At 38.6% G+C, this 144,179-nt stretch overlaps 3 protein-coding genes, 1 long non-coding RNA gene and 1 pseudogene across 7 annotated transcripts; 4 read left to right on the top strand and 1 right to left on the bottom strand.

Annotated features, from left to right (window-relative positions):
- The first annotated feature begins 41,243 nt into the window (after nucleotides 1–41,243).
- LOC105054631 (F-box protein At3g56470) lies at nucleotides 41,244–42,806 on the top strand. Its single transcript, XM_010936195.4, has one exon. The coding sequence runs from the start codon at nucleotides 41,443–41,445 to the stop codon at nucleotides 42,640–42,642; it is 1,200 nt and encodes a 399-aa protein (XP_010934497.1). The 5' UTR covers nucleotides 41,244–41,442; the 3' UTR covers nucleotides 42,643–42,806.
- Nucleotides 42,807–51,609: 8,803 nt separating this feature from the next.
- Nucleotides 51,610–60,675, top strand: LOC140852874 (uncharacterized). 2 transcript variants are annotated; one of them, XR_012135824.1, is made up of 3 exons: nucleotides 51,610–59,377; nucleotides 59,866–60,185; nucleotides 60,306–60,675. It is a non-coding gene; the product is annotated as an uncharacterized lncRNA (long non-coding RNA). The 2 variants fall into 2 exon arrangements; XR_012135823.1 differs by lacking the exon at nucleotides 51,610–59,377 and having other exon boundaries at nucleotides 59,386–60,185.
- A 2,287-nt stretch (nucleotides 60,676–62,962) lies between these two features.
- On the top strand, nucleotides 62,963–100,187 carry LOC105054632 (light-mediated development protein DET1). 3 transcript variants are annotated; one of them, XM_010936196.4, is made up of 11 exons: nucleotides 62,966–63,325; nucleotides 64,768–65,195; nucleotides 65,290–65,518; nucleotides 89,852–89,947; nucleotides 92,453–92,518; nucleotides 92,776–92,832; nucleotides 92,962–93,042; nucleotides 93,125–93,286; nucleotides 94,098–94,193; nucleotides 99,128–99,224; nucleotides 99,786–100,187. In XM_010936196.4, exons 1-11 carry the CDS (start codon nucleotides 63,251–63,253, stop codon nucleotides 99,920–99,922), a joined length of 1,524 nt encoding a protein of 507 aa, XP_010934498.1. In that variant the 5' UTR covers nucleotides 62,966–63,250; the 3' UTR covers nucleotides 99,923–100,187. The 3 variants fall into 3 exon arrangements, with proteins under 3 accessions (XP_073102572.1, XP_010934498.1, XP_073102573.1); XM_073246471.1 differs by lacking the exon at nucleotides 94,098–94,193 and having other exon boundaries at nucleotides 62,963–63,325; XM_073246472.1 differs by lacking the exons at nucleotides 92,776–92,832; nucleotides 92,962–93,042 and having other exon boundaries at nucleotides 62,967–63,325.
- On the bottom strand, nucleotides 76,911–89,519 carry LOC140852901 (uncharacterized; annotated as a pseudogene).
- Nucleotides 100,188–112,912: 12,725 nt separating the features above from the next.
- LOC105054633 (heavy metal-associated isoprenylated plant protein 39) lies at nucleotides 112,913–114,094 on the top strand. Its single transcript, XM_010936197.4, has 3 exons — nucleotides 112,913–113,142; nucleotides 113,294–113,369; nucleotides 113,546–114,094. Exons 1-3 carry the CDS (start codon nucleotides 113,125–113,127, stop codon nucleotides 113,866–113,868), a joined length of 417 nt encoding a protein of 138 aa, XP_010934499.1. The 5' UTR covers nucleotides 112,913–113,124; the 3' UTR covers nucleotides 113,869–114,094.
- Nucleotides 114,095–144,179: the final 30,085 nt, after the last annotated feature.

The following is a 144,179-nucleotide window of genomic DNA, read 5'->3' as shown; positions in this document are numbered from 1 at the left end:
TCTCTCCAGTAAGTTTCTGACATACCTAGAAGAGAATAAAATTCTCTCACATTGAATTCCTCCTAGAACACCACAGCATAATGGTATATAAAAAAGAAGGAATTGAACCCTGTTAGACATGGTTCGATCCATGATGGACATTGCAAGTCTGTCGATTTTTTTTGAGGATACACACTTGAGTTGGTTTATTATATTTTAAATAAAATTTCGAGTAAGTCTGTAAGTAAAATATCACATGAGATGTGAACAGGACGTAAGCCAGTACTCTCTCACCTTAAGATTTGAGGATGTCCGATTTATATCAAACATTTGAAAATTGACAAGCTTGGATCTAGATCTGACAAATATCTATTTGTAGGATATTCAAAAGAGACCAAGAGATATTACTTCTACTTTGCTAACGAACAGAAGGTGTTCATCAGCAATAGGATAGTTTTTTTAGAAAAGAAGTTTCTTGGTGAAGGAACTAATACCTTAAAGCTTGAACTTGATGAAGTTCGATTGGTAGAAGAACTGACACAATCTAATAAATTCATAGAGTTGTACTTGATTAGATCAAATTCAAAATTTATTGTAGAAACATCTTTAAGGAGATCTGGTAGAGTATCGAATCAACCAGATAGATACTATAATTTTTTAGTCCAGGATGGAGATCTAGTTGAACCCGATGAGAACAATGAGGATCCGATCACCTATATGGATGCGAAGCAGAGGTCTGACTCTGATAAGTGGCTGAAAGTCATGAAATTTGAAATAGAGTCCATAAAAATTAATAATGTATGGACATTAGTTGACCCACCTGAAGGGATAAAATTCATAGGATGTAAGTGGATCTTCAAAAAGAAGAGGGGCACAGACAGAAAGATGGAGATCTATAAAGCCCATCTGGTTGTCAAGAATTACCGTTAGCATTATGGTATTGACTATAATGAGATATTTTCTCCTATCGTAATGCTCAAATCTATTCAGATTATGCTTGCGATAGCAGCACTCTAGACTATGAAATCTAACAAATAGATGTGAAAATAGTCTTCTTAAATGGAGAGCTAGAAGAAGAGGTGTATATGATACAATCTGAAGATTTTATATCCATAAATGAGTCTAAGGTGTGCAAGCTTCAAAGGTCCATCTATAGACTTAAGCAGGTATTTCAGAGTTGGAACATGCATTTTGATAAAGTGATCAGAACGTATGGCTGCATTAAGAATGGAGAAAAATTCTGCATATACAAATGGGTTAATAACTTTATAGTAATATTTTTTATTTTATATATCGATGACATTCTCTTAATCAAGAATGACATCTCTGCGTTACGGAGAATAAAAGTTTGGTTGTTATCATAGTTCTCCTTAAAAGATTTGGGAGAAGCATCCTTCATCTTTGGGATAAAGATCTATAGAGATAGATCTAAAAGATTGCTTGGATTATCCCAGTCGACGTACATTGATACTATGCTAAAAAAGTTCAGCATGGAGAATTTTAAAAAAGGCTATCTTCCGATAGGTCAAAGAATTTCTCTCTTGAAGAGTGTTTGTCCGACAACTCCTCAAGAGAAAGAGCATATAAGTAGAATTTTATATGCTTCGACAGTGAGATCTATTATCTACACCATGATATGTACGCGATCGGATATGGCATACTCATTAGGAGTAGTGAGCAGATAGTAGTCCGATCTAGGTGAGAATCACTAGAAGGTCGTAAAGACCATCCTTAAGTATTTGAGAAATACTAAGGATCAGTGGCTTATCTATGAAGAATCTGACTTAAAACTTATGGAGTTTACAGACTTCAATTTTCAGTCAGATCACGACGACAGCAAGAGCATGTTGGGATATATTTATACCATGAACGATGAGCAATCTACTGAAAAAGTTTCAAGCAGCACACAGTGGCCGACTCTACTTGTGAGGTGGAATATATCGTGATATCCGATACTGCGAAGGAAGCTATGTGGTTACGAAAGTTCATTAACGAACTCAAAATGGCATCCTTCCTTGATGGCCTCATCTTATTGTACTACGATAGTACTGGTACCATTGCTCAAGTGAAGAAACTGAAGTTACATCAGTGGACCAAACATATTCTACACCGCTACCACCTGGTCTAAGAGATTGTGGATCGAGATGACATCGAACTTCAGAAGATCGATGAAAAGAAGAATCTAACTGACCTATTTACTAAAACCCTCGACGTCAAGGAGTTCGAAGACTATAAATCAAAGATAGGTATACGATATTGTACCGATTGGCTTTAATCCAAGTGAGAGTTGTTAGAAATTATGTCCCAAAGTCAATCGTCAGCCTGTTTATGGTTGTATTTATCATTGTAATTATATATAAATTATTGAATTAATAAATATTATTTAATTTTTTCATCATTGTGTACTTCTCATTTTAAACTCCTGTTATATGATGAAGTCCTTAGAACTATTTGATTCGATATAGGAGGATATATCATTTAGTCCTTAAACCTTAAGTTCATGATCAAATGATATACTATTATTAGGATGATAGCTATATCAAGTATAAATCATTGTATACTATGTGCGTTGGTTGTTCTCTTAATCAAGGAGTGTGGAGATACTAGCATGGCATGCAAGTGAGACGTAGGAGTACATCTCACTAAACATAATCAATTGCTGAGCACTCTGCTGTCAAGAGTAGCTCACGAAGAATATGGGTGTAAGTGTTCCTCCGACCTGAGATCACCAAGATGACTTGCAAGCAACTCACTATGTTTTGATGCCAGACTACCTAAATTTTTAATTCAGTAATGAAAGATTTTTGGACATAGTTAAGTACTTGCGAAGTCAGTGTGTGAGTCAAGATAGAATTGATCCCTCCGAATAAGTAGAAGTTAATGTATCAGTGTATTTCAATTCAGTAAAATCTTGATCGAAATAATTCATGTGATAGATTTTAAAAATTAAAATATAATGTGAATGACCATATCTAGGTTGGCAATTAAACCCTAAGTCACTTTGAGCATTTGGATCAAAAGAATGAATTATACGTTAACCATATGCCAATAGGTTCTTAAATGATGCTTTACAATCTTTCGACCTATTCGGACATCGGATATCATTGCTAGATGGTCACTTTGATTAGTATAAAAAGATTATTTTCATACTATTGACTTAGGTTCAAATCTATGGGGTCATACTCAAAAGAAGTTTCTGACTGATCATATAGCTGATCAACGATTAAGAATCATTCTAGGATAAAACAGTCAATTCGATTGATGATTAATCCTATGTAAAAATTATAATAAATTAATTCACTAATTATTGGTAAATTATGAGAGAATTGATTAGTAATTAGATTATTAATTAACTCAATTTGATTGAGTATTAAGGTTTGGATCGAATCTAATTAAATTGGATTCAATTTGGTTTGATCTGATTAGGTTATGAGGTGACCTAATCGCTAAGGATATTCGATTCCTGATATGATCAAAATTTGAGCTCGATTAATTTTTAATTTAATTAAAATTCGATCAAAACTATTTGCTACCTAATTAGATTGAGTTTAATGGTCCAATTGGATTTAACCTAATTTGGTTGGATTAAGAATCCTCCTTTATCTATGCCCTCCTATTTTTCACATGAGAAATATTTTACATGATTTTTTCTTATGCTCAGAAGATTTTTTCACATCTTTATCTGAGTCTTTTTGAATTAAAAATTGATTGGATTAAATTTGAGTTTAAATTAGTTTAAATTTGAATTAAAATCTAGAGTTTAAATTGAGTTGGACTCTCCTCTTCACGCCACCATATTTCTCCACGCATAAAGTATTTTTGCATGAGATTTTTTACATCATTCAAATATTGGTCGACCTCTCTCTGAGTTTATAAGATAAAGATAAAGTTTGATTCAAAATTTAATTTAAATTTGATTTGAATTGATGGTAAGGATCAACCAACACTTGAATTTGAACCGAAACTACTTTATTCTTATCTTTCATAGGATGCCAACCTTAAAAGGAGATCAGTTTTGTATGAGATTAGAAATGATTTTTGGTGTGAGAAACTTGAAAGAGGGGATGTAAAAAGCTGAGAGTGGGTTGGGCTTCCGGGCATGAGAAACAGAGGAAGTGTTCTTCCTCTCGGGCGTGAGCTATGGGTTCTAGGGTTTCATCTCTAGGTTTTGTGAGAAAAAAAATATAAAAATAAGTTTTGTCCAATCTTTCATACCACCACCTTCTTGTAAAGCTTCATCTTCTAATTTAGAAGAGTCCAGGAGATCCAAAGAAAGGAGCTTGAACTAGCCATCCAAAGCCTGCGACGCGAGCTAGCACTCTCGCAAAGGAAGATCCGATCAGAGCTTTGAGTGGATGATCTGTAGAGGCCGGATGACCTGTGCGACTACTCGATATCAGCTTGTACCATGCTTATCAGTAGTGGAGATCATCGATCCGTGAAAAGATGATGAGTTCTGAACTCTACCGACATAATCTAAAAGTTAAATCAGATTCTGGGCATCGATGTGATCGATGTAGTTTTTTATTTTATATCAAATTTTATATATAAATTTTTTATATCATAGATTCTTAATAGTAATTTAGATCTGATCTAAGATATATTTAGAATATTAAAATATTTAATTTTTTATTATTCTGTTGTAAAATTTTAAAAATACATGCTTTGAACTATCCATTTTCTCTTTAGTAAAATTCGAATAGTCTCTTCTCCATCCAGCGAAGAGAAAAGAAGTATTTAAGAGAGTACGTGGCTCAATTTAATGTCATTATGTTGGAGATCCACAATCTCGACCAAGGGGGTCACTATGTCAGCTATGAAGTAAGGATTTCAAAGTTTCAGGCTTATATCCTCTCTAGACAAGAAGTTTTTCGGGTATCACATCGAGCTCCTTGTGTGAGCTCATAAATATGCTTGCATTAAGGAAAGACAAGCTGATCGACATAGATTTAAAGGCGAGAAATCCATCAAGAATAAAAAGCATGCCTATGAGAAGTTAAGCGGTGCACGCAATGAAAGGAAGGTTTTGCATTTGCTTCACCGCCTGAGATCGAGGAGTCCTCTCCATCGGTTTCAAAATTACACCCCTTTATTTTTTCCCCACACTCAAATCCTTATAGAGATTGTGGGTCAGGGATATCTCTAAATGCCCTAGCAGACAAATGAATCAGGTGAAATATCATAGATTCCATTACTATCATGGCCACGAACAATGAGGATTGCCTCTAGCTCAAGGATGAAATTGAAGTTTTGATTAAATGAGGCTATCTCAAGAAGAATGTTCGAGGCTAAGAGAATTGCTTTGTTGAAGAGCTGGCACCACGCTCAATCAAAGAGGAGAACAAAAATCAACTGACTATCGGAGTTATCAATATGATCGTGGGACAAGTCGGCGATGGAGGAGGGATGAGTCAAATAGAAGATTACATGCCGAAGAGGAGGCATATCGAAGATGAAGATTTGTGAGGAGTTCAAACTCTGCATGATGATGCCATCATCATCTCTATGATGATAGTCAATTATAATGTTAAAAAAATCTTAATAGATGATGGAGCTCGACAGATGTGTTATTTTATGATGTTTTTATTTAAATAAAATTATCTGTAAACTGACTAAAGAAAGTAAATACACCTTTGGTTGGGTTTTTAGGTAACTTGATCAGGGTGGAAGTGGAAGTTAAACTTTTGATTACTATTGGCCAAGAATCTCAACAAGCTACCATCCACCAAAAATTCTTTGTCATCCGAATCCCATCTACGTATAATGCTATCCTTGGCTGACTCCGGCTTAATGTACTCCATGCCATAGTGTCAACTTATTATCTCCTCATGCAATTCCCAACAAAGCTTGAGGTTGATGAAGTTCGAAAAGATTAGTAACTCATTCGACTATATTTTATTGTGACAATTAAAGAAAAGAAACCTCTAGAATCTTTGCCTATTGAAGGGCTGAACCTCCAAGATGAAGTAGAGTGAGGTGAACTACTGGAGCAATCAATTTTATTCTACTAGATGAACATGGGGCAAGTAAAACTATCCAGGTTGGTTCTCTTATGGTCTCCGACCCCCATGATTGATCGGTGATAATTTTTTAGAAAAAGACGTCTTTGCCTCGTCAGCTTCGGATATGCCAGGTATACCAACTGATGTTATTGTACATATGTTGAATATTAATTTGAGACATCGATCTATCTGAATAAAAGAAATGGAGCTTCATCTTGGAGCGGTAATGGGCAATTGACAAAGAGATCGATAGACTTTTGTTAGCAGACTTTATCTAAGAAGCCCATTATCCCGATTGACTGGCTAGACATGGCCAATTGGCCGACTCGGCCTGGGCATGGGAAGGCCCAGAAATAAATGGGCTGGGACAGGCCTGGCCCGTTTAGTAAAATATCCTTCTAAGCCTGGCCCAAATTTAGGCCTGGCCTGGGCCGTGCTAAGTCCGTCAGGTCTGTTTTTATTTTTTATTTAATATTAAATTTTTAAAAATAAAATTTTTAATTTTTAAGATTAATATTTAATTTTTTAGTTTTTGATTTTGAAAAAAATTTTAAAAAAAATATTATTGAAATATACATATAGAAAAGATTATGAAAAAATACCTCAAAGTTTTTATTGATAATTGAATTGTTTATTGTTCCAATTACAAATAATGTAAATATTTAAAAAAAATAATTAAAAAATATATTATAATTTTATTTATTTTGAAAAATAAAACTTGATATATCTATAAATTACAATTATAAAAATTCTGTCTCGATAACAGAGATTGTAGATTCGTTGGTGGTGGTTGTGTTCGTATCATTTTCGAAACTTGTTAGATGTCTGTCAATATCTTGGAGTTGTCTCTCGCATCTAGCCAATCCTTAAAGCAGACAGATCTCTCTAGAGATTTTTTCTTCATTCTGCTTATCTTCTTATTCAAGACTCATCCACTGGCGCTGAACGCAGACTCTGAAGCAACAGTAGACATTGGCACAGCTAGGATGTCTTGTGCCATATAACAAGCACAAGAAAGATATTTTGCTGTAATTTTTATCATTGCAGCACATAAAATTATCCAGTTGATTGGGATTGAGGACAGTGATGATGTCATTGGTGAGATAGAAGTTTAATTCTGATGACAAGAATGATAAAGACGAACTACCACCCGATTACCGTTGCTGTTGGATCATTCACTGCAATACGTTGTGCTTCCAGCAGCTATTTATACTTGCTTGTCTAGATATGGTTACACCAGCTCTACTGCCTCCAAATCTGGCATCATACAACTATGCATGGCATATAAATAATGTTCAACTGTTTCTTTATCACCAGTTGAATCGATCAACGTATACTCATAATATTTATTAAGTAAATAAAGAACACCATTCAATTTAATTCTAAGATAAAAAATAGTAGCAATAGAGTGTATAATACTTAACTTAGGCCAATATTCTCTCCACTTGGCCTCAATTGCATGAACTAGAGGGGCCAAAGTTTCATCATTTTCATACAAATTTTTTTTTCAATAATCTGAATAATATATATCAAAAATTCATAGAAAGTGAAATAATATACATCAAAAAAAAAATATTATATTAAAAAATATTTTTAAAAAATCTCATAAAATTTTGGCAACATGCCAATTTTCTGAAGTTAGAGGTTCCTCAAAAGACAATCAAGAATTTACAAAAATATTTATCAACTTAGAATATTTAAATGCACTACTTAACATAAGATATGTGGCATTCCACCTTTGCACAACATCAAGTTTAAATTTTTTGTATGCCTTATTGTGAAAGTTACACAGTTGCTTGAAATCTTATTTTCTCAAAGGAGAATGCTTGATAAATCAAATGGCATTCCTAATTCGAGTGATCAAGCGATTTAAAATATTTAATCTATCTTACACACACAAGTTAAGTATATGACATACACATCTAATATGTAAACAATCACTATCCAAAATTAGATTTAATGATTGTTCCTGTCAAAAAATAGTAGCAGTATTATTAGATGCATTATTAAAAATAATAGATAATATCTTATTTTGAATGCGACAATATGTTGTAGCTGCCATTATAGCATTTGAAATTACAGGTGCAGTGTGTGAAAATTCAAGTAATTTAAAACTCAAAATTTTTTTATTTATATTCTATTCATCATCTATAAAATATACAACGCAACAAATATAACTAGCACATTAGTAATTAGCAGTCCAAATATCATAGGTCATTGATACTCTACAATTAAGGATTCTAATAATTTTTGAAGCTCAATTCTCATTTCGATATATTGCTTCATTGCTTCTCTACAAGTTATTTTTCTACTAATTTATTTATATTGGGATTGTAGACCCTATTGGATATATTGCTTTAATTTTTCTAACTCAGCTCTTATAAACGGTTCTTCTTCATGAATTATCCATCTAGCAAGCTCTCTACGTTGCATTGTTTGACTATATTTTCAAGAACTAAGACTACCCCTAGCTAAATTCAATTGGGCTTAAATTTTTGCATCATGTGTCCTATGTTGTTCTATGTGGCATTTCAAATGGCCAGCGCCACTAGATGATTTAGCGATTAGGACAGCATTGTATTTCTTGCAAACTCCCGTAAGTTCACCTTGGGTATTTGTAGATTCATCAAAATCTCTCCATACCTCACTAGTTCTCTTCTTAGTCCTATGTACTTGAGTACTAGTGGTTTCTTCAAGAGGATTCGTCTCCTCATTGGGGATCATACTAGGGTTGCTATCATAATAAGAATCCATTTATACTAATAAAAAGAAGTAAAAATAAAAAAATTATGTTTAAAATAATATAATCTTCACCGAAGATAGAGGATGAGAGAGCTTGGTAGTTGATGCTAGTAGCTCAATCCTTCAACTTCGAGAGAATTCAAGCACGCTTGAGCAAAATTGATTGTAAGCAAGTAAATAGGAAAAGCTTGTAGAGAGAAGAAGATTGAGAGTAAGAAAGGATTGAAAGAATGGATTGGATTTAGTGTAGTGAAAATGGTGAGAATAAACCTCTATTTATAGTTGTTAGAAACTTTCATACTTCCCAAAATATCCTCACAAACTAGCCGTTTATGATCGTTGATGGGGGATATATTGGTCTTTTAAAATTTTTTAAAAAAAATTATGTAAATTATCAAATGCCTCCCTACCCTCAAATATAGTCATTATATGGCTATTGGGGAGGATAAAGTGACGTTTTTCTGAAATTTTACTGGTCACAATCCAAAAAAAAAATTGCCTGTTATGTTACCATTATAGGCCTGAATAGGCCCGTAACGGCTCTAATCGTGCTGGGCCCTATAGGCCCGACCCACTATGGGCGGCTAAGCGGGCTGGGCCTGGCCCACCATGGGCGGCCCGTTGTGCCGGGCCAAGCACGGACTGTGGGTCAGGCTGGGCCTAGTCCTTATTGAACTCATACCAGGTTCGGGCCTGGGCTCGTACCAAGCTCGGGCTTGGGCTCGTGAACCCCAAACCCAACCCGACCTGCTTTGGTCCGATGCTAGGCCGCCCCCATGCCAATGCCTTAGTCCTTATCGGGCTCATGCCAAGCTCGGGCCTGGGTTGGCGAACCCCAAATCCAGTGCGACCCTGCTTTGGGCAATGGACGGCCCGACCTGTCGGCCACTTCTATGGCTAGCCAATGTCTTGATAGTGAAAAAGACTAACGGCAAATGGAGAATTTACATAGATTACACTAATCTAAAAAAAGCTTGCCCCAAGGATAGCTTCCTATTACCAAAAATCAATCAGCTTGTTAATGCTACCTCACGACATAAATTATTGAGCTTTATAGATGTCTTCTTAGATTATAATCAAATTCAGATAGTATTTGAGAATGAGGAGAAAATAATCTTCATCAATAAAAAAAAAATCTATATTATTATAAAGTTGTACTTTTTGGGTTGAAGAATATAGGTACAACATATCAACACCTTATCAACAAAATGTTTAAAGGTCAAAATCAACTGCAACATGGAAGTATATGCTAATGACATGCTGGTAAATAGTTTAGAAGTTGACGACCACATCACCAATCTAAAGAAAGTGTTTGGTGTACTAAGATGGAATTTAATCGAAGTAAGTTTGTTTTCAAAAAAATTCCTGAGGTTTATGGTGATGAGGCGAGGGATAGAGGCAAATGCAAAAAAAATAAAAGCAATTTGGAGATTTGGCATTCGACCACCAGGAAGAAAGTTCAGCATTTGGCAAGTCAGGTGATGGCACTCAACTGGTTTGTCTCCAGATTGACCAAAAGATATCTCCTATTTTTCAAGTTCCTATGACAACTCAAAGACTTCATCTGGTCGGAAGAATGTTGAACAGTATTTGAGGAGCTCAAGTATCCCCTTTATTATCAAAATCAAGCGCTAGTGTGATCTTATATATTTGTCTTGCTATCTTAACTGATGCAGTCAATTCAGTACTCATACAAGAAGAAGAAAGTCTCCAAAAGCCAATCTACTATATGAGTAGGATCCTATGCAATGCTAAGATCAAATATTCCCAAGTGGAAAAGGTGTTTGCCCTTATCACTTCAGTGCTGCAACCTCAATTATATTTTCAAGCTCACCCATGGTTATGTTGATTGACTAACCATTAAAAATATTATTGCCAAGGCTAGATACCTTAAAAAAATAGTCAAGTAGGTGATTAAACTTAGCAAATTCGACATCGACTATTATCTTTGGCTTTCTATGAAAGCTCAAATTTTAGCAGACTTCGTTGTCGAGTGTAATATGTTGTAATTTATCTGATTAAATCTATCTCCACACTAACACGCATCAAGATTTGTTGGACATGTTTTAAATTGATTTAGACTCTGACTAAAGATAAATCTCTAATAAAATAATAGAGATATATTTAATGGTTTAATAAAGTTGAGCTCTACACAACCATCATGGATAATGTCTATCTTTCAGTTATTTTGATTGATTCAAATACTATCTCTGATGGATGAGGTATATTATAAAAAAAACTACGGACTTGGTCTTCGACTCATTCGAGAGCTTGTAAGATCCTTTCCATTAGATATACTCGGATTAAGGATTGAAAAATTTAGATGTTGCTCCACGATATTGAGTAGCACATCCAACTTGATTCTTTCCATTAGGTTGTAGAAGGTTACAGATTGATTCAATTGGGCTTGAATAATAATGGCTTAAGGTACATTAATTTTCATATTTAGATTAAAATTTCCTATATTAGAGGTGTCAGAGCAATCTCTATGCTATTTTATTCAGTCCATGATCTTGAGATTATATGAAAAATTTTTATATGCCATATTTTATATTTATTTTTGGCATATTTTGATGAATAAAATGAAAAAGAAAAAGATCTCTATTTTTTCCTCTGACAGCCATCAGGATGGACTACAGTTCCGACTGGCCATCATGGGTTGAAGTCATCATGATTTGGATCCTGTTGCTCCTTGGATTGATTTTGATGATTACAAAGCATTTGAAGGGGTACTAATAATTTTTGCTTGAAAAAGACTTATTGCTCTTCAGGGGAAAAATCATAATTTTATCAAACCCTGATTTGAAAGCATCAAATGATAGAACAAAAGATTTGTGATCCATTGGTAAAAATTTTATTATTTTTGGACTTATATTTTAAAAGATATTCATGTTTGAAAAATATGAGTCGACCCATGAGTCGACTCATGGCATATGAGATGATTGGCACGCTGAATTTTTGAATGGCACAAACTTGGCACACCCTGTGAGTCGACCCATGAGTCGACCCCCAAGGTATGAGTCGACCCATGAGTCGATCTCTGCGGGTTTTGGGCCAATTTTATAGAACCTCGCTTTCTGTTTGATTTTCTGGTGTTCTTCCACAGAGATCGACCCATGAGTCGACCCCCAGGCATGAGTCGACCCATGAGTCGACCCCTGTGATGAGATTGTTCCACAACGGCTGATTTTTAACCCATTTTAAGTGCTTTTAATGCTCATTTAATGTGGTCTAACGGCTCTATTTCAGCCCAGAATATTTTTCACTATTTCTTGAAGCTATAAAAGAGACAAATAGGTGGGAATCATTAAGAAGAGAGATTTTGAAAAAAAAATTTCAAGCAAACTTTTCAGCCCTAAGCAAAAGCTCACTCAAAGTATTCAAGAAGCCTTTAATCCAAGCTCACCAACTCCTCAAGTGCACATTCAAGTCTCCAACCACCTTGAGGAAATCAAAAAGGGTCTTCTTCTTCTTGAGTAAAGTATATTTAAAGTCTCATACGCTCATTAAAGGAGCTTTCTTTGTACTTACTTGTGCTATTCATTGTTATACTTTGTTTGAGTTATTGTTTTTATTTTGGAAGGGTTTCAAAACAAGGGAAGGTTGATCCGAACCTTGAATCAGAGTGTATTGGGTTGGCTTGTACCCGAAAAATAAGTGGACTAGCTTGGGATAGCTAGAGTCAGAGTTTCTGACATTTGTATTCGGGTTGAATACAAGATTAGTGGATTAAAATTCTCAAGTAGGAGCTTGGGGAGTGGATGTAGGTGCAAGGTTGGCACCGAACCACTATAAATCATTTTGTTTGTGGTGTGCCTAATTGCTCTTCTTTAACTCTTTATTATTCTCTTGCATTCTTGCTTTTAGCCATTAGCCTTGAATTAATTTTACTCTCCCTATTTATTTAGCTATTGTCAAATATTTTTCATAAGTCATAAGTTAAGCTTAAAATTTTTAGAAACCCAATTCACCCCTCCTCTTAGGTTGCATAGCTAGGCAACAAGTGGTATCAGAGCCCGGTCCTCTAACCCTACTTTAATCTAATCAATCAAAGAGCCAAAGATCTATGACAACTCAAGTCGGCACTTCTCTAGCCGAAGGGCAATCCACTAACCGACCTTCACTTTTCAATGAGTCTAATTACACCTATTGAAAAGCTCGGATAAAAATATTCATTCAAGCACTCGACTATGATATGTGGAGTATCATAGTGAATGACCCTCACCACCCACTAAAATTATAGATGGTGTGGAATCAGCCAAATCCGAGAAAGATTGGGATGAGGTTGATAAGAAAATGGCCCAATTAAATGCTAAAGCTATGAATGTTCTATATTGTGCTCTTGATGCTAACGAATTTAATCGTATTTCTACTTACTCGTCTGCTAAAAAAATATGGGATAGGTTAGAAGTAACCCATGAAGGAACCAATCAAGTAAAGGAGTCCAAAATCAACATGCTTGTGCATAAATATGAATTGTTTAAAATGGAGCATGATGAGTCCATAACTGAAATGTTTACTCACTTTACTGATATTATAAATGGTTTAAAGAGTCTTGGTATGTCCTATACTAATAGTGAGCTTGTAAGAAAGATTCTCAGGTCCTTACCAAGAACTTGAGAAGCCAAAGTGACCGCCATCCAAGAAGCCAAAGACTTGAACATTCTACCCTTGGAAGAGCTTCTTGGATCATTGATGACTCATGAGCTGAGCATGAAGCAACATCAAGAGGAAGAAGTCAAAAAGAAGAGAATAATTGCCCTCAAATCTATAGCTCCACCAGATGAAGAAACTGATGACACCAAAAATGAAGAGCAGGATGAAGAGTTGGCACTCATTACCCAAAGATTTAAGAAATTTTTGAGAAAAAAGAAACAAGAGATGAGAAAGAGGCCATTCACAAAAGAAGAATAGAGCAAAGAAAAGGATAAAGACCAACCCTTTATCTGCTATGAATGCAAGAAACCGGGACACTTCAAGTCCGAATGCCCACAACTGAAGAAGGGTCCCAAGAAGTACAAGAAGAAGGCCATGATGGCCACTTGGAGTGCAAGTGATGACTCAAGCTCTGAAGAGGAAGACTCGACTGAACAAGCCAACCTGTGCCTTATGGCACACGAAAATAAGATAATTTTCGAAACTCCTGGTGACTTTACATTTGAAGAACTGCATGAAGCTTTTTGTGATTTAGTTGATGAACTAAAGAAACTAGGGATAAAGAACAAAGATCTAAAATTGAAAAATCAATCTTTATTGAAATAAAATGAAAGCATTTCAATTGAAAAATCCACCCTGCTTCAAGAAAATCAAAGTTTAAAAAATGAAATTGCCAAGTTAAAATCATTAGTTGAAAAAATCACCTTGAGTCCAAATAAACTTAATATGATTCTTGAAAATCAAAAGGCCGTATATGATAAGGCTGGACTTGGCTATAACCCCTTGAAGAAACAAAAGTATCTAAAAAATATCTATGTAAACTCTTTAAGTAACAAGTCTTCTAATATTACTTGCTTCAAATGTGGTAGAGTAGGACATAAGTCATACACTTGCTTCTCTAACAAATCTGCAAACTCAAATATAAATAAAATATGGGTTTCAAAAGAAACCATTATGACTAATCAAAAAGGACCCAAGAAAGTTTGGGTACCTAAAACAAAAACTTGACTTTTGCTTGCAGATGTGTCTAGCATTCCAAGGAGGAAACAGGAAATGGTATCTTGACAGCGGATGCTCGAGACACATGACTGGTGATGAATCCCAATTCATCACTCTTGATGCTAAGAATGGAGGGATGGTCACCTTTGGAGACAATGGCAAAGGAAAGATCATCGGTATAGGTAACATTGGTATCACTCTCTCCAAATACATTGAAAATATTTTGTTAGTAGATGGTTTAAAGCATAATTTACTAAGCATTAGTCAATTTTGTGATAAAAAATATAAAGTTATTTTTGAATATTCTGTTTGCATTGTAACTAGTCCTATTAATGATGACATTAAATTTATTGGACATAGACATGGTAATGTTTATATGGTAGATTTAAATGATCTATCCAAAATAAACATAAAATGCCTAGTATCCTTGAATGTCAAAATTAATGAGACTGGTTGGCTTTGGCATCGTAGGCTTGCACATATTAGCATGCATTCACTTTCAAAATTAATTAAGAAAGAATTGGTTCTTGGTTTACCAAAATTAAATTTTTAAAAGGATAGAATCTGTGATGCATGCCAACTAGATAAACAAACAAGAGTTTCATTTAAATCCAAAAATATTATTTCAACCTCTAGACCTTTAGAGCTTTTGCATATGGACTTATTTGGACCTACTAGAACTACTAGTCTAGGAGAAAAACGATATGGTTTTGTAATTATAGATGATTACTCTCGTTTTACTTGAGTTTTCTTTCTGGCACACAAGGATGAAACTTTTCAAGTTTTCACTAAATTTTATCGAAAAGTCACTAATGAGAAAGGTTTTTCAATTCAAAATATTCGAAGTGATCATGGAACTGAATTTGAAAATCAAGACTTTGAAAAATTTTGTGATGAAAAAGGAATAGGCCATAATTTTTCTGCACCTAGGACACCTCAACAAAATGGGATAGTAGAAAAGAAAAATAGAACCTTAGAAGAAATAGCCCGTACCATGCTATGTGAAAGTAACCTTCCAAGATATTTTTGGGTGGAAGCAATTAACACAGCATGTTACATCTTAAATCATGCTTTGATTAGACAAATTTTAAAGAAAACTCCTTATGAGCTTTGGAAAGGAAGAAAACCTAATATTGCTTATTTTCATATTTTTGGTTGCCGATGTTTTGTATTAAATAATGGTAAAGAAAGACTTGAAAAATTTGATGTAAAATCAGATGAAGCAATCTTTCTTGATTACTCCTCCACTAGTAAAGCTTTTAGAGTTTTTAACAAAAGAACCTTAGTAGTAGAGGAGTCAATACATATTGTCTTTGATGAATCTAACGATCTTCCTTCAAGGAAGAATGAAGGTGTTGATGATGCAGATCTTCTTATAGAAGGAATGAGGGAGATCACTCTGAAAGACTCTACAATTCAAGATGATAAGGAACATGAAGACAAACAGGATGAGGAAGGTGAAGAACATCAAGAACAACCTCAAGGTACAAATGACCTACCCAAAGAATGGAGGTATGTTCACAATCACCCTAAGGAGCTAATTATTGGTGATCCTATGCATGGGGTAAGAACTCGTTCTTCACTTAAAAATGTATTTAATCATTGTACTTTTATCTCTCATCTTGAACCAAAAACTATTGAAGAAGCTAAAAATGATTATAATTGGATTAATGCAATGCAAGAGGAACTTAATCAATTTGAAAGAAATAACGTATGGACTTTAGTATCAAGACCTAAAAATTATTCAATAATTGGCACAAAATGGGTCTTTAGGAATAAATTAGATGAACATAGAAATATAATAAGAAATAAAGCAAGATTGGTTGCTAAAGGTTATAATCAAGAAGAAGGAATTGATTTTGATGAGACCTTTGTACCAGTTGCTAGATTAGAGGCCATTAGACTTCTACTTGCATATGCTTGCTTTATGAAATTTAAATTATTTCAGATGGATGTCAAAAGTATATTTTTGAATGGATATATTGCTGAAGAAGTCTATGTAGAACAATCCCAGGTTTTGAAAATCATGCTTTTCCTAATCATGTTTTTAAATTAAATAAAACTCTATATGGTTTGAAACAAGCACCTAGGGCTTGGTATGATAGGCTAAGCAAATTTTTACTAAATAATGGTTTTTCAAGAGGTAATGTTGACACAATCCTTTTCATTAAAAGAAATCAAAATAATATGTTAATTATACAAATATATGTTAATGACATTATTTTTGGGTCTACTAATGAATCTCTTTGTCAAGACTTTGCTAAGCTCATGCAGGGAGAGTTCGAGATGAGCATGATGAGAGAACTTACATTCTTCCTCGGACTCCAAATCAAACAAACAAAGGAAGGAATCTCCATCACCCAAAATAAGTACACAAAGGAATTACTCAAAAGATTTGGAATGGAGAACTCCAAAGCAATTGGCACACCCATGAGCCCTTCATGTAAGCTTGACAAGGATGAAGAAGGTAAAAGTATAGACTTAAAATATTATAGAGGTATGATTGGCTCTCTATTATATTTAACTGCAAGTAGATCTGATATCATGTTTAGTGTTTGTCTGTGTGCTAGATTTCAATCTAATCTTAAAGAATCTCATTTGAATGCTGTTAAAAGAATCCTTAGATATTTAAATGGTACTCAAACTCTAGGATTATGGTACTCTAAGGACTCATTAATTGATTTAATAGGATATTCAGATGCTGATTTTGCTGGATGTAGATTAGATAGAAAAAGCACTAGTGGAACTTGCCAATTTCTCGGAGTTAACCTAATCTCCTGGTTTAGCAAGAAACAAAATTCGGTAGCACTGTCTACGGCCGAGGCCGAATACATTACAGTCGAAAGTTGTTGTGCTCAAATCTTATGGATTAAGCAACAACTCGAAGATTTTGGTATCAAACTTAATGAAACACCCATAAGATGTGATAACACTAGTGCCATAAATCTTATTAAAAATCTAATTCAGCATTCTAAGTCTAAACATATTGAAATCAGATATCATTTTATAAGAGAACATGTTCAAAATAAAGATATAGTTCTTGACTATGTTTGTACTGAAAAATAATTAGCTGATATTTTTACAAAGGCCCTAAGTGAAGATAGATTCTGTGAAATTAGGAGAGAGCTAGGAATTCTTGATCCATCTGCTTAAATATCTCTCTAATTCCAAGAAATCAATGTCAAAAATTCTTTGAACTCAATTTCCATCATTTCTCTTGGACCTAAAAGCTCAAGATTATCATTCTCACAACTTTACATAGAGCAAAATTTCTTCTCCCAGAGTTTTGAATTTTTCTGGAATTTATTCATAATTTTTTTAAAATTTTGTGAATCATGAGTCGACCCCCTAGGGTCGACCCAATGGCATACTTGCAATTTTCGGCCAACATCCCACGGGTTCATCTCTCTTTGATTAAAAACCCCGTTCATGAGCCGACCCTCTCCATCTTCGTCTTTCTCCCTCCAAAACCCATAGTCCTCTTCTTCTTTCTCTCTAAATCCAAGGTCTAAGCCCAAGATTCTTCCCCCATCACCTCTCCACCTCAAATCGCCCCTTGGGAAAGGTGCTATTCCCATTTTTCTCCCTTGATTGGAGCGGTTGGAGCGTGCCCTAGCTTCCACCATTCTCCTCCAAATCAAGGTTTCTCTCCTCCAAAAATCCCTTTCCATCCCTTAATAACCCTCTATCTCCTCACACATTTGATCTTCCAAGTCTCCTTGCTTGTTCTGGTGGTGAGAATGGCTCCAAAAATGAAACTCCCTCAAAGAAAAAAATCGGTCCGTGAGTTGGAAGAGGGCATGCGCAGGAAAAGGCAAGCTTCTCAGATCTCTTATGCTTCCATTCCTGCTTCGGTATCTGCTCCAGGTTCCTCTCAGTCTCCTCTAAGCCCTAGTAAAATTTCTCTATCTGTCAGAAAGGTAGAACCCGAGAAAAATGTTGACTTCAAATTTTTTGAAAAAGAGGGGTTCTCCATTGGTTCAAAGATCAAAAATCAAGGTTGGGGATTTTACTGTTCACTTAAAGAAGTTACATATGTAGATTTGGTTAGAGAGTTTTATCTGCATCTGTGCTATGACAATGGAACAGTAACATCTACTATTAAGGAAGTTGATATCTGTTTAGATCCTGTTATTTTGGGAGAGATTCTTCATTTTCCCTATAAGGGATATTCAAACATGGAACTCCCAGTGAAGGAAGAAGGAATTAATGTGATTTTAGGAGGAACCTACTCAGGAAGCCTAAATAAACTAGAAGTCAAGATCCTGTCCATTGAAATGAGAATTCTACATCAATTGGTAACAAAGCTTTTCTTCCCAAGAAGTGGTAGACATGACCTCCTTTCAGGCCGAGACATCTGTATCATGTTTCATGTGATTACCCAAACCCCCCTAAACCTCCCTGCATTAATGATAGAAGCCATGAGGGAAACCCTGAATAGATCCAAGGCTCATCTGCCTTTTGGTATGGCCCTCACCTTGGTATTCAAGAGGTTTGGAGTTAGTTTTGAGGGGGAGGCATCAGCTAGGCTCTCTCACTCTGACACCATCAACCAACACACTTTACACCGCATGGGATTCACTAGGACTGATGGTGGTTGGATTAAGGGTGCAGAAGAGAGAGTTGAGGACAGAGCTGAGGAAGAAGGTCCTTCATCACCTCTCCATGACATCAGGGCAGCATCTTCAGACATCCAGTTTGTTTCAAATCCAGAGGCTGGCCCTTCAGAGTCCACTAGGAGGCACACCCCAGTCCAGCAATCATACAGCAGAGCATTTCCCTTATAGATCAGATTGGCTGATGACTAGATTGAGATGATCTCTCAGCGTGTGGCTTCCTTGCTTTCTCGACAGTGGGGCACTTCAACTTTTGCATAGGGATCCACATCATTAGATGCATCTGATCAGACTTTGATCTCCCATATCTCCACTGTATTTCAGATGATCTCAGATCAGTCAATTCGGATTCAGTAGCTCGAGGGTTACATTTTGAGACTGACTGGGAGGGTACTTGACTTGCAGGGGCAAGTGTTAGCTCTGGTCCATCCACAGCCACAGGAGTGCACTACTGAGATCTCAGACCTATCTATAGAGGCAGCCAGACTTAGAGGAGTATTGGAGAGTGGTTTTGATTTCTTGAGGAGAGAGATCAGAGGCTCTAGTGAGCATGCATCCACCCAGTTCACTGCTTCAGTCTGTTTCGAGAGCTCTGAACCTTCTAGACACCATCAGGCTCTCTTTTGCAGTTTAGTCTATTGCTTCTCAGCCTTCAGGATCATCTCGCCCACCTACTCATGCCAGCACCTTCACTCGTGGCAGAGGCAGACGGGGTAGAGGACGAGTCCTTGGTCGTGATCCTTCATCTCCCCACCCTATCTCCGATACATCTGATTCTGATCCATCTAGTCATGAGCTCTACTAGATCCTTGTAGTTAGCCGTACCTTTTATTTCTTTCTAAAATCTATCTTTTGGGCCATGTAATGATGTTGACTAATTGATTTTTATATTTTGGTATATGTATTGGAACAACTATGGTATCAGTCACTTTTTGATTATATATCTACTCTTTGACTTTTAATGTATGTCCTTTAAATTGAGTTTCTTTCAATTATGTGCGTGCCTAAAATACTATGAATTGCTATTTCATATCTATGATACTCAATGGTATATTTTTTTTGATTGCTGTATTCAGAGGGAGTAAACATTAATGTTAGTAAAATTAATGATTAGTACAAGAAGCTCAAGAAGTAACATTAGTAAAATTATTTTCATCAAAAGAAAGAAAAAGAGAAAATGTATTCAAAGAAAAAGGGGGAGTAAATAATTTTTGTTGATGATGTCAAAAAGGGGGAGAAATTAAAGAATCAAAAGCAAATTGATAAAAGAATCAAAAGCAAATTGATAAAAGAATCAAAAGCAAATTGAGTAAATTGTTCAGCAAAAGCAAATGAGCAAACTTTAAAATTAATTCTTAGACATGCTCTGGTACTAAAATTAAATAATTAAATAAGAATGAGCAAATTTTCAAGATGCTAAGCAATTTGAAAAACAAGCAAATGAGCAAATGAGATATTTTCAAATGAGCAATTTTCAAAATCCTTAGGCAAATTCTGCTTTGCTCTGATAACAAAAATAAATTTTGCTCTGATATCAAAATCATATAATCAAATAAATAAATTCAATCATTCAGCAATAGGCAAATTATTTATGCAAATGAGCAACATAAGCAAATGGGCACATGTATCACATGCCAAAGAATCAATCTTCTTTTCAAGCAAATACACTTATAAGTAATTTTTAAGTTGGTAGCAAATTTTCTATTTATCTTCAAACTACCTATAATGCATTTCATTCCTTTGAAATTCATGCTCATTGTTTCATATATATGCTTTTGTTCAAGTATTTTATCATCATCAAAAAGAGAAAGATTGTTGCTCCTTGGATTGATTTTGATGATTACAAAGCATTTGAAGGGGTACTAATAATTTTCGCTTGAAAAAGACTTATTGCTCTTCAGGGGCAAAATTATAATTTTATCAAATCCTGATTTGAAAGCATCAAATGATAGAACAAAAGATTTGTGATCCATTGGTAGAAATTTTATTATTTTTGGATTATATTTTAAAAGATATTCATGTTTGAAAAATATGAGTCAACCCATGAGTCGACTCATGGCATATGAGATGATTGGCATGCTGAATTTTTGGATGGCACAAACTTGGCACACCCTATGAGTCAACCCATGAGTCGACCCCCAAGGTATGAGTCGACCCATGAGTCGACCCCCAAGGTATGAGTCGACCCATGAGTCGACCTCTGTGGATTTTGGGCCAATTTTACAGAACCTCACTTTCCGTTTGATTTTTTGGTGTTCTTCCACAGAGGTCGACCCATGAGTCGACCCCCAGGCATGAGTCGACCCATGAGTCGACCCCTGTGACGGGATTATTCTACGACAGCTAGTTTTTAACCTGTTTTAAGTGCTTTTAATGCTCATTTAATGTGATCTAACGGCTCTATTTTAGTCCAAAATATTTTTTACTATTTCTTGAAGCTATAAAAGGGACAAATAGGTGGGAATCATTAAAAAGAGAGATTTTGAAAAAGGGATTTCAAGCAAACTTTTCAGCCCTAAGCAAAAGCTCACTCAAAGCATTCAAGAAGCCTTTAATCCAAGCTCACCAACTCCTCAAGTGCACATTCAAATCTCCAACCACCTTAAAGAAATCAAAAAGGGTCTTCTTCTTCTTGAGTAAAGTGTATTTAAAGTCTCATACGCTCATTAAAGGAGCTTTCTTTGTACTTACTTGTGTTATTCATTGTTATACTTTGTTTGAGTTATTGTTTTTATTTTGAAAGGATTCCAAAATAAGGAAAGGTTGATCCGAACCTTGAATCGGAGTGTATTGGGTTGGCTTGTACCCGAGAAACAGGTGGACTAGCTTGGGATAGCTAGAGTCAGAGTTTCCAATATTTGTATTCGAGTTGAATACAAGATTAGTGGATTGAAATTCCCAAGTAGGAGCTTGGAGAGTGGATGTAGATGCAAGATTGGCACCGAACCACTATAAATCATTTTGTTTGTGGTGTGCCTAATTGCTCTTCTTTAACTCTTTATTATTCTCTTGCATTCTTACTTTTAGCCATTAGCCTTGAATTAATTTTACTCTCCTTATTTATTTAGCTATTGTCAAACATTTTTCATAAGTCATAAGTTAAGCTTAAAATTTTTAAAAATCCAATTCACCCCCCCTCTTGGGTTGCATAGCTGGGCAACAGATCCATTCTAAGATTCCATAGGATTTATGAAATTTTGATTATTTTTTATTTATAAAGGGCCTAAAAATTATTGTTGAATAAAAGAAAATGGGAATGGATGAGAGAAAGGACGATAGCTCCCACCGTCATCCTTCCTCCTTCCAAGGGGATGGCTGGGGGATAGACCTCCGACCTACGTTCGAAGACCACCTAGGGCAAGTCACTAGCATATTCCCCCTCGGATAGCCACCCACCGATTACATAAAAGAAGGGAAAAGAAAAATTTTAAAAAATGAAGTGGCTAACCATGTGTCCACCTATTCGAGCTTCCATGCTCCTGTCGGTGCCCTTGTTTGATGAGGATGGCTAGACCTCCGGCCTGCTGGCACCACCCACACCTAGCCATCGACAACCACTCAAAACAAAAAAAAAAGAAAATGAGAGGAAGGACCTACCAAATATTGATAAACCGATGGTCCTTCCTCTTGATCACCGGCCAAAATCAGCCAAAAACCTTGAAGAAATGGCGGCAGTCCATCGATCTGAGATTTTTTGACGATCGTCGATAAGGCTGAAAGTGGGCTCGGGCCGGCTCGAGACCCATTAGGCTGGGCCGGCTTCAGGTCAGGCTTCGGGCTCGGCCTGAAACCATTCAAGTCATGCTTGGACCAAAAAATAGGGTCCATTTTACTTTTAGACTAGGCTTGAGTAAACCTTTGGCCCAGCTCGGACCGAATATCAGTCCAAAGTTTAGTCCAAAATTTAGATCCCTTAGGATAAATCCTACGGTGCATAACACACCATGTATAACACGCTATCCACCATTCATATGCTTTCGGATTCAGTCTACTCGATGACCGTCTCCAAGCCCCAACTCCTCTGACCGCCTCCCCCAAGCCCCCATCTCCTGATCAGGCTGATCTGCTCCAACCTCCACCTCCTTCTCCCTCACTATGCTGCTCGACCACCTCCTTCTCCCTCACTATGCTGCTCGGCCGCCTCCTTCTCCCTCATCGGCGGCCTCTATAAGGCCCTTGTTCTGGATTCCAACATGGTCGCTCGGCCACCTCCTTCTCCCTCACCATGCCGCTCGGCCAGCTCCTTCTCCCTCGTCGCAGCCTCTGTGAGGCCCTCATTTTGGATTTCAATGTGGTCGCTCGACCACCTCCTTCTCTCTCACCATGCTGCTTGGCCACCTCCTGCTCCTTTGACATGGCCTTTATGAGGCCCTCGTTCTGAATTTCGATGTGGTCACTCGGCCACCTCCTTCCCCTCCTCTGACAGTGACACCGCCTCCAATCAGGCTCCCTTACTCTCATCCTCATCATGCTACAGCTATTGCCGGCTTCCCCCATCGGCTCCCCCCGCATAGTGCTCCACTGGCGATCGGGTCCATCATCAGGGACGAAATGATCCAGGAACCAATAGACCTAAGTGAAGACCTGATGGTGGCCAATGGTAGTCATCGTTGTCGTCGGAGACCCAGTAGGCATGAGCGACCTCGTCCATCGTCCATCAAAGAGGAGCACCAGATAAGGGCCTAGGGATCGACGAAGGGCTTAGAAGGTTTATTTTTTTAAAAAAAAATAGGGAAGAAGTTGGCATGGACCGTGGCTAAAAATTTGGCCGATCCAATTGGGTTCGGGCCAAGGTCAGGCTTGGGCGCGGGTTGGGCTCGGACCTGAATTTTTTAAAAATTTTTGGGCCTAAGCCCATCTCAAAGTCCGAACAAATATTTTGAGCCAAGCTCAGGCAGGGGTATGATCCGACCCAACTCGACCCACTTCCAGCCCTAGTCGTCGATCAGATTTTGGGAGGAAGCTATGGTTTGATACCTCCCTCCATCGATCTCCAATGATTGATTGATTGCTTTCACACTCATCGAGAAACTAGTAGAGAGCCTCGAGGAGAAGGCGACGATCGATCTTTGGAGGAGAGGAGTGTCGGATTTTAATTTCTCCCACCAATCTCTCATTAAGAATAATCACCCATCGTCGGTTCACTGATGGTGGGGACGATGGTCTCAGGCCAGTCGTTGATGGTAAAGGATGGCCTGTGCTTTGTTAAAAGTATTTTTGGGACAATCAATCACTAGCCTAGAGGGTTTAGGGGAGTGATCGGAAAAAGAGGAGGAAGAAAGGAAAGGGGTGGGTTCGGATTTTCATGTTTCGGGTTTTGACCCGTAAGCCCAAATCCATTAATTAATTGGCCTTTTTGATAATTGATTGAATCAAACCAAATTAAGCCAGTTCAATCTAGTTGAGGAGATTTTTATAATTAAGTCCTTTAATAAATTACACTTTAGCCCCTACAATAAATTTTATTATATATAGGTCTATGGATTTTCATTAAGCCCTTGTAATAGAGTTTATTACATAAAGATCTTTAGATTATTATTTAATTCTCATAATAAACTCAATCATATAAAGATTTTTTGATAACTATGATAGGTCGTGTTATATGGTTTTATTGCATAAAAATATAAATTTGCATATTATATGGTTAATTTATGTGTTATATACAAACAAAGAATTAAGGTATATTATCATATTGATCATGATGTATTCAATGCCATGTAAAGTTAGTGGATTTATTATGTTCAGGAATAGCAATAGTATTCGAATATAGTAAACCCATATGAAAACTATAAAATAAAGTATAATAGTATGTGAATAAAATTATAATTAAGTCATAGAAATAATTAACTTTACCTATATAGAGTGATTATTTTTGTAATTTAATTAGAATAAGATGATAACTTAGGTATTAGGAATGGGATTTTTTCTAGACCCATAGATGTAGAAATTTACTATTTATTGATACCTATATTGTTGGTATTATTAATAAAATTTTAGTAAATTCTATACATGATGCACCTCTGTCCATAGAAAAGTTAAAATTTACTACTAAAATAATATTAATTATTTTATATTATAATTTAACTAGTCTCATTATTTGATGATAACGTGAGCATATGTCATTTGTAATATTAATTCCTATACTTATTGTTAGTAGCATAAAAAAATAGTGCTTACATTAAAGTGTGTTGAGCTTGATCTAGTGTTTTAAGCAAATAAATTTTCACCACTATGGATGAAAGTACACCAGAGTATAAGAATTTTTTGAGAAATGTGAGCATTCCAATCGACTTAATTAATTTGCTCAATAAGAAATCTAACATGACACATTAGGGGATCTTCCTTCATGTCATAAGACATGTATTTTTTTGAATGTTATAGAGTAGAAATTAGTAAGCTTTAACAAGGCAAAGGCCAGTATCCGTGAGCATATTATGGAGATAAGAAATATTACAGTATAGTTATCTGATATTAAAGTTTCCGTATCAGATACTTTGCATTAGATTATGGTCTCTTTAAGATCTTATGTAGCATACATAATAAGGAATGGATAGTTAATGAATTAATAACCAAATATGTGCAAGTGAAGAAGAGATTAAGAAAAGAAAAGATAAAAAGTATAAATTTTGTTTCATATTAAGTTAGTGGAAAAGCAAATAAAGAAAAGGGCGTATCCATGATAAAAGAAAAAAAATATTTGTTGTGGCATTAGGTGAAGCTATTAATAGGATTGTCAAATACTTTTTCTGCAAAAGGAAGGGATACTTAAAAAAAACTACATGAAGTATGAAAGGTAGCTACAAAAAAAAAAAATAATCCTTTACTTTTGTATACGTTTTGAATCCAATTTAGTAAATATTTTTTTTTTGCATTGCCTCTAGCGTATTTATGTAAATTACCAACAACTTATAAGACTTCCTATTAAGAAGCTTCTAACCAAAAATGAATGGTCTACTCTCATTAAAAATTAAGCACGTCTACTTATTAAGACAGTTAGATGCTATAGGATAGTCTTAGATCCTGGAGTAGATTTTTATATTTAAAAACTCTTCGATGTTATGGCATTGAAGAGTAAGATATATCTCTTATTGGTGCAAAAATCCGTCTGTATCGGAGAAGCTAGAGTCAAGGGAGTCGCGATCGCCACCGGGACCTGCAAAAGAAGTCTAAACCGGAGGTGGGGTTGCTCCGGCAAGACCCTCCGACGCTCAAGTCAGTTCTCTGCCTCAACAAGAATGGAGCGCTCGAACGAAAATTTCAGCAGAGTTTCTAGGTAAAAATGAGAGCTTAGAGAATAACGTATATGGGATCCCCCTTTAATAGGCAGAGGGAGCAACAGTCTGATAGCGATGTTTGTAACCATCTGGCAGTGGGCTGCCCATGGTCAGGAGGAGTTTGTTGCGAAGAGTAGTAGAGTGGAATCGTGGCTATCACTGAGACATGCCACATGGAATCTGTCGCGGGCAGTGGAGCGGCGTCCGTTGTCGCAACTTGCCAGAGGATGGAGGAATCGCACGGTATCCATCGCAGAAAGTGGAGCAGGATCGTGGCCATCATTGTGGTCTGTCAGGGAGTGATGGAGCCGTGCGGAATCTATCGCAGAAAGTGGAGCAGAGTCGTGGCCGTTACTGCGGCCTGCTAGAGGGTCTAGGCCTGTCGGCTGAAGTCCGACTGGTGTGTCTGGCGGAGAGAGGTGGCTAGTTATCCATCTGAGAGGAGCTCGGGGTTCGGCTCTCGTAGGAGTCCGGACGAAGTCTTCCTTCAGTCGAAGTCGCGGACGAGGTCCGGCTCCCGCAGGAGTCCAGACGGAGTCTTCCCACAGCTGGAGTCAGAGACGAGATCTGGCTCCCGTAGGAGCCCGGGCAAAGTCTACCTGCAATCAAAGTCAGGGGCAAAGTCCGGCTCCCTTAAGAGTTCGGACGAAGTTTACCAGCAGTCGAGGTCGAGGATGGAGCCCGGCCCCCGTAGGAGTCCGGGCAAAGCCTTCCAGCAGTTGAGATCGGGGATGAAGTCCGGACGGAGTCCTCCTGCGGTTGGAGTCAGAGATGAGATCCGGCTCCCGTAGGAGTCCGGGCTGAGTCTTCCTGCAATTAGAGTTATGAGTGAAGTCCGGCTCCTGTAGGAGTCTAGATGAAGTTTACCTGTAAGTGAAGTCATGGGCGGAGCCCGGCTCCTATAGGAGTCCGGGCGAAGTCCGCCTGCAGCCGGAGTCAGGAACGAGGTCCGGCTCCCGTAGGAGTCCGGGCGGAGTCTACCTGCAATCAAAGTCAGGGATGAAGTCCGACTCCCTTAGGAGTCTGAACGAAGTTTACCAGCAGTCGAGGTCGGGGACGGGGCTCGGCTCCCGTAGGAGTCCGGACGAAGTTCACCTATAGTAGCAGTCGGGGACGAAGTCCGGCTCCCGTAGGAGTCCGAACGAAGTTCACCTACAGTGGAAGTCGGGGATGAAGTCCGGCTCCCATGGGAGCCCGGATGAAATCTGGTAATTGTAGGAATCTGTCGTTGGTGAAGTTCAGCCGTTGACGAAGTCTGGAGTAGTTCGGATTAGAGTTGAACCTGGCTGGAAGAAGTCTAGAAGGGATTTGGGGCACGGCAGATAGTCGTAGAAGGTCGGCTGGCGGCGGAGCTCAGTGAGCACTTGGGGTGGCTTGATAGATGACTGGAGGAACTCATGTCGAAGGGGCTCGGGTGGTGCAGTGGGAGTTCGTCCGTCGGGGGAATTCAGTCAGTACTATGAAAATCCGGCTGTTGGAGAAGTCCGGAGAGATACCATCTGCAGTCGAAAGCCGGAGGAGTCCTGGGAGGGTCAATCCTGTCAAGAACTTCAGCTGAGGGTATTTTATACCCAACACCAGTCCCCTTACTTCCGAGTTTGAATTTCGAATGAAGGAAGTACAAAGAGATTTTCACAGCCGAAGTTGCTCCCTTGATGTCCGTGCGCAATCGTCCTCAGATATTTTGGCATTCAATGCGCGTGCGCTGGAGTCTTTTCAAATCGAGGTGATCCGAATAGGCTCTTTTGGAACCTACAGCGGAACGGTGCTCAAGGCGTGGCGCAATAAAGGCTCTGTCAGCCGTCTGTCACTTTTTAACCACCCGCTGTGATGAGTGGGACACGCAGCGAAAAGAGACCAGTCAGAGGGGATTCGCAATCATCATTATGCCGGATCTTGGGGTCTATGTAAACCCGCACTCCTCCTCCAAGAGTCCCGCTCTATCCGACAGTCTCGTTCTGGCGCCCTTCTTCTCCCTGAGAACTTCGATTTTTCTCAGCGCCCTTTCCAGCCTTAGGCGTTCCTCGAGCCGTCCTCATTTCTGCACCTTCGCACTTCCCCAAATCGCTTAGGTTAGTCTTGGAACTCCTTCCTCTTTTTGTTCTTCCTTTTGCCGTTCAATCTTTCTTCCTCTTGCTCTGCACGTCAGTCCCCCGAGACCTTGTCCGCGATTTTCCTCAATTTTTAAGGATTTCTCCTCTGTAAGTGGTCCCCGTGTGATTCTAGATGTCTTCCAGGGCTTCTTCTTCTAGCGGCTCTAGGAGTTCGTCCATTTCGGTCTCCCAGAGTCTTCAGGCGGTAGATGAACTGGTAGCTAGAGCTGAACCTCGTCCGATTTTTGCGTCGGACGTCATTCCTTGTTCTCTGACTCCGGACGAACTCCAACTGATAAGAGTTCAGTATGGGATTTCTCCAGAGTACGAACTGAAACTTTCTGGCCCGTCCGACCGGGCTAGTGCCCCTTCCCCCGACTATTTCTGCCTGTACCAGGAGGCCTTCCATGCCGGACTTCGGCTTCCTTTCCCGCCTTTTGTTATTGCTCTTTTTCAGTTTCTGGATATTTCTTTGGCTTCGGTTGCACCGAACTCCTTTAGGTTTTTGATAGGGTTCCTCTCTCTTTATCATATAGTCGAAGTCCAGCCCACCCTTTCCTTGTTTAGATACTTCTACACCTTCAAGCGTCATCCCACGATAAAGGACTGGTGGTACTTCTCCCCACAGTTCGGTAGAAAGGGGTTGCTGAAAGGTGCCCCCTCTTCTATCCATAACTAGAAGGAAAAGTTTCTTTATGTTCGATGCCCGACCTTGAGGCTAGGGTTGCCCCCTTGGGGCTCCCCGAGGGACTCCGTCCGTCGGGCCCCCAGCATGGGAGAGGATGATCTTCAAGCCTCCCAGAAACTCCTCCAATATCCAACTCCTTCTCTTTCCAACCTCCTGAAGGAGCAGTTTCTGTTCAACATCGGCTTGAGCCCCCTGGATCCCGCCAGTATTTCATCTCTCCTTTTCTTTTCTTCTTTTCCTTTCCTTCCCTCTCTCTCTCCCCTACTTCTCTTCTTTTCTCCTTTTTCACCCCCTCTTTCTCTTTTTCTTTTTTTTTTTCTTTTTCTTTGTAATGAGCTGCGTCTTAATGCGTTGACCTCCCGATGGCAGTGCCCTGCCGATGCACTCCCCTTGCCATAGGGAATTCCACTGAGGTCCACAATCCGACATCTGAGAAAGAAAGTTCATCATTTGACAGAAAGGTCGAAGGAGATGGAGGACGAACTTTCTAGACTGAGGGAGAGTCACTCAGAGGCTACTGCAGAGGCCGCGCACTTCCGGAACCTCCATGTGAAAGGAATCATGGATTACAGTCAGAGGAAGGCAAACTTTGAGAAGGAGCTCGAGGAACACCGGAAGCACGCCAGCGATCGATCTTGGATTCAGGCCTCCAAGATCAGCTCTCTCGAAGCGGAGTTGGCGGCTGCACGGGAGAAGATCGACCAGCTGGAGGGGGGCTCATCTTGGCTCGCAACCCAGGCCGAACGCGAACAAAACTGGTCGAAAAAATTCTCCGACCTTCAGCAACAGCTTCAAGATGCCGAGTCGAACTATAATGCATACCGGGCCGACTGGTGCAAGCAGGTGGATGACTACAGGAAGAGGCTCCAAGCGTCGACCGACGAAGTTGCCCGCCTTCGAAGGCGGTTATCTGAAGGAGCCCAGCTCATTTCGGCTCGAGACTCTGACGAACTTCGATCCCTAAGAGAAACCACGGGAGAGCTATCCGTCGCTCTCGGAGAGGGGAAGGCCGAGCTGCAGCGATTGAAGATCCAGCTGGCATATGAGCAGCAGGTGGTCAAAGATGCGGAGGTGGAGTCCGAAGTCCTGAGGAAGAGACTTTGGGAGTCGGAGGGCGAAAGTCGGCTATTCCATCGGATGTTCCAGGACATGCTGCTGAAAAAGAGAGAGCTAGAAGAAGAAGTTGAAAATCTGAGGCAGTCCCTGATAAGGAGTGAAGTAAATAATTCGAGGTCAGAAAGAGCAGAGCTTCCTTAGGGCTCTTTTTGCCTTCCGTCTTCCCATGTATATATTTTTTCTTTTGTTGTTTTGTCTTATTCTTGTTGTTTTGCTTTTCTTCCTTTAGCCTGCTGGGCTTTGTAGTGTATATTTTATGAATGAAATGAAAAGAAGATTTTATATTACCTCATCCATGCATTGTATTAAATTGTCGTCCGTCGAACTTCTTTTGTCTCTTGACTTGTTCGACGTCGACGTAGTTTGAAGATTTTCAGCCGTTATCGTGTTGTTTTACTTTTCTTGTCGCCTTTCTTCCCCCCCCCCCCCTTTTTTTTTTGCCTTCAGGGCTTTGTTATGCATAGTTAGCTAATGAAATAACAAGGAAATTTTGCATTACCTTATTCAATTTTGTATTAGGCCATCGTTCACCAAACTTCTTTTGTCTTTCGACTTGTTCGGCGTCGGTGTCGTTTGGAGGTGCCCAGTCGTCGCCACGTTGATTTGCTTTTCTTGTCGTCCATGGCCGTAGGCTCGAGCTCGTGGTCTGAACTTTGCATTACCTTGAAGGAGTCATTATTTTCTTGACCCGTGTCGAGAGCCTTCTTAGAGACCGGGGATGTTTGGTAGGAACTCCCGTCTTTGTTGAGACAAAGTTCCCTATGTCTTTGGTGTAGTTTATTTTTCATCTGTTGCCGATGTAGTTTGTCGTTTTCCTTTTTAATTTTCTTTCTCTTTTCTGAGTGAGGGTCCTCCCCTTGCTTTTCGCGGGGTCGCGTAGAGGTGTAGAGGTGCCATTGAGGGGACTTTTCCCTTTATCCGATCATGTTGGGTGATCGGATTTTTGTCATCGTCAGGATGAGATTCTCCTTCTGTTCTTGGCGTAGTCGATCTCAGCTCAGGTTAGGATGAGGTTTTCCTCCTGTTCCCAACGGGACTATGGGGGCACATATGGGTCATTGCAAGGGCCTCTCCCTCCATCCGATCTAAAAGAATCGGGCCTTCGACTTTGCTCATGTTAGGACGAAGTTCTCCTCCTGTTCCCAACATGACTGTGGGGGCACATAAGGGTGCTGTAAGGCCTCTCCCCCCATCCAGTCTAAAAGAACCGGACCTTTGACTTTGCTCATGTTAGGACGAGGTTCTCCTCCTGTTCCTAACATGGCTGTGGGGGCACATTAGGGCGTTGTAGGGCCTCTCCCCCCATCTGGTCTAAAAGAATCGGGCCTTTGACTTTGCTCATGTTAGGATGAGGTTCTCCTCCTATTCCCAACATGGCTGTGGGGGCACATAAGGGCGCTGTAAGGCCTCTCCCCCCATCCGGTCTAAAAGAACTAGGCCTTTGACTTTGCTCATGTTAGGACGAGGTTCTCCTCCTGTTCCTAACATGGCTGTAGGGGCACATTAGGGCGTTGTAGGACCTCTCTCCTCATCTGATCTAAAAGAATCGGACCTTTGACTTGGCTCATGTTAGGACGAGGTTCTCCTCCCGTTCCTAACATGACCGTGGGGGCACCTAAGGGCCGTTGTATGGGCCTCTCCCTCAATCTGATCTTAGATTAATCGGGCTTTCATTTTGCTCATGCTAGGATGAGGTTCTCCTCCTGTTCCTAACATGACCTTGTTTTGATTGTTTGAAGGGGTTATCTCCTGTCGTAACAAGTCCATGCCAAAAGGGAAAGACATGCAAAGTCGAAAGAAATTTTGATTCAAAGCAAAGTCGTTAGTAATACATTTACAGATTTTTCGAGTCCCATGGTCGTGGAAGGTCTGCTCCTCCTTGAGGTCCTCCGGTGATAGAGTTGATGATCCCAATTGGAGGCCGATCTCCGGGCTGCTTTTCCCTCCTCGGTGGTTCAGGTCGCGGCAGGGCCCTTGGCCGATCCTCTCTGCCTTCAGGTCGGCGTCGAATGAACCTGTCGAGCCGACCTCATCTGATGAGCTCCTCGATCTCGTCCTGGAGCTGAATGCACTCCTCTGTATCGTGGCCGTGATCACGATGGTAGAGGCAGAACTTGTTAGGATTGCGCTTCCCAGGGGGTGTGCGCATCCTTTCCGACCTTGGCAGCTACTCCCTGACCTCCATCAGCACCTAAGTTTTCGATGCGTTGAGGGGGGCATAGTTGTGGAATCTTCCTGGGGGAGAACCTCGTCGAGCCCGGCGATCCAGGCTTCCCTGCCTGCATACTCGGGGAGGAGTCTGGACATGCTTGTGCCTGGGAGGAGTTTGAGAATGTGGCCGAGCTTCTCTCGGCCCTTTTTCGACTGCGGGCTTACTCGAGTCTCTCGCTTGTCGCTTTCTCGCGGTCTCCTCATCCTTCATTCTAAAGGCTTCTTCCGCTCGGACATACCCTTCGACTCAAGCCAATAGGTCAGCAAAATCTTTGGGGTACTTCTTCTCCAGGGAGAACAAAAGGTCATTCTTCTGAAGGCCACCCTTCAGAACGGCCATCGCTACCGACTGATCCAAGTTCTGGACCTCCAGTGCGGCGACATTGAAATGGTTGATGTAGGCCCGAATGGATTTTCCCTCCCTCTGCTTGATGTTGATGAGGGACTCCGAACCCTTCCGGGGGTGCCGGCTGCTGACAAAATGGGCCACAAATTGATGGCTCATCTGATCGAAGGAAAAGATGGTAACCGACTTCAGTGCCAAGTACCAATTTCTCGCTGCTCCCTTCAAGGTGGATGGGAAGGCTCGGCATAGAATGGCATCGGGTGCGCCATGAAGCAGCATCATCATCCGGAAGGCCTCCAGGTGGTCAACCGGGTCCGAAGTTCCGTCGTAGCTTTCAAATTGGGGGAGTTTGAAATTTGGCGGGATCGGTTCTTGCATGATCATTTGAGAAAAGAGAGGGTCAGTACAAATACCTCACCATAAGCGGAGGGAGCATGGCGGAGTTCTTCGATCCGTCGGTTCATCTCTTGGAGCCTTCGATCCAGAAAATCCTCTCGACTACGGGTCTCGAGGGTCCTCTGGCAGAATGGGGGTAGAGATCTTTCGGGGGTGGAATCGTGATCCGACTGAGGGCTCTCCATCCTCGGATTCATCTTTCCAGGAAAGATGGGGCGGCTGGCCCAAGTGGCCCGCCCTACCGTCGGATTCTGGTGTTCTGGTGACGCTCTTTCCAGACGCACTGATGCCTGCGGCTGCTGCTACTGCTGCATGGCCTGCACAGCTTCAGTGAGGCCTCTGACCTGCTGCACCAACAGGTCAAGTTGCTCCGCGCCAACCGTCGTTGCTGGAGGAGGAGGAGGCTGGAAAACTGGAGGTGAGGCCGGAGCCTGAGATCTGGCCGTAGAGGCCGTGTGGATGCCCTACGGGGAGGCATCGGGCGAGGATCGAGTGGAGGAAGGAGGAGAGGATGCCAGAAAAGATGACCGGAGGCGGTTCCGTTGAGTGCTCCTTTAAGAACAAGAATACTGTGAAGATACAGGCCCTTCCTGTAGCGCCAATCTTGTTGGTGCAAAAATCTTCTTGCGTCGGAGAAGCTGGAGTCGAGGGAGTCGCGGTCGCCGTCGGGACCTGCAAAAGAAGTCTAAACTGGAGGTGGGGTTGCTCTGGCAAGACCCTCCGACGCTCAAGTCAGTTCTTTGCCTCAACAAGAATGGAGCGCTCGAATGAAAATTTCAGCAGAATTTTTAGGTAAAAATGAGAGCTTAGAGAATAACGTATCTGGCGTCCCCCTTTTATAGGCGGAGGGAGCAACAATCTGATAGCGATGTTTGTAACCGTCTAGCAGTGGGCTGCCCATGGTCAGGAGGAGTTTGTTGCGAAGAGTAGTGGAGTGGAATCGTGGCTATCACCGGAACATGCCACGTGGAGTCTGTCGCGGGGAGTGAAGCGGTGTCCGTTGTCGTGACTTGCCAGAGGATGGAGGAATCGCGCGGTATCCATCGCAGGAAGTGGAGCAGGATCGTGGCTATCATTGTGGCTGTCAGGGAGTGATGGAGCCACGCGGAATCCATCGCAAGAAGTAGAGTAGAGTCGTGGCCGTTACTGCAGCCTGCTAGAGGGTCCGGGCCTGTCAGCCGAAGTCCGACTGGGGTGTCTGGCGAAGAGAGGTGGCTAGTTACTCGTCTGAGAGGAGCTCGGGGTTCGACTCTCGTAGGAGTCCGGACGAAGTCTTTCTTCAGTCGAAGTCGGGGACGAGGTCTGGCTCCCGCGGGAGTCCGGACGAAGTCTTTCCGCAGCTGGAGTCGAAGACGAGATCTGGCTCCCGTAGGAGCCTGGGCGAAGTCTACCTGCAATCAAAGTCAAGGGCGAAGTCCGGCTCCCTTAGGAGTCCGGACGAAGTTTACCAGCAGTCGAGGTCGAGGATGGAGCCCAACTCCCGTAGGAGTCTAGGCGAAGCCTTCCAACAGTTGAGATCGGGGATAAAGTCTGGATGGAGTCCTCCTGCGGCTGGAGTCGGAGATGAGATCTGGCTCCCATAGGAGTCCGAGCTGAGTCTTCGTGCAATTGGAGTTGTGAGTGAAGTCCGACTCCCGTAGGAGTCCGGACGAAGTTTACTTGTAAGTGAAGTCGTGGGCGGAGCCCGGCTCCCGTAGGAGTCCGGGCGAAGTCCGCCTGCAGCCGGAGTCGGGAACGAGGTCCGGCTCCCGTAGAAGTCCGGGCGGAGTCTACCTGCAATCAAAGTCAGGGACGAAGTCCGGCTCCCTTAGGAGTCCGGACGAAGTTTACCAGCAGTCGAGGTCGGGGATGGGGCCCGGCTCCCGTAGGAGTCCGGACGAAGTTCACCTGCAGTAGGAGTCGGGGACGAAGTCCGACTCCCATAGGAGTCCGGATGAAGTTCACCTGCAGTGAAATTCGGGGACGAAGTCCGACTCCCGTGGGAGCCCGGATGAAATCTGGTAGTTGTAGGAATCTACCGTTGGTGAAGTTCAACCGTTGACGAAGTTCGAGGTAGTTCGGATTGGAGTTGAACCTGGCTGGAAGAAGTCTGGAAGGGATTCGGGGCACGACTGATAGTCGTAGAAGGTCGGCTGGCGGCGGAGCTCAATGAGCACTTGGGACGGCTTGATAGATGACTGGGGGAACTCATGTCGAAGGAGCTCGGGTGGTGCAGTGGGAGTTCGTCCGTCGGGGGAATTCAGTCAGTACTGTGGAAATTCGACTGTTGGAGAAGTCCGGAGAGATACCATCTGCAGTCGAAAGCCGGAGGTGTCCTGGAAGAGTCAATCCTGTCAAGAACTTCGGCTGAGGGTATTTTATACCCAACACCTCTGAAGAAAGAATCAAAAGACTAGTGAAGGATAGAATCTTAGGATCATTAAATTTTACTGATTTTGTGATCTATGTTAGCTACATAAATGCCAAATAGATATATACATCTATGATGAGTGTCAGGATGATTAAAGAAACTTTCAAAATCATTCATACTATTATATACAAAGCTTTTCCTCATATTTAATAGTTGAAAAATATTTAGTTACACTCATTGATGACTATTCATATTATATGTATATAGACCTTCTATTTGATTAGGTTAATGTCTTGAGGTCTTTAAGAAATTTGCTATTGTTGACTTAAAAGTTTCATTATGGTTGTTAATCTTGATAGATATTTTATATATCTTACTAAATCCTATGCATATTTACATGTCGACATGCATAATAAATATAAATGTGCAAAAGTAAATATAATTGAACATATAATACTAGTTTCCCATGTATAAGTATTCAATATAATATGTTAATTATTAGGACTCCCATAAAATATTAGTCAAAATAAATAATCGGTATTTAGCATATCTATTTGGCTTTGCATGCTCTTCGGGTCCGTTTGGTTGGAATGTGCCAAATTATGAGGAAATCTGATGATTCATGAAAATCATTTATTTGAAAAAATAATTGTGAAGGAAAATAATTTTTACTACATTTGATTGATAGAAAAATTACTTTGAAAAAATGATATGGAAAAAAGATTACTATATTTCATTAGAGGTCGTCCTATATAGAAATTGATAAAATTTATAAATATATCCTTCAACATAAAATATTTTTTTAATATTAAGATAACATTATCATATCTAATTAGTTTTTATATAATGACTATAATCATATATCCCTTTACATAATGCCATCTCCATCTTATTTTTTTTTATAAAAATTTTTTATTAAATAAATTTGAAAAGACATCAGAATAAATTCAATGATTACATATACAGTTTTATTAGAGATATTTTTGTTAAGTATAGATTACCACCATTTGAAAATTTACTAAATACTAATCTTTCTATAGTATTTATTTTATCTTCTCTCTTTGAAAAATAAATATGGGTCCATCAATTTTTTTACCATCTCTCTCTTTCTTTTTTCATACCAAATATGATAATTTAACATAAGATTTATTTTTTTATGGTAGATTATCCCTAGCCAAACAAACTCTAAGGGCCTATTCTTTTGAGGATAAAAAATTTATCCAAAAATTATTATTATATTATTATTATATATAATAATATATTATATTATTATTATATGACTAAGGATATGTTAAAAATGAAATACAAAGATTATTTTTTTAATTGATGAGAAAATGATTTAGCCACCTCCTAGGTGGATAAGACTTCTTCTAATTTCATAGATAAATGCTGTCCATAAAAAAATGATTTATCCATCTAGAAAAGTATGAGAATATAGGTAAGTTGGTCTATAAAAAAGTTAGCTAACTTTTTCATGATATTTATCCATAAAAAAATGGACCATAAATGTATAATGAAAGAGGGATTCATGAAGGGTTTTGCAGTTTTTTCCTTGTTATATAGGTATTGATATTAGCAATAGAAATTTTTATCCAATCTATACAATATATTAAAGGAAAAGCTAGTGGCCTCCCAATGCACCATATGTACTTTTTTTGATATTTTGTTTTATAATTTTTTTTTCAAACCTTTCTAAACCCTTCTGACTTTTTTTTTCTTCTCCCAACTATCCTCGCACCACCTCTCGGTCTCTATCATCACCTTTCTCCACATTATCATCAGTGTTGACCCTCTGTTTCGATCTTTCTAAGGTACTTTTCTTTTCACAGATCTTTCAAAAGAAAAAGAAGAAATAAGTTTTTTTCTTCAAACCTTCTTGAACCCTTTCGATTTTTTTTTGCTTCGAATCTTCTCAAGCCCTCGTGGATGCCAACCTCCTCCCCACTCCTCTCTCCATCACCTTCCGTCAGTCTCCACCATCATCTTCCTCGTCATCATCATCGATGTCAGTCCTCCCTTCCGATCTCCCTAACGTACTTTTTTTCCCACAGATCTTTGAAAAGAAAAAGAAGGAAAAAGTTTTTTTCTTCGAAGTCCTCCCAACTTTTTTTTGCTTTAAACCTTTTCGAGCCCTCATGGACACCCACATCCTCCCTGCTCTCCTTGTTGCCATCTCCCGTCGATCTCAAACATTGTCTTCCTCTCCATCATCACCAGTGTCAGCCCTCTCTTCTAATCTCACTAAGGTGCTTTCCTTCTCATAGATCTATGAAAAGAAAAAGAAGAAAAAAAATGAATAATCTATGCAGGAAAAGGTCTTTTCTTTTAATTTTTCCACCTTTTGATATTTCCTATGTTTTCCTCTAATTTTTTTTCTATTTTTTTCATTCTTAGGAGTCTTAATTAGGTGGGAGGCTCTAGACTCTTCGCCTTACTCTCCTTGCCACCTCCTCCCGCTGGTCTCCATCATCATCTTTCTCTCTATCATCATCGATATCGACCTTCCCCCTCCAATCTTCCTCAGGTACTTTTTTTCCCACATATTTCTAAAAAAAAAAGATGCCGACCTTCTTCCTGCTCTCCTTGTCCCCACCACCCACCAATCTTTGCCATCATCTTCCTCTCCATCATCACCAGCATCGGCCCTCCCCTTCGATCTCCCTCAAGTATTTTCCTTCACACAGATCTCCAAAAAAGAGAAAGAAATGAAAAGAAAAAGAAGAAAAAAGGAAAAGAGTTGATCAATCTAAATGGAAAAAGATCTTGCCTTTTAATTTTTCTACCTTTTTTTGATTTTTCCTATGTTTTTCCTAATTTTTTCTCTGCTTTTCAGTACCCTATTGTTATTTGGCATTTTAGGTCATAAATGAATGCATGAACTTGGAGTCAAGGAAAATTAAGGATGGGAATTAAAGGACTAGGGACCGACCTATCAGACGGAATTGGGGGTGGGTCAGATTGGGCAAATGGCCAAGTTTGTGAACTATTGGTTGCCATTATAAACACAAGATCAATCAGTGTTTGCAATATTTATTTTAATTTCTAAAATCTACAATATTCACTACAACATAGCAATACAAACAATAAAAGAAATATTAGTTGACATACTAAAATTATCATCTAAGATAACAATTGATTCAGCCAGAGATAATGATTTGGAATTTGGAGAAAGTTTGAAAAGTTCATCAAAAATTTGAATAACAAAAAATTAATAATAAAAAAAAATAAAAAAATATAAATATTATGATATATTTATGTATTTATCAGTTTGGCTCCATGAGATGTCTTAGCAACACGACTCATTACCAAAGAATTAGGGCTAGAAGTGGGCCGAGCCATATCCCTGCCTGAGCCTGGCCTGAAATAATTTTTTTTTAGGTCCGAAAATTTTTGAAAAGCTCAAGCTCGAGCTCGATCCAAGCCCGAGCCCGAGCTCGACCCGCACTTGATTGGGTCAGCTTACGACCCACACCACCCCTCTTCCCTCTCTTAAATTAAAAAAAAAAAAGATCCTAAGCCCTAACCCATTTTGGCCATGATGATGATGACGACCTCCTAGAGCTCGAGCTTGACCTGGTCAACACCAGCGATGTCGGCGTAGGTGACGCCAGTCTCTGAGACCTCTTAAAACTTAGATTTGGAGTAGCTGAAGTCTATGGGACTGTCGAGACCACCAGGGCTACCTTCGAAGCCCCTTTGGATGCGATGGAAGAGGAAGAAGAGGCCAGCGAAGGTGAGGAAAGGAAAAAGAAGGTTGCTAATGAAGGCAAAGAGGCTGTTATCACCGTTGCCCTTGGAGATGGAGATGTCGATGCTATTCATGGTGAGGATGTCGATGAGGTTGGAGTCATTAGGGATGATGATGGTGGTGCTCCACCTTGCCGCTTCAGCAAAGTTTAATTATAGGGCTTTTCGATCTACCTGAGAATGACAGTGTCAGGGCCATTTTCGCTCCACCTAATCAAAGTAAGTTACTGTCATTGGTGTTAGCCAAAATGGGGTCGTTGCTAAAGCAGACACGCTCCAACTTGCCCTTCTACACCAAGGTGAGCAAGAGCCCTTGGGGAGGTCTAGGGATGGCTGGGGCTTGGGGGTGATTAAGAGAGATTGAGAGAATAGAGAAGGAACTCGAAGGGGTAGACTCCATTTGCATGGGATTTCGGGCTGAATTTTGAGCTCAGCCTATTGAGTTGGATTTGAACCTAATCGGACTGAATTTTGAGCTTGAACCCTGATCGGATTCGAGTCGGGCCAAAGGTACATCTGAGCTTGCCTTGAAAGACAAACATGCCTTATAATTAGGTCTAAGTCTGATCTGAACTGTTTTAGGCTCAGTCTAAAGTTCAGTCCGAAGTCATACCGGCCCAATAGGCCTCAAACTGATCCAAACCTAATTCCCACCCTACAAAGAATATAAATCCAATATTATGGTCAAATGAAATTAGAAAAAAGATAGAAGAGTTGACATATATGTATTCTGTCTCCAATGTATGACTATATTTTATGTTCTTAGGAGTCTCAATCGGGGGCAAAGCTTGTAGCGGCCAAATAGGAAAGTTTAGATCCATTCTAAGGAGTTTTAATTAGTTGGGAGGTTTGGAGTGGCCGAGATAACTCACTCTCTCCCTCTCTCATCCCTCTGTATCATTTTTTTCTATTAAAATTTAATATTGTTAGATCCCAAAAGGGGTTGTTCTAAACCTCCAAAATAAGATTTTGATTAGCAATTTACTCTATTAGAATTACTTAGCATTTTTTCATTGCATTTAGAGATGGTTAGTATTTTTGTTATCGTAGTTGTCACCATAATTTATTGAGAATATATAAAGACTTAATTATTTTATAAAATTTAATATATATTTTATTGCATGGGCAGTCATCTAATCATCTAAACTATAGGTGGGATCAATACCTAGGGTCACCTAGGCTATTTGGATTTAGCGGAGGATCTGATATGGAGCTAGCATTTATAGATTCCTTCTAGGATGGTTGGTGAGGAGCCCTCCTAGTATGTTTACCAATGTTATTAGAATTTCAATTGATGTTAGTAAAGTAAGAAAAATATATTTAAATTTTGAAAAAAATTAAATGAATTATTTAACAAATATAGTAAGCTTAATTCTTCAATATTTTATCTGATAAAATTATAAAAATTTTCTTATGTGGATATATTTATTATAGATTATCTTGTATTCATGGTTAGGATAAAATTTATTTTTTTTAAAAAAAATTTATAATACTATTTATAGTGTTCTATGTTGTGGGTCAAGATGAGCATAAGCTACATTACAGTGAAGTTATTGATCGCATTTAGCAAATAAAATTGTGAATCATATTATCAGTTTTTTATTACTATTTATTCATCATGTTTCAAAAATATATTTTTATTTTTATAATTTTTAATTTATAAAAAAATTAAATCTTAAAATTAAAGATAAAATTTTAGATTAGGATGATACTCAGCTCCTTCCTTGAGTGAGCTATTTGTTATATTATTATTAAGTACTAACCATTTTGCATTTAATGGTTGTATGTTTTTTAAAAAAATAATTAAAGTAATATTTTTTAAAAAATATATGTTTCAAAAAAAATTAATTTATTATTATTATTATATTTTATTAATTATTTTTTATCATCATTTAAATATAATCCTCCGCGGATTACTTGCTGGTTCTTATTAAAATTTCATACTTAATATGCAATAAATATGCAGATGTTAGGGTCTTTTATTCATTATAATTTATAATTTTGTTATGTTTTATTTTAATAATAGATAAACAGAAGAAAAACCCTGCCCCTCCGCCGGTTTCTAGCGATCCCACCGCCATTTCCCGTTTGAGAGGGACGACCACGCTTGGCTCGCAGCGCCTCATTTCTTCTCCATGAAGGCCTTTAATCCGTAGTCCCAAATCCATTTGCTTCCCCTCTCTCCCTCTGGAGCTTGGAAACAAGAAACCCTAATTAGGAGGACGAGATGGAGCCGCCCAAACAAAGGAGAAAATTAGCCGATCAAATTGATGTAAGAGAACTCAATCCCCGATCCCCAATTCCCCCATTTACCAGAGCCTTCATATCCCTCCAAACCAATTCCAATTCCACCAATAATGAAGAAGAAGAGGAAGAGGAGGAGGAGTTCGAGAGCGCTGAACTCAGGAACTGGTCGTCTCTCACCGACCCCTTGCTCCACTCCGTCCTCCGCCGCCTCGACACCCTCGAGGACTTCTTCGCCTTCCGCGGCGTCTGCCGCGGCTGGCGCTCCCTCGCCGCCCCCTCCTCCGCCTCCCTCTCCTCCCAACCCCCTCTCGTCCTCCTCGCCCGCTGCCCCAGCTACACCGAAGCCTTCTACGACATCGCCCGCCGCCGCCTCTACAGCCTCCGCCCTCCCTGGCGCCTCTTCTCCCGCTTCTCCATCGGCTACTCCCACGGCTTCGTCATCACCACCACCCAGCCCCCGCTCCCCAAGCTCCTCCTCTGGAACCTCTTCACCGACGCCAAAATCCGCCTCCCCAAAGCCCCCGAGCCCTTCGACCGGGTCATCCTTTCCTCCAACCCCTCCTCTCCCGGCTGCCTCGCAGTATTGTTCTCAAGATCAGGCTCTACTGTTCAGTACTGCCACGTAGGCGACCATCTCTGGAGATTAAGCTGCCGGAATTCGCCGCGAGCAAGCGTGATCGATTGGTCGGTCGTCGAAGACATGATCTTTTTTAAGGGGAAGCTATATGCTCTCACCAGTACCGAGCAGCTGGTGGAAGTCGAGCTCTTCCCGCTGCCGAAATTGACCCTGCCGAGAGCTGAAACCGGGGTGGCGGTGAAGAGAGGGTTCGGCGAGAGGTGGCTTGCTGAGTGTGGCGGCGAGCTGCTGATGGTCTATTGGAGTGTCAGGATGGTGTTCGATGTTTATCACTGGGACTTTGGAAGAGGTCGGTGGGTGGAGACGTCCAGTCTGGGTGGAAAGGCATTGTTCATGGGGTCCAGAGGTTTTGCTGCATCTATTGAACCTATGTGCTCCGAAGTCCGGGAGAACTGCATCTATTATGCAGGGAATTGGAAGGACCAGTGGTTTGTGTACTCTTTGGTGGATAGGTCCCTTGAGGTTGTGCCCGCTGTTTCATGTGGTTTGCTTGGGGGCCGCACTTCGCTGCCACCTGTTTGGGTTTTCCCAAGCCTTTGCTGACTGATTTATGCAGCTGTGGCTGTATCTCGTGAGAATGAAGGGGAGAGAAAAAGAACTCATAAAAGTTCTATTTAGTAGTCTTTTACAAATCAAATATTTACTTAATGGGTTGCTCTGTTGTTGTACATCTTATACTTCACCATAATTATCTTGTCGTTTCGAAATCTTCTTTCTATATGTCTCTATATATTTTTACAAGTCCGCTTCTTCTACATGCTATGCGACATTTCTTATTATATTTAACTAAAGTAATAAACTTCTTGTGAAGGTGCAGTATGAAATGAGGCATGTCCAATTGTTATCAGAAATTTTATGTTAAGTTGTATTTGTGCTCATTTTCCTTATCCAATAACTTGGCAGAGTTTCACTAGGACCTCATTACTTGTTTGAAGGACCAAGTAAACATTAAATGTGGTCTGCTAGGAGGTTTCAGTGTGGATGCAACATTGCAGGTAAGTAACATTCGACTTTATGAGTTTCTTGAGTATTGTAGACCATTGTTGCACGGAGACATGGTCTGTGGAGTTGGGAATTCAAGTTCTTAGGACACTGGCTCAGCAAAGGTACTTATTAATGCTGGTATTATTTTATTTTTGATTTTTTCGCTTCTCTCTGTGACGACGCTTTTCTTCTTTGAGGCTATTGCAACTATTTATTTCTGTTATGTCACAGAGCTTCACCATATTTGCTCTTTAGGTAAGTATAATCAGTTATGCTCTTACAATAGTTCTGCATGCTTTAGCATTGTCTGAGAGGGTGAACCCAGCCCCCTTCTTCTTTTTTTTTTTCCTTTTTTTTTTAATAATTTTATTTGTAGATGAGGCCTGTAGGCAATTTCGGGCCACAAAGCGGGAGATAGCCCTTGACCTTTGCCTAAACTGTTTAACCCTGATGAACCACCAAGATAATTTACCAACTTCCAGGTTGGCTGATTATTGAATATTTGTAGCCTATAGTAGTCTAAAAAGTATATGGTGGTTCCTTTTTTCTTGTTGTCGTAATTTGACAGATTGTTAAGTATCAATTATTGTATTTGGAAACTGCAGAATTTCATACCATGAGCAGATCAAAAGCTGATATAAAGGGTGCAGAAGCTCCAGAGGAAAGGAGTAGAAGATTCAAAGATCATTAATTGGCTTGGGAACCAATTTCTTGACTTGAACAAATGGTTGTGAAAGAATGCTGATACAAAGTGCAAAGTTGTTAGATGTTAGATAGTAAGATGATGCAATTGCAGAAAAGTATATGTGCCATCAAGAACTCGTTGGAGCAACTTTGCCATCATGAACTCATTAGAGTATCCTTTATCTTAGGGGGTCAACCTTGGTGATCTACTGCAGGCCCTGTTTCATTGCATTGTAACAGAACAGAAGTCTCAAGAAAAATCTTCTGGTGTGAAAGTGATGTTTCAAGTTTTGCGGCCAGTCAGTTAGTAGTTTAAATTTATGTTCAGTGCCTTTTAAACCCTGACATTCTTGGTTATGATTATTATGAAGCATATCCTATCAAAAATCATTCTTTTCACTGCTTAGCTTGATGTAGCTATCCTTTTTGTTATAGTATAAACTCAATCTAATTTCAGTTTCACATTAAAAAAAAAAAAAACAGATCTTAACTTTAATTAGTTGTAGATGCATCTTTTTGTAATTTTTTAAGATTTTCCACCGCTTGAAAAGATAGTTTGGTCAAAAGTATATAGTAAACTTTGTTCAGAAATTGAAGAAATGGTCTGTTGGAGAATGGCAAGGAGTGGCATTGAAGTCAACATGGAAAAGGACAAACAATTATGAGTCCGTATATAGAAATTCATTCGAGGCAATTGCTAAGATAGATTTTAAAATGCTAATTCCATGTGCAATAACAAATATGAATTTAAGTTTAGGCACAAGATACAAGCAAAAAAGTTGGATCAAGGAGGAAGAAGATTAACTTTCTTGTCATATTTTTCCATCAATGCTTTCTATACTATTAAAAATCTAGACTAGACAAATTCTTAAAGGTGGAAATACTTGAGAAAGTATTAGATTTGATAGTAGAAAAAGAGATTTGAGTTTTCCATCCAAGGTTTTGTGGATCACCATCTCGGCCTTAATCGACTATGTCCTCGACCTTTACTGAGGGCTCGGACAGTTTGGTCCTCCGCAGGTACAGAAACTGCAAGACGTCTGTCTTGGCCGACCTGAAGGAGTTAGGTGTAGAAATCCGAATCAACTTGTCTACTCCAAAGCTATTACCTTATGGGCGGCAGCTCGGACCTCATCTAGAATCAAGGTGTTTGGAGGTTGGACATAACCAACCTAGGAAAGATCTTTCATAAAGGGCAGTAGTTCCAATTGGGAAGGAGTTCAGTACCTTCACAACTATAGAAAGTCTGGATAAGGAAGGAGATCGTCAAGATAAAATCACGCTCGAATGGAAACTAATAGCTAGTTCCGCATTGCAAACGCGGAAGCGATCACGGCGAGCTTGATCCGCACGCAATATTCGGGAATCGGTTAGTCCCTCGGGCGTACACGACTCTAATTTCTCCTCTATAAATAGAGGAAAGTAGGAACTCCAAGATAAGCTCTTGAAAGGTCTCTCTCCCTCTCTCTCTGTTGTCCATCTTCCCACTGATTTGAACTTCGGAGGGTCCACGTTGGAGAACATTCTAGCCAGGGCTTTTTACAGGTCTTGGTCCAATTTCAGGAGTCCACTGCATCGACGCCTTGGTTCCAGCCGAAGACCGGTGCTCCCCGTTTCAGCCGAGGAGATCCCATTTAAGGAGACTGCCTCCGACCTCAGGTGTGGGATTTGGCAGCAACACAAGGTATGATATTTCAAAGTTTCTTTCTTCCTATAGTTCACATGTTTTATTGTGATTGGTATATCAAGATTTTAGAGAATTTTGATGAAGTTTGTATTGACTTTAACTACATCACTGATTATGTTCATTTCATTACATAGTATCTAAGCATCTAGGTCTTTTATAGCTCCTGTTGTGCTGAGGTTGCATATTTTGCATTGGCCTGGTAATTGATGGCAGCATATGAAAATGCTTCAAATTGAAAACTAGTTGCAAAATATTCTCAAACTTACTTTTATTAATGTATCCAACATGTAGACAAGTTAAGAGGTTTTCCTGCTATTGTCACAATCTTTTATAAGATATAGATGATCTCGTTACTACTTGAATTGAAGAAGCAAAGTCAAAGGTTGTTTTAGCCATGTAACTTGCATAGCACTAATATTTGGCACATGCTATGCAAGTAAAAGTGAATTGAGGGATTTATAATGTTTGTTGTCGAAACAAAGAGGAAGGGAGCTCCAAATGTGCACCTTAATTCATTGATAATGACAAACTTTATGGTGCTAGTTTAAACTGCAAATGCATAAAAGGATTCTTATCATATGAGTCATTTGATGGAGTGAATATTAGCTTGTACTATGCTGTGCATGCTTCTTCTGTTCTAAAGTCAATTTTTAAAGTTGCTTGAATTTCATGTAGTATAGGAAAGGAAATGCTCTCAAAACACTTTAATAGGTGAATCTATATATACCCATGTTATGTTGATGATTGCTTTCCCATGATTACATGGTTAAATGTGTCTAGATGAAGCCTAGTACATTAATTCAAAACAGAAAAGAAAGAAAATTTTAGATAGCTTTAATTATGCTAAGATCAACATTAGCAGAATAACTAACATTAAGAAAATGTGTAGAAAAGGGATTGGAAGCTTAAGAGTGAGAATGTGAGAACAAAAAAAAAAAAAAAGAGGAGGATTCGGGATCATCTGCATATCGTGTTTTGCCTGCAGAGCCGGTGCATGCTTGGGTGGGTGACATGTCACCCATCTTTTAGATGGATGGTGGTGGTCTCCCATCTCTCAGCCTGTTGTGTATGGCATGCTACCTGTTTTGGGCACGCCAATCCATCTTTGAGATGGGAGACATGTTCCTCATCCAGATATGCATCAGCCTCTGCGGTGCAAAACATGCATGGAACAGGATCCGAACTTAAAATAAGATTATGGAGTTGGGGGAGCATTAAAATCAATGGTTCTAACCATGCAGATAAGTGGTGTACAAGCAAGTTGTACCCAGTTTGGCTCGTCTGAATGATGAACCATTCGTAGATTGAGCTCAAGCTGTGATCAGGAAACATAGCTCAAATCCAAGCCACCTTGAGTTTTGTTTGTTAGGCTTGGACTACAAATCAATTTGGTTGACCTTCTTCAGCTCATCTGTAGCTTGCCTTAGGAATGAGCTGATGAAGGAGAGAAGAGGGGAATGGGGCTGAACTCCAAGGCAAGGCCACATGAGTGAGGTGACTAGAGAAGGTGTCATGGATGGCCACGTTGTGGAAAAGAGGGTTCAGTGTGGAGGAGGTGCGGCGAGGGAAAGGGTGGGAAGAAGGAATAGGCAATGAGCAAAACTTCCTGGACATTGAACTTGGCCATTGGAGGAGGCACTAGATCTTGAAGTTGCCATTGTTTGGTAGAGAGAGAAGAACCACAAGGAAAGGCCACATGAATTAGGTGTCCAGAGAAGGTGGCATTGATGACTAATAGTAGAAATGAAATTAGATTGTGCAAAAAAACTACCCTAATCATATGTTTCAAATCCATTATGCATCAAGTTGTTCCAAAAGGACAGTAAAAGAATGTTTAGTGTGTAATTTACAATAGGCTATATGAATTTGAGAACTTAAATTATTTATCTTCATCTAGATATTTTAAAACATAATGGAATCTGAATATTGATTATTTTAGATGCTTCTACCTTGTCCATGTCCGCATGTTCTTCTTGCACTACCTAGTCGAGATGCATACGACCATGTCATCCTCTTCCTTTTGCTAACATCACAGCCCTATTTGCTGGCTGTGGCTTCTGCCCTACCTTCGTTACCAACCCCACTTACATTCCTCTTGTTTCTTCCACCCTTGTGCACCACCCCATACACATCCTTCTCCTTTCCCTCCACCAAGGTTGGCCTTTCCTTGGGTTCCTCGATACTCTGGGCCTCCTCCATGACCTCACACACACTTCTCTACCACCATCTAGGATGTCCATAAGCCCTATTGCAATTTCCTTAATGATGATGCCACACTTGAACATTTTGGAGCATCATCTCGAGAAGACACATTCTTTGTTATATGCTAGGACATTTTGGTCCGGGAGTGACTGAATTGAAAAGAAAAAAAATAATAAATCCTACCTTTTCCTGCAAATTATTATTAAGCAACTTTTTTGCTTTTCTTTTCTTTTTTTTTTTAACAAAATCTAACTTTATTTTCTTTTGTCCTTCTAAGAAAAGCTTGATGCTAAATTTCTCGATATGATGCATCCAACCACCCTCTGGCCCAAAATGCCTATGCACCCTCCTTCAAACTCTCGCCACCAACCAAACCTCATCCTCTCCTTTTCTCTTGCTATCTCCATCACTTCCACCCTCGTCTCGAACCCCTTCTCTAGTTGCAATGCAGCATTGGCAGTGCCGAGAGGTAGGAGCAGCAGCCCTTGTGTGCCAAGGACATGCTGTCAAGCATGGTTGATGATCCGATGGAGGAGCTCTTAAGGAGATAAAGGAGAACCAGGCCCACTTGGATAGATTTAAGGTGGCATTGCGAAGGTTGACTTGGGGCAGGGAGGTGGTTGCCCACATTGAGAGAGAAGAAATTGAAGCCTGTGTGCCACTGAGCATGTTTGCCAGCTCAAGAGTAGGAAGTCAAAGGTGAGCTGTGGGTCGTCCGCCTTTTATTTGATTCTTTGCTAAAACCAAAAACTTAGTTATAGGAGAGCATTAGAGAAATGATATTAAACCAAGAATTGTTAGTGTTGCATGCTGGTGGCATGGCAACGTGGCATTGGCACAATGCTTGACACACATTAGCATGACAACATTTCAAGTACTAGAATGTATCTGATAGCATGTCATTATTGTTGGGAATAGTGTCCCAAAGCCAATCGTCAGCCTGTTGACGGTTGTGCTCTTTGTTGTATTAGTACATAAATCATAAATAAATAAAAGTTATTTTGATATTTTTCATCATAAATTGTCATTTTCTAATGAACTCTTGTGTTGTGGTGAAGTCCTTAGGACTATTTAAACTCGACAAAGGAGGATTTGTCATTTAGTCCTTAAACCTGTTCGCGACCAAATGATACGTTGTTACCAAGGACAACAATGTTTATTGAGCATAGGTCGTTGTGTGCCATATAGGTTGGTTGTCCTCTTAACCAAGGAGTGTGGAGACACTGGTATGGCATACAGGTGAGATGTAAGGATACATCTGCACTGAATGTGACCGACTCCGGAGCTATCTCTGCTGTCAAGATTTGCTCCGATGGGATATGGGTATAAATGTCCCTCCGATCTGAGACCGCCACGATGACTTGCAAGCAACTCACTGCACTTAGACACTGGACTACTTGAATTTCTAATTCAGTGACGGAAGGCTGCTGGGTGTAGTCAAGTACTTGACTTGTCGGTGCGTGTGTTAAGATGGGATTGACCACTCCAGTTCAGGAGCTGTGTACAGTCGTGTTTCAATTTAGCAAAATCTTGGCCAGGGTAGTCCTAGTGAGGAGTCACAGGACTTTTTGAGTTGAGCACGATTCAGATGATCTACTCAGGGTTGACAGTTTAACCCTGAGTCATCCTAAACACAGGGGTCAAAAGGGATGAATTATGCAGTAACCATATTTACGTAGGTTCTGAGTGTTGCGATTGCGACTATTCGACCTATCCGGACGTCGGGTACCATTGCTAGATGGTCACTTCGATTAGTACAGGAATTGGTTCTTGTGCTGCCGGCTTAGGTTCGAACCTGCAGGGTCACACACATTAGAGGTTCCTATCTGATCTGATGGCTGATGAAGAGTCTTAATGTTCGTGGACTATGAGTCCTACGTGTCTGGGACTCTGTGATCGAGAATCAGGATTCTCTGATCACGAGTCCCACACATTTTGGGTACCGGGATCAAGAGTTCCACTGGTTTGGGACTTTTCGATCAGAATTTCATATCGATGAATTCTGATGCCCGATTGCCCATCGGATTTGGACTCAATATTTATGAGAGGTTTAATTAGTGATTTGATCGCTAATTAACTCAATTTGATTGAGTAATTATTTTTGGATCAAGTCCAATTGAATTGGATTCAGTTGGATTTGATCCGATTAGGTTAAGAGTTGACCTAATCGTCGAGATGATTTGGTCCCTGATTTGATCAGGGGTTGGGCTTAGTCAATTCCTGATTTGATTAGGATTTTATTGAGCCTAATTAAGTCTAATTAAGTTGGGTTTAATTTAGTCTAATTGTGCTTAACCTATTTTGATTAGGTTGGTTCAATTAAGATTAAACTACTATTTGAATTTGAATCCCTGCGCCACTTCATATCTCTGCGCCCATTTGAATTCACGAGAAGAAACTTTTCGTGAATTTTCTCTCACGCAAAGCCCTTCCCACGCCCCACATTTGTGCGCCACATAGGTAGATAAGGATGGTTGGTTGGCCATTCAAATTCAAAACAAAGTTTGAATTTGAATGAGCAACCAATCCATGCGCCATGTCCTTATCCTCTTTAGCGCCCCATATCTTACACGAGAAAGAGTTTCTCGTGAAACCTTTCCACGCACAAAGCAGCCACGCACCTTCTCTTCTCACGCCTAAGTGGATAGGGATGAGTTGGTTTGCATTTGAATTCAAATTTGATTTGAATTCAAATGTGCAACCACTTATCTTTATCCTCTCACGCGGATAAGACACGTTTTGAACTGTTTTAAAAGAGATAAGGAGGTGGGGCGTGCGTAGAAATTTTCTGAGAGAAAAAGTGGGGCGTGAGGAACCCTTGTGCGCGAGTAGGAAGTCTAAAACTCCCGAAAGAAAAAGAAAGAAAAGAAAGAAAATTGGGCGCAGGGTTTTTAGTGTGTTCCCTAGGGTTTCAACCTGGGGTTCGGGAAGTGAGAAGGTGAGCTACGAGTGTCGTGAGCCCACCAAATTTCAGGAAGAGATTCATTAACCTCTCAAGCACACTTGCTGACGATCTGAAGCGTCTGAGGAGTCGGCAGACATCGATCGAAGGAGTTCGATCAGCATCGACCGTCGAAAGGGCTCTACAACGAGCTAGCACTCGTGAGGAGCTGATCAGACCGGGAGCTTCATGTGAACGATCCGCAGAGGTCAGACACGCTGTGTGGCTGCGTTGCGACGGTGATCAGATTGCAGAGATCGACTACCCGCGTAAGGGTATTGTGTTCTGAACATAGAATAGTAAATTGTTTACTGTTCGAATTTGAATTTCAAATTTAAATGCATGCATGCTATATATCATATTTAGATCCTAGTGTAGGGTAAACACATGTTAATTAATTAGATTAATTAATTATTTTCGCTGTAAAATAATGATTTTAAAAAAGTTTTAAAATTATCATTTTACCCCTGCACTCAAATTTCGCATTAAATGGTATCAGAGCAGGTTCTAAGATATGATATATGAATTTGCATGCGTAGATTAAGTTGTAATCTAAAAGTTTAAATTTGAAATTTAAAATTCAAAATTTAAAATTTGAATTTTGAAAGTTGTTCGAAATTCAAAATTCAAAAATTTGAAATTCAAAATTTGAAATTTGAATTTTGAAATTTGAAATTCGAAATTTAAAATTCAAAAATTTAAAATTCAAAATTTAAAATTTGAAATTTGAAATTTGGTTGAAATTTTAAATTTGAAATTCAAAATTTAAAATTCAAAAATTTGAAATTTGAAGTTTGAAATTTGTTTTAAATTTGAAATTCAAAATTTAAAATTTAAAATTTGAAATTTAAATTTTGAAATTGGTATATTTAGATATACTTGATCCAAGTAGCAAGTAATCTAATTGGGTTGGTTGCTATGGCCGTCCGGTTATAGGAGAAAAGTAGGGTTTAAAGGCCCTCTCCTCCCATTCGATGGGATCTCCTATGGCGGTAGGGGTGCCGCTGCAATTATATCCCATGCAGATGAAGCAGCGAAAGGACTTAATTGTAAAGGTTCAATTGTAAAATTTATCATGAATGTGTTAGATTAGATCTAAAGGAATATTCATGATTTATTTTGATTGAGTTATTTTCTGTTATGTAATTAGCAATAGGATTGCTATTTATGAAATGTGCTGATCTATTTGTGAAATGAGTCAACATATTTGGTGAACAGAAAATAAAACCTTTCAAATTTGAAAATTATTTTCGAAAAGTCAAACCCTGACCCATCAGTCTAAATACTTAATTAAAAGAATTAAGTGTTGTCAAGTTGGTCTAGAATTGTGAATTAAGACCTAAGACAATTGCATAAACTTGTGGGTCAATGGGTTAGATAGATTAGATCCATAAGTGGGTTAGACCTAAGATTAGCTTAAAGAAATGGACTAAATTAGAGTAATTGATCAAATCTAATCAAAAGTTGAATTAGATTAGGTCAAGGACACTCTAGACTCAACTCCAATAGTTGTAGTTGAATGGGTCCATGTTTTTAACTAGATCAAGATGGACTTAATTCATGGCTACGCGGTGGAACCCTATTTACTAAGTTGATCAAATTAAAACTAATGAACCGGTTGGTGTCTAAGGTAAGTTCGGTAGTTTGACCAGTGGTTCTTAAGTGGGAGCTACTCGCATTGATTCGATCTCTGACGAGTTAATGGCATATCCCCACCACTGATCTCACTTACTTGGCCAACCTGGTGAGTTAGGTTTTGATTAGATCACTTGGTGATTAGGGCTCACCCATGTCATTAGGTAAATCAGTGTGACTGATTTAGGTGCTCCTAATGCCGGTTTTAATTAAATTTTTTTTTAATCTGACTTGGTGAAGTCAGTGGGAGGATTGAAATTGGCTAGTTAATTTCTTCTCTTCCTTCACTTAATAAAATCCTCAAAATTATTAGGTCCCTAAAATGATTAAGTTATAGTGATAACTAAGTCATAGCCTCCCATTAAGTGAGTGATAATGAGTCCATTAGTTTAATAATCATTGAAGGCCCAAAGGCCTGGTGCTTATTGACTAATGGAATTATCATTCATAGTATGATAATTTGGTTTGAGTCTTTCTGATGGTGGTCAGGTTGGCCGGCCAAAGTCGGGCCTGATCATTTATTGGTCCGATTCACCAAATCAAGTCATGTTAATAGTTGGACCTAACCAGATCTTTTCAGTGGAGGCCAAAGCCTACTGATTAGGTTCTGGGGCAAAATTGATTACTAGAAGTTGTTTAGAGAAACAACTGGTTATGAACCTACCCATAGATGCACATGGATTGACCAACCAAAGTTGGGCTCGTGTGTAGTCTGTGTGGATTCTAGTACCCACTAAGGAATTAAAGTAATTCTTCGAATTGGAGGTTGAGGCTACCAGTTCGTAAAAATATTGGGAGAAACTTTAGACTAAAGTCCAAGTCTTTAGTATTAATAATTTATGTACTAATAGAGGTCTGGTTTTCCTTTATGCAGCTATGGCCACTACCCTGTCGCTCCAGTCATTATTAGATAATGACAAGCTCATGGGATCTAATTTCGATAGCTGGTATCAAAAATTAAAAATCGTCCTTGAGCATGAGCGGATCCTTTATGTTGTAACGGATCCGGCACCCGAGGAGCCAGCCCCGAATGCTAGAGGGACGGTCCAAGACACTTATCAGAAGTGGCTCAACGACTAGACCACCGTTCGATGCATAATGCTGGCGGCAATGAATGATGAGTTTAGCCGCAGATTTGAGAACGCCCAGCCACAGGAGATGCTTCAAATGTTGAGCGACTCCTTTGGCACGCCTGACGACGTTGAAAGGCACAAAAACTAGTTGTGCCATTTTCAATGCTCGGATGACGGATGGGGCCTCAGTTACCGATCATGTACTATACATGATCGAAATGATTGAGCGTTTAAATAAACTGGGCTTTCTCCTACACAAGCAGCTCGGTAAGGATGCGATTCTTTAATTCATTGTCCAAGTCTTTCCTCCCCTTCCTTACTTATTTTCGAATGACAAAGCCTGCAGTGAACTACCACAGCTTGTTGGGATTGCTGCAGAACTTTGAGAAGGACCACCAGCTCCATAAGGAGTCGGTGAATGTTGCGGGAGGATCTTCTTCTGATCGTCGACCCTTTAAGAAAGGGAAGAAGAACAAGAAGAAGAAGAACAAGAAGGTGCAGCCGCATGCTGGAACGTCTGCACAGGGTCAGACCAAGAAGCGCAAGCCCGACCAGAGCCAGGCGGAGTGCTTCTTTTGCAAGAAGCAGGGGCACTGGAAGAGGAACTGTCCTCTATACATTGCCTCCCTGGACCCAAACAGGCCGAAGAAGAAGCAAGGTAATTATATCATAACACCTTGCAACTTTTTCATTTGTGATACTACTGCCTGGGTATTGGATACCGGAAGCCCTTATCATATTTGCAATTCGATGCAGGGTCTGCAGGTCAGTAGGAGATTTGATGATGGCGAGAGGTTCCTGAACGTTGGAGATGGAAGCAAAGTTCCAGTTCTAGCTTTAGGAATCATGAACTTTGTAATCAATTCTCGTAATGTAATTCTAAGTGAATGTCACTATTGTCCAAGTTTTTTATTAAATATTATTTCTGTAGGCCTTTTGGCCATATACGGTTATTAATTTTTAATAAAAGGAAACGTTTGCAATATCATTTTGAATGGTGTTACAATGTTTGTTGGACAACTAGATAATGGAATTTACTTACTGTCACAGCCTGTTAATGTGGTTCAAACCTCCGGTAAATGTCCTAGAATAGATAATGTGTCAGATGTCTATCTTTGGCACTGTAGGCTAGGTCATATCAATAAGAACAGGATAAACAGGTTGGCTCAAGAAGGAATTCTTGAAGTTGGTGATTGTGAATCACTTCCAACCTGTGAGTCCTGTTTTCTTGGGAAGATGACCAAGTCATCTTTTACTGGAAAAGATGAGTGAGCCAGTGAACTCTTGGGTCTGGTACATTCTGATGTATGTGGACCCATGAGCTCAAGTGCAAGAGGTGGATATTTTTACTTCATAACTTTCACAGACGACCTATCGAGGTATGGGTATGTCTATTTAATGAAGCATAAGTCGGAGTCGTTTGAAATGTTCAAACTATTCTGAAATGAGGTAGAAAAACAAACTAAGAAGTGTATTAAAACTCTTCGATCTGATCGAGGAGGTGAATACCTTTCCAATGATTTTCTGACATATCTTGGGGAGAATGGGATTCTCTTTTAGTGGACACCTCCTGGAACACCACAGCATAATGGTGTGTCTGAAAGGAGGAATCGGACCTTGTTGGACATGGTTCGATCTATGATGGGGTTTGCTGGTCTGCTGATCTCCCTCTAGGGATATGCGCTCGAATCGGCTTGTTACCTTCTAAATAGGGTTCCGAGTAAGTTTGTAACCAAAACGCCATATGAGTTATGGATAGGACGTAAGCCAGTACTCTCGCACCTTAGGATTTGGGGGTTTCCGGCTTATGTTAAACGTTTAATTACAAACAAGCTTGGACCTAAGTCTGACAAGTGTAATTTCATAGGGTACCCAAAAGAGACCAAAGGATATTATTTCTACCTAGTTGATGAGCAAAAGGTGTTTGTCAGCCTTAAGGCAATCTTTTTAGAAAAGGAGTTCCTTGGTGAAGGGACTGTTGCCTCTAAGGTCGAGCTTAAGGAAGTTCGGCAGGTGAAAAAACCGACACAAGTAGCTGAACCTGAACTGGATTTGATTAGATCAGATCTGGAGCTCATTGTTCCTGCATCCTTAAGGCGATCTGGTAGAGTACCACATCAACCAGACAGATACTATGGTTTCTTGGTCCGGCACGGAGATCCTATCGAACTTGATGAAAACGATGAGGATCCGATCACCTACATGGATGCAATGCAGAGATCTGACTCTGAGAAATGGCTAGAGACCATGAAATCCGAAATGAAGTCCATGAAGGTCAACGATGTGTGGACATTGGTTGACCCATCCGAAGGAGTAAAACCCATAGGATGTAAGTGGGTCTTCAAGAGGAAGAGGGGCGCAGATGGAAAGGTGGAAACCTATAAAGCCCGTCTGATTGCCAAGGGATATCGTCAATGTTATGGTATAGACTATGACGAGACGTTTTCTCCTGTGGCAATGCTCAAATCCATTTGGATTATGCTTGCAATAGCTGCCCATCTAGACTATGAAATCTGGCAGATGGATGTGAAAACAGCTTTCCTGAATGGAGAGCTGGATGAAGAGGTGTATATGATACAACCTGAAGGGTTCACATCCACAGATGAGTCTAAGGTGTGCAGGCTACAAAGGTCCATTTATGGACTTAAGCAGGCATCCCAGAGTTGGAACATACGTTTTGATAAGACGATCAAGACGTATGGCTTCGTTAAGAATGGAGAAGAGCACTGCATTTATAAATGGACTAATGGTCCAGTAGTGGTATTTCTTGTATTGTATGTGGATGACATTCTCTTAATCGGGAATGATGTCTCTGCATTACAGGGAATAAAGATTTGGCTGTCGTCACAATTCTCCATGAAGGATCTGGGAGAAACTTCCTACATCCTAGGGATGAGGATCTATAGAGATAGATCTAAAAGGTTGCTTGGCTTATCCCAGTCCACGTACATTGATATTATGCTGAAAAGGTTCAGCATGGAGAATTTCAAGAAAGGCTATCTACCGATAGGCCATGGAATTTCTCTTTCGAAGAGAGATTGTCCGACAACACCTTAAGAGAGAGAGCGTATGGGTAGAATTCCATATGCTTCGGCAGTGGGATCTATCATGTACGCCATGATATGTACACGATCAGATGTGGCATACTCACTAGGGGTAGTGAGTAGCTACCAATCTGATCCAGGGGAGAATCACTGGAAGGTTGTTAAAATCTCCTGAAGTATTTAAGAAATACTAAGGACCGGTGGCTTGTTTATGGTGAATCGGACTTGAGATTTATAGGATTTACAGACTCTAGTTTTCAGTCTGATCACGATGACAGCAAGAGTGTGTCGGGATTTATTTTTACCCTTAATGGTGGGGCTGTTTGCTGGAAAAGTTTCAAGCAGCACACAGTGGCTGATTCAGTTTGCGAGGCGGAATATGTCGCTGCATCAGATATTGCCAAAGAAGCGGTGTGGCTGAGAAAATTCATCACCAAGCTCGGAGTAGCACCCTCCCTTGTTGGTCCAGTTCTGCTCTACTGTGACAGTTCTGGAGCTATTGCTCAGGCGAAGGAACTAAAGGCACACCAGCGGACGAAGCATATTCTGCGCCGCTACCATCTCATCTGAAAAATCGTGGATCGAGGAGACGTCGACCTTCAGAAGATCGACGGGAAGGAGAACCTGGTCGACCCATTCACTAAAGCCATTACGGTGAAGGAGTTCGACGACTTCAAGTCGAAGATGGGTATTAGATACTGCACCGATTGGCTTTAGGCCAAGTAGGAGATTGTTGGGAATAGTGTCCCAAAGTCAATCGTCAGCCTGTTGACGGTTGTGCTCTTTGTTGTATTAGTACATAAATCATAAATAAATAAAAGTTATTTTGGCATTTTTCATCACAAATTGTCATCTTCTAATGAACTCCTGTGTTGTGGTGAAGTCCTTAGGACTATTTAGACTCGACAAAGGAGGATTTGTCGTTTAGTCCTTAAACCTGTTCGCGATCAAATGATACGTTGTTACCAAGGACAACAATGTTTATCGAGCATAGGTCGTTGTGTGCCATATAGGTTGGTTGTCCTCTTAACTAAGGAGTGTGGAGACACTGGTATGGCATACAGGTGAGATGTAAGGGTACATCTGCACTGAACATGACCGACTCCGGAGCTATCTCTGCTGTCAAGATTTGCTCCGATGGGATATCGGTATAAATGTCCCTCCGACCTGAGACCGCCACGGTGACTTGCAAGCAACTCATTGCGCTTAGGCATTGGACTACCTGAATTTCTAATTCAATGACGGAAGGCTGCTGGGTGTAGTCAAGTACTTGACTTGTCGGTGCGTGTGTCAAGATGGGATTGACCACTCCAGTTCAGGAGCTGTGTACAGTCGTGTTTCAATTTAGCAAAACCTTGGCCAGGGTAGTCCTAGTGAGGAGTCACAGGACTTTTTGAGTTGAGCACGATTCGGATGATCTACTTAGGGTTGACAGTTTAACCCTGAGTCATCCTAAACACAGGGGCCAAAAGGGATGAATTATACAGTAACCATATTCACGTAGGTTCTGAGTATTGCGATTGCGACTATTCGACCTATCTGGACATCGGGTACCATTGCTAGATGGTCACTTCGATTAGTACAGGAATTGGTTCCTGTGCTACCGGCTTAGGTTCGAACTTGCGGCGTCACACACATTAGAGGTTCCTATTTGATCTGATGGCTGATGAAGAGTCCTAATGTTCGTGGACTATGAGTCCTACGTGTCTGGGACTCTGTGATCGAGAATCAGGATTCTCTGATCATGAGTCCCACACATTTTGGGTACCGGGGTCAAGAGTCCCACTAGTTTGGGATTTTTCGATCAGAATTTTATATCGATGAATTCTGATGCCCGATTGCCCATCGGATTTGGACTCAATATTTATGAGAGGTTTAATTAGTGATTTGATCACTAATTAACTCAATTTGATTGAGTAATTATTTTTGGATCAAGTCCAATTGAATTGGATTCAGTTGGGTTTGACCCGATTAGGTTAAGAGTTGATCTAATCGTCGAGATGGTTTGGTCCCTGATTTGATCAGGGGTTGGGCTTAGTCAATTCCTGATTTGATTAGGATTTTATTGAGCCTAATTAAGCCTAATTAAGTTGGGTTTAATTTAGTCTAATTGTGCTTAACCTATTTTGATTAGGTTGGTTCAATTAAGATTAAACCACCATTTGAATTTGAATCCCTGTGCTGCGCCCATTTGAATTCACGAGAAGAAACTTCTCGTGAATTTTCTCTCATGCAAAGCCTTTCCCATCCCCCACATTTGTGCGCCACATAGGTGGATAAGGATGGTTGGTTGGCCATTCAAATTCAAAACAAAGTTTGAATTTGAATGAGCAACCAATCCATGCGTCATGTCCTTATCCTCTTTAGCGCCCCATATCTTACACGAGAAAGAGTTTCTCGTGAAACCTTTCCACGCACAAAGCAGCCACGCACATTCTCTTCTCATGCCCAAGTGGATAGGGATGAGTTGGTTTGCATTTGAATTCAAATTTGATTTGAATTCAAATGTACAACCACTTATCTTTATCCTCTCACTTGGATAAGACACGTTTTGAACTGTTTTAAAAGAGATAGGGAGGTGAGGTGTGCGTAGAAATTTTCTGAGAGAGAAAGTGGGGCGTGAGGAACCCTTGTGCGCGAGTAGGAAGTCTAAAACTTCCGAGAGAAAAAGAAAGAAAAGAAAGAAAATTGGGCGCAGAGTTTTCAGTGTGTTCCCTAGGGTTTCAACCTGGGGTTCAGGAAGTGAGAAGGTGAGCTACGAGTGTCGTGAGCCCACCAAATTTCAGGGAGAGATTCATCAACCTCTCAAGCACACTTGCTGACGATCTGGAGCGTCCGAGGAGTCGGCAGACATCGATCGAAGGAGTTCGATCAGCATCGACAGTCGAAAGGGCTCTACAACGAGCTAGCACTCGTGAGGAGCTGATTAGACCGGGAGCTTCGTGTGGATGATCCGCAGAGGCCAGACACGCTGTGTGGCTGCGTTGCGACGGTGATCAGATTGCGGAGATCGACTACCCGCATAAAGGTATTGTGTTCTGAACATAAAACAGTAAATTGTTTACTGTTCGAATTTGAATTTCAAATTTAAATGCATGCATGCTATATATCAACAGTACTAAAAGTTTGACTAATGCCATAGCACATCTGGTTGAAACTTCATCTCCTATGTCTCTCTGATATATAAAATTTGGTGGCTACATTTATGATATCGCTTGGAGAACAAGCCTTGGTGCAAGATATCTCCATTATGACCTTGAGGTCATGGATTTGAAATGTAGAAGCAGCCCTGCACATAGAGTCAGGCTGTGTATGTTTGACCCTCCCTAAGTCTCATAATGGCATGAGCCTCATTCACTGGGCTGTCTTTTATTTATGATATCGATTTGAAATGTGGAAACAGCCCTGCACATAGAGTAAGGCTGTGTATATCTGACCCTCCCTAAGTCTCATAATGGCATGAGCCTCATTCACTGGGCTGTGTTTTATTTATGATCTTGCTTTCCTCCATTCAAGATTGCAGAATCACAAAGGGACTTACTAGAAGCAGGTGGAAGAAGCTCAATTCTCTCCATCATCTGACATTGCTGAACGCCTTGGAGATGTTTTAGCTAAAAAGATTGAGAGAGAGAGCGAGCGAGAGAGAGAGAGAGAGAGAGGGTACCTCAGAAGCTGCAACCAATTTCTCTCAAAGTCATATGGCAACTGTTTTTATTGGTTGTACTTTATTTGGAGTTATCTGCCTTTCCATTACACAATAGGAAGATACAGTAAAAGGAGATCTGGACAATGTTCAATTGAAAACAGAGGCATCTGCAGCTTTTGGCTTTATAAAGGTATCAATCTCAATGCATTCCGATACTCAGGTCTTTTAATTGCTCACCAATGTTTTTATTTCTCCACTCTGTAATGCATGCTGAGAGTCAAAGCTCAACTTACGTTTCTTGAATTTACAGGCTTTGCTGGACTAGAGGCTAGGGAGCCTTTGGAAGTAGCAGTGATAGCTTCATATCATATTCTATTGATGGGGCAGTTTATATGTGAGAGAATATATATATATATATATATATATATATATATATATATATATATATATATATATATCTTTTTTGCTGTCATTACCCTTGATTTTTGTTTTAATTTGAGGCTTTTTAAAGTCCTTTTTCCAATAAGAAAATTGGCCTAGTTGGCAATTATGAGCGCAAGATTATCGTGGAGGTTCCATCCGACTTTTTAGATGAAGATGAACCTTCTAATCTTTCACTTTAGAACATCATTTGTACAGCTTAAAATTTTTTCTGGACAATTGACAAACTCAGCCTCCAACCTCTTTGGGTTATACATAATTTTTAATATAGCCTGCATATAAGTAGATAACAAATGTAAGTAGAGGTAAAAACAGAACGGATAATATCCATCTGAACCGGTTTTTGTATTGGAACCTATTAAGATATGGTCATAAATTTGGGCATGCAATTAATATATATATCTATATTTATATCCGTCAAAGAAAATGAACGTGGATATAGTATCTGAATATCTAATTTTATTTGTAATTTTATATAACACTTATTAACTTTTAAAAAAAATATATAATTATATTAATATATTATTAATTAATTTTATTATATATTTAGTAATATATTTGATTCAATGATTATAAAATTTAATTATTCAACTTATATCTGTATCTTTTGAGAATAGATATGGATATAAATTTTTGTATCTAATTGATATCTATATTTATATTTATTAGATAAAATAAATATGGATGTACATGTTTTAGTCCTAAATACAAAATCCATCCATCGGCCCATGATGGGGTTAATACATCCAGCTCACAGATTGAGACTTGATTTGAGTAGACTCAGGAGTAACACGAGTTCGTTCTAATTAGGGGTGGAATTAAAGCTTTTCTTGAACAGCTCCCTATTGTATAAATGACTGCAGGATTTAATTTATTTAGCAAGATCCTGCCAAAGATGATCAAAAGTATTTGAGGTTCAATCCAAATTCAATAAGTGGCCTCATTTGTCAGTTCCATTTCATCAGCGGAATTGAAGTGATGAGGATGCAGTAGGGGTAATTTCCTACTGTTACAGGAATGCTTGCTTGTCAAGTTTAGAACTTGCTTTTGATTTCTAGGGATGTCCACCAAATGCACACTTCCTACCACCAGGATGGTTAAGCTTAATGGCTTTTACATTGTCCAAGCCTACTCCATATCTGAGTTGGGTCAAAAGGTTGAATTCGAGCTCTGTAGTTCTATTTAGGGTGGGTTGTATTAAATTTTATTATTTGTTTTATCAATCCATTAAATTATTCACATCAAATGGTATCCATAGCTTGAGTAGCTCAGACCTTAGAGAACAAGAACGGCTTGTCATAGAAAATTGAATCTGAAACATGAAATGCATTAGCTGTATGCCCCATCAAGAATCCAGTTCACAGAGGATTAAACATGCAAGTTGTCATTAACAAGTCACATAAATGATAAGAGGTACCAAAGTGATTAGAAGCAGCGACTTGGTGTATTAAATTTGAGGATCAGAAGTGTCAATACCTAGTCATATATTTCAATCCAAGTCTAGATTACTTTTATTGACATTAAGAAGAGTAACATTCAGGTAGGATTTTAGATAGCAAATTGGGCAATCCAACGCATTTGTAGCCATTCAAATTTTCATAATTTCAGTGCCAAGTAATTATTTTACACAACCAAGTTAAAAAGTCAATAAAACACACCAAGCTTTTGAATTAGTGACCTCACAATTGTATAATCTCAGGCTTCTTATCAATGTGTATTGTGAAAATTAAATGACTAAATTGTAGTTACAGAACCCTAGTTTAGATGTTATAGTCTTTGCTCTCCCCATGAAACTGTCGTTTGCTTCAACCTTGCATGCCTAAATTCTCGGCTCCTTGAGCAGTGGCTCGTTCGGGGCTGGGATCGGGACAAGATAGATACGATCCTTTCTGGTTCCGACCATCGAAGCCTTCTAGTATATAAAATTTAGAAATTTATCTTCATAGCACTCTCTCAAGCCACAATATCAAAAAAAAGATAATATTTGCGGTGATAATTTATTATCCAACCTATCGATACGATTCGCAAACAATTTGCTTTAAATAAGTTTAAATTTGATATAAATAAATTTGAATTATAAATAGAACAATCGATCTAGATTTATTTATTAAATATGTTAGATTTATGTTTGAAGCTTTAATCTATTTAATTTGTTTGGATCTATTTAATCTATTTATGATCTACCTATTCTGCTTAACTTATTTCTGCTATATTTTATCTGGTCTACTTATCTTGTTTAATTTATTTAAAATTATTTAATCTGTAAAAATTTATTTAATCTGTTTAACTGATTTAATTTGATCTAATTTATATCAAAAATAAATTTTATTGATTGAAATGAATTATCTATTTAATAAATAAATCTAATTTAAATCTAAATTTTTATTTTATTTGATAAATAAATCAGACTCAGGTTGATCAATTTTTGATCTGGTCCGATCCGTCACAGTTATGGAGTGCCTCCGTGCGCAGATTTAGAAATTTAAGAAAAAGTAGTCGGTTAACTTCTGGTATGGCGGCCCAGTTATCAATTTAGTACAGTGCGGCGATTGAGCTCCCGCTTTTTGTTTCTTGTCTTCTAACTAACCTGCCCGGAGAGCGGGAGAGCGGTACTTGACAGAAGTGCAGGCGGGAACGTGGGCCGCAAAATATCCGCACGCGCTGCCACCCCAGTAGCCCACCCCGTCCTCCTCCCGCCGCTATATATTCACGGCCACCAAGTCCTCTTCCCTTCTATCTCTAGACCCGTCTCCGCGTTAGCCACCTCTCGCTCGTCTCCGTTTGGCCGCCCCCATCCTCCTCCCGTCCTCCGTAATGATGTTTAGGAGCAACAACCTCGCCGCGAGAGTCTTCGAGCGCCAGATCCTCACCCCCCGCCCCGGGACCAGCGTATCTCTCTCTCTCTCTCTCTCTCTCTCTAATTGATTGCCCTCTATGATGCGTGGTTTCCATTGGTAAAGCATTGAAGAAATATTTTCTTCAAGCCATTTGTTCAAATGCCCCAGTTAGGTACTAATAATTCCTGAACGACCATATAAACCTACCGTGTCAGTTTCAAGCGTCCAAGGGAACTGACAAAAACTGTGAAAGCAAAGATGGATGTAAGAAGGCAGAGATATTATGATCATTAATTCCCTGTTTAAGCAGAAATTGCAAATCTGATGAATGTGATTGATGGATAAGCTCCCAATTTCTTCACATGGTAATTGATAATATAGTGGAGATGCCTATTCTGTTACTTCTGCATGTCATTGTTTTGTCCAATTTTTGCAACTTCTTGCCTAGACACTCCTCTTTGTTCATCTTGGTTTTAGAACAATTCCAGTAATTTGGATGAAGGATGCTGATGAAGGAGAAGTGCACGCCTAACATTTATTAAGGCTGTAGAAGGATCGGTGAAGTTTGTGTTGATGGATTGTCAAAGCCTTTGTATGGGTAGATGGTGAAAGTGGATTCAAGAAACTAAGCCCCTCCATTAGATGGGTCCTTCAGTTTTTTGGTTATGCTTATGGGCATTCGAAGTATCGGTCATTGTAGGGGCTTAATTAACTTAAGTGATAGATGAAACTTCTCCGAACCTTTGAGATTTTTGCCAACTAAAAAAAATGGGGTCTAGAACCCAACTTCATCAGTCACCTAATTGCTATTAAATGAAAAGTGGTAATTCTTTTTGCTGGATGCTTAAAATTATGGTTAACTGTGTTTGAATGCAGAGGATGAAGAAGCTAGCAAATTTTCTTGTCAACCAATTGAACTATAGCCTAGGAACTAAGTTTGCTGGTTATGCTACGCTGTTACAAATAGTGGCATTTGGAAGGGGGGAAAAAGCTTTTGAATTTTTAAATTGAATGCAGTTCTGGTGTATATGTTGGTCATGCAAGTACCTTGAGGTTGCCAGATTGACTCAGCTTTCTTAACAAGATATTATAAGATCAAAATATAAGTGAGGAAGCACATATGTTAGTCCTAGACAACTTCGTCCATGATATATTCCATGAATTTTGTTGTTCAACATATAATTAAATGATTGGGCTTTCAAAAAAGTGTTCTGAATATTTCTTTCATTTCCATATTATCTAATTAGTGAAGATAGACAAGGATCTTCCAGATAGAGAAATTACAGTGAGGATTTGACAGCTTAACGTTTATTGTCCAACCTTATACCGCATTGGCTGTCATAGTTGCATTTACGATGTTGTTAAGTTTGACTAATAATCTTCCATTTTTTCCATTTTATTCACAATTCTTTGATGTTACAAGACTATTCTTTGCATTATTTATGTTTCATTGCTGTGAATCTATGTAAAACTCAGCTTTTTTAATGTGGACAGGTTAATCTTGTTAGACTTTTTTATGAAAATTTGGTTCCAAGTTGTACCATATATGACGTTGATTGCCCAGACCATGGGTTTCACAAGTTTACAGATGACGGCCAATACCTTGTGAGTTTTAGCAGGAATTGCCAGGATCTGATCGTTTACAGACCCACTTGGTTTTCATTTTCGTGCAAAGAAGAAGATTGTGATTCACACAGTCTGCCCGAGAAAGCAAAGAGATTTGACAGCTTTTTCACCCAGCTCTACTGTGTGTCTCTTGCATCCAGCACTGAGTACATTTGCAGACAGTTCTTTCTATATGTGCAGAGTCACCAGTTTGGCTTGTTTGCAACCTGTACTGCACGATGCATTGATGCACCTACTACTGAGGGTGCAATAGATGAAATCCCTTCAATAGAAAAGATAACATTTTACCTTGTGAGGTAGATGAAAATGCCAATACTAATCATATATGTTTCTATAAGAATTCTCCATATTTCCTTTTTATGGTTATTATATTTATAACTTTTATGTCAGATTGGAAGATGGAGTCATATTAGATGAGAAAGCCTTTTGCAATGATTTTGTTAGCTTGGCCGAGATCATGGGTGTCTCCTTCTATGAGGATCTGCTGTGTATCTTGTCCCTTCGATATCAAACATTACATGTACTACAAATTCTGAATTCTGGAGGCCTTGTTGATGTACGAAATATTGGCATATTCTGCCGAGAAGATGATGAGTTATTTCTTAACACCCATGCTCAGGTAAGCACCTTTCTTGTTCCCAAAAAAAAAAAAAAAAAGAGGTTTCCCAAGCTTGATGAGAGTATAGTCAATTCGACAAGTACTAGGTATTGTGTAAGATTAAATTCTTCTATGTTTCTTTTTGGTATTTTCATTTTATCATGGTTTTATTACTGAGTAGAAATATTTTGGACCATTGCTTGTTTACCATTTGTCGCTTGTATGTTGCTCAAACCATGTTTGGTATTATGCTAAATATTTTGTGGAATAATTCCTAATATAAAAAATTATTAAAAGTTGCAGCACTATTATTTTGAAGAAAAACCATGAAGGCATGAATTACTCTCATTTGATATGTTTTAAAGGGAAGTGCCCTGAGTATGACCCTGGTGAAACTAATGTGAAGTTGAACTCTCGATGCAAGAGATTGTGCCGCAAAAAGCACAACATTTTAGAAAAACATACCTAAGAAAAATAAGACATAGGATGTTCCATGGTTAACCTATTATGTGGCTGGGTGAACGTGGTCCAAGAGAAATTTGCTAATGGAGAAGAGTACATAGGAGTGAGGTTCACCATCGTAGTATGGGACTTTGTACTAGTACCATGCTATTACAATGTTGGTATGTGGCATGGTACGAGATGGTGAGGCTTATCGAGTATTGGTATGGTATGAGACTACCTACTGGTTCAGTATTGGTATGGTATGATATATCCGATATGGTATGGTACTAACTAGTATGGTAAACTTAATATAAGACAATGTATAAACTACTCACTAAGCTCGTACAGGCACATGTCAGAGCAAGCCACAAACACTTTTAATAAGGGTATAAAAAATCTAGGCAAATGAATCTTGTTGCCCCCTCCCCCTTTGCTAGAAAAGGAACTTTCTGTTAACCAATATCAGTGGCTATTGCTTTGCTTAAGCTGCCGAGTTGCATGCCAATGTGTTGAATCTAAAGTGATCTCATGATTGAATTTGGAGAGAGAGATCCCATTCTTCTTCCACCATTTCCTATTGGGTCTTGAATTTGAGGAACCCATTGTGACACCAATATATAAGTGTTATTATCTTGATTTTATGTTAACAAATCATATATTTTCTTTTGTGGTAATGAATAATGATTTTCTAATTATGGTTACAGTCAAAGTCTATCAAATCGGTACCGAGGCTTGTACTTGCCGGCAATCGGTGCGCTGTGGTATGGGTTTATATCGTGCCTTTTTAGGCGTACAAAATAAGGAGAGCTGGAGAGGGAGGGAGAGGGAGAGGGAAAGGGAGAGAGAAAAAAAGATAGGGAGAGGAAGGGAGGGAGAGAGAGGCAAAGAAATAGTGAGGTTTGAGCCATTGTCCACGAGCTTCGAAAGCTTTGAATTCAATAGAAAGGATCGAGAGAAAGGGGGGGTGTGATGGCCTGGCCCGAACAAGAATTCCAGCCCACCAAAAAGCCCAAAACGAAAAAAAAAGGAAGGAAAACAGAGGAGAAGAACTCCCGAAGGGAGTCTTCTTCCTCCGTTCATCGGCTCCTAATTGGAGTCGGAAACGATCTCCTTCCGGTCCTATTTAAGGAGGAGATCCCTCCTCTCTCCTTTTCACCGAAAATCCCGGGGCAAAACGGCAGCAATCGCCGGAAAATCCATCGCGGAAGACGGTCCCTGTGCCGTCCAATTTCTCACCGGAAAAGCTTCGCCGGCGATGGAGGTAAGCCTCCTCCCGTTCCTCTCTTCTCCTCCTTCCTTCCCGTACCGATGTGCACGCTCGCCGGCGACCGGAGTCGTCGGATTTTGTTGCGGAAGTAACCTTCATTTTTTACAGTTTTTCTTGGATTACCGGCGCCGGTGGTCACCGCCGACCACCGGTTTAGCCCTCTTCTTATCGGCGAGTCACCCCCTCCTGCCGACGGCCGCCCCACGCCGGCTGCGCCGCCGGCCGGCCAACCAACGAGGGGACCTCACGGTCCCCTGTTTCGGCCCAAAAGGAACCCACGGGAGAAGAAAAAAAGAAGAAGAAGAAGAAGGAAAAGAAAAAGAAAAAGAAAAGAAGAAGGAAAAGAAAAGAAAAAGAAAAGAAAAAGGAAAAGAAAAAGGAAAAGGAAAAAGAAAAAAAAAGAAGAAAAATAAAATAATAATAATATAATAATATAATAAATAGGATTTTCCCTCTCTCTCTTCAGCCTGAATTAGTATTTTCTCTCTCTAGAATTGGACTTTCTCTCTCTACTTTCTCTCTCTAAAATTCTCTCTCTAGATTATTTCTCTCTCCTAAGATTTTCTAAAATTTTGAGAAGAATGATGATGAATTTAAATGATCCTTATGATGGATTTTTGATCTGTGATCGTCGGACGGTACACCGACATCCACTTTGATCAGATCAAGTATTTTTAGATTTTATTTCTCATGATCTTATTGAATTGTCCACATGATAATCTTAGCATGATTTGATCTGATCGATCGAATTTGTTGAATCATATCGTCTGAGGAGTTCAAGATGAGTTTTCTCTCTCTAGAATTTTCTCTCTCTAAAGTCATTTCTCTCTTGATCGATTTCTCTCTCTTGATCGATTTATCAATGAGGAAATTCTTTCAATAGTCTTGATCTGATTCTAATGAAGAATCCTGATCCATGATTGTCAGACAGCGTACTGGCACCCATCTTAATCAGACAATGAATTTTTAGATTTGATTATCCATGATTTCGATCTAGCCATGACTTGATTTGATCATGTTGATTTTACCAATTGAGATATTGGACCAATCATAATGTTGGATTGTGTCATCTGATCAATTCGAATTGTACCTCATTGATTTCTCTCTCCTCTAATTGTCTCTCCCTACTTGATTTTATGAAATCGATGAAGAAACCTCGGTCCTATCACTTCTTATCCGATTTGATCTGATAGTCAAACTTTGGATCGTTTAGGTCCTAATTAGATTTTGATTAGATGAAATTAGATGATCGGACCCAATCTAAACCGTTGAAATATGGTATTCGTATTCTTTCTAATTATTGAAATTGATTCTGTATAGGATTGTGGATGTTTGATCGTGGGATATCACGATATGATCTACGAACAGAATTTTTGGAAGAAAATTTATAGAATTATGTGGATTTATTGGAATGCGTTCGAGGTAAGTAATGTTTCACTTTTTTCTAGATTTATCGGCAAATTATAATATTTTTTTCTGACATGATTTGTGAAACGATGCATGAATTGAATGAATGGTATTTTGTTATGAAAATATTTTATTTGAAATGTTATGATGAAGCATGATTGAACATATTGATTTCATGATGCATTATATTGATTGATTTCGATACTACATGATTATATGTTTTATTATCGAAATTAGAATATGAAATATGATTTATGAAGAATTATGATATAAAAAATATTATAAATTGACAACCTGACTATGTAAAGGACCCTGCCAATGGGGGCATATACGTTGGCAATTGTTTGTCCTGAGGGTTTATGTCGCCAGCGAGACTAGCGACATGTCGCCAGAGAGACCAGTGACAAACCGCCAGAGAGACCAGTGGTTCCGAAGGACTTTGCTGCCAGATGATTCGTAGCCTACCGCAAGCAGATACGCGGTATTATGACCTTGCCACAGGAAAAATGTGGTCATAGCTCATGGTTGACGAAAAGAATTGAAGAACAAAAGAAATTGAAATCTCGAAAGAAACTTGAATTTTCGAAAAAGAAATAAATTTGGCATGAATTATGTTGCATAATTGAAATTGATTTCGAATTGATGAACTCTATATGCTTATTTTCTATAAATGATTATTTACTTAAATATCTGATGAAATCTGTTGAGAAGTGATCATTGCTTACTGGGCTGTCTAGCTCATTACCTCCTATTTACTATTTTTACAGATGTTGAAGAATTAAGATGATACAAGATATGAATGGAAGAGTGATCAGAAGCAGAATCTTCATACTTTTATTTTAGGTTGAAAGGCTTATTGAATTTGATGCAAGGACTATGAATCATTGTTGAATTTATTGAGACATTAAGGAAAAAAATTTAGGTCGTTATGTTTTGGATTTAAATTATTGACTAATTATTCCGCTGTCGGTTTAAGATAACATGATAAGATGCCTTGCATGCTTATAGGAAGAGTTTTCTATGAGTATGCGGCGATTGCCATGATCCTCGATTCACAATCTCGGATCGAGGGCGTGACAGGGGGGAGAGAGAGAGAGAGGTAAAGAGAGGGGTATAGAGAGGTTTGAGCCATCGTGGGGGAGCTTTAAAAGCTCCTCTGATCTGGCAACATGGATTGAGAGAGGAAGAGAATGAGGGTGAGAGACTCACTTGGCTGGTCACCCTGTCATCATTGTCATTGTCAGCTCGATGGGGATGGAGGGCTTCGAAACCAAGCGAGGCGAGAAGCTTTGAGCAGGGGAAGGCAAAGCCTTTATATTCCGAATTGATCGAGGGCTTCGAAACCAAGCGAGGCGAGAAGCTTCGAGTAGGAGAAAGGCAAAGCCTTTATATTCTGAATCGACCGGCTGAACTATATTGGTAATCGATCGGTTTGGCTTGGTAGGCCTTGAACCAACTGGTTCAGCAAGTCCTGTATCGATCGGTTTGGCATGCTCTGAACTAGCTGATTCAATTAACCTTGGTTATGGTAATTATGTATATCTAGCTGCAAGTGTACCTCATTTTCTAGCCTTTTATTCTCTTTTATGTACAAACTACTGAATTCAATACTAGATTTTTTATATAGGATTAGCATAATTAGAAGGACAAGCATGTGCTTGTTATCAGGGATTCTGATTGTGGCTTAACATGAAATGCTATCTTGAAGATGGTAATATTGTTTTTGGATTTTATTATCTATTTTTCCCATATCATAATGTGAAATAGAGACATTTGATTTCACTTGCAGATCAAATAACATATTTCATAAAATTAAGTATGACCTATCCAGGTATCTTTTTGTTGTTGTCCATAATAATGATAGTCAAACATATCTAGGACTGACATCCGATTGGATGTGAATTAGATACCAGTATATCCATACCCATGTTTGTTTCAAATGGGTATGGATACAAATCAGATAGTAGAAATATGGATATAATATGAATATAAGTTAAATAATTAAATTTCATGACCGTAGAATCAAAGATATTGCTAACAATGATAGTCAAATATATCTAGGATTGATATCAGATTTGATGTGAATCGGATACCAGTATATCCATATCCATGTTTGTTTATGGATACAATATCCATATCCATGTTTGTTTATGGATACAGATACAAATCAAATAGTAGAAGTATGGATATAATACAGATATAATTTAAATAATTAAACTTTATGACCATAGAATCAAAGATATTGCTAAATGGATGGTAAATCAAGTTAATAGCATGTTAATATGGTCATTTATTTCCCTTAAAAGTTCATGAGTGCTATATAAAATTGAATAGGATTGCAAATAGAATCAGATATTCGGATATGGATCAGGTAGTTGTCTATTTATATTTATGTCCATTTTTCTTTGATGGATATGGATACCGATATGCATATTAGTTGGATGCTTAAATTTCTATCTATATCTGGATAGATTTGGATATGAAAACATTATTGGATGGATATTATTCGGTCCACTTTCACCACTAAGCATATCCAATATTTTTGGGGCTAAGAATAGATTTTTTTTCAATTTCATTAAACATAAGTTCATGCTTTGTCTTGAAATTCTTTTTGATAAGTGTTTAAAATTCTTCTTCTTGAGTACTTTTATTTCTTTAGATGCATATTGGAGCCATCTTTGACCATGGAGCACCATACTGGGCCGAATTGCCCGATATGCCTCATACTGAACTGAACCAATGTGGAATCAGAATGGTTCGGTGCTACTTTTCAAGAAATTATCCGAATTGGTCGGAACCGGTTTGAATTGTCTAATTCGGCCTGGTACGCAATCGAACCACACCGATATGGGCCGATTCACCCATTACTCAATTATTTAAGTGATGATAGATGGCTGAGGAGGCTCCCCTGAGCCTTCTCAAGCCATTTTCTCTAGTTTTCCATGTCCCCCATCCAAAAAAAAAAAAGTCTGAAACCAAGAGGAAACATCGGATTGAAAGTATGCAACCTTCTCCCCCATCTTCCCTCTTTTGAGCTTGGATATTCTTTGAAATTCGAAAAAAAACAAGAGATTATGCCAGGATCGTCTCCATGATTAGTCAGTTTTGTAGCTAGCGAGGTTATTGTGGATTCTAAGCAATGGGATATTGACAACATTCCGTGTAGGTTTCTAGCTGATCAGCCATAGTTAGAGAGGTTACTAGGGAGTTATTCATCGCATGACTCCATGTTCGAGACATCGTTGCGGAGATTTGATGAGAGATGCTTGGACGAGGTTGGCATACCATCCGATCATCCAAGAGAGCAAGGCGACATCACCCTCCTGGCATAGCCAGTTAGAGCAAGGCAGGAAAGGAGGGCAGGTAGTTGTTCAGTACAGAGACAAAGGAAAAGAAAAGACAATTGCTGCCCTGATGGATAGAGTGGAGGATTTAGTTCACTTAAATTCAGATAGTAGGGAGAGCAATGATGGTAGTTCTAATAGTACTAGATATGGTGGTCAGGAAGGGAGTGGAGGTTAGGAGACCACTATAGATAAGATACAGCAGGGCTGGCTTAAGGGTAAGGCTACCAAAGCCCTTGTTTTAGGCCCCCACTTATTTTAGGCCCTCAGGCCCCCTGCCATCTATCTCCATTGTGTCCAGCCGTCCACCTGCGAGAAGATGAACGTTCCTGGAGATGGGAGACGGTGAGATGAGAGACAGTGAGATGGCGAGATGGGAGCCGTCCACCCTTAACATCTATTAGGACCGTCTTCTCGCCAGAGACGGCGAGATGGGAGTCACGGCCTCACGGGACTTAGGAGTGGTTCTTGGTGAGGAGGCGGAGGGCGTCGGCGACGGAGAAGAGTGGGTGCCCATTGGGGCCACAGGTGAAGAAGTCAGCAATTTAGGCGGTGAGGTCATCGGAGAGCTTACAGAGAGAGACTTCGAGGCGGACGAGGGCGACACTGATAAGGAGGCCATCAGAGGCATCGGTGGCACCACTGTCGATGGAGAGGATGTGGACCCATCCAACGGCAGTGATCTGGCTTGAGGGGTGTCTCCTGATCTCCAGCATAGACATTTCAGGCTTGAGGGGCATCTCCAGTGGCAACGGAGTTTCAGGCTTTTGGCGGCGGGAGGGTTCCGAGCTTCTAGCGACTGAGCGGTGGCAAAGAAGGTGGAAGGCGGTAATGATCAGTTTTTAGCTTTAGGCCATCCTATGTGTTGAGCTGCCCCTGAGATATAGCTATAGAGTGGTCTTTGATTTACCTGTGAGTGTTAGTTTACATATATCACACAGGATAGGGATCACGGTGCACGAGTTGGTAGAGTCTGCAAGGATATGATTACATATAGGCAACATGCCCCTCGAGGTTGTTCAAGTCAATGCAAGCCTTGCACTTAGAAAAGGATCCATGGACATATCAGGTTCGTTATTATATTCTGGATCATATTGCCCATAGCCACAGGTAGCTTATGATTCAAAAGGATATGAGTATGGTGCATCTGAGGCATCATTTTCTAGTGACGACCATCCTATACAGCCTGGAGCACTTTATATGAGTCGGATTTTATTGCTAGTATATTTGGATTGGCCCTTTCATAGCTGTATTATCAGTTCGAGAATATCTCTCAGAGCAGAACTTCAGCGAGAGATATGAGACTGGTTGTAGCACGCATACCTTATGGAATGAGCATACTATAATGCTGCTTGGATGGAGGGATGAATTGATGTTCCTCATGATTATGCAAATGATCAAGAATTTGTGAGTGACATTGGTGCTCGACGAACTTTTAGATCTCAGTATGTATATTTTAAAAATAATACAATTGATTGTATCATTTTAAAGTTATATGTTATTAATTGATTTGAGCATATTAGGGTTCATTAATACCTAGCCCTTATAAAGTGCTCTCCAAAGATTAGCGTCATGTGCGATTAAGTGTACCAGAGTGATAGAAACATCAAATAGCATAAAAAATATTAAAATTATTCAAAAAACCAAAAAAAATGATTAGAGTCCTTAGAAAAAAAAAAATGGCACACTGGCTTGGAATTGGCATGCCAAGCCGTACCATGTGTCAGTATGGTACCAAACTGGTGCCATACCGAATTGGTCACCGATCGGTACTTATTTTGATCACATAAGAGCACAACATAAAAATAGTTCCACATTATATTGATCAATCAGCACTACTTATTTTCCTTGTTGGATTAGAGGTTATTGTTTTTGTTTTACCATACCAAAGAATTGGATTTTGAAACATCATGTCGTGTTCTTCCGGTAGTCAGGAATCAATGTGGTACACATATCATTCTATATTGGGCAGCACTTGCGCACACCCACACAGAAAGAGGGACAAGCATTGAATAGATGTGCAACTGGCTTGCTTTGATATGTTAATTAGTTTTTGAAAAACTTAGCACATTTTAATTGCTTTGTGGTTGGCGTACGCATGACTTGAAGCAAATAAACATGGTATATAACTTACTGATAGAAATTTTTTTTCATAAATAATCATAGGTATCTTAAATATGCACAGGTTGAAGTTATCTGTGAAAACTTTCATAGAATCGATGTAACTGTGCTTACACATCAGCAACACATTATAGGTACTGTACATATATCTATCAATTTTTATTCATAAAATTGGCATTTTATATTACCACATAATCTAACGTAAAAAAGATTTTGTCAAATATGATATGATAGCCGTTGAGGAAGTTATGCACTTTTTGCCGGTCATAGTTTGTCTTAACAGCTTCTTTTTTCATTGCCCAAATAAAAAGAGGGGAGAACAGAAGAGAAGAAAGTATACATATTGCATAAGCAATATAGACAACAAGGGTTAAAGTTATGCTCAAAACCTATTCTTTTTGGTTGAAAAGGGTTTGTTTTCAGTTAAGTAATTCAAAATTGACTAAATTCTCAGTTTAGGTTGCTTTCTGCTAGTGTCGGTCACTTTTAGTTGTTCTGGCTGGTTTTATATGAAACTGAATATGCATGATTTTTTATTCATAATATTGATATTTGAATTATTTTGGGGCTATTTTGATATGGGTTTTTAAACTTAGAATCATTTTGAAGTCATTTTCCCAACTCTTTAAGTAAATCTTGTTATAAGGTGTCAAGTTTCAGTCATCTTTTTATTTTTGAGTTAAAAATTAAAATATCTATGGTCAATAAATCTCAGAGTATAACCTTTGAGAAACAAAAAGTACTTTCTTAACAGTAACCATATAGTTTTGGAATTCTTTTATAAAAGTCAAAGCATTTGGATGATTGGATCTAAGTAATTTAAGATAAAGGTAAGTTTTCCTAGATATAAGATAGCCTCTTCAGTCTTGTGATAGTTTTTAAATAGAAAAATGAGAAATGGTGTCTATGTGCAAGATTTAAGCTTGGACTTGCTAGATTTAAGTAGAATCCTTAAGGGATTTAGATGAGACTGGTATACAGGTGCATGCATTGCATGTATAAGAAAAAGGAGATCTATCTAAATATTTTATTTTGAAGGATGGAATTAAGGTTGCGTTCGGTAGCTGGCAATCTATCTAGATTGCTGGGAATTTAATGTAGTTATCTGGATTACCACGTTTGGTATGCTTTTTGGGTTAGAAATTCAAATTGCCTTGGCAATCCAGATTACCTCCCATGAGGTAATCTGAATTACCAAGAGGAGAGTGGCTATCCAGATTACCACCACTTTGATAATCTTGTAATAAAGATTTTGGACGTAATTACCCTCTGATGGCTGCCCCTCTTTCGCTCTCTCACACTCCTCACACACTGCCGGCCAGTCTGGCACCACCGGCCTCCTCGCAACGGCATCCCACATGTGCGATGGCGGCGAAATCGGAGGACTCATTGATGGAGATCTTGCGGCAGACCTCCGACGAGGTGTGGGCCTTCTTGCGGCAGACGAGGGAGGAGATTTGGTGAGGAGCGATCCCCATTAATGTTGACCTCCCGGCCCCCATCGAAGGTGGGATGGACCGCGACGGTGCCGATGTCAACATCCCGCTCACCATTGAAGAACATGACGAGGAAGGAGGCGGTAGCCGGCAGCTCCATCATCTTACCCGTGAGGTCGCAGCGAACTTTGGCACGGATGTGGGAGATTGGTGGGGTGGGTGAGGGCGGTGGTGCGGATGGGTGAGGGCGACGATGGAGGCGGACGCGGGGGTGTGGGGTGTGGGATCGCCGGAGGGCCGGAGCGTGGATGGGTGAGGGCAGTGATAGAGGTGGCCGCGGAGGGTGCGGGATGCGGGTTTGCTAGACGATCGGAGGGCGATGCTGGAGGCGCAACGATTGGGGTGCGGCTGGGGGTAGGGTGCACGGAGCAGCCGTGGGCCGTTGGGGGTGGGGGGAGGGGTTTTCAGGGTGTGGCATGCGAGAGAAGAAGGAAGGAAAAAAATAAAAAAAATAATAAATATGAAAAAATAATAAAAATAAAAAATAATAATAAGTATTAAAAAATTATAAAAAATAAAAAATTAAATAAATAGTTTAATTATTTTTAAATTTTAATATATCGAAAAAAATTAAAATTTTTAATATATGTTACATAAATTGATATGGCTAAGGATTTGGATCACTGGTTCTACTAAATATATGTTAAAATGCTAAATTAATAATTTAATTTAAGGATATTTTGGAAATTTGATATTACATTATCAGTAATCTGATTGTCATACCAAATACGTCAATCAAGATTCCCAATAATTTTACTTCAACATTATCTATGTGTACCAAACTAGTAATCAACATTACTGGTAATCCACATTACTGGTAATCTACATTACTGGCAATCCAGATTGTCTGGCGATGTACCAAATGTCACCTAAGGTCTTTTTGTTTTGACTAGATCCTTTCAGTGCATATCTTTTGATGATCGAGAACTCAGACATTCATTTTGCTTTTAATACACTTGCTTATTCCAGCTATCTCAATTCTTTTTTCAAGCCATTCATCAGTAGATACAAGATAGCTTCCCAAATAGTTTATGATAGTTCTATCACTATGAGTCTCATTAGTGTTGAAATAGTCTCATTACTTCAAAACAAAGAAAGACATTTCAACTCTCTCTCTCTCTCTCTCTCTCTTACACACACACACACACTCTCTCTCTTTGACAGTTAGGCAATTGTCTACTATTTTCCGTGGTCCTTGTGTATTAGAATCAAATACATCCTCTACCATGAGCATCTTTTGACACCATACATGCATGGAAACATGCATGCATGCATGCATACCTTTACATTTTATCAAGCTATGGGTCTGTGGATGATTTTAAAGGGGAAACATCTTAAAGATGCCTTTTTTGTTGCTCCATTATATCTGAAATACAAAACAAAGCAAATTCGCACATAGGAGACTTATTGACTTGCAAATACAGTTAATAGAGTACCTTGGCAATAAATATCTGTTGGAATTGTGGCTAATGCTATGGAGGACGACTTACGATAATGATAAGGGCATTTGTCCTCCCAAAAATATGTGTGCTTATAAATGTTATATCGTAAATTTTTTTTTCATGTGATCTAATTGAATTGCTTACCTTTGGGCAAATTTGACAAATCCAAGGAAACACAACACTCTTCTTAATTCAGGGTATCTAATTGTAGTTCTTTCATACTTAGTAGATTACAAGTTATGTGCCAATATCTGCTACATATTATGATGATTATTGTTATTTGATATAGTATTAGTGTTAAGGAATTAGATTACTATCAAATTGTTGTTCTCTAGCATTTCATTCATTTTCAAAGATTTTTATAATTCTTCATGCCAAGGAGTGCAGAATCGGAATCGGACCTCATGCCGGATAGTCAGTGTTGTGGTTCAGTATGCCCCCGTATCGGACTGTATTCGGCCCAAATCGACACGACAAAGAAAGTTGAGGAAAGAGAGAACTAGAGTAGAAAAAAGAGAGAGAGAGAGGGAGGGAAGGATAGGAAATCCAGTGGAGATGCTGTCGGTGGCCACTGGAGAGTTGTAAAGGCCCTCGAATGACTGAATCATGGAGGGAGAGGAAGGAAAAGAGAGAGGGAAGGAGGGGGAGGCCAGAATTCCCCCCCTTGTGGAGGGAACTTTCATTGGTTCGAAAAAGGAGGGATCCCCTCTTTTCTACTTGGACTATTTTTGCTGTTCGATTCACAGTGAAGTTGACAATATTGTTGCCAACTTCATTGTGAATCGGATGAAAAAAAATAACCCAATTCCCAACGAAAGCTGGGGGGAGATTCTAGCCTTCCATGGGCCTCCATGGCCCTCTGACGGCCACCATTGGCCTCCTCTTCTTTTTGTTTCTCTCCCTCCCTCCACTATCTCTTTGTCTTTCTATTTTTGCCTATTTGGACTCAGATGGAACTCTAGAGGCCCAAGCAATACTTTGGCGGCCTCAGTAGGCTCCCAATAGCCACCAACGATCTTTTTCTTTCTTTCTCTTTTCCTCTCTCTCTCCCCTCTCCTTCCTCTATTTTCATCGATGTTCTAAAATGAATGCCCGAACCGTACCTATAGGCCACAGGTATAGTTGGACACGTCCAAAATCGTCGATTCGAGAAACCTTACTTCATGCTATTAGGTTTTTATCTTAAACAATAGAAACCATAATTTAATGATTACAAACGCTACAATATACTTCAAAACTATGTTTATATATGCTTTCCTCGTTTATTTTATTTTTCTCATATTTTTCAATTTTTTTATTTTTTTGGTCTAAATTGTAAGCTAAACCAAAATTGAATATGGGAAAGTTTGTCTCCGAATAATAGGATCCATAATATGAGGATGAATATGATATATCCATGGATCCTACTCCACATATGAGGTCATCTGAAATTGCATCATATGTTGAACGATCTCTTGGAGCCCGTTGCCTATATAAGATCATATCCTCGTGGCCTCTATCAGCTCATGCATCATAGTTCCTATCTTGTATGGCATGTGTATATCAAGACTCATCGATGAATTGAAGACTATCTTGTGGATGCATCTCATAAATGATGGTCTTTTGTCCTCCACTCCCTTCTTGGCCACTGGATCCATGATCATCATGTTAGAAATTCATCACATGGGTTTCATTATGCATGCAGAAATTTCAAAAACCAATTATATACAGCGAAAAAGAAATTTTAAAAAATTATTTTCAATATCGTTTTAGGATAACCATACAACATAATGTTTCAATGTTATACCAAGACAATCTTATGTCAGAATGATGTTAAAATTAAACTTTAGTCAGATCTAATCTAATCTAGCATGCATAGAGATCATATCTCAAATTCTCAATATAAAATCAGACATCATCACATATATAAAATTAAAAATTTATGTAGAAATAAAAATTTGGTTTTTATCTTTGTGCAGATAGATCTTCACTACGATCCGATGATCCGTGGATGCCTTCAAGATCTGTTGAAGCCATGATCCGATGATTCATAGATGTCTTTAAGGTTCGTTGAAGCTGCACAAGTGTCCGACCTCTACAGATATTCACTCGAGGCTGATCTGATCAAGAGATCTCGATCTCATCGAGGTGCTAGCTCTCTTGCAAAGATCGCTCATTGGATTGTCGAATCTTTTCTTTTTTTTTGATTCTCTTCTTAAGAAAATCAAAGAGATCTATACAAGAAGCAACAAGAAATTAGATCTAATTTGATTTTTTTTCTCTTTCCTTTTCTTAAAAAAAAGAAGATCTAAAGAAGGAGACAAGAGATCCAATCTCTTTTCTTTCTTTTTTCATCCAACTCTTGGACTGAATCTAGAGGAGAAAGAATCAAGAGATCAAATCTCTTTTCTTTTGTCCAACTCTTGGACATCTATGGAGAAGAGGAAGAGGAAGAGGGCGTCCAACACTTGGAAGTGTGGAAGAGAAAGGGGGAGAAAGATGAGGCATCAAAAACCCCTTTTTTTTTAGCACCCCACCCCATCCTTTTTGTGCGTTAACTCTTCTCTCACACCCACCTCTTTCTTTCTTACACGCCAACTTCCAAGAGTTTCTCATGCAAAACCATCAAGAGCAGGTGCTCCTCTCATCTTCTTTTAAACCAATGCCAACTAGAGTTAGTTAGAGTTTTTAGGATAGAGTCCATGCATTCTTGGACTCTTAGATGGGGTGCCATAAAATTCTCACGCCAAACCTTTTAGCGTGAATTCTTGGGCGTGAGGGAGAGTGGGGTGGCGCCTCATGAGAAGAGTCCTTTTATGGCTTAAACACCTTTTGTAAATAGAGTTCAAGGTAGTTTAGATTTTTTTTTGAATCAAACACTGATTGAGTCTAAATCTTTTAAACTAATAAAATCGAATCTGAGTCAAAGTCAGATCGAATTAAATCCTAATTTAATTTGATTCGGACTCAATCCAATTATTTGATCAAATCAAATAATCTAGCAATAATTATAAATTAGTCCTCCTTTAACTCACGAACTCTTAACAAGTCCTTTATGTAAATTTTACAAATCAGTCCAATCATCAATCATGTTAATAATTGAATCTTTTTGTGATTCAAAATCATAATTCAATAATCCGATCAGTCAAGACCTTTATGTGTGACCTCGTAGGTTCTATTCTGTCTGATAGTGAGATATATTTTGATCTTCATCAAAATATCATTGAAATTTTTTTCAATGGATTGAAGTAATTCTAACTCACCAATTGAGAATTATGACCATCAAAATAATTCTCTATGGTCTCACAATCTATCAGTGATGTCTAGCAGCATGTAGTGACAACTTAGCAGAATAGAAAGAAAGAACCTCTAGGTGTAGTTACTATGTGATACAGTTTTTCTATCATGAGTTCTGACAAGATGGAGATTATGAAAAATTTATCAAATTTCATCATCTGTCATATGTAAGATTTATTCTATTTGAGTTTTTATGTGAAGACTATAGAAATACTTTTTTATTATTCACTTTGTCTTGGCCAAGGTCTTCTGAATTTAGTCTCATAAATCACATAGGACTACTCCTTATCTATCAAGATCGATAGATCCCATCTAGGTGCATATCTTACTCCTACAATGAACCTACTGTAGTCAATCTGTACCGTAAGGATCTGAATGGCTAGGGACAAGTGTATATATAGTCAAACTATAGCAATCCCATTGTGAATAGTCGAAGTACCGCAGATCAAAGAACTAGTTACACCACTACAGCATTAAGAGAGTCACTGATGAGTGAGTAGACATCCAAGTGATTTCTCATGTTGATCATATTCGGTACCTTTGTTCTCTAACAAATACCTCCACTCTCGCTTCAATATCCCTACACTATAGACTTGAGACTCGTTTATTCAAAAAAGACGATCCGTGCATCAATCTAATTGGATCAATCACCGTTTTCATGATGATCCATCGATCAGAAGCAATTTAAGAATTAACCATCAATGACATATGACTCATTCTCAACTCTTAAAAATATGTATCATCATCTTATTAATTTTTTGGATGCTTCATGGATACATACACTACATGAATGAAAATTAACTGTCCTAATTAATTAGATCAAGTACGAAATTATGTTTTAGAAAGAATTAATATATCAGTCCGATTGACTTCTAGGGCATACATTTAATACATCAGAATCAAGGTTTGCTGTACCGATACCGGACGGCATGCCAGTGCCGGACCGATACGGTACGGTACCAGTATCGTACCGTACCGACACACGGTACGCCCAGATGTACCGGTCCGGTACCGATACATAAAAATTTTTTCGATTTTCAAATTTTTTTTTTGGATTTTTAAAGTTAATAAGTGATAAATATAACCTCAATATGGCATTATATTACATATTATTGACATATTTGGGTTCAATTTGGAGTTAGGTTGTGGTACAAAGACTCTTGATCCAAAATTTCAAACATATATTTATTTACATTATATTTCAACTATGTCATCTTAAAACTAAAGAAAAAATATATAAAATACGCATTAAAATGTATCTAAATATTTAAGTACAAAGTGCAATAACTGATATACGAACCTTAAGATGTACTTTGCATTTAATTTTTTGTCGAGTGTCTATGATGCTCGTAGATGTCTGGATCATCAACATAGTTTGAAGGGACATCAGTCCAACCCTCTAGCCAAATTGCACCGTACTTTCGAATATTCATCATCCCATAAGGTATCCTCTCTGGATTGTAAGACATCTCAGACTTTTCGCTAAAATTCTGACTCTGAGAAGTATCCTCGAGATGATGGTATGGTTGTAGAGGAGCCCATCCAAATATGCCAGTAGCAAAATTTGATCCGTAAGATGCTCCAGGCTGCATAGGATAGTAACCATTAGAAGATGATGCCTCGGATGCACCATATGCATATGAATCATAAGGTGGCTGTGGATAATAGGATCTATAATGCGAGGATGATCCAGATACATCCATGGACCCTACTCCACGTGCAAGATCGTCCGCAGCTGCATCATGTGTTGGACGACCTCTAGGAGTCCGTCGTCTATATGAAATCGGCTCTCCACGATCTCTACCGACTCATCCACCATGATCCTTATCCTGTGTGACATGCGTAAACTGAGACTCACCGGTGAATCGAATATCATCCTGTGGTTGTGTCTCATAAACGGTGGTCTCCTGTCCTCCAGTTTCTCCCTGATCATCAGATCCATGGCTACTACTACCAATGTCATCATCACTTTTCCTGGTGTCCGTATCTGAACCAGATAGCTCCGTACTCTCGAGAGTGGTGCACGTATAACTGTCTTTTTCTTTCCCTCCTTGTGTCCCTCTGTGACTGAGTTTTCTGTGATTGGAAGGATGGATGCCTTCTTGCTGACTGCCAGGAGGATCGTTTATACATCTCTCGCTTGAATCTCTGGGAAGATATATCGGATAGCGAGTCATGTGATGATGAGTCCATTGTGTCCCCTCAGACTGTGGCTGATCAGCTGGAATCCTATGTGAAATATTTTTTTCTACCCATTGCTCTGGATCCACCCTGATCTCCCTCGCCACCACACTGGCTGGTCGTGGAGGGGATCCTGGCTCATCAAGCTCTGGCTTCTGCTGCTGACCTGCAAGCCATCCGATGATCGGATCATCATCCTCATCGGCATAATCATCCAGCGTCGGATCAATGTACTTCAACTGAACTTCCTCTTGAATACATTTTAGCCTCAACTTGAGATTGTAGTGAACATATACAAGATCGTCGAGGCGTTTTTGTGTCAGACGATTTCTCTGTTTGCTGTGGATAAGGGCGAAAGTGGACCAATTATGCTCAGCCACTAGCAGAGACCGTCTGAGAAAGAATACGGACAGTCATATGTTTCAAATTTTCTGCTGACGTTCCAAAATGAATCTACCATTCAGCTACAAAAACAAAATTATATATCAAATTTGATGATATTATTAAGCAAAATTACATATCAATCTACATTGCTCATTATTGATATGTAATTTACCTGGATTCATCTGCTTTTTGCTTACGACAGCTGATGGGACTCCAAAACTGTCTGATCCCTCTCTAAACTGTTTCGTCTGAAATAAAATATATTTATTATTATAAATATATCAGATCGAATTCAGTTGAATAATTACATCTGTTTTAAACTAGCATACCTCTTGCAGACACAACAACGCGATTTCTAGATCGGGCGCCATCTTATATATGACATTGCGAAGAGCAGCAAGAAGCTCGCTATCCATATCTATCCCCAGAATAGTATACTGAAATCTCGGATTCAAGTAATAAGCTGCAGATAAATTTCAAGACTGATTAAGCACAATTTTATTTTCATGTTTTGAAAAAATATTTTAAAACATTCTTGAATTCAAACTTACCAGCTAGATGCAAATCTCTGCCCATCTGATAGTTCCAACGACGCTCAATAATGTTAATGAATTTTTGAGCATGCTTGGGATCATTCTCACTAATCTGTTTCTTTGTCCTCTCCATCATGTAATATAGGAAGCCCATCTAGGGGTATCTCTCGCTGTCCACGGCGCGAAGCACCTCATATAAAGGCTTGATAGCCTTCACTATCTTCTCAGCCCGCTGCCAAAATGACTGACTCGTCATCAAGTTCTCCACATGACTTCCATCAGTGCCGGCCCTCGCATATCTTCTCTCCTGCCACTCGGCACTGACAAACATCTGACATAGGGCTGTTTTCTTCTGAAGAAGACTATCAAGTGCTATGTAGTTGGTAGCAAATCGTGTGATACCCGATCGTAAGATCTCTCCGCCAGTATACGTCCGCATCAATGAAAGAACCCATGTGTGGTTGTAGATGAATCTAGTAATGGTCTAGGCAATCTCCACTACCTGCTGTACTCTACGAATCTTTTCGATATCCATCAATATAAGATCAATGCAATGTGCAGCACATGGGATCCAGTATATCTGCAGTCGCTGCTCCATCAGCAACTCTCCGGCAGCCTTATATTATGGTCCGTTATCTGTAATGACCTGCACGACATGCTGCTCACCCACTGAATCAATCATCTCCTCCATCAGACCAAGGATATATGTGGCATCGTGCATCTTATCTGAAGCATCGATTGATTTGTGAAAAAATATTTTTCCATCACAGTATGTCAAAAAATTAATGATGCTCTACCTAGTAGGACCTATCCAACCATCACACATTACTGTCAGATCGTATGTAGGCCATTTATTTTTGTAAGAAGCAATCCATCTCTGCAGTTCCTCCTTATTGCTGTCAAGAAGCTGACCATAGATGTCGTTAGGTCCTGGAGGATCTACACCCTGGCCGACAGCCTCTATGGCTGAAATAGCAGATCGGTAGTAAAGATTGGCTTCTGCATTTGCTAGAATATGGTTGAAATGAAATCATGATCCAATAGCTCGCCACATATTTTTCTTCTTATCTTTTTTCAGCATACTGTCAATTCTCTGCTGCTTTGAATCCTTGCTGGGCAAAGCATGTGGATCCAAATCCTGAATGCCGGCTCCTGCTGGAATATCTCTGGAGGACCTCCTTCTACCGCCAAAAGCTTCCAACAAAGAAGACATGCTGCGTTTGCTCCCTCTACCATCAGGCTCTCTGACTGAAGTAGTCCTCCTTAACTCGAATTCTCCCCTACCAGTCGCTGATCCAGATCCTGATTCGTAGTATGATGGTCCGAATCGCTCTTTGTACCGGACCATCTCCTCCTGCTGGTACTGATCCATCAAGCTCGCCTGAATGACAGCCTCAATCTGTGCCTCCTCATCATCTGGAGCAGAAGTCTCCTCTGACTCTCTAGAGTGATAAGAAGGTGGCTCTGCAGTTCGACGGTCTACTTCGATCTTTTTCTGCTTTGCCCTTTTCTTCGCTGCTTTCGAATCAGCAAAGTGTTTTTTTATCAATTGTCGGATCTCTTGCGGACATTTCTGACACATGGACACATCAGGATAACCACCGGTCAGATGCTGCTTCAACCTAGTCACCCCTCCTCCCTTGAACTCTGTGTTGCACTATTTGCATCTCCAATGATGCCGAACCGAGAGCATCTCGCCATGATCCCAATCGATGTCACGCTCTGGATCTTTCTTCTTACTCACTTCTGCAGGTATAACAAAATACTAATTATTTCGAATTACCTGTAATATAACACTAATTACATATATTTTTTATTTGATAATATTTTTTACTATTTAAATATTTACAAAAAGAATTTCAAAAAAATTTCAAGTTAGATTCAAATATTTCAATTATTTTGAATCATTCTAAACATTATTCTCAATTTCAAAACTAACAGTGATTTTTTATTTTTTTAATTTTTTAATAATTTTTATATAAATAAATATATACTATAAAATAGCTGATTAATTAAAGTGAACGAACGTCATGTTCTAAATTTTTTTCTTATAAATATATGCAAGTACAACAAAACACGATAGTTTAACGATAATTAAAATAATTATATATAATTTTAAAATAATTTTAATAATTATTTTAAAACTTATAAATTCAAAATAAATATGTTATATGCTTCAAATAATATTTTTAAATTAACTAAAATATAACACTAATTTTATATATTTTTTATTTTATAAGTAAATTTTTTAATTTAAATAATTAAAAAAATAAATTTTTTATTTCAAATATTTGAAAAAAATTTGAAATTAGATTTAAGTAGCTTGAATCATTTTAAACATGATTCCTAAACTCTGATTTTTTTCCTAAAATTTAATTTTTTTTAATTTTTAAATAAATAAATATTTAAAAATATTTAAAAAATATATAATTAATAAAAATTAACAATTTTGGTGTCATCGTGTAGATCTTCCAAAGATCTATCACATATAATTAAATCGTACCAAAATCATTTTCTCTTATTTTTATTCTTTCTCATTCTTATCCTATTTTTAACAACAAAAATAAAAAAAATATTTGCTAAGAAAATAACATATTATCTTACCTCCAGCCAAAGATCAGCCTCTCTTCGAACCACTCCTATAATTTGACGGAGTTTTTTTCTTTTTTTCTAATTTTTTGGAGGTCTCAACGGTTTCGTTGAGACCTTCATAAGCTTCAGATCCTCGGGAGTTCTCTGAGACTTCTCAGAGAACTCTTAACAGGCTCAATGATTTAAAAAGTCTCCGACCCCACCCCCTCCCCATTTTATTCATGTGGGCATGTCGGTACGGTTCGATTCACACCGAACTGGACCGAATCGAGCTGTTCGGGACGGTTCGGAGAATATTTCGAAAAAAAGTTCAAATCGGATCGGTAAACTACTGGTCCGGCTTGGTACGCCTCGTACCGGGCGGTTCGGCCCAGTACGGCGAACCCTGATCAGAATTGTCATCACTCTCTAGTCTTTAAATCTAAGTGAGCTGACTCCAGTCTCTTTATCGGGGCTACAACTATCTTTTTTTTTTATATCTTTTTGTCGAGCTCTTGCCTAGTCTTCTCTCATGATCCTCTCTGACTGACTTTGCTGTGCTTGAGAGGATGGATGTCTTTTTTCTAATTGAGATCTGCCCTCATCTCAATATTTTTTGCTCAAATCTTTAGGAGGATGTCTTGAAGATCACGTGATGAATGACTCCTTTGCGGTCCTTTAGGCCGTGACTAATTAGCTGGAACCTCATATGAAATATTTCTATTTTCCTATTGTCTTAGATTCATCTTAATCTTTTTAGCTACCAAACTGCCTAGTCATGGAGGGGATCCTGATTCATCAAGTTTCGGCTTCTGTTGTTGGCCTACAAGCCATTCGATCATTGGATTCTTGTCATCAAGAGCATAATAATCTATCGTCGGATCCGTGTACTTCAGTTGTACTTCTTTTTGGATGCATTTTAGCTTCAACCTTAGATTGTAGTGAACATATACAACATCATCGAGGTGCCTCTGTGTCAAACGATTTCTTTATTTGCTATGGATGAGGATGAAAGTTGATCAATTGTGCTCACAGCTACTAGAGGAGACTATCTGAAAAAGAATGCAGAGAGTCACATCTATCAAATTATTTATGGACTGTCCAAAATGAATGCACCATGCAACCGCAAAAGTATTAAACAAAATTACGTATCAGATTGTATGAAATTAGTAGGCATGTAATATTAACAAAATTTTATCATTGTTGATATCTAATTTATCTAGATTCATCTTTTTTAGCTTATGACAGCCGATGAGAGTCCAAAACTGTCTGTCCCCTTCTAAATTATTTCATCTATGGAAAATATATTTGTTAACAATATGTTATTGATTGAAGATCGGATGCAGTTAAATTCTCACATCTCAGTTAACATATATCTTGCAGACACAGCTATGATTTTTGAATCGGATACCATCTTATATATTATATTACAGAGAGCACTCAGAAGCTCATTATCTATATTCATCTCAGGTATGGTCTATTAGAATCTCGGATTTAGGTAATAAGGTATATATAAATTTTACAAATGATTAAGTAGGCTTATACATGTACAAAAGCAGAAAAATTTTTAGAGGATTCTTGATTTCGTGTTTACTTGCTGATGCAAGTTCTTACCCATCTGGTAGTTCCATCGTCGGTCGATGATGTTGATATATTTCTGAGCATGTTTCAGATCTGTCACTAATCTGTTTCTTTGCCCTCTTTATCATATAATATAAAAAGCCCATCTAGAGGTATCTATCGCTGTCCACGGTTCAAAACACCCTATATAATGGCTTGATAGCCTTTACTATCATATCGGTCCGTTGTCAAAATGACTAGCTCGTCACCAAGTTCTCTATATGACTTTTTTTAGTGCTGACCTTCGTATATCTACTCTTCTACCACTTGGCATTGACAAATATCTGATGCAAGATTGCTTTCTTGTCCAGAAGGCTATCAAGTGCTATGTAGTTTGTAGTAAATCATGTGACATCAGATTTCAAGATCTCTTTCCTAATGTATGTCTGCATCAGTGACAGGATTCATGTATGATTGTAGATAAATCTAGTAATAGTTTAGGCTGAGTTCACTATCTGCTGCATTTTACGAAGTTTCTCAATATCCATCAATATTAGATATATGCAATGTACAGCAAATGAGATCCAGTAAATATGCAGTCGCTGCCTTATTAGCAACTCCTTGACGGTTTTATGCTGCGGCTCATTATCTGTGATGATTTGCACGACATTCTGCTCTCTTACGGCATCAATCATCTTCTCCATCAGTCCGAGGATTTACATAGCGTTAGATACCGTCTCGAGGCACTTGGTTTAGTGTGTGTTGAGCCATATCGGTGGCTGATTGGTTCGGGCCCTGGTACTGGGATAGGGAACCCTGCAAAGTGATGTAAATGGTTTGTCTTAGGCCTAGTGTTGCTTGATCTAGAGCTGACCTATAATGGCTTTGGATCTACCTTCCAAACCAGAGCTGGTCCAATCACTTGGTAGTCTAATAGTGTTGCAATTCTTACTAGATCAGGTTAATCTTAGGTACAAGTTTGAATGATATAATTTTTGAACTATATTTTGTTCGATCTAAGTGTGTTCATGTCTATTTCAGGACCACTCCCAGCTCGATTGGAATGCATTTTCCTTTTTTGAAAGGTGATGGAGAAGCATGAATATATATTTATTACCAAAGGATTGTGGACAATTTCATATAGTTTGCAGAATACCAATAGCCACACCTCTTATTAACCTATAAGGTCCAATCTATGGGGGCTTGCATGCATAGGAGATATGTAATTGGATGTGATTATTCACCTATCGCATCTTTCTTTTTCCTGGAACAAAACAAATTTAGATAGGAAACTACTAAAATACACCTATGCTTTTAGATAATTGAAGAAAAAGTTTTTTCTCTATTTTTTGTTTGCAAGCCCCCAAGGAGGCTGGCTAGACTTCATAAGTCCCTCTACTACTTGCTTTAATTGTGGGGAGGATAGAGTTTTCACTTTGACCATAGATGCGTGATTATGCAGTTTTTTATCTTCCATGTGCTCCATGTTTTTCCTAGCCTTTGTTTTTCAAATGCATAAATTTTATGAGGTTTGTTATGGGCATCTGTCTTATGGTTGGTAGCAAGGCTGGGTACCTTCTTCCCTTTACACCCAAAATTTACTAACAATAATATTTCAGGTCTTCCGTCTTCTATTTCCACCTTTCCTCCAAATAGGAAAAGATCATGATCTTTGTTCTTGTTTTCCTTGATATTTAAACACATCTTAAGATCAAGCATTTTTATTTATCATCGTGTTAGTTTGATCATTGTCAATTAGATAGTATTATAATTTATAACAGCATGTGGTGCATTGCAATGCGAGTTGGGTTACTGAAAAATTTTTTGTTGTTGCTGCAAATTTGTTATGTAAATCAAACAAGTGATCACGCATGATTAATCATTTTGGTCTACATAAAATTTGAATTGGTCTTTCCCAATTGCCGTCATCTGTTTTGGATTATGACCTACCTGAACTTTTGTCATAGTTGAATAACTTAGTTGCAATTGCTGACATGGAGCCAATATTTTGATTCATATGTTGTTCAAGCATTCTTATTGGTGAATCAAATTAACTTTCTAGTGTTCATTTAGGTACTAAAGATGTAAGGGCTGTTTGTCTTAATCTGTTTTTATACTATGTGCATGATAAAACAACTTACTCGATAGCCATGACAAAAATTTAATCTGCCTATGTTTTCAGGGTCTCATAATTCTTAGTTGTGGAATGGTAGTCTTTTTTATAGGTTATACCTGATGCATTTTCTTCAGTGCATGGGAATTTTGGTTAAACCTAAGCCAGATGATTTATCTCTCGACCAAGTAGCTAATGGTGTTCCCCACCACCAGATTACACAGGGGGGTTATTTTCTTAGTGGTATCAAGCAGCGTTTGCTTTCATTTGTTTTTCGCAGAATATGGAATGAAGAAGCAGATCCGACTTTGGTAGGCTATTTTCTTATTTACTTACCTAATTTGATAATGTGCCAGCAATTGGGATGCAGTGTCTCATAAAGATAGATTTTGTAAATTTGTATTGTCTTATTTTCTGTACTTAATATGGACATGCCACTCTAACTGTATCTATATTTCCCCAATGGATTTTTTTTTTTTTTTTGGTTTTGGGGGATTATGCTCCATTTCAAAGAGCAGGAATGATTACTTGTTAAGAGGAAAGAGAGAGTATAACAAAAGTTGAAATATTCACATGTGTAGAGACATTGTCATACGCAGTGGTAGATAAATTCTCACATTGTGTCAATTTGTGACACACACTCATGATAGACTTGTGATTCTTGATTATATCATTCTTCTTTCATGGCAATCAACAGTTCCTTAGTTATTTAATTTCTTTAATATATAGCAAAAACTTGTCTCTTGCTGGGGCTATGTGGAATGCACATCTGAAAAACATCCATGGTTTATAGTTATGACAGGAAACACACTTGTTATTGCAACCTTGCAAGCATTTTCCTAGGTGGTAGATAGGCTCCTGAATGCCTTGGTGACATCTAGACTGCCATATACTTACACATGCGCGCACGCGCGTTTCAGGGTGAGGGTTAGACACTTTCTTATCAAATATTTGGTAGTGGAGGTAACAACTATTGAACCATTGATGCGCATCATGGTCGGTGCATCAAATATTGGCCACACAAGATTTGCATGCATTCAAAAGCCATTGGGGCATGAATCTTGATGCACATCAATGATGAAAGGGTCCAAAAAACTTATGTTGCAAGGGGGGTTGACAATGTCAGGCTTAACACCTACCCTTATTCATGGCCTGGACCAAGAATGTGGAGGGATAAACAAGTTAGCAGAGAACAAGTCAAGACAATGGCTAGAACAATTTAAGATGGCAACTGGGTGGATTAAATAAATGAGTAGATGGATGTTTGAACTCATGGCCTTTGGCAACCTAAGCACTGATACCATGTTAAATAATCACTTGACCCTGAAAAGTTGAGCTCTTGAAGAATGGGTTAACAATGTAAATCAGGCTTAACAAAGTTTTTAGCTCCTCTATAAAAGATTTGATGAGAAGTGTGTAGTCTAAACCATATATTTGTACATGTATACATGCATGTACAGTTGTATGTATGTACATATGTGGTGTTTGTGTATTTATGTAAGTATGTATGTATGTATGTGTGTGTGTGTGTGTGTGTGTGTGTGTGTGTTTGTGTTTGTACATGTGTTTGTGGGTTTATGTATTTATGCATATTATACATGTAATCTGTATGTATTTTTGTATGTTGACATGTACATGTGCAATATATGTGTGTTTGTATGTAGACATTTGTTTGTTCATACAAACACACAACAATGTAACTATACATGTATTTATTCAGTATGTTATGTTTTTCTTGCAACCTGTGCTTTTTTTTCTCAAATTTATTATGGTAAATGATTCATAAATGTTAATGAGGAAATGAGACCATCAGATTGGATCCAAAATAAAATCATACTAGGAAAAAATCTTGTAAATTCTAAAAAAGTGACTTCTAAATTGTTTCATTCAAGACCCTAAGTTCATTTTCCAATGTCTAACAAGCCGGATGTCCAAGAAAGCTCAATAATATATACTGCTTGAGTTAAGAATCTTAAGACAATAATAGCTATGCTATTACTTTGGTTTTGTTTGTTCAAGAATTGAGTATAGATAATACAAATTACAATATGTGGAAAGTGTTTTTACTAGTTAATGAGTACTTACACAGTAAATTCATTGTTTATGACTTGACTTATGTTTTGTTGTTACTGTGGTGTAGTTATACAGGATTCAATAATATATGTGAAATGGTCGAACAAAATGGTGTCATGCTAAGTTCATTATTCAAGCAAATGTCTGGGTGCTGGAGCAAATTGCTGGTGACAAGCTATGTCTATTGTCTAGAGCCAGGCTATACGACAGCCATGTATTCTTAAATGACTTTATATATGTTGACCATATGTACATGTGGCTGTATACTGCTTATATTGCAGTGGCCCTGATCTTGAGAATTTAACACATCAGACACCTGTATCTATATCACCATGTGACACATTTATGTGGGTCGGCCATACGAACAAAAAGCTACAAGGTGAAAGAGGCTACATGGTTCTCATATTAATCCTATAGATCCCTGTAAATGCATACGGCAAACCACAAAAGGGATAAGAGGAGTTGATTTACCTTCCCCCTTATAAAGTTTATAATCAATGGAACTGGTGTTACCTGGTTTCTTGATTGTATTGTTCTTTTTTATTATCCTTTTTGTCTAATGTAGAAAACGACCTTGTAGTGTTCTGATGCAAATTTGTTTAGCTGTTTTATCTCTCCATAACATCTAAAATTAATCATTATTCCTTTCTTGTACTATTTCTTTTTTGTTGGTAATGCACCTTTTGGTTCTATGAAAAAGTTGTTCGGAAAAGGATAACTATGAAGACATGCTTTTGTTCCAGAGGGTTCAACATCTAAAGGAGTTCTATTTTCGCTTTCAAGATTTTGTTGATTTCATCATGTGGAAGGTAGGTATAGTTCATGCTTTTTTTCATGCTTGCACTCACAGTTGTGTTGGTCATGCTGAAAGTTTATGATTTTTGCACTACATTTTGAATGAATTTCCATGATTGGTTGGCATTTGTTTTTTTTCGAGATTTTGAGTATCTTGATTGCATGGAAACATAATTTCTGATGCTTTTTTTGAGATTTTTGATTATTTTTTCTTAAATTTCAAGAATTTGTTCCAGCAATGTTTTGTAGCTTACCGGGACACTCTGAACAGATGCAGTTTTTGGATCGTCATCATCTTTTAATTAGATTTGGCCACATGGATAAAGGGGTAGGTATCATTAGATTGTCTTCTTGGAAAGTTATGTTGACTTCCATGTGCTAAAATGTGAATATATTATCTTGTTCACTTCTGTGATTTTCCATCAGATTTTATATTTTCCATATATTTAAAAATTAGGTTGACCGAATCACTATTCAACATCCAACATTCTTTGCTGTGTATAACATGGAGACAACAGAAATTGTTGCATTTTATGAGGTAGTTTCTTTATACCAATGTGATCCTTGTTGAAGCAGCATTTTCTGAATCAAATTTGTGTTTATGTTTTGTTTTCCTGCAGGATTCTTCAGAGGAACTTTATTCATTATTCGAGCAATTTTGGGGAGATTTTCATTGTTCAAGAAATTCTTTGCATGCGAATTTTATTTCTTCTCACTGCAATAACATCTATGCTCTTGATGAGTATCGGTGCATGAAAAATAGTGCCAACAGCACCTCACAGGTAAACCTCAGTTCTGCAGGTATGGGCATACCACATACCTCTTTCAGCTTGTTGATTCGTCATGTGAAGATTATACTAGCTTTTTTTATTTTAGAATTATAGCTTACTCTGCTGATCCCGGCTTCACCAGATACTCTTTCTATGAGCTAGCAATGTGATTGTTAACATTATTTGTTCACATAACGGTTCCATCTTATATTTTTCCCCCGAAATATCTAAGAAATTTTAGGAGGCTAAATAATGTCTATTTCTCTTGTTTCATTTATGCTCACGCGGAGCTTGTTTCATTCCATATTAGTCCTTTTTCTAATATTTTGCATTTCATTGTATCAGAATTGGGATTGAAGAGTATGCTTTAACCAACTAGTTTTCTCTTATTTTAGTAATTTTAATGGTGATTTAGTTGTTTAAAATTGGAGCTTGACTTGTAATTACCATGTTTTTTTTAAATTTTTTCAGTTTTTATGTTTTTGGAAGTTTGAGGATTGAGAATAGGTTTCATACATATAAAAAGAAAAAAGGATTGAGAATAGGTCCTATTGAGTCATTATACATTAATGGAGACTGTGATAGCATAATATTTGATTTCAGAAGCATGGAGCTGATTGTATATATTTAGGCAAAATGATTGCTCCACACCCCCCTCCTCCCCTTGCAACAATATGTTGACTGGTATGCATGCATTAGTAACATACCATATTGGCTGAAGATTTTTGAGGATCTGGATATGCTAGAAAGCATTCATGCATTTAACCTAATTGCTCTCTGTATGCTCTCTTTATTTTAAGTTTATGTTATTTGTTGTTGGCAGTTCATGAAGATGATGATAAGTTCATTACCAGTCAATTGCCAGACCCCTTGCCCTTCACCATATTTGGATCTTTCGCTTTTTCAGTATAATCATAAGGTCTGATCGATTCAGTCAGATTTTGTGCTTTATCATATATCTGAAAATTGGGATTGTTTAATTTTACTGATTTTTTATTCATCATCATAATTTTTATTGTGATCAAAAGTGGCAGTTCTTTTATGTTTGAAGGTCAACTTCTACTATTTCTAATTTCAGCTTGTCATCAGTGAAACTAATGAGGTTTAAGAGTGCTGGTTGCTTTCTATAAATTAAGTTTGCTTCTTACGCAACCAAGCACACTGATGTATTTTTGGGGTATACTGCAACCGTGCTACAGGAGTAGCTACAACCACCAGTACGTGATGATAGCGGCCATTAGTTTAATAGAAATGACATACTGATACTAATCACTGAGCTTTATGTAGTTGACAACTTATGCTATTTGAGTACTATGTTTATAAATTTTATTTTAGTATTTTGTGTTGTATTATCAAATTTTTAGAATTTATGATGTATAATCTAGGCCATACAGTTCTGTACTTTCACAGATGTTGTTAAAACAAGAAATTGACCTATTAAACTTTAAAAATAACATCATAATTCATAAATATATGTGCCGATGCATGTGGGTGCAAATGATATGAGATGCAGGATAAATTTCAAATAAGGTATAAGCATGGATTAGATGTTAATATGCCTTTCTGAAAATGTTTAAGATCTATTTAGTATATTAGGTTGTCAATCTAGACAAGCTTTTATAATTCATATAATAGAAATCCCAACTTGAGCAGAGTTTCCTTCTTGGACTCCTTAAAATTCAGCAACTTAAGAATCCTTTTCTAATATCATAATGACCATTTAGTATATGGTATAAATGACATGTTGGTATTAATCAATGAGCTATATGCAGTTGCAAACTTTCACTATTTGAGTATTGTATTTATAAATTTTATATTGGTATTTCGTGTGAAATTGTCAAATTCTAGAAGTCATGAAGTGTACCTGTAGCATCCAGTACTACACTCTCACAGACTTTCATAAAACAATGGAATGACCTATCAAAGTTCCATAATAATGTGAATAATGCCCTAACCTATTTTTGATAGTTTTGTCCAATAACTGTTTATCTGTATAAATAGAAAGATATAACTAATTCAACTGCTCACTATTTCCATTTCTTATGTTCCCCTTCTCTTTGTAGTTAAATTGTTGCAATCAAAACTCATGCCACCCATCTAAAACTGATATTGGAACTGATAGTAAACTATACTTTCCGAGTAATGTGTAAAGCTATATCTATAGTCCGAGGTATAAGCTGAATGGCTCATTAAGAGAAAGATTGTTAATCGTTGCACCCAAGGATGGTCGAACTATGCTGAACTAGCCGGTTCGTGGCTGACCAAACCAGACCAGTCGGGGATCGGTATGGTTCAGTTTATTTCTTTGAGATGGGTCCAGTTTGGTCGTGCAGTGGTTTAGCCTATTGAACCCCTTTCCCCCTCCACTCTACCCACTCGCGTGATGGTTCGAGTCCTCCCTCCTTCCTCGTGATGTTCAAGAGAGCACTCCTACCTCCCGATCATGAAACACCCCCTCCTCCTAGGTGCTCATGATGGTTCCAGAGTGCCTGCATTCATCTTTCTAGTAAGTCCCTCCCTCCCTCTTCCTACTAGGGTTAGGACTAGGTTGTCCCTCAAGCCTCACCCTTCCTCTCTCTCCCTCCCCCTCTCCCCCCCCCCCACACACAACGATGATGACGAGGGCTTTCGAGCCATCTCTCTCGTGGTCTCCCTCTCTCTTCCCCTCCCCTCCCTCCCTCTCTCTTTCCCTTTCTCTAACTCTCTCTTTCTTGTCCTTTCTTTCCTTCCTCCCCTCCCCCTCTCTCTGGCTCTCCCCATTTTGCCATGCCGCAGAGCGGCATGGTATGGACCTGTACCATGCCAAATTGATCGCTAGTCAATATGCCCTCTACTACTGATTTGACGAACCTTGGTCGCACTTATGCAAATTTGTTAATAATATTGCTCGTATCTTTTTCTAATGTCTTAATTTAATGATATTTAGCACTTCTCAGTTCTAAGCTTAGATATAGGATTTAAAATTCTATGAAATATGTGGTCCCAAGGTCTGCGGAACTGGTACCGGTGGCCGGATTGGTCGGCCGGCGGTATGGTTTGGCACGCCTCCATTCCGTTCCGAATCGAGACAAACCGATGAAGAAAAACAAAGCCGAACCGGAGAAGAAAAAGAGAGAAATAGAGAGAGAGGGGGGAAGAAAAAAAAGAGGGAGGGGGGTCTGCCGGAGGGTCCATCGGAGGGCCTCCGGCGCGCCGCCGTGGCCGTCGGGCGGCGTAAACGCTTCCCACAGCTCCGCGCGTGGAAAAGGGGTGATCCTCCCCTGTTACCCATTTTTTTTTAAAAAACGTTTTTCAAAATGAAGCCGGCATGGGGTTTGCCGGCCGACGGCCACGGCGGCCCGCCGGAGGCCCTCCAGTTGACCCCCCCTCCCTCTTTTTCTTCCTCCCTCGTTCTCTTCCTCTCTTTTCCTCTTTTTCTCTCCTTTCTTCCCCGACACCGGCATGTGTGCCGTTTTGCATGCCAGAACCGTCTCGGTTCCCCGTCGGGATGGTTCGGCATGCCCCGTACCGGGCCCCGCCGGGATGGTTCGGCACGCCCATACCGGGTGGTTTGGCCCGATACGGCATTCCTTGTGTGGTCCACTGCTCCCTTAAACAAACAACCACATCTAAATGCTTCTCTCCCAAATCCATCCACCGCCACTTTCTCTATTCTCTCTCCATTCTCATATGCTTCCCTTTCTTGGTTATTGATAAGGAAAAAACTCTCTCCTTGTTATTCTTCCATTTATCTATTGTTGATTGAGGAAAGACCATAGCCCATAGGAGATAAGTGAGCTGCTTTTTGGTGAAAATATTCGATTACCTATCCTGTTATTCCTTTTGATGGGACTTAATTGACTATATTATCATTAGAACCACAAATTTTATAATCTGTACAATACTTCTCTTTAAATTATAATGGAGGCAATATCTTTCCCTTATGTGTTAGGGTAATGACGTGCATGTGCAGGTGCATGCCACAACCTGCCTCTCCTAACCAATACATAGGGGTGGCAAAAATCAACCAGACCCAAAAATCTCAACCTGATCCAACCCTATTTCGATCAGGTTTTGGTCAAAGATATTTTAGATAGGTTCAGGTATGTGTTAGATTTCTTTACCCGAGCTTTAAATGGTTGGTTATAGATCAAAGCTTTGACCTAACTTGGGTCATGAGGGAGGTATTTTATTTGGGTTGAAATAATTTAGGTGGGTTGGGTCATGATCTTGAATAAGAATTTTTTTGAGAGATTGGTCTTTTTCTTGATACTAGTTATTTAAATCATTGTGAAAATTAGCCAGTAAGAGTTGTAAATATTGGATTTGATAGATTAATTTGAGGTCTATAGGGAATGAATCTTGCAAAATAGATAAGTTAGGGACAAAAGGATGACCTAAAATGACCCATGGGTTGGATATAGGTCAAGAGGTCTTGTCTCGATCTTAGGTTGGGTTGGATGTGGACCAAGTTTGTGGATGTTGTTATCCTTGCTTGACCAACCACTGCCACCCCTGCTGACATACACGTACACATACACATGTGCACACATACTTATACTGTAAGTTATCTTGCTCTGCTCTCTTTTGAAATATCAAATTTATATTCTTTTGTTGTAAAATCTTTGTTTATCTATTCTGCTATCTGATCTTCACTCAATGACCCACCATGTGCTAAATGTTTGATTTTTCAAGTTTTTGTATGTTGCTGTCCTTACTTGACCAACCATTGCCACCCCTGCCGACGTGCACACACACTTATACTGTAGGTTATCTTGCTCTGCTCTCTTTTGAAATATCAAATTTATATTCTTTTGTTGTAAGATCTTTGTTTATCTATTCTACTATCTGATCTTCACTCAATGACCCCATCAAGTGCTAAATGTTTGATTTTACAATGTTCTGTTCTCTACATGCACTCCTTTCCTGTTATCCTTTTTTTTTTTTTTTATGTTAATGGACAGTCATTGTTGATTATAATAAGGAATTTATAGGTTAATAGTTTGGTAAATCACATGGAACGAAGTGGTAAGGAAAGACTAGGTTTTGCTACATCTTTCAGAAAGTTTGGCCCTAAGCAGATGGAATGGAGGAAAAGTATTTGTATAGGCAACCGAAGTGGTTTGGGATTAAGGCTTAGTTGAGTTTAGGTTAATAGTTAGGTCCAATTGGCAATGATGGTCTTCTAATTTTTGATCTACTTAAGTAGAATATTTTCTATGCACCATATGTATGTTTTTGTTGATCACCACTCCATTTGTCTGCTATGCATGCTATGGTAGCACCAAATACTGTCTTCAGAGTATGGGAAGAAGTCATTAAGACACATGGTAAACCATAAAATCTAAATGATGGGCTTAATGAGTATATATTTATGTGTGTACACATATTTTACCACTTTGGAGCATTGTACATTATGAACTATGCAGATTCTATCATAACCTGACATCATCTTGTTTGTTAACCTGCTGCACATGTAATATTTTCTTGGTATATAATATCCCTTTATTGAAATATTAATATTACTTTGTTGTCTCAAACTCTTGGTTAAACTAAGCCAATAAATAAGCTCATGCCTACTTTTGAGTTGACAGAAAACCTATACTCCCATATTTATGATTTTACTTTCCATATTTTATCTATATAGTGTCAATTCTGGTCTTTTCCTCAAGTAAGGTGGGATCTGGCATGTCAGATAATTAGAGTACAAATCACAAGTCTAAGAATTTCTTTCTTATTATAAATTTGTTTTTGACACTGTTATAATGCTTATAATAATGAATAGTTTTTTCTGTCTGGCCTATAAGAGAGTTACATGTAGGTTTCATGGTTCTCATCAACTGTTGCCTGATAGTTGCTTTTGTCCTTTTGTAGCTGTTTCCAATATTTCACCATGTACACTCCGCTGAACGTCCTGTAGAGTTCACCTCAAGGAGGCAACCGAATGTCCTCAATTTCAAGATAAAATCAGGTACACCTCAGATGACCAATTGATCAACATTTTAGGGAGAGTCCTTAATAGGTAATAATACGAATAGTTATGACCTGATTCTTTCATCCTATGCTGGTACAAGGCGCTTGCTGGTGCTTTTCTGTTTCGGTAAATTTGCTCATGCTGGTGTTTCAACTACCACTTGTGTTCAGCCTCTCTAGGAACCATCAGCTACTGCTTTCTCATATTTCGTACTACATTTTTGCTGACTGATACCACTGTGTTGTTCTTCATTTTATGGATGTGTCCTAAATATTCCCATCAATGCTTCTTCACTCTTCCACTGGAGTCACTACTGCCTTATTAAATCCCAGCTAAATATGAGCATTTTACCCTAATCTGATAAGAAAACCTGACATTTCATGAACCATTTTGTAATTTCTGGTGTGTACTATTATAAGCCTGCTAGTTGACGGGGACTGACCTGAATGTCCATTACTCATTTTTACCACAGACTTAATGATCAGTATGTAAGCTGTTTTAGAATCAATCTATTGCTTTGCTTTGTGGATTAAGTGGGACTCTGATTCTTTTGTGTAGGACCTGAGGCTGGTGTTCCTGATGGCAGGCCAGAGAGATCTTCGTTGTTCCGGTTCCATCCTTACTTACCATTGGCTCTTTCCATCCAGCGGACAAACATGCAACCAACTGTTGTGAATATACATTTCCGGAGATGAAGCTACCTTTGTCTTGCATTAGTTTTTGCAAGAGAAGTACTAGGCAGCACTGCTTATTTGAAGTGCCAAAAAGAGTACAAAAGCAAATGTTAATTGAGTGTTCAACAAATTGAGTGTACAAAAGCAAATTCTTCTTTGGGGGAATTTTCGGCTAGGGCAAGATTTTGAGAATTTTGGCATCATGTAAACCGAATCATTTCTGTATAGACTTCCTGAATACCTTCCCTGATGATATATAAAGATCACCGATGGAGCCCTTTTCTCATTGTCAGATCGTCAGCAAATTCCCTATAAAATTCTTGCTAATGGGGAAATTCTTGGGGACAAATTGACGAGTCGCTAACGAATTGTGTCAAGTGACATATTTGGTATACAATTGTTGGGATATACCGACGGACGACTCCGACGGATGACTCCGACGGACGATCCTAACCGACGATCGACGGACGATCCTGACCGACGATCGACAGACGACTCCGACGGACGACCCCGACGGACAACTCCGATGGACGATCCCGACCGATGACCGACGGACGATTCCGACGGACGATCCCGATGGACGACTCCGACGGACGACCCCGACCGACGATCCCGACGGACGACCCCGACTGACGACCGACGGATGACTCCGACTCCGACGGACGACCCCGACCGACGACCGACCGACGACCCCGACTGACGATCGACGGATGACTCCGACTCCGACGGACGATCCCGACCGACAACCGACGGACGACTCCGAAGGACGACTCCGACGGATGATTTCGACGGACGATCCTGACGGACGACTCCGACGGACGATCCCGACCGACGACTCTGATGGACGACTCCGACCGACGACCAACGGATGACTCCGACGGACGATCCCGACCGACGACCGACGGATGACCCCGATGGACGACCTCGATCGACGACCGACGGACGATCCCGACGGACGACTCCGACCGACGACCCCGACAGACGGCTGCCGACAATATCCGACCGAAGGTGTGTCGGCCGAACCGAAGGTGTGTCGGCCGAACCGACCCATGCTGTTCCCGACCGATCGAGCGGTCGAACCCATATTACCGACTCACTATCGGAGGTGGCAGCCGACGTCCGACTTAAGCAAGACACCAGACCAGCCGACGGTGCCGTCGGATCATCACCCGACGTCCCGGCACCCGAATACCGATGTATGATCGGCCAGCCCTCCCAAATGCCGTACGACCGCTATGGGCTGCTGTCCTGTCAAGGACGTGCTGTGTGACCGTCCTGAAACATTGTCCTGCCAAGGACATGGGTTGATTCTGACAACCCGCGGTAATTTGACAGCCTACGACGTCTCTGACAGCCTCCGACGATTTGACAACTCCTCCCATTGTCTGCGCCATTAATGACGGCGCCATGCCGCGCTCTACTATAAAATGGGGAAGGCAACAATGCTGGAAGAAGTCCCTTCGAAAAACTCTTGGGCTTGCTCCCTCTCTCTCTATCCCTCTCTCATTGAGCTCCTTGTTTTCTTTTCACTGTTGCCTAGTCTCCTCTCAGACTTGACCGTCGGAGGGTCCCCGCTAGAGCCACCTCCGGTCAGTGTGGACTTTCTTTTGCAGGCGCTCGTTCCCAACGATCAGGCGACGAGGGGATTGGCCGCAACAGATTGACGCGCCAGGTTAGGGGGGCACCAACGCTCATAGTGACGAGTTAGTGCTTCATTGACAGCACCAGGGATTGTAACCCCCACAGAATTCAAGATGACAAAGACAAGAGCTCAGCAATCGAGGGTCACCGGATCGGTGAGGCACTCTTTCTGTCGGGAAGAGGCCTCTCCTCCACCCTCCATGGCGGAACCTAGCTCTCCGCATCCCGTGGTGACCATGGAGGCACAGATCGCGGTGATCGTGCGGCAGATGATCGTGCTGACAGATGCGGTCAAGAGCCTTCAGCAACAACCGATCCGGTTGCCGCCCTCGCCGGCGGAGTGACCGGCGGCACGTCCGGTGCCCTCCCGAAGCAGCCGCCAAAATCCGCGTCGGTCTCCGTCGCCTCCTCGGGAGCACCTTCCACAGCGCTCCCACCGAGAGGAGGAGGGGCGGCTGCGGCGTGACACCCATCAGTCCCGACGGTCATCTCCCTCCCAGCTGGAACGAGCGAGGAAGGAGAAGCGGCTGCGAACACCGTCCGCCTCTCTCTCGGACTCATCAGGAGACTCCACCTCCGGGGTCTCTCAGCACCGACGAATCGACGACTACGAACGTAGGCTCAAAGAAATCGACCGTCGGCTTGCCCAGCTGCAGGTGGACGGACAGAAGTCCTCAAACGATGTTGACTTTCAGACCGCCCAACCTCTCTCCCGACTCATCCTCGATGAACCGATCCCCAATCGGTTCAAGATGCCACACGTGGAGCCTTACGACGGCTCCACCGATCCAGTCGACCACTTGGAGAGCTACAAGGCTCTCATGACGATTCAGGGGGCAACCGACGCTCTTCTTTGCATCGGCTTCCCCGCCACACTCCGTAAAGCTGCCAGGGCCTGGTACTCCGGCCTTCGTTCGGAAAGTATCCACTCCTTCGGATAGCTCGAACATTCCTTCGTGGTCCATTTCAGCACCAGTCGGAAGCCGCCACGAACCTCGGATAGTCTTTTCTCCCTCAAGCAGAGAGAAAATGAGACTCTACGACACTTTGTGATGCGATTCAACGCGGCCACGCTTGAGGTTCGGGACCTCAACGAAGACATGGCTATCTCGGCCATGAAGAGGGGGCTAAGGGGGTCCCGTTTCACATACTCCTTGGACAAGACCCTCCCCCGGACATACGCCGAACTGCTGGAGCGCGCGTACAAGCATATGTGCGCGGACGAAGGAGCTTCCGATCGGTGCCTGACTTAAGGCACGGGCCGAAAGAAAAAACGAAAGAAAGGTCGGGCCCATGCTGAACCCAACAGGCCCTCCACCGATAGATGGATCTTGCCCCGATGACGGAGTTCGAGACCGACGCATCGTAGGTATGACTCCTACACCCCTCTCCCCGCTCCTCGTGCGCAGATCCTGATAGAGATCGAAAGAGCGGAGAATCTACGACGACCTCGACCTTTGAAGGCAAAAGGCCCCGACCAACACGGCCGATCGTCGATCGCCAAATTAATGGCTCGATCGCCGATCGCCGAACCAACACGGTCGATCGTCGATCGTCGAATCAATGGCTCGATCATCGATCGCCGAACCGATGGCCTCGGCCTCTGAAGGCAAAAGGCCCCAACCAACACGATCGATCGTCGAATCAATGGCTCGATCGCCGAACCAACACGGTCGATCGCCGATCGTCGAATCAATGGCTCGATCATCGATCGTCGAACCGATGGCCTCGACCTCTGAAGGCAAAAGGCCCCGACCAACATGGCTCGATCATCGATCGTCGAATCAATGGCTCGATCATCGATCATCGAATCAACGGCTCAATCACTGATCACCGAACCGACGGTCTCGGCCTCTGAAGGCAAAAGGCCCCGACCAATATGGCTCGATCACCGATCGCCGAATCAACGGCTCGATCACCGATAGTCGAATCGACGGCCTCGGCCTCTGAAGGCAAAAGGCCCCGACCAACATGGCTCGATTGCCGATCGCCGAATCTACGACTCCGTCGTCGGCCTGATCGTCGAATCGCCGAACCAACGGCTCAATCTATATCTCGATCGTCGAGGACACATCGGATTCTACGATGGAGATCGAAGGGGCGGAATATCTACGACGGCCCCCACCTCTAAAGGCAAAGGGCTTCGACTAATGCGGCTGGCTAACTTGCCGACTTAGCTTCGACTAAGAAGGGCAAAATGCCAAGACGACTGCAGTCGCATTCGCGACATACCGATCTGATCACGATCGGTTGAAGGATATTCGGCTTGCCACCGTTTATCATACATCTCGACGCATACGTCCGACCGAGGATCGGACAATGGATATTCGACTTGCCATCATTATCCTATCCGAATATGTCGGATGCTACTCGACTATCAGATTTTGCTGAATGATCGTGTCGACGAGCAACGTTCGGAGGTTGGCCGACCTCCGACCCGACGTGTATGCTCGACCTACAGTTGGGACGACCGATATTGGATCGATCGTTGATGTGATCGCCAGAGTCGGGGCAAGACGAGATGGAAAACCACTCCTTTCATCCGAAGCCGTCGCCCACGTGTTCACGCGAGCCAACACGACATCGGACTCAGGAGTGGGGGGGGCAACTGTTGGGATATATCGACGGACGACTCCGACGGACGACTCCGACGGACGACCCCGACCGATGATCGACGGATGACTCCGACAGACGACCCCGACGGACGACTCTGACGGACGACCCCGACGGACGACTCCGACGGATGACCCCGACCGACGACCGACCGACGACTCTGAAGGACGACCCCGACGGACGACCCCGACGGACGACTCCGACGGACGACCCCGACCGACGATCGACTGACGGACGACCCCGACTGACGACCGACGGATGACTCCGACTCTGACGGACGACCCCGACCGACGACCGACCGACGACCCCGACGGACGACCCCGATTGACGACCGACGAATGACTCCGACTCCGACCGACGACCAACAGACGACTCCGAAGGACGACCCCGACGGACGACTTCGACGGACGACCCCGACGGACGACTCCGACGGACGACCCCGACCGACGACCCCGACCGACGACTCCGACGGACGACCCCGACCGACGACTCCGACGGACGACCCCGACCGACGACCGACGGACGATCCCGACGGACGACTCCGACGGACGACCCCGACCGACGACTGACGGACGACCCCGACGGACGACCCCGATGGACGACTCCGACGGACGACCCCGACTGACGACCGACGGATGACTCCGACTCCGACGAACGACCCCGACGGACGACCGACCGACGACCCCGACGGACGACCCCGACTGACGACCGACGGATGACTCCGACTCCGACGGACGACCCCGACCGACGACCAACGCACGACTCCGAAGGACGACCCCGACGGACGACTCCGACGGACGACCCCGACCGACGACTCCGACGGACGACCCCGACCGACGATCGACGGACGACTCCGACGGACGATCCCGACGGACGACTCCGACGGACGACCCTGACCGACGACCGACGGACGACCCCGATCGACGACCGACGGACGACCCCGACGAACGACTCCGACCGACGACCCCGACAGACGGCTGCCGACAATATCCGACCGAAGGTGTGTCGGCCGAACCGAAGGTGTGTCGGTCGAACCGACCCATGCTGTTCCCGACCGACCGAACGACCGAACCCATATTACCGACTCACTGTCGGGGGTGGCAGCCGACGTCCGACTTAAGCAAGACACCAGACCAGTCGACGGTGCCGTCGGATCATCACCCGACGTCCCGGCACCCGAATACCGATGTATGATCGGCCAGCCCTCCCAAATGTCGTACGACCGCTATGGGCTGCTGTCCTGTCAAGGACGTGCTGTGTGACCACCTTGAAACATTGTCCTGCTAAGGACATGGGTTGATTCTGACAACCCGCGGCGATTTAACAGCCCACGGCGACTCTGACAGCCTCCGGCGATTTGACAACTCCTCCCATTGTCTGCGCCATTAATGACGGCACCATGCCGCGCTCTACTATAAAATGGAAAAGGCAACAGTGCTGGAAGAGGTCCCTTCGAAAAACTCTTGGGCTTGCTCCCTCTCTCTCTATCCCTTTCTCGTTGAGCTTCTTATTTTTTTTTCACTATTGCCTAGTCTCCTCTCAGACTTGACCGTCGGAGGGTCTCCGCCGGAGCTACCTCCAGTCAGTATAGATTTTTTTTTATAGGTGCTCGTTTCCGACGACCAAGCGGTGAGGGAATTGGCCGCAACAACAATCAATAATTCTTGCATTGCAGGACATATTTTAAATTTGTCAAGGATGTAAGCTATTGGTGCTTTGATTGGTATTTGTCCAGGCCCCCTGCTACTTGGAATCTCGTGAAAATTTGTTCCAGTTGAAGGTGAGGCAATCATGGTCAACCTAGCTAAGGTCATAATTTCTTTTGGTCTAGTACGTTGAGAAAATGTACCGAACAAATTTACAGATGTTCTCCCTTCTATATCTTGTGACAATAGAAAATAGAGGGGTGCTTCTGAGTTGTTTTCTTTCCCTGTTTCTTTTAATCAGCTGGAAATCATGGTCTAACATGTCATATAGTAATCATGATAAAATTGTTAATTCGCCTTCTTGTGTTCATAAAAGCCTCACTAGGTAACCAAGAGAAATTAGAGTGAACCACACCGGAGAGGCTGTTTCAATGGCAGAAGTGGACAATCCATTTGCCTAACTTTAATTAGCCGTTCTTTTGTGAGTAAATATTATAGAAAAATTAATTTTTTTATTAAAAAATTTATTTATATTTTTATATTTTTTTAAATTGATAAATTGTTTTTTTTCAATGGATATTATTTATTCATGAAATAGGAGAAAAGTCTTACCCACTTAAGAGATAGATAAATCATTTTTCCATCAATCAAAAAAATAATTTTTTTATTTTATTTTTAATATATTTCTAACTTCATAATAATAATAGAGTAATATATAGTATTATCTTATATATACTATAATATAATATTATTATCAAACAATAATATTTTATTATTTTAATATAATATTATTATTTTATTATTTAATATAACATAATAATATTTTATTATTTATTATTTATAAATATATATTATTATATTATAATTTATAAAATATAATATATTATAATATAATATATTATTATATATTATTATATATAATAAAAAGTATTATGAAAAATATAGATAGGTCTTAACAATTTATTCAGAAAACTGGTAATGTAAAAGAGCATGAATAACAAATTTTTGAATTATTTTTTCATACATAAAAATATATATATATATTATTTTTTATCTAAATATTATCTAGAAAATACTTATTCATAAAAATATGAATTTTTGAATAAATTTTTTATTCTTAAAAGAATGGGGTCCCCCCGTTTAAATGCTAGTTTAGCTGCAGTTGATCTTAAATTGAAAATGACAAACTGATTCTAGTAGTTAACATGGTTTTGAATAGCGGTGTTATAACTAACAGCTATGATGGCTGTTATAAATAGTTTCAGCCACCTCCGTTATGTAAGATAAGTAGCGTAAAAAAATTGCTGTCATTTTTTGTTGTTTACCAATATTTTTCATTCTAATAGACTGCTATAATATGAATATCTTGTATTTTCTATTGAATAAAATCGTATGTTTAAATTCAAATGTTTTATTTCAAAATTCCTCCCAAAACGATTGGGATGGTCCGATGTAATATTGTTTCATTCAAAAAAAAAGAAAAAAAGATAAAAGTCTTATTTGTCGTTAATGACCATTATAATATTTACAGTGAAATTTTTAAAAGTTGTTTTTTTTGAGATAAATAATAACTATTATATTATTATAACGGTAGATAACGGATCTAATGGTCTGTCATAACATTACAACGTGTTATTTGAAACCTTAGCAACAACATACTCCATGCATGAATCATTTTCTCCTTAGCATTAGAATCGTTACATATATGAAGTTTTGAAACTCAGCTGCTCTGTCAGCGGTTCAAAGACATTGTACTACGTAGCGTTTTTCTTTTATGAGTTCTAGGACACATGTTCAACAAGTTATTGTCATTTGATAGAATACAACCCCCTTTTTTTTTTTTCTTCTAACCTACCAGTCATTGAAAAGTGATGATATGGTTACCTAGGGGTGGCAAACGATTTACGCACCTCGAGCATCGAAACTGAATGAACTAAACTTAAACCGGCAATCTAGACTCAAAATTATCATCATACCAAGCCAAAAATAGATACACTTGATCAGATTTGGCGCAATCAGAATTTAACTCGATTAGACTCGAAAATATGTATTATACATAATATATATTGTTAGTTTAGGTAATGGCTGTGGGATCTTAGATCCAATGCTCCACAATATCAGAGCCATTTGAAGCTTGAATTTTCAATTAATTTCTTTAACCTAATAGTCATTCAATTTCGAACTATGTTCAATATCAAGCTTAAACCAGGATTGAACCAAGCTTGGTTCAAGCTTGAATTGATCTCTTTCCCAATTGAGGATTTCCAAGCTGATCCATTAGATTCTTGTTGGAGTTGGTTCGAAACTAAAATCAAATCGAGCTTGAAATTATGATAAAGAAATCAAACTTGGTCTTAAATTTCAAATAAAAAATTAATTTCAAATCGAGCTTAATTAGACCTAGGTTCGATTAAACTTGTCTGTATTACACCCAATGGGTGTCCTGCATGTACAATTGATGACAAAAAAGATAAGAAAGAAACTTGATGCAGCATGGAAGGGTCAATTGCATGGTTTCGGTAATAATATTAATGGATGTTGACCAAATATATTGTTTATCGTTATAATAGTTTTAATAATTTCAAATTGTTGCATGTCTCATGTAGTTTGAAATAATTTAATAACAATAGGTATAGTAGTTATTAAATTGACATTTTACGAGAAACTAATGAGCAATATTTGAAGAATAAAAAAATTGTTGGAAATCATGGTTGGGTGCCCATGAGGGCATGTCCAAATCTGGTTCAAGCTTGATTTATGCAAAAACCTCCCCAACTCTTTGTGATTATAGGAAGGGATCAGAAATCGAAGACATGAGTGAAGTGATCTCTCTTCTCTTACCAATCTCAGAAATCGAAGACATGAGTGAAGTGATCTCTCTTCTCTTACCAATCTCCTTCTGTCATCTGCAAATCCAAAAGACCCTTAGGTTGTGAGAAGGAGTTTCTATTTCAATTGTAAATGGATTTCTGATCATGAATTTGTGCTACAATGAGGAAAAGGATGCTCAAGAGCACAACAAGGAGTTCAAAGTATGCAAGCCTAGTTAAAAAAAGAACTTAAAACTATTGATCACATACTTTCACAAGGTATGTTATCGATCTTCCTTCTAGTTGGATATTTTGGTTTCTTTCAAAGAATAATGATTTTATTGTCCAAATCACTATTTATCAAAATGAATATTTTTCTATATTTTCGAAAATATAAAAAATAATTTTTAAAAAATATTTTATTTAGAAAAATAAGATAAATGCTACAATATTGCTATTATTTCTGATGATATAGCAACCATTACAACATCAGTCAAATATGACTTTCTTTCTCAAAAAAGTCGAATACAACCATACTTTAAATACTTATTATTAATACGTATAATGTAACATGCATCTCTAAAATTATTATAATAGCTGATATTTGAAACCTGAAACTATTATGGATTGATGCGTTTTAGGGAGCTAAAATGCCTACTTAGCCCTAGAAGTCCAGCAAAAAAATTTAGTTTAGTGCTTGCTATGAAAAGATGCTGAGTTAACCATCAAGAAAGTAGGAAAGAAAGAAACCATGCTGAGTTACAGATAGTATTATCTCTTATGATTTTTCTCCCCCATTTTTATCATTTTTCCCCAGCAAAACAAAGATGATCTCCTTCTTAATAGATTAGCTTAATTTAAAATCTCAACAATAAGATAATAGGTAGAAAAAAGAAAAATTTTCCAACTAACATGTCAATTGAAGTCCATCTACGTGCTATCATTAGATGGGTCGATTCACAAGTCTCATGATAGACATGGTTGGAAAGGACTAACATCTTGCAAGGTTAAGGCTTAGAACTATTCTAGCTATTTTGGTCTAGTGTATCTGAATCTAGGGATGTCACTCAGGTGTGGAGAATTATGACATATTGAAGAGTTGTCTTATTTCTATAGAAAGTGGCTTGTTATTGCTTTTTTTTATCATAATGTGCTATTTGCAAAAGTATTCAGATCGTTTCTTGTTGCGACAGTTGCTTAGATGTTGATAAAATTGTAGATCATGTTTTGTTTGAACGCTCGAGAGTAGCTCAAGTATGAGAGTTGGCTTCTATCCTAAATGTAGCATCATTTTCTATTCTATCACTAGATACGTTCATACACTGCCTCAAGAAAGGGAAATAGGTTGCATCTTTTGTGCAAAAGAAGGATTCATCTTTTTCATGCAAATCCACTATTGGATCACCAACCACACTTATTTCAAAGTACTCCAAACTTTGTAGTTCATCTGTATATACATATCTCAAAGAGACCAATGAATGATCCAATGATGGATTCGCATGAAGGAAGGTGATCCTTCTTTCATGCTAAAGATACAACCCCAAACCTAAGGAAGAAATATGAAAAGGTAAATACTCCAAACGAGGAGATCTTAGTTTGTTATATTATATATCATATTTAAGTGGATAGGAAAACACAAGCCAAAGCCCTTATGTAACTTTAATAAAAGCATCTATGCAAGTAGTTGAATTCATCCATTTTATTGCCACAGAGGGATCTTTGATCGCTAGGATAACTTGGGACCTTTATCTTGTAGTTTGTACGCTCTCTCATGTGATCTATTTCTCTTGCTATCCTTCTAGTTTTCTCAAGATCAACTTTGATGATAGTATTGTAAAGGGTGAAAATAATGGTAGTGCAAGATTTGTGATTAAAAATTTCAGGTCATCTTTATAGTAGTAAGTGGTTCTGAGTTGTACGATATTCACTACTTTATTAGCAAAGTTAGAAGGGCAAGGTTTTGTCTATGCCACCATAATTCGACAACAACCAATATTATATGGGAAAGAGATTTGAGGATAGTGATGACCTAGATAATTAATTTGGTAACTTAGGTCAATGGTACTCATCCTCTGCTAGAAAATATATGAAGAATCAAGCTTTTTATCACAGTATTTGAGGTTTTTCATATTTACGAAGAGGCTAATAGTATTACAAGCTAGATGACTTTCGATGCAGATAATCATCCGCACTTCTGTAGCATGTGTCATTTCCTTCAACCAATCATTGTTGCCACCAAAATTAAAAGAAAAATGTTTTAGAGCATCCATTCATTAGTATATACAAAATATTCATATAAACTATAAAATGCTGGCTTAGTAACTTTATTTATTATATTCCTGCAAATTATGCTAATTTCCTCGTGCCAAATGATATAGAGAACTTTCCCTATGAATGAAATGTACATAATATAGCATTCTTGAAGTCCAATTGCATATCATTAATGTTGGCCAAGGAATGTGGATAAGCTATAGAGGGATACACTCAAGTACTATCCAATTCCATGTACAGATACGGCAAATTAATGGGTATAACTTTGGATTAGAAAGGGTATTGCAGGGATAAGAACTCTTTTTGTGTATTGGGAAGACATGTGTCCACTAAATTGGACATCCTTGCAGTCAATTATGGAAAAAAAATATAATATGCTCAGCCAAATTTGGCTTTCTTATTTTTATATTTGTTCTCATCTGACAAGTTGGTCGTTGACGTGGTCAATAACTTGGCCAACAAGACTTTTCATGCATAAGGACATTGACTAGAGCATTCCATTTGACTACTAGTTTGCTTTCGAGGTTCCAGAGTTCACATGCAGTCTAAGAAGAGCAATCTTTGTTGGTGTTCAAAAAAGTTTAATGATGCACCACTTTGGTTAAAAATCTTGCCAATAGCTAGATTAAGCTAACAACCACCTCTATTTTTTTTTTTTTTTGGTAAAAACAACCACCTCTATTTTTGTTGGAATGAAATTAACTTAGAAGAGATGGTGTTGTGTACATCTAATTAGAAGTTACCAATATTATAGAACTTGAGACAATAAATAGGCATGCGCAAAAAAAAGAAAAAGAAAAAAGAATCAAGTGTATTTTTATATTTGGTTGAGCTAAGAAGATTTTGAAAGAAAAATTATTGAGAAAGTAAGATATACTAAGTTATCTCAAGTCATTTGTCTATGTTTAATTCGCTTAAAAGATTTTTTATTTCTTCTTTTACATTCTGTTCATAGATTTTCATTTTTTTCACCAAATAATAGAGAAAAAATCTTTTATCAAAATTTAATTTTTTTTCTTTCACTTTCTTAACAACCAATAGAGACTGAATGTTGAATTTTTTGAATGATTTATATGATTATAAATGCACACTACGAGAGTTTGACATCAACTTTTAAGATTGACTCATGTTTTCTTTTCTATTTCACCCATCCAAGCCTTATGACTTATCCCCCTTCAATTTTTTTTGCTCTTTGGTCACACAACTTCATGTTGTGCTTAATTCTATGATAGATGCAAGAAGAAGATAAGCAAATAATATCTTATGCCTTATTTATAAAAAATAATATTCAAAACTTGAGAAGAGATGAAGGAGTATTAAATTTATTAGATGCTATATTATATATTATTATAAATACATCTCTTAGAGTTGGGTTCTACTCGTATTTACTTCTTTCTCTTTTTGTATAGCATTCGTAATACAAACTTAATATTTTTTTTCTTTTTTTTCTCCTCCCCTGCATGATTATTTTATTTCCTCACCATAGATTATCAAATACCATGTTCTATTTATAAAATAATATATTTGATTAATTTTTTTTCAAATTTTTGAAACACGATGATAACACACCACCATCAAACGATATGCCAATCAATTATTTACGCACATAATATGTATCTATATCTATATATATATCTATTATGCATATACATATAAGATAAAAAAATATCAATACTTACATTCATAGTTTGCCATACCGATATATATACACTCAAAATATATGAGTACCGGCATGTTGAACCGGCTTCATGTCAGATATATCAATACTATATTTTTACCAAAATAAATATATATATCCATACTATACCAACAGTATCCGATACCAAGGCCGCATATCTTGCTGCACGCAACGGTACAGCACGTACCTCGTCAAAGCGCGTTTTCCGGTTCCACCTGGGAGCAAAGATGTTGACCGGCTGGCGGGCGCCTACGCTTGACTTGGACAGGCGACGTCAAGACGGATGATCCATCGGCCCACCTTCCTTTGAGCCTGCGGCGACTCCAAGGGTCCATCGGCCCACCTTCCTTTGAGCTGCCCCAAGCCACAACGTAGAAGACTCCAAGGACCTCGTTTCCAGCACCCTCCAAGATCCATCCCCATCGTCTCTATATTTCTCTCAAGAGAAAATCCACTCTCTCTATATAACTCCCCCTTTTCTCTCTTCTTCTTCCAAGACCGAGTCATTATCTCTTCTTCTTCTTCTTCTTCTTCTTCTCACAAGATCTGATTTGGCTCTCTGAGATGGCTGGAGATATGAAGGTGAGATTTTGTTATTCGCATCATCAATTTCTTTTTTTTTTTTTTTTTTTGATCTTTCCTTCTGCATCAAAGAATTTTTGATTCTCCTGCATCTTCTTAACTGAATTACTTTTTGGAACGGATGGACTTAATTATTTGGGGGTAATTGCAGAAGGTTGTGCTGAAATTGGAGGTCCATGATGACAAGGCCAAGAAGAGGGCTATGAAAGCAGTCTCCAGTCTCCAAGGTATCAATCACTTCTCTTGCTTTCTGAACTCATAATTGCCAAATTAAAACCACCTATTCCATGGTAATCATAATAAAAGAGTGATATATCTGAAAGAATACTTGCCTTCTCTTTCTTTGTTTCTTTTTGTTATGAATAAGAATTGCTAAAGATATGAGCATCTATTCTCTCAACAGGGGTTGATTCCCTTTCCATGGACATGAAAGATAAGAAATTGACGGTGATCGGAGCTGTAGACCCGGTTGATATTGTAAAAAAGCTAAGGAAATTCTGGTTCACCGAAATCCTTTCGGTTGGGCCAGCCAAAGATGAGAAGAAGAAAGATGAGCCAAAGAAGGAGGAGAAGAAAGAGGAGCCAAAGAAGGAGGAGAAGAAGAAAGATGTGAATGAGCAAATCGCTGAGCTTGTCAAAGCATACCAGGCTTACAATCCTCATATGACCACACACTACTATGTGCAGAGTGCTGAGGAGAATCCAAATGCTTGTGTGATCTGTTAAGGGCTGCTCTTATTCCAATGGAAGAAATGTATGCCCTAGTTCAAAGTCGCATAAAATGGACTCTAAAGAGTAGAGTAGATATGTATATTAGATGGTGAGAACTAAGTTGGCAGTATATGAATAGAGCTGAGTGGATCTATGCTTGTAAAAGGAGTTTTGGTAGTGATTGTTCAAGAGTGTTTGTTTTTTTTTTTTTTTTGATGAAATTTACTTCCATTCCTCTTCACTTGCTTGGATTGTGTGTATCTTTGATGCGAATGATCTAGATTTAATCTTTTAATTGGTGGTAACTGGCAAAGAGTACCTAGTATGTTGTGTAGGGTTTATTGTCATGATTGATTGCTGACACAAGGCATGACAAAGCTGTGCATGTGTACTGTTTTGTACATATTGTCATGCATAAAGCAAACCAGGTTTGGGACCGAAGGAGTGAGATTTTAAGTTACTTGCCAAAGAAAGAGTGCGGTGACTCCTTTGATATGGCAAGAGAAATAAATGCAAGGAAATGTCTTCAGATTGCCTGTGCAGTCCCCATCTTGGTTCTTCTCCATTTTTGTTCCATCAGATTATGCTCTCCAGCAGCATGGAGAAGGTTAATATAAAACCATGTTTGTCAAAGAAACTTCATGGTGGTTGAGCTACCAAATAACAGGCTTCGTGAAATGGAAATATATTGACACAATTTCAACTCTTTTTTCTGATCATGCATGCGTGGCTCACTAGGTATTGGGTACTGAAAGAAATCAGAACTCCCAACCAAAAGATCTTTCTTTGGCTAGGATTACATGCGCTGAACTTCTTGTTGTGTTCTTGAACATCCTCTTTGTTATAGGGAATCCATTTACAATTGAAATGGAAACACACACTTTCCTATAACCTAAGAATCTTTTGGGTTTGGATGGCAGAAGGAGATTAGAGCGAGGAGAAGAGATTCATATCTAATTTCTCCTATTTTTGATCTCTTATCTATTATCACAAAAGAGTCGAGAAAGTTTTTTTTCGGAGAGTTTATGGAAGTTGTGATAACTAATATCATGTGACAACTCCACATGAACCATGGCTCGAACCGGACTTAGGTGCACCCTCATAGGCAGGCGCCTGACCATGGTTTCCAATGGATACTTTGCTACCTTCACAGATTCTCATAGATTCTTTTGTTTGATTTTTATAAAATCGGGAGGTAGTGGCTGCATCTCATTGTCACCATGGACAGAAATGTAGCTCAGCAGTTGCAGCATGTCAAAATGATTTTGAATTGTTATTGATGATCCATCAGTCTATATCTTAGCTCCATTTTTATAGCATATGAATATAACAACAGATGGCAACATATGCCGCCTTATAATTGTCATCAACTTAAAATATTTATAGCATAACCATTTTGAATTATTATAATGAATACAACAATTTGAATAAATTAGACAATCAAGACCTCTCTTGCAAGGATCCAGGAACACTTCACTTTTTCTTTAGATAATTGACAACCACTCAAAAAATTGGTCATGGACTTGTCAGAAGGCTCAAGCGAAGAAAATATCGCTCCCTTAACCAAATGGAGAGAGAGAGAGAGAGAGATGTGTGTTGAAGATAACCACATCCAAGCAAGAGATACCTTTTTTATATGAATCATGTTAGTCACCCGTCGTTTTTTCTTGTCCATTTCATTGTTGCAAGTAATGTCCATTCTAATTAAATGAAATAGCAGGTTGTTGCAAATTATTCATGTTTTTGTTTTTAAAAAAACAAAATTTGTTGTTGGCAGTAGTCCATTCCTAAGAAACAAATTAAAGCCATTCCACAAGGCAAACATTTTTATCTATTGTTTTGCCAGAAAGTGGCTACTTGCAACCCCTGATTGCTTCTTTAGTCTTATCCTTGCATATTAGTTTGATGGAAACTGCTACATCTCATTGGTGACCTTAGCCAACCTTATGGCCGGCTGATGCAAAATGTCAAAAAATGGTTCAAGGCTCACATCGTTTGTCGCCAACTTCTCTGATGTAAGCACCATTTTATTTAGATACAAGTGTACATAACTATAGTTGATCATAAGTATCTTTTTATAATGATTGAATTAATTAAATAATGTACACTGTTACTTGTCTAAGAGTTGTGTTCGAAACGGAACATATCCATCTGTTGATAGCTAAGCATTACAAAAAACTCCACCGCCCCTTGATATGACCTAAAGCTCCACCAAAGGGGTTTCTATCAAAATACGCCATGGTCAATTAGGATGCGAACTCTCAAAGCAAGAGAAATGGATGTTTATTGGTGTCAAGAAAACCATTCTCCCAAGCACTTGATTTGCCCATGTGAGGGCTGCAAGTAATCGCGTTCACCATGGTTGATTAAAATGATTTGTTTATTGGCAGCTTGTGTCAACTTGATGTTGACTTCATATGGGTTTGTTTCATGAATCAGCTTGAGATAAGATCCATCTCCACATCATTTCCTAGCATGAGAATTAGCTGTGTCACTTGTTCCTAGATTAAGTTGAGTACTCTGATATATATTTTTTATTACTCATGTGAATTTAACATCAGTTTATTATTTAAATTTGTTGATATCATCGTTAACCTAAAAGCTAAGATTTTTCTTTATTGGTAAATGCTACAGGCAATGTTAGATCAGGTTCTGATAAGTGAAATTAGCTCGAAGTATATTTGTATAGCTGATTTTCTGAAAAAAACTCAATTTTGGCTTAGAATTTATTGAGCTGCGCTGGGATGCTTTTTTTTTTTTCTTTCTTTCTTTTTTGAGATTGAATTATATATTTTATCTGAGCTTGAGCCTTAGCTTATTTGTGATTCAAGACAAGCTTGAGCAAAGCCAAGATAACACAAGCTATTGCTGTCTAAACTGCTAACTCTTGGAAGATATCTTGGGTTCGATATCATGATTACATCACGCCTATGCCTCTGTTATAAAACTTATACGGTATCTACAAAGTAGATATTTTATGTTTATTTTTGTATAGTTATGAAATGATCAGATCCATCATCAAGCACATGCTCAAAAAAAAAAAAAAAAGAAAAAGAAAAGAAAAGAAAAGCACGAAGAGGTCAAGGCCAATGGAAATTATGTCTTACATATTAAATGATTTAATCTATTAAATAGACATGACAATGACACCGTCGCCTTATTTTGACCTCCAAATCCAGTGTAGAAGCATTGATCTTCTCGTTGAGCTGACGGCCAAAATAGGGGACAAAGCTTTATATCAAGATAACTGGTCTCCGTAGCAAACACCGTACCAGTACCAATCTATTTTGATATTAGTACATTTGGCGGTACAGAAGCCGGTTGGATATAGTATCAATATGGTCCGGTCGATATACATTGTTACCGTCCGATATGGCATTTCTTGCTTTATAGACCTTTATTGGAATAATTCGATTCAAAATAGATGCACACGAAGTGTGATAGTCCGATGCGGTAGGAATTTAAGTGTGATTTATAATAACTTACACAGGCTACTATTTGTAATTGGGTCTAGACATTTTTGAGCCACGTTGTTCAAGGTCCAAACAAATTGTTGGATCTGGCATTATAAATGATATTGGAGCCACTCCTGGAGATACTATTATGTGGGGTCACGTTGGAACAGACTGTGCATTCTGGTAAAGTACCCTCGATCCGATGTGTGGCTCTGATGAAGACGTCAGAAATTTAAATGGAGGATATTGTGATAGTACCACATCAGTGGGATAGAAAAATTACTGAGATATAAAATAATTTAAGTGGACTATAATCATAACTTGGGTTGTAGCATTTTAAAGTTATTGAGATATAAAATAATTTAAGTGGGCTACAATCATAACTTGGGTTGTAGCATTTTGGGCCGCGTGGTTTCGAATCCAACAAGTTGGGTTAGGATGTTACACGTGCCTATGTTCTCCGCTTTGCTTATGTCAGTTAGCACCTTGTACGTGGTGTAGGGTGATCAACATTAGAAAGAATTGGATTGATGAACCTTGTATCTGCAAGCAGGCATGCTAAATAAATTGTTTAATGCTTTATCAAATGATTAAAAGCAGTGAAGAAGAAACAAAAATCAGGTTTTCTTTGAGAGGAATAGATATCCAACTCAATGACTATAACTCGATGTATGATATCATTTACAAGAATAATTAATGATGCATTATAGGAAATAAAAGTCATCAGGTATCAATAGGCTGGCCAGATGAACTAGAAGTGCTTTCAGACATGCTGGTTCTGAGGCAACATGGAATAAGTTGATAAATTAGAAGTCAATACTTACATGTTAGGCGGAAGTCTCGAAGGTCAACTCAAAGTTTCTTGGTAAGTGGATTGGTTGGAGAGCACGGAAGCTTTCATTTGTTCTCACAAGTTTAGTTGGCCAGCTTTTGAAAACGTGTGTTTTACCAGTAAAGGCGTTGATCTACTTGCAAAGACTTTTCTTCCCCTGCCCTTTAGGTTGGCCCATTCCTTACACTTCCTATACCGGGCCTTTGGGCTCGATAATTTCGAAAAATTATATTTTACACCGTGTGCACCAACGTGACCTTGCACCCAACCAATCATGGAGATGCGTTCTTGTAAGCCAATCACTGACACGAGTGCATGATCAATGGGATCCAGAGGAATGCATCCTAGTGATTGGAATGGTGTGCGGTTATATGATGCATTCGGTGCAGAATAAAATTTCCCACACCTTGTTCTGCTGGCATAGTTTGAAAGTATTTATTGAAATATAATATATGGTGCAAATTTATATGTCTAGAAGGTATAGTAATGTATGTGATAATAAAAATTTGCCGTCAATGGTGCTGGTCAATTAATTGGTGAGCCTTTGTAAAAAGAAAACAAAAGAAAAGGGAAAAAAGATTCACCTTTATTATTATTATTATTATTATTACTTTTTCCAATCCCCAATCATTTCGTCCGATTGTAGAAAGCAAATCTTTGGCTCACCAACACTCGATATGATATGAAAGTTTCTTTGGCGTGGATGTCCCAATCAATTACAATACAAAGTCTATGCGAGCCTTAGAAACCTGCCTCTGATTTGCTGGAATTCCAAAGGCAATTGCTGCCATTATCTCCCCTTTTGGAGCCTTTTATCGTGAAAGTAGAGCCTGTCTCTAATGGGATGATCTCTCAAGCTTCGATGTCGATTTTTTTATCGTAAATCATCGACATGTCTGATATTGTTGAGGTGATGCTTAGACCCTAAATCTACCATACAAAACTAACATTAAATTTTTGGCTCAGATTGGGCCTAATGACCATTTGGATGCTGAAAACAGGGAGATGGCATCCATTGGAGTGGTCCGTTTAGGGGAATCTAATTCAAATAATATAATTGGCACCACCAACCCGGCAGCAGTTCAATGGGCTCGGGAAGTTTCCTTGGCCAAATCGCTATACGTTCAAGGGATTAGAGTAATCAAGAGACAGGATCAAAAGGGGAACATCAAGTCCACTCAACTCCCTCACCTGAGCTGGGCCAATCTCTTGCCAAGTTGAACCACTCGTTGCTGCTGCTAATTGAGCTCCCTACTCCTTTTGAATTTTTAAATTCGAATTTGAATAGGGCGTTGGTTCCAAACCTGGACTCTAAGCTCCAGATAATTTACTTTTCCAACTCTTCTCGATGATCGAATCTTAAAGATTCCTTCGACCTCTCCATTGATACAATCCCGAAGATTCCTTCAACCTTGTCACATATACCGACATATTTACTTAGTCAACTTAGGCAGCTCCGTCATGGATTGATTTACATCCCAAATATTCTTTCAAACTTTGCTTACCAATGCACTTAACATGCTCATTTGGTCAACTTAGGCAGCCTTGTCATGAGTTGATTTATAGGATTTGATAGAATCCCAAATATTGATTTATAGAGTTTATCTAGCTTGACTTATGACTCTATATACATGCTGAATTGATTTTGTAAATATACTGATTTTATACAAATGATGTACACACACACCCCTATTTATTATATTCGATCAAGTAAGGCCATTCTAATCATCTTTTCTTCGTTGAAATCTACTTGTGGTCTTAAATTTGATGATTTTATTGTCCTTAATGCAAGTAGATTATTAGAGTTCTCCTTATCAGCTGGTATCATGAACACATATCACTCTCTTTTCCACTGTGGTTCACACTTGAACACCAAATTCGCATCCAAATCTTGCGGACACTCCTGGCTGCCAACGACCATCTATGATCCCAATGACCACCACTATTGGCATGAGGTCTAGACTAGGCTAAATATTGTCAGATCTCAATGGTGAAAGGCATTGTTGGGTTTGGGGCAAGTTTAACGTTGCTCGTTACTCGGTTTGCATATAATATGAATAACCTTTCCTTTTCACTCCCACGCCAGCCTCTAGTTTCCAAAACTTCATCTTTAGTTGGTCATGTAGAAGAGACTTGTCTACTTTGGTATGTCTACATAGATGCCCAGTGTTAGTTGATTGGTTGCATCTCTTTCCCTTCATAGGTTTGAATCCCCTGGCTACCATAACCTTAGATCATGTCCCACTGCTAATCTCTTTCAGCTTATATATCTAACCCCATCCAAATTTTCAGGTTTGAGAATCTGTGGTAATCCAAATAGTGGATTGAAGCTCCTTCATTCTCTGATCTTGCAATTGCGTGGGTACTCAAAACTTTGGTGTCTTCATACTGAACTCAGAAACTAGACTAAGGCTAACGTTGGTGACACTACTGTGAAAAATAAATAACTGGTTACATGAGTTAAGACATGAGGGAGGAATCAAGGCAACTAATATATAATGGAGAAGCAACAAATGACTGATCTCAAAGCAGAGCTTGAGCAAATTCTCTATTTTTTGATAGAGAAACAATTGTTTGTTGCAAGAGATCTCATGTATCTAGAGCCATAAGCAAGCAATAATTTAAGAAAGCTTTTGATCACATGAGTTAGAGCTTCCTTTTCAATCTATTTGAAGCTAGGGATTTGGTGGTTAAAAGTGGAAAGTTGGATCATACTATCTTCGATCCACTAAATCAGCCATTGTCCTAAATGGGGAATCAAGAACATGGATTCATAAAAAAAGAGATCTCAAGTAGGGCATCCCCTTGTCACCCCACCCCTTCATCCTTGTCATGGATGAACTTGGTCATTTTTTTAAACTTGTAGCTAAGAACTTTCTTATCTCAAGCAAAGGTCTACTGTTCGAATGACAGCAAACAATGTGTCCTTAATTCACTGATGACAAAATTATCTTCGCCAGTAATAGCGCTAGTGTATTAATTAACCATCTCAAGATCATCTTATACTACATAAAGTTTTGATTTTAGATTGCAAATCGATGTTCACAGGAGCTAGTTGCTCACTTGATGCAGGCCAAAACCGCACTCCTCATGGTCACAAGACCTTCAAGTGACCTCCTAACCACCCATCGACCAGCTGGGAGGAGGACACAAGGTGACACTTGACTCACAAGTGTCTAAATGGTTGAGCATATTGTAAAATTAGGTCAAGTCACAATGTTGAGCGTAGTCCAATACATATCATTCTGAAACAGGGTGTTATCTTGATCAGCATAGACTGAATTTTGAGCTCAAATCACTTCCATTATGTCCACTGTTACTCTTTCCAACATGCTTGGATTTCTTCCATTGGAATTTGGATAAGGAACTTATGGTAGAATACCATAATGATCTCTATGCAATCTAAGATCAGGAATTTGACAGCAAGAGTAGAATCATCCAATATTGGATGGTCGTTAATATATACCGTCTGAATTATTTTATTGGCAGTGAACCTATGATCATATGCAAATTGAGTCCTAGAAGCCTCTAAATCATCACAGTCTAAGTCCAGGTTGAAGTGGACGGTTTCTGACGGTAATAGTACATCATGAGATCAAATCGGACAACAGTAAGAATTTTGTCAAATCTATTTTACTTCTAGAAATGCCTCTATGAAGAAGTCACTTATTCTAATGGTCTTAGGGCTTTATTTTTCAGTTTTGCTCGATCTCTATGGGCAGTCATTTGTTCTTCTCTATTAATGTAAGGAGTCTCCGAGCCTATAAATATCCCATATCTACCTATACTTACATATTAATGGAGTTTGCTCTCTCTTGAGTGCATGTTAACTCGTGTTTGCTCTTAAAGATCTTTCTTGCATGGCAGATTTTAGCCTAAGCCCTCGTAGATTTGAGGCATTGATAGCGAGGCTAGTTTGTAGAGTTTTTGGTTGTGGCATGCTACAATGGTATAGCTGGTGAAATCCTTGGCAGCAATGAAGCCCTCTTGCTAGAGTGGTAGTATACGATTCATCATCTCTTGGTAGTTTAATTGTTTATTTTCTCTTAACCTTTAGATTATAAAATTTAGTTTTACTTCCTTACTTCTAGATTTGCTTTAATCTTCGGTTAGTAGATTAGGATCATTGCTTAGTGTTGTTGGTCTACTCTCCTTCGATATGGAGCAGAAAGGAGGAGGCATAAGCCTGCAGCCGGGTTTGTGTGATGTATAGTGCAAGCATGCCATCGGTATCCAAAATCCCAGAGGGACAAGTATGGCAATGGATCCTACCATCTTAAGTTTCAAGAACATGCACTGCCGAGATGTCGCCTTCTCAGAGAAGGATCGATGCAGCAAAGGCTATGGATCTAAAATTACAAAGTATGAACTAAGGATAAACTATGATAGAATAAGAAGAAGAAGGATAAAGATAAAAGATTGACCAAAATAACTACAAATATTTGACTGACCATCTTCTTCTGGTAACCATATGTACCATAATTATATTTTCCAAATCAATGGTTCAGTCAAGTTAGTGGACCAGATTGGTCTCAAATTTTTGGCACTTAGCATGTGGACAAATCTTCTTCACTCCATTATTTTCCTTGATTTGTACTTTTATAATTATTCGATTTGTATTGACTGGCTTCTCTTCCATTTGGCCTGTCACATGTCACATAGTACAATTATATCGAGCTGTCCCCAAAAGCTTATTTGGTCTGTTGTGATGATGCAGCTCAAGGGTATCAAAGTTTCAGTATCCAAGCTATTAATTCATCCTATTTGTCAGTTCTTGGTACTGAGTCCGAGAACCCTTAATCATTGATTTACTTTGATGCAGCAACCTGGCTTCGTGCACGATGATCCTTGTCTGTCGCAGGCAATTAGGATGTGGTGCAAACACTTCGTATATTCTTCCATTCAGTTGCTCTAAAGCTTGTTCCAAGCATTCCAGGGATATCAAATTTTTGATATCTAAGCTAATAATTCATCCTATTCGTCAGTTCTTGGTACTTGGTTCGAGAGCCCTTAATCATTGGTTTATTCTGATGCTGCCACCTAAGTATGTGCATGTCGATCTTTGGTTGTCATTATCGTTTAGGATGTGGTGCAAACACTTGGTATAGTCTCCTATTGAGCTGCTCCAAAGCTTGTTCCAAGCATTCCGGCTTCTATCATTTGTTTAGGGATTGATAGCAGATACAATGACCTCCATGCATTTTCCTGGACTGTACTACTAGGATTTTCCCTGTCAAATGTCTAGGTATACCTCTACATCGTAGAAGCCTCATGAAATTTGAATGGAGTTTCTTCATAGAAAAATTATATAAATGATGGCTAGATGGATGGGAAAAATTTTTATGTTGGCTGGTTGTCTATGCTTAATGAACTTCATTTCGACAGTAATAGTAATAATATATTGGAATTGGATGCCTATCATACGGTCCTGAAAATTAAAGTTATAGTCATTTTAATTACGTACTAAAAATCAAACTGCGAATGAAAAAATAATTGAAAAAATTTATAAAATGCTTCGGCTCTCTGTTGTCCACTCTCCTAACCGTCGCTGGTAGATCCGCTGGTAGATATCGATCTTACCAGGAAGCTCCCCACTTTCTGCATCTCTCTGTAATTTGAGCATAATTAATTAAAAAAAATTTAAATAGTTAGAGAGTTAAAATATGTTAATTAGAAATTACTTACCATCTGCTCCATATGATAAGTGAACAACCTCGAACCCCCACAATACGATACGGTCTGTCTTATCTGATTCACGATATTTTAAGCACATCATCTCTGTACGGTTAGTAGTCAAATTAGTAGGTAACAAACTGAATTTAGAATAAATTATTTAATTATTAAATTTTTTAAAAAAAAATTTTGGATGTGTAACCTGATATACCGAATTCTTGTAATACCGGCATACGAGAGCCTAATCATCCATAGTGATGCTGTCATAGTGCTGCTGCCACGCTGCCTCCACCTTATGGTCCTGCATCATATGGTACCAATGCTGATGAATGCGATGGCGATACTTTTTGAAATGCAAACATTAATGAGAATCCACAGCTTACCGCACGTGATCTTCCTCAAAATCAATATTATTAAATACACCATGTCAATAACAAATATTAGAAGCCCCCGACTCGAGATTGTGAATCGAGGGTCATGGCAACCGCCGCATACTCATAGAAAAACTTTTTCCATAAGCATGCAAGGTATTTCATCATGATATCTTACACATAAAATTAAATAATTTTTTAATTTTTAATAATCAAACCTTGGTTCAAATAACAAATCAAAACTCAGTGTCCAAAAGAAAAATAATTATCTGACAAAGTTAACACTTAAAATAAAAGTCTTGAATCAATTCTAAAAAAAATCCTAAATCAAATGAGCTAACTCCATCTCTAATCGCTCTTCCAACTGGAATCCCGCATCATGCTAATTTTCTAGATCTATAAAGAAAAATATAAAACTCATCATGAGCTAAATAGCCCAGTAAGCAGTGTATACCTTTAACTGAATGAATCAGGCAATAATACTATACATATCGATTTACTGATAATAATAAAATCAATATATAATTTCATGAAATCATAATCATACTATCAATCATATATAAAATTCAATTCATCACAATTTAATATTATGCTTATCATCTTAAATTCATCAATTTCTTAAGTTCTTCTTACCAACCATGACTATGACCATATTTTTCCTGTGGCAGGGTCATAATACCGCGTATCTGCTTGCGGTGGCTGCGAATCATCTGACAGCCAAGTCCTTTGGAACCGCTGGTCTCGCTGGCGGTTTGTCGCTGGTCTCTCTGGTGACATGTCGCTGGTCTCGCTGGCGACATAAATCTTCAGGACAATCAATTGCTAACGTATATGCCCCCATTGGCGGGGTCCTTTACATAGTCAGGTTGTCAATTCATAGTGTTTTCCAATTCATATATTATTTTCAAAAATAATATAAATAAATGATATTTGAGTCAAATCAATCATATCATTCATTATGATCATACATCATCATAGTAATTTTGCAACAAATAACTTCATAAATAATTTTTACAATTAATTTTAATCACAAATAATTTCAACAATTATTTTCAATAAATATTTTCAATCACAAGCATGCCATGAATTTATTTAATTCAGAATTTATAATTTATCAGATAAATTTAATAAAAATAAACATTACTTACCTCAAAAGAAAATCCAAACTAGAAATTTTAGAAATCTTGAAAATTCTTCTCTGTACCTGATACGTCAAATATCATATTTTGATCAAAATTTTATCGAATAAAAAATTAAAATTTATTAAAATTCAATGTCCCCACATGGATCAATTTGACGACAGCATCCAGGATTTTCAGACTAATCCATGAAAACTCTTCTTATATTTCTTTTAATTAATAATAATTATAATAATAATTTTTAATTTTTTTTAATTTCATAAATCCTAAAAATCTAAGAGAGAGAGAGTAGAGAGAGAAAGTTTCTCTCTCCCTTTTCTTTTTCTCTCTCTTTTTTTTTCTTTTTTTTCTTCTTTTTTCTTTTCTCTTTTTCTTCTTTTTCTTCTTTTTTCTTTTCTCTTTTTCTTCTTTTTTTCTTCTTTTTCTCGGGCTTCTTCCTGGCCGAAACAGGGGACCGACGGGTCCCCTCCTTTGCTCGACCGTTCAGGCCACAGCCGTCACGACGGAGGCCGGCGGCAGAGGGGGGCCACTATCCCGGGTTCGGAGAAGCAAGGCCGACGGTCTGTTGTGATCGCCGGTGCCGAAAAGTCCAAGGGAAGAAGAGACCAAAACAGGGGTCTCTTCTCCGACCAAAAATCGGCGACATCCGTCGCCAACAGTCGCGCACAGAGGCACGGGAAGAAGGGGAAAGAAGAGAGGAAGAGAAGGAGAACTTACTTCGGCCTCCGGTGACCCCACCGACGAGCAATCACGGCGAGAATGAAACAAATCACCATGGCTCCAATTCGAAAAAATCAGGGAGGAAGAGAGGGGAAGAGGACCGATGATCGGCTTCTAAGGAAGGGGAGGATCTTTTTATAGAGAGCCCTAGGACTCCTGGGGGTCCTAGGACTCCCGATTGTCGGGGTTTAATCGGAGAAGAAGACTCCTACCGGGAGTCTTCTTCCCGGTTCCCCTGCTTTCTCTTTTTTTTTTTTTTGGGCTTGGGTCTTGCTAAATGGGCTTGGGCTTTGGGCTATAACATTCTTCACCCCTAAAAAAAATTTCATCCTCGAAATTTTTCATATCTGCAGTCTCAAAGAGCTGGAGATATTTTTGCTTCATTTCTTCCTCTAGTTTCCAGGTAGCTTCTCTTTTCGAATGTCGACTCCACTGTACCTTGACATAAGGAATGTTGCGACATCTCAGCACTTATTCTTTACGGTCCACGATCCGTACAGGATGTTCTTCATATGATAATTCCTTTCTAGCTTGCAATGGTTCAAGTTCCACGATGTGACTTGGATCTGATAAATATTTCTTTAACATAGAAATATGAAAAATATTATGTACTCTTGCAAGTGAAGGTGGTAAGGCAAGTCTATAAGCCACCTCACCAATTCTTTCCAAAATCTCAAACAAACCCACATATCTAGGATTCAATTTGCTACGAATGCCAAATCTTGAGATTTCTTTTGAAGGAGATACTTTGAGAAATACATGGTCACCAATTGGAAATTCTAATTTTCGTCTCTTGTTATCTGCATAACTTTTCTGTCTGCTTTGTGCTGCCCGAAGTCATTCTTTAATTAATTGAATCTTCTCGACTGCTTGTTGAACAAGTTTGGGACCCAATATTCTCCGCTCACCAACATCATCCCAGTAAATCGGTGATCGACATCTTCTACCATATAATGCTTCATAAGGTGCCATACCAATGCTGGCCTGATAACTGTTATTGTAAGCGAACTCAATCAAAGGTAGATGCTCATCCCATGAACTTTTCATATCCAAAATACAGGTCTCAACATATCTTCTAAGATCTGAATAGTTCTCTCTGACTGACCATCAGTCTGTGGATGAAAAACTGTACTGAAGTTCAATTTTATTCCTAATGCCTTGTGTAAGCTCTTCCAAAACTGTGATACAAATCTGGTATCTCGATCCGATACAATGGTCACTGAAATTTCATGTAGCCTTACAATTTCTTTCATATATAATTTTGCTAGTCTTTCCAAAGTAAATCCAACTCTAATTGATAGAAAGTGTACAGACTTTGTCAATCGATCCACAATCACCCAGGCTGCATCATTTTTACTTGGAGTCTTCGGTAGTCCAGTTACAAAATGCATAGTGATATATTTTCACTTTCATACTGAAATATCAAGAGGTTGAAGTAGTCCCGCAGGTCTCTGATGTTTAGCTTTAACTTGTTGACACACCAAACATTGAGCCACAAATTGAGCGATCTCTCTCTTCATATTATTCCACCAGTATATTTTTTTAAGTCTCTATACATCTTAGTACCTCCCGGATGAACTGTATAACCGGTCTGATGTACTTCCTGAAGTATTTCATATTTGAGTACTGAATTATTGGGTACGCAAATTCTATTTTCGAACCTCAACGAACCATCATCATGTATCTTGAATTCAGATTAAACACCAGCTTCCACTGAATTTCTTATTTTCATTAGTTGTGAATCATCATTCTGGACAACTATAATTCTTTCAATGAGTGTTGGCTGAACCCTCATGTTGGCTAATCGTACTGTTGAGTCACATATTCGGATGTCTAATTTCAATTTTTTTATATCCTCTAATAATTGACTTTGCTGTGTGATTAAAACCGTCAAATTTCCCACGAATTTTCTACTAAGGGCATCAACAACGATATTAGCTTTTCCGGGATGATAATGGATTGTTAAATCATAATCTTTCAACAGTTCTAACCACCTTCTCTGTCTCATGTTTAATTCCTTCTGCGTAAAAATATACTTCAAACTCTTATGATCAGTAAACACTTCACACTGCGCACCGTATAAGTGATGTCTCCAAATTTTTAGGGCAAAAATCACTACAGCTAATTCTAAATCATGTGTCGGATAATTCTGTTCATATGATTTCAATTATCTTGAGGCGTAGGCCACTACCTTACCATGTTGCATCAATACACAGCCTAGTCCCTTTTTAAATGCATCACTATATATTGTGAATCCTTCATCTCCTGTTGGTATAGTAAGGATAGGGGCTGAAACTAATCGTTGTTTTAACTCTTGAAAACTCTGTTCACAATCTTCGGTCCATTCGAATTTAACTCCTTTTTGAGTAAGATGAGTCAAAGGTGCAGCTATACGGAAGAATCCTTTTACAAATCGTCTGTAATATCCTGCCATTCCCAGAAAGCTTCGAATCTCGAAAATATTTGTAGGTCTGTTCCACTGCATCACAGCTTCCACTTTTGTAGGATCCACAGAAATTATATTTTTAGACACGATGTGTCCTAAAAAGACTATTTTGTCCAACCAAAATTCACACTTCTAAAATTTGACATAAAACTTTTCTTTCCTCAATATTTGTAGTACACACCGTAAATATTCTTTATGCTTCAATTTGCTCCTTGAATATATCAAGATATCATCAATAAATACGACAACAAACTTATCAAGATAGGATCTAAATATTCTGTTCATTAAATCCATAAAGACCGCTGGAGCATTGGTTAACCCAAATGGCATCACTAAAAATTCATAATATCCATAACGAGTTCTAAATGCAGTCTTTGGTATGTCCTCTATTTTGATTTTTAACTGATGATATCCTGAACGAAGATCAATTTTAGAAAAAACTTGTGCACCTTGCAGTTGATCAAACAAATCATCGATTCGAGGTAGAGGATACTTATTTCTGATAGTGTTCTTATTCAACTCTCTATAGTCGATACAAAGTCTCATACTACCATCTTTCTTCTTCACAAATAAGACTGGAGCTCCCCAAGGAGATACACTAGGCCTTATAAAATCTTTATCCAACAAATCCTGTAATTGATCTTTTAACTCCTTTAACTCCATAGGGGCCATTCTGTAAGGAGCTTTAGAAATCGGACTGGTATTGGGCGCCAACTCAATGGTAAATTCAATTTCTCTGTCTGGTGGTAGTCCGATTAAATCATCAATAAATACATCCAAAAATTTATTTACGATAGAAATATCCTGTAACTTCAATTCATCATGTTCTTTATTCTTTATTGATACTAAGTAACCTCTGCATCCCTTTCTTAGCATCTGTCTAGCTTACACAAATGAAATAATACGTGGAGGGATGATTTCTGTACTTCCATCTAAACTGAATGTCAATTCCTCCGGTATATGAAAGTTCACTCTCTTTCCATAACAATCCACAGAGGCATGATAAGTAGCAAGTCAATCCATTCCTAGAATGACATCGAAATCATGCATATTTAGGACCACCAAATCTGTCGGTAATTCTCTTTCTCCTATTCTGATACTACATGACTTGCACACACTTTCGATACTCAAAATACCACCTACTGGTGTCTCAACATATAATTTGATTTTCATAGGTTCACATACTATATCATATTGTCTAATAAAAGTAGTGGATATAAAGGAGTGTGTAGGACCAGAATCAAACAAAACTGAAGCAGGAATATCGGATACAGGAATGATACCTGTCACTACCGCATTAGAGGCCTGAGCATCCTGTTGTGTGAGTGCATAGATCCTTCCTTGAGTTTTCGGCCTTTGACCTCCATCCTTTGTTTGTGTGGGTCTATTCTCATTCCTCTGGGGGCAATCTGCAATTTTGTGTCCCTTCCGTCTGCAGCTAAAATAAGAACCAGTATTCCATGGGCAATTAGAAGACTCATGCTCTCTTCGGCCACATCTCGAACATCTAGCTGTCTCGTTCTCACGATTCTTATCATTTGTCGGCTTCTTTGCTGATTTCTTATTGTTCTGATTTCATCCTTGAGTTCCACCAAATCTATTTCTCTTCTTCTGATTCCGTTCTCTCTCCGCATGTGCTTCATTAACTTTTCTCTCAATTATTAGAGCTTTATTCACAACTGAGGCATAAGTAGTTAACTCATAGGGTACAATTTGTTTTCTAATTTTTGTCTTCAATCCCATTTCAAATTTATGTACTCTGTCTTGCTCAATCTCAACTAATCTTAGAACAAACTTGGCTAACTCCGTGAATTTAGCTTCATATTCTGCAATGAATCTGTTCTCCTGTTTCAGATGAATGAACTCCTGCTCTTTCTATATTCTGACACTTCGAGGGAAGTATTTGTCAAAGAATTCATCTCGAAATCTCTCCCAAGTGAGTGGTATCCTATCGTGTTCATATTTTAATTCAAGTATACGCCACCAGTTGTATGCCTCGCCTTGTAACAGATATGCTGTGTAGCGGATCTTCTCTTCATCGTGGTATTCTTGCACGGCGAATGCCTTCTCCATTTTCATAATCCAGTTATTTTCTTCCAGTGGTTCGATGGTCCCTTTGAAGGCTGGAGGGGCTAGCTTCTTAAACTCGACGATATTGTTTCTCTGTATCTGATGTTCTCCATGTCCAGGTGTCGGTGGAGGATGCTGACGTGGCTGTGCATGTTGTTGTTGAAGTAACTATTGTTGTGTTTGAACTACTCCGATCAGAGTTTGCATTAGTTGAGTCATGTTCGGCTCCTCCTGTACTGTCGGAGTATTTTCGGTAGGATCAAGGATTCTCTCCTGCTGAGATGTGCCACTATTCAATTGGGGAGTGTTATCGCCAAGTGGATTTGATGTCCCTCCTACCGCTCTTTGAGTATTCTTCATTCGTCGTGGAGGCATTTTGACCTATGACAAATTTGAGATAATAACTTATCCTTAATAAGGTTATAAACTTACTTGAGACAGGTCAGATCATAATCATCATAACTAACTTCTCAAATTTTCTAATATCTACCCATCACTCGCTCATTCTATTCTATATATTTTTATCTATCTACTTATGCTCTGATACCATATTAATTGTCACGCCCCCGATCCGAGATTGTGATCGAGGGTCATGGCAACCGCCGCATACTCATAGAAAAATTTTTTCCATAAGCATGCAAGGCATTTCATCATGATATCTTACACATAAAGTTAAATAATTTTTTAATTTTTAATAATCAAACCTTGGTTCAAATAACAAATCAAAAACTCAGTGTCCAAAAGAAAAATAATTGTCTGACAAAGTCAACACTTAAAATAAAAGTCTTGAATCAATTCTAAAAAAAATCATAAATCAAATAAGCTAACTCCATCTCTAATCGCTCTCCCAACCGAAATCCCACATCATGCTAATTTTCTGGATCTGTAAAGAAAAATATAAAACTCATCATGAGCTAAATAGCCCAGTAAGCAGTGTATACCTTTAACTGAATGAATTAGGTAATAATACTATACATATAGATTTACTGATAATAACAAAATCAATATGTAATTTTATGAAATCATAATCATACTATCAATCATATATAAAATTTAATTCATCATAATTTTATATTATGCTTATCATCTTAAATTCATCAATTTCTTAAGTTCTTCTTACCAACCATGACTATGACCATATTTTTTCTGTGGCAGGGTCATAATACCGCGTATCTGCTTGCGGTGGCTACGAATCATCTAGAAGCCAAGTCTTTTGGAACCGCTTGTCTCACTGGCGGTTTGTCGCTGGTCTCTCTGGCGACATGTCGCTGGTCTCGCTAGCGACATAAATCTTCAGGACAATCAATTGCCAACGTATATACCTCCATTGGTGGGGTCCTTTACATAGTCAGGTTATCAATTCATAGTGTCTTCCAATTCATATATTATTTTCAAAAATAATATAAATAAATAATATTCGAGTCAAATCAATCATATCATTCATTATGATCACACATCATCATAATAATTTTGCAACAAATAACTTCATAAATAATTTCTACAATTAATTTCAATCACAAATAATTTCAATAATTATTTCAATAAATATTTTCAATCACAAGCATGCCATGAATTTATTTAATTCAGAATTTATAATTTATCAGATAAATTCAATAAAAGTAAACACTACTTACCTCAAAAGAAAATCCAAACTAGGAATTCTAGAAATCTTGAAAATCCTTCTCTAGACCTGATACGTCAAATATCATATTTTGATCAAAATTTTATTGAATAAAAAATTAAAATTTATTAAAATTTAATATCTCCACATGGATCAATTTGACGACAGCATCCAGGATTTTCGGACTAATCCATGAAAACTCTTCTTATATTTTTTTTAATTAATAATAATAATAATAATAATTTTTAATTTTTTTTTAATTTCATAAATCCTAAAAATCTAAGAGAGAGAGAGCAGAGAGAGAAAGTTTCTCTCTCCCTTTTTTTTCTCTCTCTCTCTCTCTCTTTTCTTCTTTTTCTACTTTTTTCTTTTCTCTTTTTCTTCTTTTTTCTTTTCTCTTTTTCTTCTTTTTCTTCTTTTTTTCTTTTCCCTTTTTCTTCTTTTTTTCTTCTTTTTCTCGGGCTTCTTCCTAGCCGAAACAGGGGACCGACGGGTCCCCTCCTTTGCCCGACCGTTCAGGCCACGGTCGTCACGGCGGAGGCCAGCGGCAGAGGGGGGCCACTCTCCCGGGTTCGGAGAGGCAAGGCCGGCGGTCGATTGTGATCGCCGGCGTCGGAAAATCCAAGGGAAGAAGAGATCAAAACAGGGGTCTCTTCTCCGACCAAAAATCGACAACACCCATCGCCGGCAGTCACGCACAGAGGCACGGGAAGAAGGGGAAAGAAGAGAGGAAGAGAAGGAGAACTTACTTCGGCCTCCGGTGACCCCACCGGTGAGCAATCATGGCGGGAATGAAATAAATCACCACGGCTCCAATTCAAAAAAATCAGGGAGGAAGAGAGGGGAAGAGGACCGATGATCGGCTTCTAAGGAAGGGGAGGGTCTTTTTATAGAGAGCCCTAGGACTCCTGGGGGTCCTAGGACTCCCGATTGTCGGGGTTTAATCGGAGAAGAAGACTCCTACCGGGAGTCTTCTTCCCGGTTCCCCTACTTTCTCTTTTTTTTTTTTTTTTTTGGGCTTGGATCTTGCTAGATGGGCTTGGGCTTTGGGCTATAACAAATACCATGCTAATTAAATATTCACAGTATAATTTATTTTATTTATAACTGGGTGTAAAAAATCTCTCTCTGAATCCGTACAACATGACGTTAATCGAAAAATATCACGGGGGCATAGCTGCGGCATATGATGCCCAGCTCGATCTGCCACGACTCGCACATCCCCTAATGGGTCTGGTGTAGTCGGATAGTATCTCAATATGGAGACGTTATTCCGAGTGCTCGTGTCTCCAATATTCTAGAGCGAGGTTCTTCGATAGACCTCATCCTCGTCTCATCACCCATGGAGACTGACATGAAATAACGATAAATAAATCATTAGTGTGATAACTATCAAAATAAAAAAAATTAAATTTTATTATATAAAAAATATAATAATACCACTCGAATCTACCTCACTCAGACTTGCCTCACTAGGATCTGTCAGTGCAGGACCTTCTGGCGACTCTGTTGGTGCAGCAGTGGAAATGGGTGAAGGCATCTCAGCCTAACAGGTAGGCTGCGAACTCTAACATCATCGTCTGTCTCCTGGTGCCATACCTATAATTTTTGACCTATAAATGAATATATTAAATAATAATAATAAAAAATAAATTATATTCTAATAAATAGAATTATATCACGTACCATTATTGCAAGAGAAGATTCAATAAAGAATATAAATCTACTCATCAATATTTGTATCTTTCTCGATGTGTAGGTCCTCTTTCGAATCACAATAATCGATTAATGTATCGTCTTCTATCTCATCGTTATTTATGAACTAATCGTCGTCCTCTGATTCATCAAGATGAAATACAAAATCAGCTTCAACTTCGTTGGATGGCAGATCAGTCCTATTCAAAGGAGCTATTACAAATTTTTTATTAACAAAAAGCTCGGCTAATATTTATTCTTCCTCTCGAAAAGTTTCCTCTTTATGTACATCTAAATTTTCATCCATCTTTAGTCGGGTTGGTATGTCATATATGCCTTTAGGTATTATTCTTTGTACGACATGCCAATTACCTCGATACTTTAAATTTTTCAAATATATTACTTGTTTCACTTGAGTCACTAATATATACAGCTCATTTTGGTACTATATTCATGTAAAGTTTACACATATAAAGTATGGATTGATATGAATATCGATCTTTTTATTGCTAATATCCCACCATTCACACTGAAACAAGAATACAGAATTACTGGACCCATACTTCAGTTCTATGATATCTATCAGTACATCATAATATTCAATCTCTTCTTCTCCTTCATATCCTATTGTAGCAATCTCACTATTCTGGATCCATCATTGCATCTCAAGCTCCCTTATGTGAAATCTCATTCCTCCAATGATACAGGATGCGTAGTGGTTAATCCTTTGATCGGGGCCATATACTAAATCGTACAACTCATCGATCACACTCACTTCTTTATTGAAATTCTTATATTTCATCTACACCATAACATAAAAAATTATATTGGTTCAAATAATTATTTTTATAATTATTAAAAATAAATTATTACTAGTACAACTTACAAGGTCTCCAAATTATTTTATAAATTTTCTCCTATATCGATCATCAGTATCCGTATTATTCTCTCTGCATAGTATACTCTTGTGCTCACTGTAACAAGTCATGATTTTTAATTTTACATCAACATGAAAAAAATACTTAGAACATTAAACAGTATGCTGAAATGGTACTTAATGAAATCTTCAATTTTTTCATAATTATTTAGAATGTAGAAGTATGCTTTGGATAGCTCATTCACATCCATAAATTCATATCTCCTTCCACCAATAGATCAAATTATTTGTTTAAATATAGACAATATCGATTTATTATCACCTCATTCACAGTCTGCATTACGATCTGTACGATTGACTTGTTTCGATATCGTGAAGATACATCGAGCAGAACGTGACACACTCCGTAGCTACGTATGCTTCCACTATACACCTTTCAGATCGTATTTTATTGTGCACATACCTTTTTAGGATACACAAGAATCTATAAATAAAAATAAATTTAAATTTTAGAAATATATTTATATTTTATAACTGATATGACAAAGTGCATCCAATTTTTTTACCTTTCAATAGGATACATCCACGGATAATGTACCGGTCCGATCAGAAGAGCTTCCTTTGGAAGATTAATAGCCAGGTGTACCATAATATCAAAAAATGATGGTGAAAAACTTTTTTCTAACTTACAAAGAATGAGCACGATATCCTTCTCAAACTTTTCAAATAAGTTAATTTTTAATTTTTGACAACACAGTTGTTGGAAGAATACTCCCAACTCAATCAATGCAGTTTGAGCGTCACCACCCAAATAGTCATGTATGACCACAGAAAGCAAGTATTGCATCATCACATGGGAGTCATGACTTTTCATGCCAGAGATATTACCATCATTATTGCCAACATACCACGATATGTTTGAAACATATGCGTCAGAAAATTTTATAGCTTTGAACCATCCATAGAAACTCTTCTTTTTCTCGTTAAATAGCGAATAACATACAGGTGCTATAAAAAATCTATTACCTCGACGAACTAAATGCAACTCCGATCGGATTTTCATTTTCTGCAAATCCAGATGAGCTTTTGCACAATCTTTTATTTTTTTTGAGATATTCAATACTGTACCGATGATATTATCATAATATTCTTCTCAATATGCATTACATCCAGATTATGATGAAATAGTAGCTGCTTCCAATACGGTAGTTTGAAAAAAATACTTCACTTCGTCTAATTTAGCTCAGATTCAGTACACTTTCGCTTGCGAGTACCCAATATTTTTTCAAATTAGACATTTTCAATGGCTTCAAGTTGTTCTAAAATTTCTGCTCCACTTAACTCCTTAGATGGCGGATGTCGGTTGGACTTATCATCAAAGTATTGATTGTAACGGATTCTCTAAGAGTGATTACCAAGTAAAAACCGTCGATGACCCATGAAGCATATTTTCCATCCATGCTTTAAATATAAGGAGAATGCATCCTTGTTGCATATTGGACATGCCAGATATCCTTTGGTGCTCCACCCAAATAAATTTTCATATGCAAAAAAATTATTTATGGTCCATAAAATCGAAGCATGCAACTTAAAATTTCTTCGACTCACAGAATCATATGTCTGTACTTTATTTTTCTATAGCTTCTTCAGATCATCGATTAACGATCGTAGATAAATATCAATTTCATTATTTGATGCTTTCGAATCTGAAATGAACAGTGACATAAAAATAAATGGTTCTTTCATATACTTCCAAGATGACACATTATATACAACTAGCATCACAGGCCACATACTGTAGGAAGTACTCAAATTGCTAAAGAAATTAAATCTATCTATCGCTAGATCAAGCCGGATATTGTGTGGGTCACTCATAAAGTGCGGATGCTTTGCATCGAAGTCTTTTCATACTATAGAATTAGTCGGATGGCTAAGTTTGTTCTTCTCCAGAATCCACTGCTCATAATGCCATCTCATTTCTTCAGCTGTCTTTGTGGACATATACAACCTTTGAAGTTTTGAAATCAATGAAAAATATCTCAAAATCTTTTGAGGTATCTTCTTTCTTTTTCTATTATCGATTTTGTACCTAAGCTCACTGCATTTCAGATATTCAGTTGCCTATTCGTTATCCTTATAAAATAATATATCGTTATTTTTACAGGTATGTATAGGAATATAGCCAAGTCTCAATTTTTGCATATATATTTTTACTTCAAAATATGATTTCGAAAGTCTCTCTCCATCGAAAAGAGTTGCTTTAATCAATGTCAAATTTTAGTCAAATGACTTCTGACTCCATCGGTTCACAGTTTTAATATGAAGCAATTTCGTCAAAAACTCTAACTCGGAGAACTTTGCATAATTTGGATAGAGTGGCTATCGTGCATTTCTTATAAGCTTTACAAACTATTCAAAAGTCCCTTCTACCTTAACTCGGATATTGTGTTCATGATCAGAATTACCTTCAGATGCACTAGTACTTATGCATACATTTGAACAAACATCTTGATATAAATCATCCAATAGTTCTCCTATACCATCATGTTCAACAGGTTCAGGAGCATCACTATCATCTTTAGTATCGTTATCGTCGTGCACAACTTCATTCGGATTACCCTCTCCATGTCATTTCCAGCAAGTATACTTTTTATCCATACCATAACGGAGCAAATACTCCTTAACAAGTGTTATATGACGATATACCATATTGATATATCTCTTGTATGGACACTTTATCTGACTAGCAATGTCAGCCTTATGCCGTGCAAACTCAATAAAATCTTGAACACCTTTTCGATATTCAGGCAAAAAAATATTTCTGGCATTAATCCAATTTTTGTTGATATCCATCTAACAACAAACATCAAAATTATTAACAACAAAAAAATTTTTAGTGATATTCATCCGAATCAGATTTCGACCCAAATTTTGGATCGAATCCCGATCTGAAATCCCGATCCAAATCCAAACACAGATCATTTTATACAAAACAGCACGTATTAAAGAACACAGACTAAATAGTAATATAGAAAATATCCTTCCACCAATTTAATGAAACAAGAATATTTGATCCTATCCATTTCAAATTATTATTAACAGGTGTGGCCCTATCTCTTTCAAAAAAATAATAATCTTATTATTATTATTAATCGATATTTTATTTTATTATTATGAAAATTTCAACAATATCTTCCCATGGTTCTCTAAATATACGACGTGAATATGTTGCCTACGCACCCTATCCACCATATACCCGGAGAACAGTGGACAGATAACTACTAAGTACCATATAATGAAACAAAATATCAACTATTAACAACACTAAGATTATTATTTTTTTAAAAATCTGAATATGAAATATTCAAGAGTCAATCTCGATTAAGATTGACTCTTGAACAAAAATCTACAGCTCAATATAATTTAACTACCATCTCTGAATATACATTCAAAGATGGATTTCTAATTTATCAAAAAAGAGTAACTATGCATTAAAATTTTTTCATCAAAAATTTTAGTAGAATTTTCTCTAAAATAAAAATATTTTTTATATTTAATTATAATAAGTAAAAGTATATAAAACAGCATACAAAATAATTAAATAGTAATAAGCAAAAGCAATATGCGTTGTGCCAGTGGAACAATAAAAAATTTATAAATTTCAGCAGTAATACTAAAAAATTTATGCAATAAATATAAAATAAACTATAAGTAGTTAAGCATGCAAAATAATATTAACACAAAATAATAATAAGAAATCCAATCCTGCACCAAATATCCTCCGCTCCCTCTCCTTCATCTTCCAAATTCATCAAAAGCAGCACCATGGAGGCAGTCCCGCAGATAGGACTGGAAGTAGGTCGGACTGTCAGGAGGCCCATTGGGTCGGGCTTCAGACTCGGCCCCAAACCATTCAGACTGGGCTCTAGCAAAATAAATAGGGCCCGTTTGGCCATCGGACTGGGCTCGAACGGACATTTAGCCTGGCCCAGAGCGGACTCGATTGGGTTCGATTACTCCCCCTCTCTCGATCCCAACCCAATCCATGTTTTAACTTTTATATATATAATAAATAATTTTTTATTTTTTTTAAATATTTTTTATCTAAAAGTATTTTTAAAAATATTTTTTCCTCTAAACGGACTCCGGACTTGACCCCCGCGACCCCCGCTCCTACAGCGCCACCGCCATCACCCACCCCCAGTGACCCACCCCCGGCGCCACTGCCGCCCTCTCCAATCTCTCACGATCCGAATCCCAACTCGGATCCTGATTAGATCCTGATCTGGATCCCAACCCAGATTAGGATCTTGACCCAGATCCCGACCTCGATCCAATTCGGATCATGATCCAGATTTTATTTTTATTAATTAAATAATAAAATATTTAATTAATATTTTATTTTTATTTATTTATTTATTTATTTTCTCTCATCATTTCTCTTTTCCCTTCCTCCCTCCCCGGCTGCCCCGACCGACCTTCCTCCCTCCCCGTGTCACCCCCGACTGTCCACCCCCACCCTTGAACCCCTCCCCACCCCCGACTGCCAACCCCCACCCCTGCAACCCCCTCCATCCTCCGAAACCTCGGCCCCGATGTCGCCTCCGGCCGCCCACCCCCATAACCTCCTCCACCCCCCGATGGCCCGATCAACCCAAAAAAAAGGGTGGGAAGAACCCTTACTTCCGACAGATGACAACGATGGCGGTGGATGGCAACGGTGGCGGTGACAGTGGAGATGTGATCGCTGGTGGGAAGAGAGAGAGGGAGGGCTTGAAGCGAGGAGAGGGAGAGGGAGGGCTCGAAGAGAAATGAGGGAGAAGGAGGGTGCCCAGAGAGGAGAGGGAGGGCACTCAGCTCGGAGAGGAAAGGGAGGGTGCTCGGAGAGGAGAGGGAGGGCTCGGAGAGGAGAGAGGGAGAGGGAGGACTTGAAGGGCGCTCAGAGAGGAGAGGGAGGGCACTCGAAGAGGAGAGAGAAAGGGAGGGCGCTCGCAGAGGAGAGAGAGAGAGGGAGGGTGCTCGAAGAGGAGAGGGAGGGGGAGGAAGAAGGTTTTGCGCGAAGAGACATCAAGTTGACGTCTAATAAATACAGAACTATTAACGACAAAAATTTTCATCACTAATACTATTATTAACGATGGAAGATAATTTTCATCGTCAATAAGTCCCAACAAAAAATTCTCTACTAAAAAAATTTTTTTCTAAAAAAAATTTATCCAAAAAATTCAAAAAATAAATTATTGGTGATGAAAATAAAAATATTCATCTTTAATAAGGTTATTAGCGACAAAAATAAAGTTTTCATCGCTAATAAATATCGTCCAAAATTTTTTTTTCTTTTAACAATTTTTTCTTCAAAAAAATAAAAAAATTTATTTTTAAAATGGTTTTGTTGATGAAAATTTTTTACATTGCTAATAAATTTTTTTTCTTCACAAAAATTGATTAAAATAATATTTTTAAAATATGATTATAGATGAAAAATAAATTTATATCACCAATAAATTTTTTTAAAAAAAAATTAAAAAAATATAAAGACTATTTGTGATAAAAATTTAGTTTACGTCACTAATAATTTTATATTTTTTCAGTCTAAAAAAATCTTCTCAATAATAATTTCATAAAAAATTAATTTTAGAATTTTTTGATCAAAAAAATTTTTTATCCAAAAAATTTAACAAAAAAAATAGCCTTAAAAAATATTTATGATGAAAAATAAAATTAATTTTCTTTAATCTAAAAAATTTTTGATCTAAAAAAATTTTTCAAAATAATTTCATTGAAAAAATTATTTTTTTATTAATCAAAAAAATTTTATATAAATAGTTAATTTATGATTTTTTTAAAAAAAATTATATAAAAAATATAATTAATATAAAAAATTTAATTTATGTCGCTAATGATTGTTATAAGAACAGCTCTTCGATTTTCGCAATAGAATGGACACTATAGGAGATCGATAGCTTTGAGATCTTCGATCTCTAAAAAGCTCATCTTCTTCTTGGAGTCCTCATTTCGAAAGTCGAAGTACGAGAATATCGCGATGATTCTGAGTTCACAAGAGAAATCCATCAAGATTGAGATTTAGAGAATAAGATAAGGACAGAAAGTTAAAGATTCAGAAGCTCGTATATTACGTACATGTGAGGATCGAGCTTGAAAAATTTAAGAAAAATTGTGTGAGCATCAAAGATCTAGCAATTAACTAGAATCAAAGTAAATCTATGGATAGTGTAAGTTGTATTATAAAATACAAGCTCATATTTATACTTTACATTGCTAGAAAGATGAGTGCTCATATTATTTATCTTCTCATGATTGGAACTCCTACAGAGATACATTTGAGCGTCGATCGATGTGAAAAATATAGTATTTTTCGAGATCATGGAAGCCATGCTAGAATGCACTGCTTAACTATATAGTTTCTGCATGAAAAGAGACTCCTTTCATGCAGCTTAAGGTAGATACTCCATCAGAAAGATTCATTGATATCGCTAGTAACAGTGACAGCGATGAATAGATGAATTTTATGTTGCAAATAAATATATAGCTCATTTCATTCAAAAAAATTTATTCATTCTAATACATGAATATCATCCACTTTTATATGATTTTTTCATATAAAAAGTTCAGTCCGAATCATAACTCACATTTACTTCTTTACCATGTAAAAGGATAAAAGATATATACATCTGCTACAAAAATAGATGCAGTTGTCTTATACAAAATCAAAAATTTAAATTTTATGATTTTTTTAAATTTTTAATTTTTTACGTATTGACAATGAAAATATTTTCATTATAAATAATTAAGTATTTACGACGTAAATTATTTTCATCGTAAATACTTTATTATTTATGATAAAAAATTTTCATCATAAATAATTAGCAACTTTTACTTTTTTTAAATTTTTAATTTTTTTAAATATTGATGATGAAAATATTTTCATCGTAAATAATAAAATATTTATGACATAATTTTTTTCATCATAAACATTATATTATTTATGATGAAAAATTTTCATTGCAAATAATGAGTAATTTTTAATTTTTTTAAATTTTTAAATTTTTTTAACTATTGAGGATGAAAATATTTTCATCATAAATAATTAAGTATTTATGATAAAAATTTTTTATCTCAAATATTCAATTATTTATGATGAAATATTTTCATTACAAATAATATATAATTTTTAAATTTTTTATTTTTTTTCAATTATTAATGATGATAATATTTGCATCGAAAATAAAATTATTGACGATGAAAGAAAGTTTTTTTATTGTAAATACTTAAATTATTTACGACTAAAATAATTTTATTGTTAATATTTAAAATTTTAAAATTAAAATAAATAAAAAATTATTTATGATGAAAATATTCATCGCAAATAATAAATATTTATGATGGAAAAATTTTTTCGTCGCTGATACGTGACTATTTGCAATGAAAAATTATTTTCATTATAAATAATAAATTATTTATGATGAATATTTTTATCGTCGTAAATATCATTAATGGTGATGAAAATATTTTCATCGTAAATAATTTCATCGCAAAAATATTTTTTTCTTTTAGTGTTTGATGCAGTAGATAGCAATATTGTATAGTTTTGGGATGGCTATTAGATGGGCTAAGAGTCTGTGACCAACATATTCCAACAACTTGTTTGCAATCTCCCTGAACCCAATTGCATCAGTAGAAAACTTCTTCACCATGAAAACCGGAGAAATCAATAGCATTCTTTGTTAAGATGTGGTGCAAACACTTCGTTTATTCTTCCATTCAGTTGCTCTAAAGCTTGTTCCAAGCATTCCAGGGATATCAAATTTTTGATATCTAAGCTAATAATTCATCCTATTCGTCAGTTCTTGGTACTTGGTTCGAGAGCCCTTAATCATTGGTTTATTCTGATGCTGCCACCTAAGTATGTGCATGTCGATCTTTGGTTGTCATTATCGTTTAGGATGTGGTGCAAACACTTGGTATAGTCTCCTATTGAGCTGCTCCAAAGCTTGTTCCAAGCATTCCGGCTTCTATCATTTGTTTAGGGATTGATAGCAGATACAATGACCTCCATGCTTTTTCCTAGACTGTACTACTAGGATTTTCCCTGTCAAATGTCTAGGTATACCTCTACATCGTAGAAGCCTCATGAAATTTGAATGGAGTTTCTTCATAGAAAAATTATATAAATGATGGCTAAATGGATGGGAAAAATTTTTATGTTGGCTGGTTGTCTATGCTAAATGAACTTCATTTCGACAGTAATATTAATAATATATTGGAATTGGATGCATGTTCCATGTGTTCCTTCTTGGGTGATCCAAGAAGTTGATGGACTAAGTTGGGCCACAATGCCTACAAGGTTATCGCTCGGCAAATTGGCAGATAATTTATAAACCAAAAAAATATGGATGCAAGGAGTCATTAACATCAAGTGCTGTTGTTAAATAGTGGTGGAACTATTTCACTATTAATAGATTACTACTATTACAATGAAAACTTCCCCAGGCTATCTTAAGATTTACAATCAATTCAATATCTTACTTTTGGAATGATATTTTTAACCTCTGACTGCTCTTCCTACAAATATTAGCTTTGATGCAGTAGATAGCAATATTTTGTATTTTTGGGATGGCTATTAGATGGGCTAAGAGTCTATGAGCAACATATTCCAACAACTTGTTTGCAATCTCCCTGAACCCAGTTGCATCGATAGAAAACTTCTTCACCTTGAAAAACTGGAAAAATCAATAGCATTCTTTGTTAAGAGTGCTATTGATAGTACTTGGTAGATGGGGGCCTTCAATCCACCCTAAGCATGACCTCTTGCACTCTTCTTATTCTAGAGAACATGGAAGTTTTCAATTGGTTTTGCATCAGTAGCTATATACTTGCAGTGGACAACTGTAGAAATTAAACAATGTTGGACTGATCCTGTATATTGTGCCCTCTATGGCATTGAAGAAGAGAATGGACTATTTATTTATATAATGTCAATATGCACAATTAGAGATTAATTATCATGGGTCCGGCCTCAGGCATGGACTCTGTTCATTTTTAGTTTGGCTTTGAGCAAATTCTATTTAAAATTTGACATTTTTTTTATGCCTAAGCCCGGGCTATGATTAGCTCCATGCACTATTAATGAGATTGATACTTATTACAATAACATCCCACCTGATTTACTGGAAGAATTCTGAAGGTGTTGGCCCAACTATTAGCAAGGAAGGAGGAAAAGTTGGGGAGGGTCGAGTGCTGGCAATCACATATCCTGGTACCTTTGGAAGGAAAGGATAAAAGGCTTTTCAATTGAGCCACCATCACTACCTGTCAGTTGTTATAGCATCTACTACAACAGGCCTTCGAAGTGCAAGTTTCAAAGGTTTCATGCGATCTCTCCTGTTTCCGGACTCTCTTGGAAAAC

This window comes from Elaeis guineensis, chromosome 12, assembly GCF_000442705.2.
Source record: "Elaeis guineensis isolate ETL-2024a chromosome 12, EG11, whole genome shotgun sequence".
NCBI lineage: Eukaryota > Viridiplantae > Streptophyta > Magnoliopsida > Arecales > Arecaceae > Elaeis > Elaeis guineensis.
The sequence above is the reverse complement of the archived record's forward strand: the minus strand, read 5'-3'. Positions and strand labels throughout refer to the sequence as shown.

Coding starts and splice junctions, on each gene's coding strand:
- LOC105054633 (XM_010936197.4), top strand. Junction 113,370..113,545: donor AGCAGTCTCCAGTCTCCAAG/GTATCAATCACT, acceptor TTCTCTCAACAG/GGGTTGATTCCCTTTCCATG.
- LOC105054632 (XM_010936196.4), top strand. CDS start 63,251: ATGATGTTTAGGAGCAACAACCTCGCCGCGAGAGTCTTCGAGCGCCAG. Junction 65,519..89,851: donor TTCTTAACACCCATGCTCAG/GTAAGCACCTTT, acceptor CCCCACCACCAG/ATTACACAGGGGGGTTATTT. Junction 93,043..93,124: donor AAATTGTTGCATTTTATGAG/GTAGTTTCTTTA, acceptor GTTTTCCTGCAG/GATTCTTCAGAGGAACTTTA.
- LOC105054631 (XM_010936195.4), top strand. CDS start 41,443: ATGGAGCCGCCCAAACAAAGGAGAAAATTAGCCGATCAAATTGATGTA.